The following is a 144,179-nucleotide window of genomic DNA, read 5'->3' on the forward strand; positions in this document are numbered from 1 at the left end:
TCCTTCAATCTGTATTCAGACGCCATCAATTCTTTCTCTGGAGATGAATTGCATTTTTCATAAGTCCTTCAGAGTTGTCTTGGATCTTTGTATTTACAGCTGGAATTCTCTTTTTTCTAACTAGGTTATTTTATTTATTCATTAGTTCATCTATTTATTTATTTAATAATAAACATTTTTATTTATAGTTTGGGGTTCTAATTATCCCTTTCCCTCCCTCCCCTGTCCCCTCTCTGAGGCAGCACACAGATATGGGTTATACATGTATGATTATGTAAAACATTACCATATTTGTCATTTTATACAAGAAAATTTGACTAAAAGAAAAAAATTAAAGAAAGTGAAAAATAGCATGCTTCAGTCTGTTCCATCAGTATCAGTTCTTTCTTTGGAGGCAGATAGTGTGTTTCATCAATAGTCCTTTGGGATTGTCTTGTATCATTGTATTGTTGAGAATAGTTAAGTTATTCACAATTCTTCATCAAACAATATTACTGTCTCTGTGTACAATGTTCTCCTGGTTCTGCTCACTTCACAATATGTCATTTCATACATGTCTTTCCAGGCCTTTTTGAAGTCATCCTGCTTGTCATTTCTTATAGCACAATAATATTCCATCACCATCATATACCACAGTTTGTTTAGCCATTCCCCAATGGATGGGCATTCCTTTGATTTCCAATTCTTAGCCACCACAAAAAGAGCTGCTAGAAATATTTTTATACAAATAGGTCTTTCTCTCTTTTGGGCGATGTCTTTGGGGTATAAACCTAGAAGTGGTATTGCTGGATCAAAGGGTATGCACATTTCTATAGCCCTTTGGGCATAGTTCCAAATTGCTCTCCAGACTGATTGGATCTTTTCACAACTCCACCAACATTGGATTAGTGTCCCTACAGCTGGAATTCTTAACCTGGGGTCTTTTTTGGGGGGGGGGGGCAATGAGGGTTAAGTGACTTGCCCAGGGTCACACAGCTAGTAAGTGTCAAGTGTCTGAGGTTGTATTTGAACTCAGGTCCTCCTGAATCCAGGGCCAGTGCTTTATCCACTGCACCACCTAGCTGCCCCCTGGGGTCTTTAAAAAAAAAAGAATTTATAAATGTATTTCAATATAATTGGTTTCCCATGTATTTTTATTCTGTGCATTTAAAAACAAGGCTTTACCGCATTATCTAAGAAGTTGAGGAAAAGAAAAAAAAGAAGCAGCAAGGTCTGTTTAGAAAGTTCAGAAGGGAACACAGAAGCAGAGTAATGTTGATACTACCATACTAGATTAAATATATTCTTTTTAAAAATTAAGGTATATGAGGGGGGCAGCTAGGTGGCAAAGTAGGTAGAGCACCAGACCTGGATTCAGGAGGACCTGAGTTCAAATTCAGCTCAGACACTTGACACTTACTAGCTGTGTGACCCTGGGCAAGTCACTTAACCCTCATTGCCCTGCAAAAAACAAAACAAAAAAATTAAGATATATGATAAAGAGTTTCACAGTGTCATATACAAGCTTTTTGTTTGTTCTTCCATCTATGTGGAAATGTTCATGTTGGTACTTGTCAAGGTCATAATTTTAAATCTTTTTTTTTTTTTTTAAAGAAGAAACTGCTTAAGAGTCAGCAGGATCTTCTCTACAATTCAAATTCCTTAGTATGGCATTTAATGACCTCTGCAATCTGACCTGACCTATCTTCCCCATCTTAATTCCTACAGCTGTCCTAAAAAAATCCTCCCCACCAGACCTGAATTTTTTACAATCCTCTCTGTTTCTTCAACTGTAAAATAAATGAGGCAGTTGGACTAAAGAACAAGGATTCCAAAATCCTTTCCAACTCTAAATTCTTTCATTCCTTCCCATGCCATGCTCATTCCTACCTTTCTGTATTTCCTTGTACTAATTCCTTAGCCTGAAACACTACCATATCCCCCTCCCCCATTTAAATCCTTCCCATCTCTAAAGACCCTGTAAATATTCCACTGACTTCAGGAAGTTTTCTTTGACAATGTGAAGCCACATTACTCTATTTTTTTTTTATCTCTGAATTTCTATATCGCTTATAGTATGAACCTTACCACCTACCTTTTGCTTCTATACTTCCCATACTTCTGTGTTCCATGTGTGTTATTCTCATTTTATCAACCAAACTGTAATCTCTCTGAGGGCAAGGAATGTGGTTTCTTATTTCCCTAAATGGTAGCAAAGAGATAAGAACATCAAGTAACCAAGAGACTTGGTGACTTGAAGATGGGAAAAATAACTATCACAGACCAGCTCTCTGGAGAAAAGGACTATTAGAGGAATATGTGTGTTTCAGATTTGAGAACAGGTAGGTCAGAGTGTACACAACCGATCAAGGTGTACACAGCTGAGATTAATCCCATCTTCCGCTCCCTACAGTATCTAGAGATGCTGTTACCAGGTGGAGCTAGGCCAGAGTACCAAATCAATCAATCATCAGTCATTCAATAAGAATTTAGTAAGCAACTACTATGTACTTACTAGGGCTTATAAAAACAAAAATGAAAGTCTCCGCTTCCCTGGAGCTTACAGTGTATCTGGGAAACATCCTCTAGTATAAATAAATTTGAAATATATATGAAGAAAATATGAAGTTATTTTTGAGGGGGTACTAGTAACTGGAAAGGACCCATCTATGAGGTGGTACTTGAGCTAAGCTTTGAAGGGAACTAGATTCTAAGAGGCAGAGGTGAAAAGATATGCATTCTAGGCATAGAGGACAGCTCTCTGCAAAGGCATATACACTTGAAAAAGATTGTTCTTTGTAAGAAATACCAAGTATGCTGTTGTTTTTCTTGTTTGAGGTTTTTCCCTTCTGCTCTGATTCTTCTCTTATAACATGACTAATGCAGAAATATGTTTAATGTGATTGTACATATATAACTTATATCAGATTACTAGCTGTCTTGGGGAGGGGGGAGGGAGGGAGAAAATTTTGAAACTAGAAATCTTATAAAAATAAATGTTGAAAGCTATCTCTACATGTAACTGGAAAATAATAAAATAATTTTATAATTTAAAAAAAAGAAATACCAAGTACATCTTCAGACATATCAAACTGGATGCCCCATAATCATCTTAAATTCAACATGTCCAAAACTGAATTCATCTTTCCCCTTAAATCTTCCCTACCTCCTACCTTCCTTGTTACTATAAAAGGTAATGCCATCTTCCCAGTCCCTCAGACTTATAACTTAGGAATCATTCTTGATTCCTTACTATCTCTCGGTCCCAAATCCAATGCTACCAAAGGCCTGATCATATAATTCCCCCTATTACCTGTAGGTTGAAATACAAGCTCCACTGGTATAAATCCCTTCACAATCTGATTCTGGCCTACTTTTCCTGCCTTCTCACACATTATTCTCCTTCCAGTATTCTATGTTCCAGTTAAACCGGCCTACTTCAATCAACCAATAAACATCTATTAAGGGCCTACTAAGTGCCAGCTACTGAACGAAGCTCTGGAGTTACCAAAAAGAGCCAAAAGACATTTCTTGACCTTAAAGAGCTTATAGTCCAATGAGGGAGACAACATGCAAATGAATATAGGCAAAGTGAACAAAATACAAGATAAATTAACAGAGGGAAGTACTTAGAATTAAGAGGGCTTGGGAAAGACTTCCTGTAAAAGATGGGATCTCAGTGACTTAAAGGAAGCCAAGGAAGGTAGAAGGCAGAGTTGAGGAGGGAGAACATTCCAGGCTTGGGAGACAACCAGTAAAAATGCCCAGAGTGAAGAGATGGAATGTCTTGTCCAAGGAACAGCAAGGTTAATGTAGCTAGATCAAAGAGTACAAGGTAGAAAGTAAGGTGTAATAAGACTAGGTAGGAAAAGTAGGAAAGAGCTGTGTGACCCTGGGCAAGTCACTTAACCCTCATTGCCCCACAAAAAAAAAAAAAAAGGAAAGATAGGAGGTTATGAGAGACTTTGAATGCCAAACAGAGAATTTTGCATTTGATCCAGGTCTCAATAGGGAGCCATTGAAGTTTGTTGAGGTACAACAAGGTTTATGCTTTAGGAAAACACTTTATACCTGCTGAATGGAAGATGGATTGGAGTGAGGAGTATTCTCTGAAGTAACAGGGAAGGTAGGAAGTAGGGAGGGTTTAAGGGGAAAGATGAATTCAGTTTTGGACATGTTGACTTTAAGATGTCTACTAGACATACAGTTTGATATGTCTGAAGAGGTACTTGCCATTTCCTACATAAAACAATCTATTTCCAGAGATGGTAGAGACTGAAACAAAGAGGCCAGTTTGGAGACTATTACAATAGTACAGAGTATGGGTGATGAGAACTTGAAATAGGATGATGATTGTATGATTGTAGAAAAGGGCACAGGTTCAGAGATGTCCAAGTAGAAATGACACCTAATCCACAGGAGCAGATGGGGAGACCAAGGCCAAGCACCTTTGGCCTTTTTCCCTAAAACACCATCCTGTGGAGGTTGTGACTATTACAGTTCAACTGTCACCCACCACTACCCCTATGGCTAGCAAATTCCAACTTCCTATTACTCTCCCTTGGCTACTTGTTGTTCAGTCGTGTCCAACTCTTTGTGACCCTGTTTTGAGTTTTCTTGGCAAAGATACTCCAGGCAGCTATGTGGCACAGTGGATAAAGCACCATCCCTGGATTCAGGAGGATCTGAGTTCAAATCTAACCTCAGACACTTGACACTTACTAGTTGTGTGATCCTGGCCAAGTCACTTTACCTTCATTGCCCCACAAAAAAAAAATAAAAATAAGAAAGATACTCCAGTTCATTTTACCAACAAGGAAAGTGAGGCAAACAGGGTTAAGTGACTTGCCCAGGGTGACATAGCTAGTGTCTGAACCCACATTTGGACACTGGGAGTTGAGTCTTCCTGACTCCAGGCCCAGCACTCTATCCACTGTGCCACACAGATGCCCCATCTTGGCTACCTAAGTGAACAATCTCCAGTTCTCACCTGTCATTCCCTTATTTCTACCCCCAACTCATGTTTTATTCCAACTCTGCTCCCTTTCTCCTCTTGGAGTTCCTATCCCCAAAATGAGCAAATTTCCTTTTCATTCTGGATCTGCACTTCCTTTCATACTCCTTCCATGTACTTGCTCTAATTCTGGCTTCCTCCTGATAATCCTGTATCCCCAACATCCTCTCCACCACTGGTTCACTCATATTCTTCCCCCTCTCCCATCCACACTGTTTCTGGAGGGGACTGTCACTCCCCAGGGATACTTCCTTCGAAATTCACTCTATTCAAAATTTTCACTTGATACTGATCATGGTGGCTGTTGTCTACCTACCCCCAAGTCATCTTCCTTCCTTCTTTCATTCCTTCCTTCCTTTTTTATTTGACACTTGATTCTCCCTATTTGGCCAAAGCTGGAAGTGCAGTGCCTACTCACAGGCCTGATTCCATTATCGATCAGCACAGAAGCTTTAACCTGTGAATAGGCAGAGGAGTCTATAACTCTACTTTCCCAGACATAGCTGCTATTACACAATAGTGATATGTTAAGGCTTAATGGAACCTGATTCTAGTTAGAAACAGCATCCGAACTCCCCACAAGTTTGCTGATGTAGCACAATTCCAATTTCGCCTTCTGAATCCTGAGTAGGTCATCCTGGTTAATTTTTAGAAACCTCACTTTTTTTTCCCTGATGCAATGAGGGTTAAGTGACTTGCCCAGGACCACACAGCTAGTAAGTGGCAAGTGTCTGAGGTTGGATTTGAACTCAGGTCCTCCTGAATCTAGGGTGGGTGCTTTATCCACTGCGCTACCTAGCTGCCCCTAGTTCTCCCTTTCTTGATGAATTCAGCCCATGCTCTAGTCTCCCCCTGCTCTGATAGTGGTGATGTAGGAGGCGAAAAAAGGGTTAATAGAAAAACCCAAGACCCAAGTTCTAATTCAGATATTAGCTCTAAAAGTGAGTCAGACCCCAGTTAATGGATAACTTACAAGTCAAAATACTAGGTTCTCGCACCCACAGTGATCAAAATCCATAACGGACCACCCCCAAAACACACCTCCACAGAAAAAAGGTACCTGCCTTAGGGGTTGGCTTAGGACCCCAAGAACTCCAAATTAGGATAAGCCCTCCCCTGTACCTCCCAGAGGTGGAGATTATTATAATGAGACTGATAATCAATTTATCCATATTATAAATATAATTGTCTTTCCTTTCCTTATTTGAGAGATACCTTTCTGCTATTCTGGTTCTCTCCCTGTGATCACCCACAGTATTGCAATAAAACTTGGGAAACTGAGTCACTGAGTCTTGTAATTCTTTTGGGACGACTCACAATCAATTTGATCGCAAATTCCAGTCCATATCAGTGGGAGACTTCAATATCCATGTTAATGATTCCTCAAATACTCTAACCTTTCAGTTCCTCACTCTCAATAAATCAATCAACATTTATAAAGCACTTTGTGTCGTTTGAAATATACTGGGGGTGTGGACAGCTAGGTGGCACAGTGGATAAAGCACCAGCCCTGGATTCAGGAGGACTTGAGTTCAAATCCAGCCTCAGACACTTGACACTTGCTAGCTGTGTGACCTTGGACAAGTCACTTAACCCTCTTTGCCCCCCCAAAAAACAACAAAAAATATTGTCTCTGTTCTAAGTTATTGGGTAATTTAGCTGGGGTTTCTAATATATTGCCACTTTTAAATTAGAGACTATTGCACCAGTTTGGGCATTATGCATTTATTAATCCTATTAAATGTTAGTAAAGAGAGAGAGTACATGGCTCAGAATTAGAGTTCAGAAGCCCTACATTACCTAGATAGAGAGGAGAGTGAGGAGGGACCCGTGGCTGCTTCCTCCAGAGTCCCAGACAAGAGAGAGAACAAGAGAAGAGACGAGAAGAGGAGTGGCCCCCCTCTCCCCAAGGATTTTTATCCTCTCTCCTCTCAGGGAGAGGTGAGTCACTGCACACTGATCCAAGCTAATTGCCCAGTAATTTTCAAGTTCATTGATTGACATGACTTGGCGGGGTTGCCCAGGTGAGTGAACTTCCTTTAGGTAGTTAGGTAGGTCAATCTACATTTCTTTTTAGGTTCATTTTATTTTACTTTTTAAATTATAAAAGTATTTTATTATTTTCCAGTTATATGCAGAGATAATTTTCAACATTTGTTTTTATAAGATTTCTAGTTCCAAATTTTTCTCTCTTCCTCCCCTCCCTCCCCCTTCCCCAAGACAGCAAGTAATCTGATATAGGTTATATATGTACGATCACATTAAACATTTCTGCATTAGTCATGTTATGAGAGAAGAATCATAGCAAAAAGGAAAAACCTCAAAAAAGAAAAACAAGAGCACCAAAAACAAAAGAAATAGTATGGTTCAATCTGCATCCATATTCCACAGTCCTTTTTTTTTTGGATTTGGAGAGCATTTTCCAGGATGAGTCCTTTGCAACTATCTTGTACTGTTGTATTGCTGAGAAGAATCAAGTCTATCACAGTTGATCAACACATAATGTTGATGATACTATGTACAATGTTCTCCTGGTTCTGCTCATCTCACTCATCATCAGTTCATGCACGTTTCTCTGAAATCCGCCTGCTCATTGTTTCATACAGCATGATAGAATTCCATTACATTCATATATCACAATTTGTTCAGCCATTCCTCAGTTGATGGGGAATGGAGCAGCTAGGTGGCACAGTGGATAGAGCACCGGCCCTGGAGTCAGGAGGACCTGACCTCAAATCCGGCCTCAGACACTTAACACTTACTGGCTGTGCGATCCTGGGCAAGTCACTTAACCCCAATTGCCTCACTAAAAAAAAAAAAAAAAAAGAGTTGAGGAAGGAGAGCATTCCAGGCATGGGGAAGAGCCAGAGAAAATGGTTGTCTATTCCTCTGCCATACATCAACCACACATAGGTCTCACACAGGGTCTCATCATTACCCACAAGTATTCTATTTTCTTGATTAAAAAACAAAACAAAAAACAAACAAAAACCGTCTGACATTCCTCTGACTACAACCTCCTGTTTTTCCATGCCTCACTCCTAAACATACTCAGCCCTCATAATGACTTCCAGTCCCTCCACCCATCAGTACTTCCTTAGCCCTGCTCCGACTTAAATCTCTCTTCCCAAACTCTTTTTCTTTTTCTTTCTTTCTTTCTTTCTTTGCAGGGCAATGAGGGTTAAGTGACTTGCCCAGGGTCACACAGCTAGTGTCAAGTGTCTAAAACTGGATTTGAACTCAGGTCCTCCTAAATCCAGGGCCAGTGCTTTATCCACTGAACCACCTAGCTGCCCCATTCTCTTCCCAATCTCAACCTAACAGTTAACCATTTCAATTCTGCAGTATCATCCACTCTACAATCCCTCAGCTCCTTATCCTATCACAGTGAATCCCTTGGCAAACCCCATCTCTGAATTTCTTTCATTATCTTGCTTCTCTATTCTATCACCTTCTCTGAATTTTTTTCCCCAGTCATTTCAGTCATGCCTTGTTTTCTTGGTGAAGATACTAGAGTAGTTTACCATTTCCGTCTCCAGCTCATTTTATAAAGGAGGAAATTAGGGGGCAGCTAGATGGCGCAGTGGATAGAGCACCGGTCCTGGAGTCAGGAGTACCTGAGTTCAAATCCGACCTCAGACACTTAACACTCACTAGCTGTGTGACCCTGGGCAAGTCACTTAACCCCAATTGCCTCACTAAAAAAAAAAAAAAATTATTGTATAAAGGAGGAAATTGAGGCAAACAGGGTTAAGTGACTTGCCCAGGGTCCCATAGCTAGTAAATACATCAGGCTAGATTTGAACTCATTTCTTCCTGATTCTAAGTCTGGCACTCTATCCTCTGATCCACCTAGCTGCCATTCTCTGATGCATGATGTTTAATGAAGCTGGAGGAGGTAGCCACAATGTTCACAGGATATGCTAATAATGTATGTTATCTAATGGTAACTGGGTCCTCAGTGTAGGAAGGCAATCTTTTTCATTTTCACTCCCCACAGAAGTGAAGAAACCCTCTCTTCTCCCTTCAGCCATTTATACCTCTTCCCCTCCCTGACTCTCTCACCTGGGGATCTTGCCTTGTACTTTACTATGAAAATAGAGAGGGGCAGCTAGGTGGTACAGTGGATAAAGCACCAGCCCTGGATTCAGGAGTACCTGAGTTCAAATCCAGCCTCAGACACTTGACACTTACTAGCTGTGTGACCCTGGGCAAGTCACTTAATCCCAATTGCCTCACCAAAGAAACAACAACAAAACGAACAAACAAACAAACAAAAAACAAAGAGTCATCCCTTATTTGATAAATGGTCAAAGGATATTAATAGGTAGTTCTCAATGGAAAGAATCCAAACTACCTATAGGCATATCAAAAAATGTTCCAAATCACTAATCGCTAATAGAAAGGCAAGTTAAAGCAATTCTGAAGTTCCACCTCACACCCATCAGCTAGGCAAAGTTGACAAGAAAGGGAAAATGGCACATGCTGTAGGGGATGTAGGAACACAGGCACATTAATTTGCTCTTGGTGAAGCTGGTTATCCAGCCATTCAGGAAAACAATTTGGAACTATACCCAAAATAGTCACTATACTGCATACTTTTTGACCCAGTGATGTTCCGACTAGGCCTATATAACAAGGAAATCAAAGAAAGAGGAAAAGGTTCTATATATACAAAAAGACACATAAATTCATACTTACTTTACTTACTTACTTACTTATGCACTTATGTACTTACTATTTGCCAGACAATGTGTTAAACACTGGGTATTGTAAAAAAAATTAATTATTAATAACTGATCTAACCTGGAAAATCATATAATTTTGGACTTAAGAAAAAAATATAAGTTTATGAAAAATGATAAGTTTAGAGAAATTATAGTTGGGCCGTGAGTCCCTTCTTGGTTGCCATTCAAATGTGGAATATTTTTGATGACTAGGGCTAATTTGGGGGGACTAAACTGACTGGGGTACTAATTCTGGGACTCTGTTGACTGACTGGCTATCTGACTGCTGTTAATTTAACATGAGCTGTTTATAAAGTTCCACCACACTGCTCCACTCCTAAAATTGATAAGCAAAAGATTAAGAAGCCTCCCAACCAAATAATCAAAGCAGAGTTTATTTATGAGATACTATTTAAAATTAAGAATACAAGGAAATAAAATGTACAACCTGACTACATTGCTATGCGTCTCTTTCCACTGCATCTCTTTCCCACCTGTTGCGCCTTGAACTTTTTTAATACAATAAGGGCCTTAGCCACCTCTCGCCTCAGGGTATGTTACACTTTCCCTGCTCAGCTACTTTCTTCTAACTGCTCTTAATCTTCACTTTCTCCAACCTGTACCCTGTGCTGACTGCTTCTGTGCTCTCTGCTGCCTCCTGGTCAGTCTGTCTGTCTGTCTGCTCTGTCAGTCTGCCCTCTGCTGCCTTTGCCACCCCTCTAATCTTGTCCGCCTCTCTTAATCTTGTCTGCCGGCCTTTCCTCCTCGCTCCTAGTCCTGCATTACTGTTTGTCTCCTCACCCCCTTCTAATCTAACTCCCAGGTCTGTATATACCTTTTTTTCTCCCCACTCAAATCTCGGGGCTTCCTGCGCCCCCACAGACCAAGCTAATCTACCAACCAGGGCTGTGGCTGGGGCTAGGGGGATGCGTGCCTCAGCACACGCTATCCAGGATCTTTCAGATAGCTCTGCTCAGGTCGGAGGGAGCTGGGGGCTTTTCTTCCCCCCAGCTGTCTGACCTGGTGTCTTGTACAGCCCACAGAGCTTTTTGGCTCAGCTGAAGCAGAGGGGGAGGGGCACCAGCACCTCCCACACAGAAGAGACTGTGAGGGCCTAAGGCTTTCTAATCTCAACCTAAAGGTAGGGTCCCCAAATCAAAATAAATTTCCACAGGATACAAATACAGGCAAAAAGAAAGACAACCCCTGCCCTCAAGACAATGTATAAAGGAGAGGTGGTAAATCTTTGGAGAGTGGGGAGTTGAGAAGAAATCCAGAGAGTTAGGAGCAGATCCAGGAAGGGAGTAAGCACAACTTGCTTGTATATTTCTTCAAAGGTGGCTCTGGGGAAGAACTTACCATTTGAAGGATAAGGGCACAGAGGTAGAGACATCTTCCAGAGTGAGAAAGCTGCTGGGGTGAAAGTGGCTAAGTCTAGAAATTCAGGAATGGAACTGGGGGCTCTTTTTGAAGTGGCACAGAACTGGAAACTAAAAGGTGTTCAACAATTAAGGAATGGCTGTGTGACCCTGGGCAAGTCACTTAACCCCAATTGCCTCACTAAAATAAAATTTTTAAAAACTAAAAAAAGGAAACCCCCAAGCCAAAAACAAAACAAAACAAAACACCATCATTTCTCATTCTCTCTTCCTTTCCTCTGATCTCTGACAATGAGGTGGCCCATGTCTTTGCCAAGGCCAACTCCACTCAATGTGCTCTTGTCTCTTCTCCAGAATAATACTCCCTCATATTGTTGGAATATTTTATTCAGAAATTTAATCTACACCTATATGTGTTCTTCATGGCTCTTTTTAAAAATATTATTTAAAAATTTTTCCCCAATTACATGTAAAGATAGTTTTCATCATTCATTTTTGTAAGATTTTTAAGTTCCAAATTTTTCTCCCTCCCTCCATTCTCTGCCCCCTCCTGAAGCTACCGAGCAGTCTGATATGAGTTATACATTACAATCACGTACATATTTTCACATTAGTCATGTTGTGAGAGAAGAATCAGAACAAAAGGGAAAAAAACACAAGAAAGAAGGAACAAATAAACAAAAAGCAACAAAAAAAGGAGAAACGGTATGGTTCAATCTGCATTTAGATTCCACAGTTCTTTTTTCTGGATGTGGAGAGCATTTTCCATCATGAGTCTTTTGGCATTGTCTTGGATCATTGTACTGTTGAAAAGAGCTAAGTCTATCACAGTGGATCATCAGACAATGTTTCTATTACTGTGTACAATGTTCTCCTGGTTCTGCTCACTTCACTCAGCATCAGTTCATGTAAGTCTTTCCAGGTTTTTCTGAAATCCTCCTACTCCTCATTTCTTACAGCACAATAGTATTCCATTACATTCATATACCACAACTTGTTCAGCCATTCCCCAGTTGATGGCCATCCCCTCAATTTCCTATTCTTTGCTACCACAAAAAGAGCAGCTATAAATATGTTTGTACATGTGACTCCTTTTCTCTTTTTTATGATCTCTTTGGGATACAGACCTAGTAGTGGTATTGCTGGGTCAAAGGGTATGCACAGTCCCATAGCCCTTTGGGCATAGTTCCAAGTTGTTCTCCATAATGGTTGGATCAATTCAAAACTCCACCAACAATGCATTAGTGTTCCAATTTCCCCATATCTTCTCCAACATTTATTATTTTCCTTTTTTGTCATATTAGCCAATATGATAAGCGTGAGGTGATACCTCACACTTAAACTGTATTTCTCTAATCAATAGTAATTGAGAACATTTTTTCATATGGTTATAGATAGCTCTAATTTCTTCATCTGAAAACTGCCTATCCTTTGACCATTTCTCACTTGGGGAATGACTTATATTCTTATAAATTTGATTCAGTTCTCTATATATTTGAGAAATGAGGCCTTTATCAAAAACACTGGCTGTAAAAATTGTTTCCCAGCTTTCTACTTTCCTTCTAATCTTGGTTGCATTAGTTTTGTTTGTGCAAAACTTTTTTAATTTAATGTAATCAAAATGATCCATTTTGCATTTCACAATCTTTTCCATGTCATCCTTGGTCATAAATTCTCCCCCTCTCTGTAGATCTGACAGGTAAACTATTCCTTCATCTTCTAATTTGCTTCCCTTCTAATAAGACATAAAGGATATTACCCTTTATGTCTAAATCATGTACCCATTTTTTTTTTTTAGTGAGGCAATTGGGGTTATGTGACTTGCCCAGGATCACACAGCTAGTAAGTGTTAAATGTCTGAGGCCGGATTTGAACTCAGGTACTCCTGACTCCAGGGCTGGTGCTCTATCCACTGCGCCACCTAGCTGCCCCATCATGTACCCATTTTGACTTTACTTTGGTATATGGTGTAAGATGTTGATCTATGCCTAGTTTCTGCAATACTATTTTCTAGTTTTCCCAGAAGTTTTTGTCAAATAGTGAGTTCTTACTCCAGAAGCTAGAGTCTTTGGGTTTGTCAAACAGTAGTTTACTATAATCATTAACTACTGTATCTTGTGTGCCTAACCTATTCCACTGATCCACCACTCTCTTTCTTAGCCAGTACCAAATAGTTCTATTTATTTATTTATTTGTTTGTTTGTTTATTTATTTGTTTGTTTGTTTGTTTATTTATTTATTTATTTATGGTGAGGAAGTTGGGGTTAAGTGACTTGCCCAAGGTCACACAGCTAGTAAGTGTCAAGTGTCTGAGGCCCAATTTGAACTCAGGTCCTTCTGAATACAGAGCCGGTGCTCTATCCACTGTGCTGCCCCCATACCAAATGGTTTTGATGATTGCCACTCTATAATATAGTGTTAGATCTGGCATGTCTAAACCGCCTTCCTTTACATTTTTTTCATTAATTCCTTGATATTATTAAACTTTTGTTCATCCAGATGAGTTTTGTTATTATTTTTTCTATCTCTATAAAATAATTTTTGGTAGTTTGGTATGGCTCTGAATAAGTATATTAATTTAGGTAGAATTGTCATTTTTTATTATATTAGCTCAGCCTACCCATGAGCAATTGATATTTTTCCATTTGTTTAGATCTGACTTTATTTGTGTGAAGAGTATTTTGTAACTGTGTTCATATAGTTCTTGGGTTCACCTTAGCAGGTAGACTGAAATATTTCATATTGTCTACGGTTATTTTCAGTGAAATTTCTCTTTCTATCTGTTGCTGCTGGGCTTTGTTGGTGATATATAAGAAAGCTGATGATTTATTTTATATCATGCAACTTTGCTAAAGTTATTGTTTCAAATAGTTTTTTATTTGATTCTCTGGGATTCTCTAACTACACCATCATATCATCTGCAAAGAGTAATGGTTTTATTTCCTCCTTGCCTATTCTAATTCCTTCAATTTCTTTTTTTTTCTCTTATTACAAAAGCTAACTTTTTAAGTACAATATTGACTAATAGTGGTGATAATGGACATCCTTGTTTCACCCCTGATTTTATTGGGAACACTTCTAACGTATCCCCATTACATATAATACTTGCTAACGGTTTTAGATAGATACTGCTTATTATTTTAAGGAAAGTTCCATTTTTTCCTGTGCTCTCTAGTGTTTTCAATAGGAATGTGTGCTGTATTTTGTCAAAAGCTTTCTCTGACTCTATTGAGATAATCATATGATTTCAGTTAGTATTGTTATTAATGTGGTCGATTGTGTTGGTAGTTTTCCTAATATTGAACCAGTCTTACATTCCTGGTATAAATCCCACCTGGTCACAGTGTATTATCCTGGTGATAAATTTTCTATAATCTCTTTGCTAATATTTTATTTAGAATTTTTGCATCAATATTGATTAGGGAAATTGGTCTGTGATTTTCTCTCTCTGTTTTGGCTCTTCCTGATTTGTATATCAGCACCATATTTGTCTCATAAAAGGAATTTGGTAGTACTCCTTCACCTATTTTTCCAAATAGTTTATATAGTATTAGAATTAATTGTTCTTTAAATGTTTAGTAGAATTCACTTGTAAGTACATCTGGTCCTGGAGATTTTTTTTTAGGAAGTTCATTGATGGCTTCTTCAATTTTTTTTTTTTTTTTTTTTTTGCGCAGGGCAATGGGGGTTAAGTGACTTGCCCAGGGTCACACAGCTAGTAAGTGTCAAGTGTCTGAAGCCAGATTTGAACTCAGGTACTCCTGAATCCAGGGCCAGTGCTTTATCCACTGCACCACCTAGCCACCCCCTCAATTTATTTTTATAAAATGGGGTTAAGTATTTTATTTCCTCTTCTGTTAATCTGGGCAATTTATATTTTTGTAAATAATTATCCATTTCATTTAGATTGTCAAATTTATTGGTATACAGTTGGGCAAAATAGCTCCTAATTATTGGTTTAATTTCCTCTTCATGGGTGGTGCATTCAGCCCTAGTCCAGTAATTCTTAAATGGTCACTCCTGGGGGCAGCTAGGTGGTGCAGTGGATAGAGCACCAGCCCTGGAGTCAGGAGGACCTGAGTTCAAATCCAGACTTAGACACTTAACACTTACTAGCTGTGTGACCCTGGGCAAGTCACTTACCCCCAATTGCCTCACTTAAAAAAAATGGTCACTCCTGGATCTATTTTCTAGGTCTGCTGTTTTTCCAATGAGGTATTTTATGTTTTCTTCTACTTTTACCTTCTTTTGATTCTGCTTTACTGCTTCCTGATGTCTCATTGAATCATTAGCTTCCATCTACCCATTTATGATTCTTAAGGAATTCTTTTCCCCAGTCAGCTTTTGCACCTCCTTTTCCATTTAACCAATTGTATTTTTTAAGGAGTTGTTTTCTTTTTACAAGCTATTGACTCTCTCTTGCATAACTCTAATTTCTTTTCCCAATTTTTCTTCTCTCTCTCTCTCTCTTCGTGGGGCAATGAGGGTTAAGTGACTTGCCCAGGGTCACACAGCAAGTAAGGGTCAAGTGTCTGAGGTTAAATTTGAACTCAGGTCCTCCTCAATCCAGGGCCGGTACTTTATCCACTGTGTCACCTAGCTGCCCCATCTCTCTCTCTCTTATTTGATTAATGAAATCCTTTTTGAGCTCTTCCGAGAGAACTTTTCAGTCTTAAGATAAACTCATCTTCTTCAAGGCTTTGCATGTATGCATTTTGATATTATTGTCCTCTTCTGAGTTTGTATTTTGTTCTTCCTGGCTGCCATAGTAGCTTTTGATTTTGAGGGTTCTTTTCTGTTTCTTACTCATATTTTATCCTATTTCATGCCTTTTTTTTTTTTTTAGTGAGGCAATTGGGGTTAAGTGACTTGCCCAGGGTCACACAGCTAGTAAGTATTAAGTGTCTGAGGCCGGATTTGAACTCAGGTACTCCTGACTCCAGGGCCGGTGCTCTATCCACTGCTCCATCTAGCTGCCCCTATTTCATGCCTTTTAAAGTTGAGCTGTGCCACTAGAGTGCAGGGGCCACCGTTCCAAGCTTCTCTTGCCGGGGGCCAGGGGCCTGATCATTGTCTTTCTGCTCTGAGACCTCAATGGCTTGACTTGAGGTTTGCTTACTGCATTGGGGTGGTCCAGCCTAGTAATGTCTGTTGGGTAGTGGATACCCCACATGGCAGACTGCCTTCTGCATTGGGGCTGGGTGCCTCACAACTGGCCTGCTTTACCACTAGCCTGCTGATCCAGGACTGAAGGTCTTCAGCTGTTGATCTGGGCTGTGGCTAAGAGACTTCTGCTAGCTTACCTAAATACCATCTGTGATGCACTATGCCCCCCTTTTACCCAAGTGAGACAGACCTTCCCTGAAGTCTCTCTAGGTTATCTTAATAACTGGATGATGGTTTCATTCCATTTTTTTGTAGGCTTTGTAGTTCTAGGCAACTTCCTGGCTTCCCTCCACCATCTTGGCTCTGCCCCATAGGAACAAGCTTTATGGTTCTTATATGCAGAAAATTGTTAGGTTTCACTTTTAAATTTATTTTGCTATTCTCTTTGGTTGTTGAATTATATATTAACACATTAAAGATTACAATCATTGTATTTTCCTCCACTAACTTATATTAATTTTTCCCTTTTAAAAAAATATACTAAGTCCCTATCATTTGTGATATTAACTCTCTCTTTACCTATACAAGATTCCTTGGATGAATCCACTATCTACTTTTATTCTATATCTCTTCCTGTTTCTCTCTCTCTCTCTCTCTCTCTCTCTCTCTCTCTCTCTCTCTCTCTCTCTCTCTCTCTTTCTCTCTCTCTCTCTCTCTCTCTGCCCTTTTCTCCCTTTCTTTCTATCTCTTCCCCTCTCCTTTCCAAAACCAGATTAGAGTATTATCTTCCCTGCCTTTCACCCCCCAGCTCATCTTTTGGCTTGCATAATATTCATCTATGGGGCCCTTTCCAATAAATGTTCATTTAATTCATTCTCTTCCTTATGACTTTGCCCCCTCTTTATACTCTAGGATTTAATTTCCTATTCATAGGCTTTGTTCTTAAATATCTTTTCTTTATGGCACTCCTTTTTTTTTGTTTTTTTTTTATGTATAAGGTATTTTATTTTTTCTGTTACATGTAAAGATAGTTCTCAACTTTTGTTTATACAAGCTTTACAATTTCAGATTTTTCTCCCTCCCTCCCTCCCCTCCCTCCCCCCTCCCCTAGACAGCAGGTAATCTGATATAGGTTATATCTATATATCTATATACATATACATATAGATATATATATATACACATAATAACATTAATCCTATTTCTGCATTAATCCTGTTACAAGAGAAAAAATCAGAGCAGTGATGCAAAACCTCAAAATAGAAAAAAAAACCAACAGCACCCAAAACAAAAGAAATAATATGGTTCAATCAGCATCTATACTCCACAGTTCTTTTTTTTTTTTTTCTTGGATTTGGAGATCCTCTTCTATCATGAGTTCCCTGGAACTCTTCTGTACCATTGCATTGGTGAGAAGAATATAGTCCATCACAGTAGGTCAACACTCAATGTTGATGATACTGTGTACAATGTTCTTCTGGTTCTGCTCATCTCACTCATCATCAGCTCACTCAAGACCCTCCAGGTTTCTCTGAACTCCTCCTGCTCATCATTTCTTACAGCACAATAGTATTCCACTGTATTCATATACCACAACTTGTCCAGCCATTCCCCAATTGATGGGCACCCCCTCAACTTCCAATTCCTTGCTACCACGTAAAGAGCAGCTATAAATATTTTTGTACATGTGGGTCCCTTTCCCCCTTCCATGATTTCTTTGGGAAAAAGACCTAAAAGTGGAATTGCTGGGTCAAAGGGTATGCACAGCTTTATCGCCCTTTGGGCATAATTTATGGCACTCCTTCTAAAGGTAGGTCTTCTAGAAGATTCAATCCTTGTTCCATCCTTTATCTAGTTCATCTAAAAGTGTAATTGTTTTTCTTCCCTTCCCTATGTTTTTATTTGAAAGAAATTAGGGATAGCTAGGTGTCGCAGTGGAAAAAGCACCGGCCCAGAATTCAGGAGTACCTGAGTTCAAATCCGGCCTCAGACACTTAATACTTCCTAGCTGTGTGACCCTGGGTAAGTCACTTAACCCCAATTGCCCTGCAAAAAAAGAAAGAAAGAAAGAAAGAAAGAAAGAAAGAAAGAAAGAAAGAAAGAAAGAAAGAAAGAAAGAAAGAAAGAAAGAAAGAAAGAAAGAAAGAAAGAAAGAAACATTTAAGGATCACAATTCCCAAAAATGCTAATTCAAAGAGGCAATACCATATAGACTTTTGTATTCAGAGTCATAGGACCCAGAGGCAACTTACACAGTGGATAAAGAACCAGCCCTGGATTCAGGAGGACCTGAGTTCAAATCTGACCTCAGACACTTGACACTTACTAGCTGTTTGACCCTGGGCAAATCACAACTCTCATTGCCCCTCAAAAAGAAAAAAAAAGAAAAAATTTGGGGCGGCTAGGTGGCGCAGTGGATAGAGCACCAGCCCTGGATTCAGGAGGACCTGAGTTCAAATCCTGCCTCAGACACTTAACACTTACTAGCTGTGTGACCCTGGGCAAGTCACTTAACCCCAATTGCCTCACACCAAAAACCAAAAACAAAAACAAAACAAAACATAAAACAGAGTCATAGGACCCAGTCCAATTCAGGACCCAGTCCAATCCCATTTATCATCTGCTCATTCGGGGTCTAGCACATCATCCTTCTGGACCCACATTTCTACCCTTTTCAGCCATCTTCTTAACCCAGTCCCTTTGGGGACCTAGACTGGTCCTCCCTTAAGGTAAAATATGGGCCTGAAAAACATTGCCTCTTCCTAAAGTTAGAATAAGAGCCCTCTGAAGTAGCCACTTTTTTTTGAAAAACCCATCTCAAAGGACCTATCTCATACCTCACCTCTGGAGAAACATGTCATGATGCCTTCACAGTTTACTCTCTTCACAGGCTGCTTTCTCACAGTGCCCTTCCCCCACCCATCCCTTTGGTTCTATTCTTCAGTGCTTTGTTCTACTCTCCAAGTGTCCTTCTCCTTTCACGTAGGTTGAAACTAAAAGAACTACAGCAAGATTGTGTCTCTATATTCCCTTCTCTATAGTCCTTCCTCAACATATTTCCTTCTATGAACGACCTTCCTCTTTGCATTCCCCTTTCACCACTTTGCAGGATATGGTATTTTGTAGTGCAAACTGATCTTTGCCTTTTAGTGAATCTTTGTGTATCTTTTCCATTTGGTCAATTCTGCTATTTAGGGCATTTTCCTCTTTATTGCATTTTGGTGCCTCTTTTACCATTTGACCTATTCTGTTTTTTAAGGTGTTATTTCTTTGATTTTGTTTGGTGTCTTTACCAAGCTTTTGACTCTTTTTTCATGATTTTCTTGCATCACTCTCATTTCTTTCCCAATTTTTCCTCTACTTCTCTTGTGTGATTTTTAAGATGCTTTTTGAGTTCTTCCAAATTTTTTTTGCGGGGGGACCTAAGACCAATCCATATTTTTTTTGAGGCTTTGGATATAGCAATTTTCACTTTGTTGTCTTCTGAGTTTGTGTTTTGATCTTCCCTGTCACCATAGTCACTTTCTGTTGTAAGGATCTATGGTTGTTGTTATTTTTTTATCATCTTCCCCAGGCTGTTTCTTGACTTTTTAAAAAAATTTTTATTTTTTTGCGGGGCAATGAGGGTTAAGTGACTTGCCCAGGGTCACGCAGCTAGTAAGTGTTAAGTGTCTGAAGCCGGGTTTGAACTCAGGTACTCCTGAATCCAGGGTTGGTGCTTTATCCACTGTGCCACCTAGCTGCCCCCTGTTTCTTGACTTTTTAACTTTATATTAAAGTTGGGCTCTGCTCCCAGGGTGGAGGGAACACTATCCCAAGTTTTAGGTTTTTAATGAAGCTGTTTTCAGAGCTGGTTCTGGGGTTCTGTAAGCTTTCAGTTCTTCCAAGGTGAATGATCAAAAGAGAGGCATGTTTACTACTCTACTAGCCTGTGTTCTGGTCTGTGAGCAACGTCAAACATTCTTTTCTGGCCTGGAACTGTGACCAGGGTCCTGCTCCCTTGTAGCCTCAAACTCTGGTGTCCTAGTGCTTCTCCTCACACTAGGACTGTCACTGAGGACTGTGACCCAGATGTGAATATAGGTAATGTAATATGGTTCTGCACCCAGTGACAACAAAGGAACCCCTGTAATTTCCTTTGACCCCTTTATCATCTGTGGGCTAAGAACTTCTATGGCTGCTTCATTTGCTCCCAAGGCCTGCTGCTGGTTTCCTGTGGCATGACCTATGCTGGCATAGCCTGCACTCTACTCTCACCTTAGTACAATAGACCTTTCCTGCCAACCTTCTAAGTTGTCTTGCATTGGAAAATTGTTTTATGCCATCTGGTTGTGGTTTCTGTTGTTCCAGAATTTGTTTTGAGGCATTATTTAAAGTTGTTTGGCAGGGAATTTGGGAGAGGTCAGGCCAGTCTTTGCCCTTTCTCTGCCATCTTGGCTTTATCCTGCTTCAATCTTTGAATTTTAAAATATTATAATCCAAATTTTATTTTGGTTCCTCATGTCTTAGCTGGTTCACACTCTGATGCTGGCATATGAAAGGATTCCTCTTGGCTATCTGCAATATTTGTGACTTGATATTAAAATTTTAAAGTTTGATGACAATGTTTCTTGGTGAGTTAAATTTGAGATTTATTTTTGTTTGGGATTGTTGTGGAGTCTACTTGTACTTTACCTTTGAACCCAATACTTCTTGGCAAAGTTCTGATATAGTTTCCTGAGATACAGCATCCAGGATTTTTATTTCATTATGTTGTTTTTTTCTGGAATATCTATGATCTTTATATTATCTCTGTGTATTTTAACTTCCAGATCAGTTGCCTTGGCTAATAGGGGGTTCATTTGTTCTAATCTTTGTTGTCTTTTGATTTTTGCTGTCAATTTTTCTTCTACTTCTTAATTTTTGCATTCTGAATGTGTTTTTGTCTTCTTAGAATCTACTGTTTTGGGGCGGCTAGGTGGCACAGTAGATAAAGTGCTGGCCCTGGATTCAGGAGGACCTGAGTTCAAATCCAGCCTCAGAAACTTGATAGCTGTGTGACCCTGGGCAAGTCATTTAACCCTCACTCCTCATTGCCCTGCCCTTCCCCCCAAAAAAGAATCTACTGTTTTGAAGAGGTTTTATATTATTTGCTTTAAATCCTCCACTCCTTTGATTTTTAGATTTCTCCTTTTGGGAGCTCTAGTTGCTATCCTAACTTCTATCCCTAAGTCTTCTTCTTCTTCTTTTTTTTTTTTGGTGAGGCAATTGGGGTTAAGTGACTTGCCCAGGGTCACACAGCTAGTCCTAAGTATTCTTTTTTTTTTTTTTTCTAAGTCTTCTTTTAATGCTCTTCTAAACCATTGTTCCATTATAACTTCAGGCGGGAGAGGTTAATTTCAATTTTTGGGAATCATTTTCTTTTACTCAGGTATTTTCACTCCATAGTATTTATCCATTTTATTGGATACTTTCATCTGTTTTCTAGTTTTTCTTTTTTGCTAGTCTGTCTATTGTTTTATCTGTAATTCCTTTCCTGTAAAGAATTATTTCTATCTGCTTCTACGTACTTTTTGCATCAGTTCTTATAGGTCTTCCTACTTTCCCTTGAAACTGTTCATTTCATCATTTCCCATGACACATGAATATTCCATTACATTCACACAACACAATTTGTTTAGGCCCTTCTTTCAAGGGACCTTGGATCTACAGTGTCAGGCTCTTCCTGGAGGCTCCCCTTGTCACTGAACTCCAGCACCTCTCCTTGCTGTAAGCTCTACTTTGCAGTCTTTTCTCCTTGCTTCCGGCATTAGGGCTTACTCCCATGTTGGGTTCCTGCCCAGGCTTTGGGGACTGCTTGGACTGAATTTTCCCTAGGGCCACTGGAGCCATGTTAGAGCCTAGCTGGAACTGCCAGAAGCTACTTTTGGGGCTCATTTTAGACTCTTCTTAGGCATTGTTGAGCAGGGCTCTGGCTCTAGAGAGTTCAGAGCTAGAACTACCTAAGAATTCCTTAAAGTTGGTCTCTCAGGCTCAGCTTCTGCAGTCACTGTCTTGGAAAAGAATCAGATGGGGTTCAAAAGCTGTTTGGCTCAGTCAGAGAGTACCATGCCAGCCCAGCCCAGAATGCCCTGAAGTTGTTGTCTCTCACTCCTGCAGTCAGGGGCCTGGGTAAAGGCTTCAGCTAGGTTGGGTTTGGGCATTGGCAGCCGCAGGGTTCAGGCATGGAGTTTTGTGGTGTATAATCAATAATAACTGAGGAAACAATCTGAGCTATAAGATTTATTAGCAAAGCAGGCACAATAGGCATGTCAATGGATTCCCCAGTCAGTTCAAAGACCTTGAATACACAGTGAGACAGATTTTTTTTTTAAGTGAGAAAATTGGGGTTAAGTGACTTGCCCAGGGTCACACAGCTAGTAAGTGTTAAATGTCTGAGGACAGATTTGAACTCAGGTACTCCTGACTCCAGGGCCAGTGCTCTATCCACTGTGCCACCTAGCTGCCCCCAAGATTTTTATGTATTGAAAACAATTGATCAAATAAGACCAATAAATTAAAAGAAAATAATTAACCAGGATACAAAATTACATAATCTGATTTCTAATTGGAGGAAAGCTTAGTGAGGAAGAGAGTTAACAGGAGGAAGAGAGTGAACAATAATTCCGTGAAATCAAAAAAAGAGGCATCCCATTCCCCTCCAAGAGTCTGTATTCAAAGGAACATGGAAACAATAACTGATTGACAAACATGTGGTCAGTTTTTAAACATGACGTGGGATGCTTGAGATGTATAATTGCTAGAAAATTTCTTGCATCAGTTATTGGATCTGAATGCGTTTCTGGTCAGCATTAGCTAGGTCCTTAGTTAAGGGTTTTTAAGTAACAGGTAGAGTTGGTCCAGCTTCCCAGCCACACAGGGATAGGTTCTAATAATGTAGCAAAGTTTTCTTACAATTCTGGCAATTGAATAAAGTTTTCTCAAAAGACAGAAATTAGACTAGACCCATAATTGAATAGAAAGGGAACTGAGTCAGAGACAGAATTGAGTCACAAGATGGAGTCAGTCAGTGTGGTTCACTCAATTCCCACAATTCCCTTAGTTCTGGATCCTCCCTAAAGGCTTCAGAAGGCTACCTCCATTCCTCTTTCATCTCTTTGCTTTCTACATGTAGCTTGTCTATCCTAGGACCTCTAAAATACTCTGGGGTTCCCTCTGTGTATTCCTTGGTTGGATGGAGAAGTCTGTTACTAGTATGATACATCTCTGTCAATGAAGTGGGGGGATCAGGACCCTTTGTGACCTACAACACCACCACTTTCCTACAATCCCTGAGACCTGTCTCCCACAGGTATTTCCGTTCTAAATGAGTAACCATTAAGGTGTGGCTCCAAGAAGCTATAACAGATGTGGCCAAAGTCACATGGGGCTTGGGATCCCCAACTGGGAATTGTGAAGAGTTCATGGTACAAATAGAATCAATGACATAACCTTCTGTTGTTTATTTTTTCCTGTAATTAGGGGAATTTGTTTCCTTTCTCCTCCTCCTGTTATTAATATTACTTTATTTGATACAATTAATGAAATTTTGAGATGGTGAGGGGGAGAGGGCTGAGATGCATCCTCCTATTCAGAAATCTCCTTGGTTATATTTTTAGTAAGTCCCTCTTTTTCCTAGATAACTCCACCTCATTTTCTTATATCTTCTGACAGTAATAGAAACCTGATTCTTTTCACATTGGGTCATACCCTTGATCACCTGCTTAAATATTGGATGCTTCTTCCCTCACACTTTATACATCAAACTAGGAAGAAGAGAAGGCAAATTCCTTGCTCTTTACTACCCTTACTGCTTCTAGAAAAACCTCTTATACCTGCCTTATCAACTCACTATCCCATTCTCTACAGTGGCTCTTCCAAACCTTTTTCATCCTTTCTCAAATCTCCCATAACTCTCCTGAACCCCACTCTCTCAGCTGAAAACCTTGCCTCATATTTTACAGAAAAAAATTGAAGGCATTCACCGTGAGCTCTCTCTCTCTCACCCCCCTCTTCCTCATTTTACATCACTTAGATACTCTACCACTATCTTCTCCTTCATCCCTGCCTCACATGATGAAGTGGCCTTATTCCTTATCAAGGCTAACCGTTCAAGTGATCCCATTCCATCCTATCTCCTCTAACAACCCACTTATTTTCTTTCTTTCCTTTTTTTTTTTGAGGCAATTGGGGTTAAGTGACTTGCCCAGGGTCACACAGCTAGTAAGTGTCAAGTGTCTGAGGCCGAATTTGAACTCAGGTCCTCTTGAATCCAGGGCCAGTGCTTTATACACTGGGCCACCTAGCTGCCCTCTATCATTTATTTTCAATTTCTATCTACTGGCTCATTCCCTATTGCTGAAAAACCATACTGATGTCTCCCCTATTCTGAAAAAATTCTCAATACTTCAATTCCTGGTTACTATCCCTTCTGGCCTTTATGACTAAAATCCTCAAAAAGGCCATTTATAACTTTCTCTCCTCTCACTCTTTTCTTAACCCCTTTACAAGCCAGCTTCCAAACTTTTCATTCCACTGAAACTGCTCTTTCCAAAATTACCAATGATCTCTTAATTGGCAAATCCAATGGCCTTTTCTCAATCTTCATTCTCCTTTATCCCTCTGCAGTCTTTGGCAGTGTTGATCACCCTCTTTTCCTTAATAATCTCTTCTAGGTTTTTGGAACACTACACTCTCCTGGTTCCCTTCCTACCTATCAGACCATTTCATCTCAGTCTCCTTTGCCAAATAAATCCTCATTCACATCATATCCCCATAACCATAGGTGTCCCATGGAGTTCTTTCCTGGGTCTTCTTTTCTTCTTCTACACTACTTCAATTGGCAATCTCAGTTCCCTTGGATTTAATTGGTGATTTTCAAATCTCTCTAATCCGCCCCAATCTCTGCTTACTTCCAATTTTACATCTTCAACAGCCATTGTCTTTCAGATGTCTCAAACTAGATGTGAGTAGCCATCTTAAACTCAATATTTCCAAAACTGAACTCATTATTCTCCCCCCCCCCCCACCTCGTTACTCTTGTTACTGTAGAGGGTAACACTACCCTCTCAGTCACTCAGGTTCCCAATTTAGGAATCAAACTAGATCCCTCACTCTCTCATACCCCCATCTGTTGCCAAGGCCTGTCACTTTCACCTTGGCAACCTTCTCTAATACCCTGCCCCACCTTTTCTTTCTTTTCACCTGCCCCACCCCCTTTTCTCCTTTGACAGTGCCACCACCCTGGAGCAAATCCTCATTACCTCATACTTGCACTATTGCAATAGCCTGCTGGAGAACCTGCCTGCCTCAAGTCTCTCCCCACTCCAATCTATCTTCCATTAACCAACTAAAGTGATTTTCCTAAATCCAAGTTCTCACTATATCACTCCCCACTCAATAAACTCCATTGGTTCCCTATTGCTCCCAGGATCAAATACAAAATTCTGGTTTTTTGTTTGTTTTTTTTTGAGGGGCAATGGGGGTTAAGTGACTTGCTCAGGGGCACACAGCTAGTAAGTGCTAAGTGTCTGAGGCTGGATTTGAACTCAGGTACTCCTGAATCCAGGGCCGGTGCTTTATCTACTGCGCCACCTAGCTGCCCCTAAATTTCTGTTTTGACGTTCAAAATCTTTTATAACTTACTCCCTTCCTGCCTTTCCAGTCTTTTTATACTTTACTCCACATCACATACTCTTTGATCCAGTGCCACTGGTCTCCTAACTATTCCATGAACAAGATAATTCATCTCTGTGCATTTTCTCTGGGTGTCCCCAGTGCTTGGCATATGCTCCCTCAACTCTGTCTACTGACTTCCCTGTGTTCCTTTAGGTTCCAACTAAAATCCCATCTTCTACAGGAAGTCTTTCCCAACCCCTCTTTATTCTAGGGCCTTTCCTGTTAATTAGTTCATATTTATCCTGTATGTAGTTTGCTTGTATATTTGTTTGATTGATATTTCTCCCATTAGATTGTGAGCACCTTGGGGCAGAGACTGTCCTTCCTCTCTTTTTGTACCCCCAGTACTTAATACACTGCCTGGCACATGCGTGCTTCCTCTGCTGCTATCAATCAGCAATTTCTCCTTTGAGGTTCATTGGGGCCATCTCCATTAGCTGGTCTAGATTCTAGTTTTAGTTCTATGCTGCCCTCCAGCTATTCTCCTTTTCTGAGAACTCAGTACTTGGCATACTGTTTTTTCATCACCAAACCCTGTCATCATCCTTATGGACTTTAATATGTATTGTGGTATTTCTTTAAACAGCTTGGTTCATTAACCTCCACTTCCATAACATACATCTTCACTCCATGGCAGTCATCTGGAGTGATGGTGACAACTTTAACGTCAGCATCACTCTTTGTTTTTTTTTTTTTTTTTTTTGCGGGGCAATAGAGGTTAAGTGACTTGCCCAGGGTCACACAGCTAGTAAGTGTCAAGTGTCTGAGTCCAGATTTGAACTCAGGTACTCCCGAATCCAGGGTCGATGCTTTATCCACTGCGCCACCTAGCCGCCCCCGTCAGCATCACTCTTAACTGTTCTGCTTTCATGACCTTGAATGCTAGAGTTCCTTTCTCTAAACATAACCTCCTAGACCTTCTTCCTCACTCAACCTAAACCTATTTTTTGAACCTCATGAGGTCCATTTACTCTATCTTGGGGAACAAATTATACCCCAAAATACATAAAATATATAAAGATACAAGAACTCATGGCTGACAACAATCATTCACTTGGGCTACAATTTCCAGTCCAAGAAAGGGTGGAGAAACAAGAGCTGAGACATTCTTATATGAGCTCTTATTGTACTTGTTCTCAAGAAGCTCACAATATAATTTTGGGAGACTACATGTTCTATATCACATATAATACACATTATGTATGCATTGTGAACATACATATACATGTATATACATAATATATATGCACACACATATTATACATATACTATGTAATAGACAATGTATATTTGACATTTATTATGTATATGTACACATGTAATTACATACATATGATGTATGTCATATATAGTATATGTAGTGCCCCAAATTATGTAAGCTCCTTGAGAGCATGTATTGTAATGATTTCCTATGTACTTCCAATGCTTAGCATGTAGTAAGCACTTAATACTTATTTTTTTATTTCTTCATTCTGTTTTTTCTAGTCTGAAGATTATTATCCGTTGCAGAGAACAGAAGCAAAATAACAGTTGAGTAGTACTGTCTTATCAGATGGCCATTTTCTTCATTCTATCTACCCTAAGCAGTGATCCTCTCCCATCTTTGATTCTCCCTCAATATGGCTTAAAAAGAAAAAAATAGAAAATAAGCCTTTTAAAGTTGTCTTTTGCATTTCTCGGCAGCCTAGGCTCATTCTGAGTTTTATTGCTCCTTACCCTGTTCTAGCACTGCTACACTTTCGTGTTCATTTTATCTGCCCATGTTTCCATATTCTGGACACATCTTTTGAAAATCTGAATACACCCACATGAGTGTCCTTAGATAACTCTTCTTTCTCACTGGAACTGTTACTCTTTTGTGCTTTTGAGATGTCACTCTTTGAGAGCTTTGCATTCCTCTTGGAATCTGACTTTGCTGAAGAAATTTTAGATCATAGGATCCTATTCTTTCTTTGAATCCCTTGAACTCTTATGCAACCAAAATCTTGGACCCGTCAAGCTTAATTCTTTTATCAAGTCTAACACAGAGGAAATCAGTCCCCTTAAGCTGTCCCCTCTCATGCCTTCAATCTCTTCCTCATTACTAAATTGTTCTCATCTACTTCCAAACATATTTTGATACCCCACTATCATAAAGCCCTTCTGTGACCCATTTAGCTATGGTCCCATTTCTGTTTTTTCTCTTTCATTTCTAAACTTTGGGAAAAGTTATCTGTGTCAAATGCCTCCACTGATTCTTGAAGGCAGGAACTTACTTTATTTAACATTTCTATTTTTTCCCCAGTACCTAGCACAGGGCTCTCTGTACGTAGAGTTCTGTACATAATGTTGGGGGAATGAAAAAAAAGTTCAGGATGGTTGAAATGGGAGAGAACAAAGTGATCAGGTTTTTCTTCAAAATGAACTAAAAATGCATTCTAATCCTTGAGTCAAAATATCTCACTGATCATAATTCCCAAAGGGATTTGGTTAAGACTAAACCTTACAAATTGATAAAGGAACCCTTGGTGCCATTCCTGATCCCTTACCCTCATCCCACCAAACTATAAGAATGTACTTCCCTTCTTTCTTTGAGGTGGTTGATTATAGGTGTGAAACAGCTCACATGGTATTTGAAGTTGTGGATGTGTTAGTTTCATGGAACTTTTTTTCTCTCTTTTTTTGACTCATTTGGGTGGAGGAGTCATTTTTAGGAAATGAAGGCAACGTAAGAAAAGGGATCAATAGGGCAGCTAGGTAGCGCAGTGGATAAAGCATTGGCCTTGGATTCAGGAGGACCTGAGTTCAAATCCAGCCTCAAACACTAGACACTTACTAGCTCTGTGACCCTGGGCAAGTCACTTAACCCTCATCGTCCTGCAAAAAAAAACCAAACAAACCAGAAAAGGGATCAATAAAAACTTTCAAAAAGGTCCAATAGAAGATAAATTTAAAACATTTTTCCAGAATACTGATGTCAACCTGTATATTCAGAATACTGACATCAATTTGCATAATTATCAAGAGAGAGCTTCCTCACACTTCCTTTTTTTTTTTTTTTAGTGAGGCAGTTGGGGTTAAGTGACTTGCCCAGGGTCACACAGCTAGTAAGTGTTAAGTGTCTGAGGCCGGATGTGAACTCAGGTCCTCCTGACTCCAGGGCCGGTGCTCTATCCACTGCGCCATCTAGCTGCCCCTCTCATACTTCTAATACAAATTAAAACTATTATTTAGAAGTTTGAAATATACGTCCTAAGATATCTGGCAGCACATTTTTCTAGAAATATTTCTTACATCTAGTGGCAGCTTCAATATTTTCCTCATTTATATGTTTATTCTCAACATAATAAAGTTGTATGTAGCAGTAACTTCTACAATAGGGGTAGAGGCAAGAAGAATGAGACAAAAAGAATAACTTGGTCTACAGAAATGTCTAAGCAAAATTGATTTATGTACAAATTAAATGAGTTTTTCATTAAGATACAAAAATCATTTTGGAATAGGATAAAAAAGTGTCTCTGTAACTCCATTTTACACAATACGACAAGTAAGGGACTAGAATGGTGTTTCTTTGTTAACTGATGAATACTTTGAAGACCAGCATCACAGGAAATTCAGTCTCTTGACATTACAATCGAGGGGCTCCATAATCATCTGGCATTCTCTCGATGTTATACCTATTTACAATAAAGAATTAAAACACTGTTCAGAAAGCTTGATAAACCTATTCAGTTGCCTTTATTTTGTTTCTTATTAACGAACTGCTAGTCTCTCCTTGGCTTTGCAGCAAGCAACATAGAAGTGTGTGAAATGGATCTTAAAATCTAGAATGATTCAAACATGAAAATACTGAAGAGCCAGAAGAACATTGTACACAACAACTGCAACATTGTGTGATGATCAACTATGATTGACTTAGCTCTTCTCAGCAGTGCAGTGATCCAAGACAATTCTTAAAAGACTCATGATGGAAAATTCTATCCACATCTAGAGAAAGAACTGATGGAGTCTGAATGCAGAGCAAAGCATACTATTTTCACTTTACTTTTTTTTCTCTTCCATGTTTTCCTTCTGTTCTGTTCCTTTTTTTACAACATCACTAACATGGAAATACATTTAATGTGATTGCACATATATAACCTCTATCAAATTGCTTACTGTCTTGGGGGAAGGGAGAAAATTTAGGACTCAAAATTAAAAAAAATGAATGTCAGGGGGCAGGCTGGTGGTGCAGTGGATAAAGCACTGGCTCTGGATTCAGGAGGACCTGAGTTCAAATCCAGCCTCAGACACTTGATACTTACTAGCTGTATGACCCATGGCAAGTCACTTAACCCTCACTGCCCCAGGGGGTGGGGGTGGGGGAAGAATGTCAAAAATTGTCTTTACATGTAATTGGAAAAAAATAATATTAAAAAAGAGAAAGCAATGCTGAGAAATTTGTAGAACAGTGTACTAACTTTGTTTAGGCAGAGAGTCAGCTGTGTGGAAAAACATGAAAAAAAATTCAGATCTGGGGATGGACTTAAAAAATTCTGAAAAAGTAAAGGCAGCTCTTTTATAAGCCTTTACTTAATCAGGGTTCAAGAGGTCAGAGAGATTTCTGACACATTTAGGTCTTAGACTTGGATCCTGATTGAAGTGATTTCCGTGTCTACAAAAAGTACCCCACCTCCCTCCACCACTTTCTTGTATTTCTTTACCATCCACCTCAATTCCTAACATTTTCTTTTGTCCTTTTCCCTGCTGGTTCATCTTTTTTTTTTTCTCCTAATATTTAACTATTTAAATATCTGACATAGAGCAAAATGTAGGGTCTTGCATCTCGGCCTCATCTTTAAATGAGAAAACATACCTGAAAAAGCATAAAAATGATGACTACTTTTTTTTTTTTTTGCAGGGCAATGGGGGTTAAGTGACTTGCCCAGGGTCACACAGCTAGTAAGTGTCAAGTGTCTGAGGCCACATTTGAACTCAGGTCCTCCTGAATCCAGGGCCAGTGCTTAATCCACTGCGCCACCTAGCCACCCCCGATGACTACTTTTAAAGTAACCTGAATGACAACTTTCATATTCTGACATGTCTCACCTATGGTTAGAAATGTACATGATGGGAACTCCAGGGATCTTCCGGATTCTTCTCTTAAGGTCTCGATCAACTGTAGCCACAATGTAACACTTGTGCTAGAAGAGAGAAGGGCTGAGATTACCTAGAATATACACAGACCAGTGATACTGTCCAGCTTACATAGCATAATACTAAGGAGAAAGGCTACCAAAACAATATCATGTATAAAATAAGCATATTTCTGGATGAAAGAATTAATCCCTCTTCATGAGACTAATAACAGTGACTACTGTCTATTTCTCCTTTTTTTCCTGGGAAGAAATATTCCCCCTTGCTTATGAATAGGTTCCACAGGATTTCCCCCAGGATTTGTGGATGTTTTCTGGCTATATGCAGAATATAGTCCACCAATTATTAAACAACTTTTTCTAGGCTAACCATAAAGTAGACCCTTCAAAATGGATACCTGAGTGACCCTCTGGACTAAGCAATCATCTGCATATGTTCCTTTGTGCGAGCATGGCAATCGTTCAAATCTTGGATCCTTGGCAATCCTGTAGGGATATAAAAGCTGAATTCAAAGATATGTCTGGGAAATGTGGTTACTACAATTTTTCAAGCAATGGATTTGCAACAGAATTCATAAGGAGATATTAATGGCAGCATTTCTTTATATAGTTCAGTTCTGTCAATGACCTAAATAAAGGCATAGATGACAATCCTGTTAAGAACAGGCTAGACTATGCCATTCTGGAAAGCAGTCTGGAAATATGCCAAAACGTTACTAAATTGTGCATATCCCTTGATCCAGTGAGACCACCAGTAAACTTATACCTGAAAGGTATAAAATAAGCAGGCAAAAGACCTACCTAAATATGCAAAATATTCATAGCATCACTTTTTATTGCAGGGAGGAACTGAAAACAAAGGGTGGGATGATTTTCCTTAAATTGAACTTAAGGTTGGAATTCTGTTGACTGAAATTCTATTAAGTCGGGGGTTCCTATACAGTAATATTTAAGAGAACAGGAAACTTAAAATGTCACCTCTGAAAATGGAGATAAAGCTTTAAAAGTTGTATGGATAAATTAACCAAAAAATCCTAGCTTATGAGTGTTAGAGATTTGAATTCTCAACTGTAACTCTAGAGGTAATTAGCTTTACATGAACTTTAAATTAATAAGATGAGAAAATTTAGGACAGTAAATAAATGAAATAGGACCAAAGGAATCCCCAGTATGTCCCTACCTCAGGGCTACTCGGTACTTCTGTCCCAGTTTTTCAATTTCAGCCATTACACAGTCAGTTATGCAGGGAATGCCTATATGTAATTAAAAAAAAAAAAAGATATATTCTAAGAGACAAAAATAACCCTACTTTCAGATGATAGTGTGGCTTATTTAGAAAACCCCGAGAGAACTGGCAAAGAAGCTAAGTGAGATGATTAACGATTTTAGTAAAGCATCAGGTCATAAAATACATGCACTGAAATAATCAGCATTAACACTATTTACCATTAGCCAGTGTCAATACAATAAAAATGTTAAAACTACCTTGTAAGTTTCACACTAGAATAAACTACCAAAGGGTTACTTTATGGAATTAGAAAAAATAAGAAGAAAATTCATTTAGAGCAAGAGTTCTTAATCTTTATTGTGCCATGGACCTCTTTGGCAGGTTGGTGAAACCTATGGATTCCTGCTCAGGAACTAATAGTACCTCACAGGTAGTAATGTTTTTAAAAGCATAAAGTGCATAGTAGTACAAAAGAAATCAATTATATTTAAATGAAATTATCAAAATGTTAAAGAAACAAGTTCACAGACTCTAGGTTAAGAAGAACAAAGATCTAAAATCGCAGGCCAACAACTATAATGTAAAACAATAATCATTAGAACTTGGTACTGGAGAAAAAAGAGAAAAGTAGATCAACTGACTAGACAAATCAAATCTAGAAGTAATCAAATACGGTAGTCCAATATTCGATAACCCAGTAACGCAAACTACTTGGGAAAGAACTCCTAATTCAACAAAACCTGGGAAGGCAGGAAAAACGTTTTGGCAAAAATTACATTTAGAACTGCACCTTGTGCCATACACCACAATAAACTCCAAATACAAAATAGATGATATAAGTGTAAAAGGGCATTATCTTAACAAAATAGGGGTGGCAGGTGGCACCTTTCAAATCCATGTTTACAATTCTTTTAAAAAAATGTTATTTTACTGACTTTTTTTTGTTTTTATATTATCTTTTCTTCTGAATATATTCCTTTTCCTTCCCCTACCCTTTTAGCAAAAAAAAAAAAAAGGGGGGGGAGAAGAGAAGCAATTCATCAAAATTAACACATCATAGAGCACAAGTATACTGTTTCATGTTAGAATTCTTAACCAAACAAGGGGAATAGAGGTTATCATAAAACACAAAATACTTTCAACTTAAACAAACTTAAAACAAAATTTACACAAGCAAAATAAATATGGCTAGAACATGAAAAACCATCAAGTCAGAAAAATAACTATCAAATATCTGATAAAAATCTGATATCCAAGCTTTATCAAGATATATATAAGAAAGTGGGGGGGGGGCAGCTAGATGGCGCAGTGGTTAAAGCACCGGCCCTGGATTCAGGAGTACCTGAGTTCAAATCCGGCCTCAGACACTTGACACTTACTAGCTGTGTGACTCTGGGCAAGTCACTTAACCCCCATTGCCTAAAAAAAAAAAAAAAAAAAAAAAAAAAAAAAAAAGTAGGGGCAGCTAGGTGGAGCAGTGGATAAAGCACCGGCCTTGGATTCAGGAGGACTTGAGTTCAAATTCAGCCTCAGATACTTGACACTTGTTAGCTGTGTGACCCTGGGCAAGTCACTTAACCCCCATTCCCCCCCCCCAAAGATATATAAGAAAGTAGCATAAATATATAAGATAACGAGCTATTCTGAAAAGATAAGCATTCAAGGAATATGAATAATTAAAAAAAATTACAACTACTGAGAGATGAAAGAATGTTCCAAATCATTAACAATAAGAGAAATACAAATTAAAACAACTGACATATCTTACACTCCTCAAAGTGCAAAGATGATAAAAGACAGAAATAGTCAGTGCTGGAGGAGCTGAAGGAGGCTAGGCACACTAAGACACTGTTGGTGAGGCTGTAAAATGGTCTAACCATTCTGGAAGACAATTTGGAATTGTAGGAGAAAAGTTTCTGACCTGCTCCAATCTTCTGACATGACATCTTGTGACTGGGCATGTCTTATGATGATCAAAGACAGAAAAGGCTGAACTTATATGTACCAAAATATTAAAAGTAGTATTTTTGTAACGACAAAAACCCCAAACAAAGGAAAAAACACAAGTGGGTAGCTATTATTGAGGAAATGGTTTAGTAAATTGTGGCATATTAATCTAACCGTATAATGGTGCATAGTTAAATAATTTTGAGGAATGCAGAGAAACGCAGGAAGACCTGTAAGAACTGATATAGAGTAAAATGAGCAAGAACTAGAATATGGACAATTATAACAATAATGGAAATTAACCCCCGCCAAAAGCAGCTGAACTCTAATTAATTATAATAGTAATCTTAGTTCCAGAAAACAGATGAGGAAACAATCTCTCTCCTCTCAGTATAGGAAGGGAACTAGAGCTGTGCAATGTGGTGGATGTTGTCAAATTGTGAAAAGTGGTTGTTACATCAGACAGTTTTGCTTAACAGTTTTTGTCACGAGGCCGGAAATTATTATAGTATGAAAAAAATAAAGGTATTAAGAGAATTTTAAAAGAAGCACAACTATGGGAGGGTATAAAAATCACCCTCCATGGAATTATCCTGAAAGGTTAATGAGGAAACTGAAACTTCCCTATAGTTATCCATTTAATTTATTCTATCAATAATTTCTATACTTCAGTCCTTCATGAATGTTCATGATTTCGTCAGTATGGATATACCCTCTACTGACACAGACAGCAACACCTCTACACTGTAGCAAAGCATTTCACTTCATTTCTGTGACAAAAAACAAAAACAAAAACAAAACAACTTCCTGCTAGTGAAACATTCTGGTGATAACTCAGGACCTAGGTAGGGTCTATACTCGCAGCAAGTTCAACTTGGTAGGCCCTACAGAGCTTATGCTCCACAAAAACCCAAGGTCATTTTTATGATGACAACATTACCAATAAAAACTTATGCACAAAAATTTCATAGGTCTTCTCCATGACATGTTTGAATGGAAAATATAGGCAAAACACAGGAAGAGTATGGCTCACGTTTCAGACTGATATTTACAAAATATTCAAAGACCCAGAGGAAGACCTTCAAGCATAAGGTAGATCCTATATGAAGGATTTATGAAATGACAGCATCAATCACATATTGATAAAGCACAGCTGGGTTGCAATCAGTACTGGTGGGAAGATGGATCCAATGAAGCACATGATATATGGATCAATAAACATTTATTATATGAATAGTATAAAATATGAAATGAGGTCCATTCCTCATTGAAAAGAAAAGAGAACTGACTATGGTATACTGAAAATTCAATGATTTCCAAATTAGAAAGCTCAACAGAATTGATAAAATATTATACATTGATACTTGATACACTAGAGGCACTAAGAAATTCTGGAGCAACTTCTGGAAAAAGAATTTATATCCTGATACTTCTGGCTTAAGTGCTTTTAATATATTCCAATTCCTTGAAAATTGAGAGGTGCTATAGTAACTAAATAAATATAGCTAAAAGCTCTTAGGTTAATGAGAACTCCTTATTTCACAACTATTTTAAGTAAATGGACCTTAACATATTTTAAGGTCCAGACTGTTTCATTTTTTTCTTTGTATTCCCAGCACCTGGTACATAGCGTTTTAGTAAGTGCTTACTGATTAATTTGTTATAGAAAAAGTGTTATTCCAAGGATAATACTCACATTTGGCATACAGACAATCCATCATTGACTGTACTAAGTCCAACTTGGCTTTGATGGAGAAGTTGATAAAGTTGGTATCAACCAAGATGTAGTAAGGGGGTCCCAACTGTGTGTTATATTGGAAGAACAAGCAGGATGGGTGCTGAGGACTAAAGACAAGAGTAAAAATTAATTTAAAATGATTTTTACTCAGTACCGACAACATACTTGACAAAAACTAAAGTCTTTTGAAACATATTCTGGGAAGAATGCTGCACATTATCTAAGTGAAAGGGACTCTAAGGCTTACCTTCTTTTACCTATTCTTCCTATAAAGAGAAAGACTTAGTGTACTTTGTTTTGTTGGGCAACAGGGGTTAAGTGACTTGCCCAGGGTCACACAGCTAGTAAGTGTCAAGTGTCTGAGGGCGGATTTGAATTCAGGTCCTATTTAATCCAGGGCTGGTGTTTTATCCACTGCACCACCTAGCTGCCCCCAAAGAGAAAGACTTTGGACAGCAAATGGAATGCTGAGCAATGATGAGGATGGAGAGGTGGTCTGAGGGCTAAGGTTGTGAAGGGCTTTAAATTAAGAGCTTATATTGGATCCTAGATGCTACAGGGAGACACAAAGGCAAACCTGCATTTTGATAAAATCACTTTGGCTGCTGTGAGGGGGTTTGGACCAGAATGGGACAAGACTTGAGGCAGGGAGACCAAGGAAGAGATTATTGCCACAGGAAACAGGTTGATGAGGGCCTGAACTAGAGTAGTGGCCATGTGAGTATAGAGAAAGGGATGGATGCGGGACACATTTTAGTGGTAGAAATGACAAGATCTGGCAACTGATGGAATGTGTGGGGTGACTACATGAGTAAGGAGTCAAAGATAATGTTCAAGTTGATGCCTGGGTACAATAAGAAAAATAGGGAAGATGGGAAGTGGGGTGGGTTTTTTTTGGGATAGATAAGGAGTTCAGTTTTGAATATCCTGAGTTGGAGAAGCTTAAGGGACAGCTAGTTTAAAATACCCAATAAAGAACTGGAAGTAGAGGATCGGAGCTTAAAAGTGAGATTAGAATTGAAAATACATATATACATATACATAGATACACACACATATATGTATATACGGGAGTCATTTGTACAGAGATAACTAAACTCATGGGAACTACTAAGGTTATCAAGTTAAAGAGTATGGGGGGGGCAGTGAGGTGGCACAGTGGATAGAGCACCGGCCCTGGATTCAGGAGGACCTGAGTTCAAATATGAGCTCAGACACTTGACACTCACTAGCTGTGTGACCCTGGGCAAGTCACTTAACCCTCACTGCCCCGCAAAAAACAAAAAAACCCCCAAGAGTATATAGGGAAGAAGACCTAGTCTTGGTCAAGGTTTCTTAAACTTTTCCCACTTGTGACTCCTTTTCTCCTGGGAAATTTTTATGCAACCCTGGGTATATAGGTATATAAAATAGGTATACATAACTTTTTACTGTAGCCAAATTTTTTGTGACCCCCACATTCAGTTATGTGACCCTATATGGGATCATGACCCACAGTTTTAAGAAACTAGGGTCTTAGGTATACTGGGGGGGAGGGGGTATCAATGAATCAGCAAAGGAGACTGACATGTGGTCAGACAGGAGTGAAAAGAACAAAGAGAGAACAGCATTATAAGACCTCAGAGAGGAAAAGGGCAGTTAAGAATAGCAAATACAGTGGATAGAGCACCGGCCCTGGAGTCAGGAGTACCTGAGTTCAAATCCGGCCTCAGACACTTAACACTTACTAGTTGTGTGACCCTGGGCAAGTCACTTAACCCCAATTGCCTCACTAAAAAAAAAAAAATACAGCTGAGAAATCGAGAAAGATGAGGACTGGGAAAAGGCCATTAGATCTGGCAATTAAGAGATCACTAGTAACTTTGGAGCCAGCAGTTTCATTAGAAGCCACATTGCAAAAGATTAAGAGTAAGGAAAATTGGAGGCAACGGGTTATAGGCAGTGTTTTTCTAAGAGGTTGGCTATGAAAGGGAGCAAAGATATTTGCTTGACAGGATGGTACAGTTTAAGAGGATATTTGTAAAGATAGAGTGACTTGGATGTGTTTGTGAACATCAGGAATGGAACCAGTAGATGGTGGATGACTGAAGAGTAAGAAGGGAAAAGGGACAATTGTGGAGGAAATCTATTTGAAAAGATGGGAGAGGATGGGATGGATCAAGGTGACAGAAAGAAGGGTTGGCTTTGATGAAAGGGGTGATCAAGAAACCCCCCCCCCCTTAAAAAAAAAGGTACTTCCCCCCCAACCCCCGGGCAATGAAGGTTAAGTGACTTGCCCAGGGTCACACAGCTAGTAAGTGTCAAGTGTCTGAGGCTGGATTTGAACTCAGGTCCTCCTGACTCCAGGGCCAGTGCTTTATCTACTGCGCCACCTAGCTGCCCCTAGCCAAGACCCCTTTTCATAAGAAGTGGAATACAGGTGAGATTAAGAGATGGTGTTGAGGGTTTTCTGAAATACCAAGAAAGGGAGAAGAGGTAGCTTATGGCAAAAGGTCTCTATTTTTTCAATAAAGTATGAAGTGGCATCCTCAACAAAATCAACAGAGGAAGGGCGTGATGAAGGAGGCTTGAGGAGTCAAGGGAAAATCTGGAATAACCTCTGTCCTGAATGGGATATTGAACCAGTTAGTAACGAGTAAAAGGACTGTCTTGCTGAAGTGGGGGCCAAGTTGAGATTAGATAACATAAATTTGTAGTGGAACAGTCAGCTCAAATGCATGACTTTCTGCAGCTCTGTTCAGAAGGATGTGATCAGGAATAGAGAAAGTGGATGTTAAGTGTAATGCAGGATCAGGGTTTGGAAAAGGGTTTGAGTCAACAGGATTTGGGGCAAAGTAGGGTGTGAACTGGTTAAATGTAGTGTAGAGATTAAGATGGGGAAAAGTAAAGTTAGAGCAGAGGTGAAAGCCTGGGAGAATACTGAAGCATGAGGGGATAGGAGGTCCCAAGAAATTTAGGAAGGATATGGTATATAGAGAGATGGAATAAGAGATTATGATATAATAACGGAATTTTCAGAGTTTTTGATTGTTGAAGTAGTTGGAGAGATCAAGGGTGCGACCATCCCTATGTGTAGCTGAAGTGAAGTAAAAATGATTGGGGGATTGGGAAAATTGGGGTATGTGGGGACATCAACATAAATCTGAATGGACTGATGGTAGTAAAGGGAATCTGGAACTGGAAGCGAGGAGCAAAGACTATTCCAACTAACTCTTTTTTTTTTTTTTGGCTGGGCAATGAGGGTTAAGTGACTTGCCCAGGGTCACACAGCTAGTAAGTGTCAAGTGTCAGAGGCCAGATTTGAACTCAGGTCCTTCTGAATCCAGGGCCAATGCTTTATCCACTGCACCACCTAGCTGCCCCCCAACTAACTCTTAAGGGGAATATGAAGTACTGAAGTCCTCATTATAATAAGATGAAGAGGAAGTCTGTGGGTTAGGTACTGAACTCCCTGAGAAATGAGGAAGAATGTCTAGGGCAGTGGCAGATAATTGCTACTAAGATTTTTAACTGGGTCATAAATTTGGATGGGCTCAAGGTAGTAAGAGGGAAAGTCTGGAACTGGAAGTGAGGAACAAAGAGTATTCCAACTCATCCTCAAGGACCAGTATGTTTTTTTTGTTTGTTTTTTGGTGAGGCAACTGGGGTTAAGTGACTTGCCCAGGGTCACACAGCTAGTAAGTGTCAAGTGTCAGAGGCCAGATTTGAACTCAGGTCCTCCTGAATCCAGGGCCAGTGTTCTATCCACTGCCCCAAGGACCAGTACGTAAGACGAACATGAAAGAAAGTTCAGGAAGTGCTGGAGAGACTAGCTAGGAATGAACTATCATCTGGGAGAAGTCAGGTCTCTCAGTACAAGCAGATGGGAGGAATCCAAGAGGAAGAGGTTTAAAACAGAAATTTGTTAACTACAGACAGTAGTTCTAGAAGGCACAGTGGAAAGGGTAAAGGTGAACATGGGAAGATACCAAGGAGAACTTTGAATTCTCTTCAATACTTACACTTCTCTTTCTTTGAGAGCACTGGGATCTTTCTTCTCTTTCTTTTTTGGTTTTAATCGATCTTTTTCTTTTCTAATAAAATAAAAAATAAATTCAGGAATAACATAAAATTTTAAAAATCCTTATTCAATAAATATAAGTATAGCCGACTCTTACTTTCATTAATGGATAAGAATAACAATTTAGGTAATCTAACCTTATTTGTCTTATGCTATTAGTAAAAGCAGTTCCCTGAAGGCTGAAGTGAGAGCTGTCCTAACAACATACTAGATGTTAAGAGATTATCCTAAGGAGATATCTTAATATACTGAGATTAAAAACATGTAGAATTTTAAATTCACACCTGGTTAAACAAAAAGTAGTTGTAGCTCACAAAGAAATAGATAATTTTATTTCTCACAGTCAACAACTTCTTTATCACAGATTAAAATTTATATCCAGGTGAAGAATAATCACACACTTGCCCAAACTTTACAAGAATAAATGGGTTAGAGTTAGTGTTGGCTGATGAATGCAGGAATAGAAAAGAAAAAGCCCTTAACACTGTCAGTGGTATATTTTGGATCTCCACAGTTCTTTTTTATCTAAACATATGATATTTTTAGTTCACAGATAAATAAGCAGAAAGTGGACGAGCCAACATTCTCCAAATAAGAATAAATGTGTTGAGTTAGTATGGTCTATGAACGCAACAAAAAGGAAAAGTTCTCCCTTAATACTGTCAATTGCACACTTTCCAGAAGAGCATGCTATTCCTAGAGCATAATAATTTAATACAACATGCACTATTCAGATCACCCAGCCTCTTCTTCTCCCAGGCTGGCTTAATGTAAGCTACGGCCCTCCCCAGCTTCCCTTTCCATTCTCTCCCCATTTGTCTCAACTGTTTTTCTTCCCATGCTTGCTTTAAAATGTTTTGTGATTGATACATGGAAACATCTTACAAAATGCTTTTTGGCAACAGTACCAAAATAAATTGCTGGCCCAGTGTAAGCAAAAGTCCTTGAACCCAGATAGGTCTTCTAGACTCTGAGGCTGAGTCTTCTACTTAGCCATACTGCCTCTCTGTAATATGATAAATGTTCCAAAATTGTGCTGAGTCGAGTAACTGAAATGAAACTACAACAATGTTAAAAGTTAATTTTTTTTGAATGAATTACAACCAAATATTTGAGATCAGCTGTATGACGAGCAATCCTACATAGAATAATTCTTAAGAGAAGATTTTTTAAATTAAAGTTTACTTTCTGATGCAGATTTCGTCTTCCCCCTTCCCCTAAATTCAGAGGAAGTTTCTTTGAATTTAAGTCATATTTCAAAACAAGCAACACGTAACCATGTATCTGGGGACAAAATTTCTGCAAGCAAATTACGACTCTCCTCTATTAGCATCTACTTTAGGATCGTAGCTGATTCGGGCCACTCACAATCTCTCATCTCGTAAACTAAGCATTCGCTTCATGGTCGCGTATTTCCTCGTTTTCTTTTGTTTCCCCTGAAAATAACAGACACCTCTGAGTTAAAATCCATCGCTCTGTGCCGATATTCTCCCCGGATGGCCTTCACCCAAATACTCTGAGTCTACCCGAGGCTCCCCCCTCGCTCCTGCCACAGCTCTCCCCGGCTCCCAGCTGACAAGCCCGGCGCAAAGTCGACGAGAAAGAAGGACATCTTCGGAGCCCGGCTCGAGAATTCCACCGTCAAGGGGTCCCCCCGCCCCAGCCGACTTATTTATTTTCTGGTGAGGAAAAGTCCAGTACTCCCCAAACCCTTCCCTTCCTCGTTTCTCACCATCTTAAGAGACGCCTTTCCACTCCGTGTTCTGAAGAGGGGCGCACACCTTCTACGTCACTCTTAGACTTCCGGCAACACGAAACCCCGGAACCGGAAGTGCTGTCCCTTCGTCTGTAAACGGAAGAGCTTCTCACGCCGGACCGGGACCGGGACCGGGACCCGGGACCGAGGTCTCGGGCTGGGTTGGCGGCGGGTCCGGGGACTCGGTGCTGACACCACCCTAACTAAGGTAGCGGGGCGGGAACCTTGTGTCGCTGCAGTCCCCGCTCTGGGTAACGTGGCTTTTGTACGACTGGGAACCCCTTCCAGCTCCCGGCTGAGTCCAGGGTTCCCTAACGAGCCTGGGGTCGAGAGGAGGTTGGCCCGATGGCACCTGCAGATCGGGACCCTGAAAAATGCCCTTTGCCCCACAGGCCGAAGCCGCCTTACTTACCCTAGGATGCAGGACTTGGGTAGATTGATTCATTCACCCATTCATATGTGTTTGTTTTATTTTGTGGGACATTCACCCATTCATTAAACAGAGGACTGCCTTGCATTCTGTAAGGTGCTGTCCCATGAAGGGGAATCAGGGCTTAGGTGTGTACCCTGTACAGTACAGCCTTCGTATTTCAGCCAGACAGTTGTGGAAGTTGTTGGGGGAGGGCCTTGGTGGTGCCTAAAATAAAATAGACACAGATTAGAAAAACAGCTTTATAGCTTTTGCCTTTGAGAGAGACATCTTATGTGAGTGCATCTGTATTCTATACTCACATGCTGCAAATAATTTGGACTTTTAGCTTTCTGTTGGATTCTTTGAAGCTAATGGCATTTCAATTATTGTGTATGTGTATATGTACGTGCCTATACACACACGTACATGTGTACAAATGTACATATGTACAAATGTACATATGTACACATAGCCAGCAATCCTGTAAGCATATTCCTATATATAGCTAGTGTATGTTTGTTTACATAGGGACGTGTGTACATGTGTGTATATACCTCGTATTCTATATGCATATATCCTATATATAGCCAGTATATGTATACATATGTGTATGTGTGTGCATGTAGCTAGCATTCTATGTTTATATATCCTATATATAGCTAGCTTGTATAGGTATATATACACATGTGTATATATATAGTTAGCATCCTGTGTTTGTGTGTATATACTTATACATTTGTGTAAGTGAATGTATACACGTGTATATATACACATACATATGACATGACATACACAACAATATCTAAACTGGTGGGAACTACCCCAAAATGATGAGATTGATTGAAAAAAATGATTAAATATTATGGGTGTAAAAAGCTCAGACGTGTTGATGCATATATGATTTTGGTATAGTTAATTATTCTGGAACAGTAGTTCCAGACTTAATTCAATCTAGTCATTGTAGGAAATTTGTATAGTGATTTTCTGCTATAAAGTACACTATGTGCATTTCTCATAAGAGATACTTTCAAAAAAGAAAAGGTTTTTGAATAAATAAGTGATCTGATTTGGTCATCACAGCTTTATTAGGTAAGTAGTGTCTGCATTATTCCTATTTTACAAATAAGGAAATGGAGACTGACTTGAGGGAGGTCAGACAGTTTGTCAGTGCAGGGGTCTGCACTAAAGCTCAGGTCTTTTAAGTCCAGTGCTCTTTCCACTGTGCTGTCCTGCGCTGCATTTTTCTCCATTGTATTTACAAATTTTTGGAGGGCATTGTTATTATATCTGATTCCCTTAATTAGCATAAATGATTTAAGGTTGAAATAATTCCATTATCAAAGCATCCCTAGGTGTTGGCTCCTGCTTAATTCTGGCAGATGGAAAGCCAGAAGATAGCTCTTTACCTTTTAAACCATGTGTAAAAGCCACAGATGGGGCTTTGGCAGATAATAGTTTTTTGGTTTTTATTTCTATTTTGAAGTAGTGGAGCTTCTGACTGGTAAATGAGGTTTTTAGCGAAATCTTTTGGCCTTTTGTATTGTGGTAATCTAAGCACTCATGAACATTTCATTTAATTATTTGTTTTAGAATTTTATCAATAATCTGTGTCAAGGTCAGTAACCTTCAGTTTGACGAATGCAGCTTCTTCAAAAACACCAATCTGTCAGGACTCAGAATCTTGGTCCAGTTCATTAGAAATTGCATTGAAATCAGATTAGGACCAAAAAAAAAAATCTTGCTTCAGAGTTTTTGTCCTGAAATTTAGAATTCCTGGAGAATTCTAAAAGTATAGTTGGTCAGCATGCATCTTTTATGCATATTTTTTTTTCTTTCTCAGAAGTTTCCTATTTGCTTTTACTTGATAGAGAAATTTCTGGCAATGAGTGAACCATAGTAACCAGGTCATGACTCATTCTTTGAAAAACATTTGTTTTTCTCTATTGAGACCTGATTCTGTTGCCATGCTGGAGTGGCACACATAGAGGCTGTATGCTATATGCTTTGGAGAAGGGTTGTGTTGTTTTGGGTGAGGTAGGATCAAAAACTGATTAGACTTCTTTGCATGCAGATGAATAGAAGAAATAACTTAATGCTGTTCAGAATTTATGAGAAAAAGATATATAGTGCTATTTACAGTCCTAAAGAGAGAATTCCTATACACATTTGACCAATAGTCTGAAATCACTGAAACTCAGACTTGACTGCATCCAATAATTGGACTAAATTAAACTAGGACTAATTTGAGCTTTATTGAAGTCATTAGTGGTTATCTTAGAAATTTTTTTATAGGTAAGAGAACTTTGTGTGGGCACTTCTTGAGATTTCAGAGCCAAAGAATTATAAGTGTAATCCTCCTGCTATAATTACCATGGAAATGAGCTGATTAATTCAAAGACATTTTTTCTGGAATGTCACCATTTTGTTCTTTTCCTTTTTAGTTGTAAGATTAATTTAGTGGCATGTGTCTGTTTTTTACTAGATTCAGTCGACAGATATTAGCGTGGATCAATGTTTTTTAGTTGTTTACCTACAGACATTAGCATGCTATATAATAAATGTTCTCTGAAATTCTTTATATTGAAATGGTTTATAGGAATGTTTGAGAGAATGGTTCTTTTTCATGTACATTTAAACAAGAAGCCCCAGACTAACTCTTGTTGCTTCTGTTTGAAGAAAGGATTTTGTCGATTTCTTGCTATTTTCTCCATATTTTTGTTTTTAACTGTCAGAGTTTTACAGTGCTGCTTTTTGAGTCAAAATCCATGTAACAAGGCACTGGTTTTTAAGTTAAAGTAGGGGTTTAAGAAAGACCATGTATGTAGTTAGTTCGTTTTAAAGGTATCAAATTTTAATTTAGATGCTGAATTTTGCCACTGAAGAGGTTATAGAAATGCTTCTAGAGACATTTATTCACACTGGTTTTCTTGATGTTTATTTGGTAATCAGTAACTATTTTTGGTTTTACATAGTGGAGCAATTGACAGCCACATCTTTCTGGATATTATTCAGATCAGAGTACTGTAATTTAAAAAATATTTATTGAACATCAACATGCTAGGTTAAATTTTATTACTTTATCAAGGATTCTTCTTTGTGAGGTAGCATATTCTTTTGCAATTTAAATGGTTTGGGCTATGAATTAGCTTAGGTTTAGGTTTCAGAGAGCTTTCTTTGATTCCCTATCTTAATAAAGAAACTAGATATAGAACTTGTAACTATTTACTTATAGTGATTTTCGGACTTTTGAAATAGAACCTTTATGGTTTTTGTTTTGTTTTTTTTAGTGAGGCAATTGGGGTTGTGATTTGCCCAGGGTCACACAGCTAGTAAGTGTTAAGTGTCAAGTGTCTGGGGTCGGATTTGAACTCAGGAACTCCTGAATCCAGGGCCGGTGCTTTATCCACTGCGCCACCTAGTTGCCCCCTTTATGGTTTTTTAATATGAAAATTTGAATACCTGTTACATGCAGTTTTTAAAAGTATTTGTTAAATTTAAGATACAAGTTAAATTCCCAAACTCCCTGCTTGTTTGTGTTCTGTTCTGAACTTTTCTGCTCACTTCCATGTATTTTTTAGTGTTTCATTGATTTTTTCTCCTTTTTTTGAATCATTCTCATTCATTAACTTCTCTTCAAATAGAAGCCTTCTTTCATAGCCAATTGTTGTTCATTCGTATCTGACTCTTTGTGACCCTATACTTTTCATGGGGTTTTCTTGGCAAAGTAGTTATTTGCGATTTCCTTCTCCAGTGGATTGAGGCAAACAGAGGTGAACTGACTTGCCCTGGGTCACACAGCTAGTAAGTATTTGAGGCCGGATTTGAACTCAGGTTATCCTGACTACAGGCCTGGTGCTCTATCCACTAATCCATCCAGCTGCCCCTAGTAGCTAATAAGTAGAGTCAAAACAAAACAAACACACACTTTGGCTACCTTTATAATGTATGTTCCTTTCTGCACCTCAAGTCTTACATCTCAATGAAGCAGTGGGAAACATGCTTCATCATCAATCTTCTGTATTCATGATTAGTCATTTATTAGTGACCTCTTTTTTGAGGGCATGGTGAGAGGTTTTAATCTATGATTTATTTAATCGCTGTAGGGAACTCCCTTTACCTATGAGGAATTAGCATTTGTTCTGCAGCTTTTTTAAAGAATTGCCTGAGGACTCTTAGAGGTTAAATGTCTTGCTCTGGGACTTGAACCCAAGTCTTTCTGTTTCTGAGTCAGGCTCTCTATTCTCTATAACCCATTGCCTCTTTTGCATAGGTTTTCAGACCTTAGGGCCCAGAGGGGACTGTCATTTGGTCAACAAATATTTGTTAAGTGCTTAACTCTGTGTCAGGCTTTGTGCTAGGTGCTGGGGATGTAACAGGCAAAAAAGGTTTCTACTCTCAAGGAGATTTTAATGGGGCACCAACATGCAAAAAACTAGGGAATACAACTATATACAGTATAAATAGAAGGCAATCTAAGAAGGAAGGCTTAAGGGGTGGGAGACCCAACTGGGAAGGCTTCACAAATCACATACATGTACTACTTTCCTAGTTGAACACAGTGGAAAACATAGTGAAAAAAACAAAAACTTTGCTCTATTTAATCAAAATGGTGACTTAAAAAAAAGAATGAGAAAAATTGTGCTTTAATTTGTTTTAAGTTCAGATTCATATGATAAAAGATTCTTTTATTCATGTGCCTGACTTAAGCAAGAACAATTTTGCAACCTTGAATACTTTATGGTGTTCCGGTTGTAAATTAAATTTGCCTCATCTTTTTTTGATCACAGAAATATAAATGTCAAAGTTGGAGGGAAACCCTCAGAGGTCATCTAATCCAACAAATCTTTGTTTGAAGTAGGAACACACTATCAAACCAACCAAGTGATCACTCATTCAGCTTCTAGGAGATCTCCTGAGATGGGAAACCCAACTCACTTACATTCTGTTTTGGGATAGCTCTAATTGCTAGGACGTTTCCTCTTATATTGAACTGAAATTTGCCCTCCCTCCCCATCTAACATGAACCCATTATCCTTATTTATGCTCCCTGGGGCCAAGCTAAATTAGCTTCTCTGTTTATGCACCTCTAAATTTGGAAGGCAGGTATCTTCTCCCTTTTCCCCCCAAGTCTTGGGCTTTTTGTTTTTGTTTTTGTGAGGCAACTGGAGTTGTGACGTGTCCAGGGTCACACAGCTAGTAAGTGTCAGGTGTCTGAGGTTGGATTTGAACTCAGGTCCTCCTGAATCCAGGGCCAGTGTTTTATCCACTGTGCCACCTAGCTGCCCCTCCCTCCAGGTCTTTATGCTAAACATTCATAGAACTTTCAGTCAGTCAGTCTTGGGCATGCCCCGTTCTCTGAATGTGTTTCAACTTTTCAGTGTTCCTGCCAAATTAATTTCCTTGGATTTCTGATCTGGTCAGGGGCTTTTTAATGCTAGATTATATTGGCTTTCTTGTCTGTGATGATACAGTTAACGTTTGTGATTCTTTCTACATGAACTATTGACTTCAGAGTTAGGAAGAATCTGGGTTCAAATCGTATTGCTAATATATCTTTATGATCTGGGCAATTAATTTAACTTCTCAGTGATTCAGGAAACTTTCTAAGACTTTCAAATCAGCTGTTGATCTGACTTGGTAGGGGAAGTTTCCTCACTTGCAGTAATCTAGAACAATGAAATCACAGCTTTGGGCCAAAAATATAATCCAATGTAGGTCTTCCCATTTTGTCCGCCATTTCTTGAATGCATTGCTAAAATCCAAATATACACTTGTTATGGCATTCCTTTAATCTATCCATGTAGTAGCCTATCCAGAAAGGAAATAAGATTAATGTGGCATGATTTGTTGGTTTGAAGTGATTACTACTCGCTTCTCCAAGTGCTCATAGACAATCCTTTTAATAATGTGGTTTAGTAATTTTGCCAGGAATTAACATCAAGCTCAATGACCTATAGTTTACAGCCTTCTCCAAGATTTTGAAAATAAGTATGTTTTCCTAGCTCCTATCATGAGGAACTTCTCTTGTTCTCCATGGTTTTTTAAAGATTACTCACTAAAGCACAGAAAGGTTCTCAGTATACTGGGTATAGTTTATTTGGGTGTAGTGACTTGAACTTGTTGAAGACAACTATTTTTTTTTTAACCATAAGCCCGCTTATCTGAGATTTCAGTTTCCTGTTAACCAATGCTTTCTTTCCCAATCTGAAGATCATTCTTTGTAGAGAAAAAGGAAAGAAGAATTTAGGTTATAATAATGATAACAACACATATAGTGCTTTAAGATTTTTCAGAGTGTTTCCTTTACAACTACCCATGAAATAGTTTTATAGAAGTTGTTTGTTGGGGCAGCTACATGGCGGAGTGGATAAAGCACCAGCCCCGGATTAAGTAGGACCTGAGTTCAAATCTGGCCTCAGACACTTGACACTTACTAGCTGTGTGACCCTGGGCAAGTCACTTAACGCCAATTGCCTCACTAAAAAAAAAAAAGAAAAAGAAAAGAAAAAAAAGAAGTTGGTTTTTTTCTTTGGGGGGGAGGAAGGTGAAGCAATTGGGGTTAAGTGACTTGCCCAGGGTCACACAGCTAGTAAGTGTCAAGTGTCCGAGGCTAGAATTGAACTCAGGTCCTCCTGACTCTAGGGTCAGAGCTCTATCCACTGCGCCACCTAGCTGCCCCTTAGATTAACTTAAAAAAAAAAAACAACATTCCAAATCTAGGCAGATTGACCAGTGAATTTTATGAAACATTTAAAGAACAAATCAACTGTTTTCAAAAATGAAGAAAAAAGGCATTTTGTCAAATTCTTTCTATGAGAAAAATATAGTTCTAATTTCCAAACAATGGAAAGATAAAAGTGCAACAAGAGATCTGTCAACAGCCATTAAATAGGACATCCGTCACTGATAAATGTTGATGCAAAAATATGAAATCAAATACTGACATAGAGAAATCAATATTTTTAGAGGATTGCATGTCTTCTGCCTCATTAGAATAATCTGTGTTGGGGCAGCTAGGTGGCACAGTGAATAGAGCACCAGCCCTGGAGTCAGGAGGACCTGAGTTCAAATCCGGCCTCAGACACTTTATACATACTAGCTGTGTGGCCCTGGGCAAGTCACTTAACCCCAATTGTGTCACCAAAAAAAAAAAAAAGAATAATCTGTGTTTATATTATCAGAGTTTCTTGACCTGACTTGAAGTTCTTGAGGACTCCTTTTTCCTTTTGAGCTGATTCCCTCTTTGGCTATGGCATCCTGCCTATCCTTTGCCCTCTTTGAAATCTGCTGTTTTAAATCTAGGGTATCAATAATAATGCCAAGCATTTTATTTGTTCTTAATCATGTCCTCTTAAATGCTCACTTCCAAGGTTCTCATCATTTAATTTTTTTCCTGTTTATTATTATGAATTCGACAAACATCAGCAAATAGGAACATTCCCTATAAGATAAGAAAAAAAAAATTGCACATGAAATTGAATCTCCATTAGCTCAGGGTTTTTCTATGTTTCAGATTTCACACAGTTCTAACATCGTTCTTGTTGGTGTCTCCTGCACTTCCTCTGTTCCTTTTCCTTTTTTCCTAATGATTCATTGATATTCCTTGCTTTTTTTCAATAGCACCATTGTTTTTCCCATTTTTCCTGCCCTCCCACTCCCCCCACTTTCTATTATTCTTAATTTGTCAACCAGATCCTCCTTATTGGTAGGAATCAGGTCCCCATAGTAGTTCCTCTTGCCACTTCTACCTTCTAAAAGGTGAAATAATCAGTATTGTGAGTGAAAAATTTATCAGCTTCCTCTGTTTTTAATAAAGGAACTCAAATGGAAAGAGTCTTGGAGTCAAAAGACCTAGGTTCAGGTTCTTCTCTTAAACCTACTACCTGTGTGACCTTGGGTAAAAACCACTTGTTTTTTCTGGGCCTCAGTTTCCTTATCTGTAAATGAGAGGGTTAGACTAGATGGCCTCTGAGATCCCTTCTAGCTCAGTGACCCCATGACTTCCCTATCACTCTTATATCTACCCCTCTACCAGTTTTTTGCTTTGCTTCTGGACTCTTAAAATGACCTATTGATGCATACTATATGATCATTATAATAGCTCTTCTATTTCTTCCTCCTTTGAGATACACCTACATATTCTCCACCCTGCTGCCTCCCTCTGGTTCATGGATGGCCAACACAGGACTATTTTAATATATAATACTACCTTTGCACAATGAGGTAGCATGGTGTATCTGATAGAGAAGTAGCTGTAGAATCAGGAATCTCTGGGTTTTAGTCCTACCTTTAATAGACACTGGGTGTGTGATGACCATTGGGGAATTACTTAACCTCTCAGTGCTTCAGGCAACTTTATAAGACCACATTGCAGAGAAGATGCCAGTCTGCATTGGTAGAAGTTGCTTCTGGGAAGTTCCCTACAATGATGAAATCACAGGTCCAGTAAAAAAAAAAGAAAGAAAGAAAAGAAATTATTCTAGATTCGATAAATAATGTCCCTTTTATTTACTCATCCCTACATTCCAGGTTTGGAACACACACCATCTAGTCATTGGTAAGTCTGAGGTTTTATTTGCTTCTTTATTTTAAGATAGTTTTATTGTTAGTAATGCTCAGTGCATTTGAATTTAGACATCTGGGCCCATTGTTTCATTATTACTGCAGTTGAGTATTGTCTCTTAGAAATTACTGGCCACTATCACCACCATTTTTCCCAAGTCATACTTACTACTAAGTAATATCTGGCTAAGCATCTTTAATTAGATATTTTTCTTCCTCCATTTTCGATTTAAACCTTAAATCAGACCCACAAATCACTAGGCAAATATATTAGCAAATATAGTCTCTTCTTTCAGACTCTGGTTTGGTTTACTTCTTCTGTGGCTAAGAGCCCTTTATTCTTATATCCTTTTTTTTGGTGGGGCAATGAGGGTTAAGTGACTTGCCCAGGGTCACACAGCTAGTAAGTATCAAGTGTCTGAGGCCAGATTTGAACTCAGGTCCTCCTGAATCCAAGACCAGTGCTTTCCACTGTACCGCCTAGCTGCCCCCTATTCTTGTATCCTTCAGCAAAATTCCAAAGCCCATTCTCTGCCACCATCTTCTTAGTAAGCTATACTCTTCCTCACTCTTAACTTCTAAAGACTACATCTTCAGTAAGCAATATGGAAGAAAATAACAGGTGTGCCCCAGGGATCTTTGTCCCCCCCAGACTTTGACATCTGTATCTTTTCTATATCCCGCCAGAATTATTGGAAGAAGTGGTCATTAGTTGTCAGGTTTGATTGTTCTTGAGAGGTACTCGGTAAGATCTTGTGGCGGTCAACAACTATTTATTAAGCACTTACTATGTGCAGGTGCTTTGCTAAACTATGGGGATATAAAAGAAGGCAAAAATAATCCCTGCCCTCAGGGAGCTGACTTGTAAATGGAGGAGACAATATGTAATAAACTAGGTCCATACAAGGTATTTCCAGAGGGGATGGAAAATAATCCTTAACAGCTAGGGGTACTGGGATAGGCCTTCTGCTGGAGATGAGATTTAAATTTAGTCTTGGAGGAAACCAGAGAAATTAAGAGAGAAAGGTGAGGAGGATGAGCAATCCAGGCTTGTAGGAGAGCCAGAACAAAGGCATGGGGGTGGGAGATAAGAGTTTTCAAGCTTGTAGAACTGCAAGTAGGTTATTTTAGTAGGATGTAGAGTGTGTGGAGGGAGTAAATTATAAGAAGATTGTAAAGGTAGGAAGGGACTACATTATGAAGAGCTTTATTTTTTAAAAAAGTGATATTGAAATCTATTGTTTTTATATTGCCTAAATTGTCCCCTGTACCCTTCTCCCTTGTTTTTTTTTTTTTCTGTGAGGCAATTGGGGTTAAGTGACTTGCCTAGTCACTAGTAAGTGTTAAGTGTCTGAGGTCACATTCGAACTCAGGTCCTCCTGACTCTAGGGTCAGAGCTCTATTCACTGTGCCACCTAACTGCCCTACCCCTCTCCCTTTATGAAGACCTTTAAATATCAAATAGAGTTTATATTTGATCGTGGAGGTAATATGAACATAGCACAACCTCTGAATATAACTAAAACATTCCTTCATGACTGCTGAAATTGTGGCTCTTCCTGTCTTTCATCTGTTTTATATCTAGTACAGGAAGTGGGGGTGTTGTGTTTGTACCCATGCTTGAGAAAAATAACCTTGGCAGCCGAGTGGACCATGGATTGGAGTAGGGAGAAATTCAAGGTGGGGAGACCAGTTAGTAGGTGGTTGTATACTGGTGCAACAGAGAAGTGCTGAGGCCTTGGACTGGTGTGATATCTGTATACGTAAAAGTAGAAATGACAGGATTCGGTGGTTGATGATACTTGTGGGCTATGAGAGTGAAGAGTTGAGGATGATGCTGAGGTTGCAGACCTGGGGTCTGGGGGAGTGATGGTTCCCTAGACTATGATAAAGAAGTTTGGCAACAAGAAGGGCTCAAGGGGAAGGATTATGTAGTTTTTTGACATGTAAAGTTTCAGATGCCAATTGTTCATCTAGTTCAAGGTGGCCAAAAGGCAGTTGGTGATGCATGACAGCAGAGACCATAGATAGATGTATAGATCTAGGATTTATCTGCATAGAGATGATAATTGAATTCAGCGAGGCTGATGGGATGTCCAGGTAAGATATTATAGAACAAAAAAAGAAGCGGGCCAAGGACAGAGCCTTGGGAGACAATCAAGGTTAGTGGATGTAACATCAATGAAGAGCCGGCAAACCTTGTATTTCAGACAGCCTCCTGATGGTTTGTCAGATTAACTCATGGATTCATCTCTTTTTCCTGTGGTCAGTCATAGACATCCTCTCTCCTGGCAACACTGGTGAGTCCTGATTGTTACTTTGTGAAGCGCAGGAAGCTACTGTCTATTAAGGTCTAGTTCTGTCCTCTATGGTACCAGCCTTGAACCCATTATGTACATAGCTCCAAAGATTGAGCTTTATTTCTTTTGCACATTTTCCCATTCTCCCCTTTGCTTCCTTGGAGTCTTTTTTTCTTGTTTTCCCCCTGAGGTGGTTCTTTTCAATTTTTTTTTCCTTGTGGGGCAATGAGGGTTAAGTGACTTGCTCAGGGTCATACAGCTAGTAAGTGTCAAGTGTCTGAGGCCAAATTTGAACTCAAGTCCTTCTGAATCTAGGGCTGGTGCTCTATCCACTGTACCCCCTAGCTGCCCCCAAAGTAGTTCTTTTCATTCAAGAAACATTTGATTAAAAAAAATTTTTTTTGGGGTAGGGCAATGAGGGTTAAGTGACTTGCCCAAGGTCACACAGCTAGTGTCAAGTGTCTTGAGGCTGGATTTGAACTCAGGCCTCCCGAATCCAAGGCCAATGCTTTATCCACTGTGCCACCTAGCCTCCCCCTTCAAGAAACATTTGAATGAGCCCTTATAAACTAGAAAGTAGAGAGTCATTCTTCCTTTTTACCTTCTTTTATACAAAAATGCAAGATATTAACCTGAATTTTTTTTTACACATGTTGTTTTGATTTGCTTTGGAAGACATATAGGCAGTGCAATTTCTACATATGACAAAAGAAACATTCTTTCTTGACTGCTGAAATTTTGGTACTTCTGGCTTACTCCTACTGGGACTCCTAATGGAGGCTGCCTCTCTGTATATTTGCCCAGGTTATTAATCATCAGTTAGCAAATTCTTCCCAATACCCTAAAGCAAAGATCTGGAAAAATCTAAACCTTCAACCGTTGTTCAACTCTACATTCTCCTTTGTTCCTCAACTTCTCAGTTGAGCAGGTCTTGAGTTTTTGTTACGCTATTATCTTTGGTGTATACCTTATATCTGAAGTATTTGTTTTCTCTCTCTTTTTTGGCCTAGCAGTGTCTCAAACTCTTATTATAATTTTTTTTTTTGGGGGGGTGAGGCAATTGGGGTTAAGTGACTTGCCCAGGGTCATACAGCTAGTAAATGTTAAGTGTCTGAGGTCGATTTGAACTCAGGTCCTCCCGAATCCAGGGCCAGTGCTCTATCTACTGGGCCACCTAGCTTGCCCCATAATATTATTTTATAATCCTTTTGTTTTTAAACCACTTTCATTTAGAATTACTTAAATCTTTTATAATTGTTTTGTTTTTACATCACTTGTTTATGAATATATTCTCCCTCTCCTCCCATACCAATGGGGTCATCCCTTTTAACAAAGGTCAAAAGAAAGGAAAAATGGGGGCCAGCAGTGGATAAAGCACCGGCCCTCGATTCAGGAGTCCCTGAGTTAAATTCTGGCCTCAGACACTTGACACTTACTAGCTGTGTGACCCTGGGCAAGTCACTTAACCCCCATTGCCCCAACAAAAACAAAAAAAAAAAAGGAAAGAAAAAAGTAGTTCAGTAAAACCAATAAACACATCAATTTACACCTACCAGTATACGCAGTATTCTGCAACCATAGTCCCTAGACTGTGCAAAGAGAAGGAAGCTCACTTTTCCACCTCTTCTCTGGGTCACTTTGTAATGACTTAGTTAAGTCTTCCGGTTTTATTTAGCACCTCCCACAAGCCAGGCATTGTGCTAGAGAAGGTACAAAGAAAAGTGAGAAACAGTCCCTGTCCTAAGGGAGCTCATAGTCCAGTGCATTCATTTTCAGGTTTTTTTCCCCCCCATTTACATAGAGCCCCTGTGGATATTGTTTTCCTGGGTCTCCTTGCTTCACTATCATACGTGTTGCTTTGTGAAAGGTTGTGAGAAATGGGTAGTTGTCTCCTCTCAGTGTGGATATAACAAGTCAGTCATACTCCCCTGACCTGTTTGTAGGACAAAGGTCTCAGGTCCCCTCCTCCCCCTCAGGTTAGCAAGGTCACATGGTTCAGGGAGCCCTGGTCTCAATTAGGTCCTCTCCAGAGTTCTGTCCATATAAGGAAGTATAAGGTCCACTCCTGAGTTATGCCCATACAAGGAAGAGGGGTGGGAATACTGCGTTCCGATTAGCTAGTTTTGGGGCGTAGATTGTAACCCCGACCAGTGATGAAAAAGGGGAAGGTCCATTCGCGTTAGGGACTAGGGTATAAAATAGGGCCTGCGAGCCCCCTTTCGGTGCACCCACTAGCTGCACACTAGGGTGCCTCCTTCTCATGAGAAGAAAATAAAGCCTTTGTCACCTCCCTGCTGAGTTCCTGAGAATTATTGAGAAGAGGATGAATTTTTCCCTCACAAAGGTTCATCTTCTTTAAAAATTTTCCTTTTACATGTATCCACCCTCCCACCTCCTTCACCGGAGAGCTATTCTTTGTAGCAAAGAATAAGAAAAAGAACAAAAGGCAGTTCTTAAAAACTAATCAATCTCTACTGAGTCTGACAGCTGTACAATGTTTCACATTCATCAACTCCCACTTTGGAAAAAGAAGGGAACAAGGTATACTTTCTTTTTCTTTGGGGCCAGGCTTGTTCAATTTAAATGCACAGGGTTTTTTTTACAGTTTTTTCCCCCTCATTCTTTCAGTTTAAACTGCTGTGGTCATTTTTTTGTTTTGGTTTGGTTTTTTGTTCTGCTTAATTCCTTTTGCTTAAGTTCATATAAATTTCCCTTTGCTTTTCTGAGTTCTTCATATTTATCATTTCTTTTAAAAAATAAATGCTTGATCTCTTGTTTTATGTACATATTTATGTACATATGTATATATTTCTCTATATATCCCTGTCCTCCTCTTCCTAGAGATTCATCCCTTATTAAAATTAAAAAGAAGAGGAAAAAAGGTCAGCAAAACTAGCCAACATATCAAAAAAGTCTAACATTACATATTATTCCACACTCATAGTCCCCCACCTCTGCAAAGAAACAGGGAGAAGATATCTTTTTTCCTTTTCTTTGGGGTCAAACTAGGTCATAATAATTTCACACCATTCAATGATTTCTTTTGTTCTGTCCATTTACATTGTATTCATTGTTTTCCTGCTTGTATTTTGCATTTATTCATACAAATCTTCCCATGTATCTCTGTATTATATTGGTAATTTCTTAAAGCACATTAATATTCCATTATATTTATGTACCACAATTTATTGAGTTATTCCCTAATCTAGGAGCATCCATTTTCTAGTTCTTTATTACTACAAAAAGTGCTGCTATGAATATTTTGACAGATGAGACCTTTATGTCTTTGACTTTCTCAAGGTATATGTCTAACAGTGGGATGGGACCTGTGAATGGCTGCTGAATTTCCCACCTGTGGGGGGCTCTCATCTGCCTCCCCCTAAAAAAAACGCTTTAGAGATATGCTGCAAAGATATCTCCCTATTTTCCAAGTTCCTAGTTACACTAATAGTGCAAAAGGATCCATAATTTTTGATGCAGGTTGCTTGGTTCTTTTGAGGTGTTAACCCCTATTTGTAAATTTGAGTTACAGGTATCTTTTTGTACTTGATTGTACTTTTTCACCGCAGATTAAACCACTGGATAGAGGGAATTCTATAATGTCTTTGGGAGAAAACATTTCCTATATCATTCTTTTTCCTCCCAGTCAAAGATTGAACTGTCCAGGTGTGACAACCGTTTTGCTCCCTTTGGGAAGTTCCATTTTGTGTTGATTTCTATTGCAGATATTGAAACGAGTGGGAAAAGGAAACCTCCACCCTTTCAAATCTTATTTCATGATGATAAAGAAGTTTTTGTCATCTCTTTGGAGATGACCAAAAAAAAAAATAGATGGAGAAAGATTCAAAGAACAATTTTCTCCAAAGCATTAACTTGTAAGTGGGAGTAGTGGGAAGAGGAAAGAAAAGATTCCATGCCCTAATGGGAATTGAGCCTGCTGTTGGAAACGCATGTGCTTTTTTTGGTTTTGTTCCTTGGAGAACAGGTCTCTCTGTTGAATTCCCTGACTGGTGCTGAATAGGGAGGGGCAATGGCTACGAGGTAAATAATTCCAGCTTTTTGAGGGTTTTGCCCCCTGTTGATGACAACTGTTGTTTCATTGGACCTTGATTCCTGGAACTTTGTTGACTCTAATTGTTATTTCTCCCTACAGGCAATGTGAAGTTTCCTGAGAAAGCATTAGATAACCAGGGTTTGCTGGCACTTGATTGTTAGGTAGGCAAGAAAGAAACTTAGTGAAGGCATTAGAATATCTGAATTGGTTTTCCCATAGAGCTGGCTGCTTTACCTTGAGATTTTTGAGGCTAGTTCGAGTTTTTCTCTTTAGAGTCTGACATGGTTTCAGCTACTACAGAAGTGCTGATGAGCTAAGGTTATTCTTTCTAGTATATAAAATACTGGATATACTTAGAAATAAAAATAGGGCAGAAAATAAGGAGATTCAGCATTTCTGACTCTACTAATACCCATTTTTATATATGTAAAGCATATACATATATACATAAATGTTTACTTAGATATGTTGTGAGGGAAAGGAAGAGACATTCTAAATGTGGTAGGTAGCTCTAGTTCTACCCCACTGGGCTACAGAACTGGCTGCTTGCCTACCATTTCATGCAAATCTTAATGAAATAACTTCCTGGACTTATTGAGGGAGACGGCTTGTCAGATTCAGGGAATTAGGCCTGAAATTTTCCCACTGCAACCAAGAGTCAGTGTCCCAGGGTCACTTAAGTATCCAAAGCTGCCTTGGTATGGGAACCATGGGGTGCTTTCTAATTCTGCAGGTCATTGGCACAGTGGAAGTCCACTTTTTATATGTAAGAAAAACATGAGGATGAGGACTATCAAATTGAAACTGGCACCTTAGTGACCTGTGTATATGACAAAGATAAGTCAGTTTTCCGTGTTTCTGTCTCTAGATCGTGTGGTCACAAACTATTCAATGATTGCTTCTCTTTTCCTTCCTGTTCAGGTCTGAATTCTTTTTGCTCCCCCTGTTCTAAAGATGTATTTCATAGAATCATAAGATAGAAAGGGACCTTAAGTCCTACCCCCTAGTTTTATAAGTAGGGAAACTGAGACTCAGGTTAAATGATTTGCCCAATTAAAAAGACAAACTGTTTTTGTTTTATATTCTACTTCCTAAATATTTGTGGATAGCCATCTCCTTTTCATTCTAAAGAGTTTTTAGTTGAATTCCAGGTTATTAGGTTTTTGTTTGTTTTTTATTTGTAAGGGACAGAATTGTTCAGTAGGCAGAGTATAGAATTTAATGGAGACTTGGAAATTTTACTATCTCTGATAATTATCTTTATCCTCTAATTCTAAAATTTCCATTTAACAGTCAGTGGATGATACTTAATTATCCTTCCATATTTAACTACTCAGGCTACTCTGCCTCAGCTAATGATGACAATAAAGAGTTAATTTTAAGAGGACTAGTTTTAAAACTAGAGGGCAATAGTTAATCGAAGCTGATTTAACCTGAATATGGACCAGGGCATAGTGTTTTTATTTGACTCAGCATCAGCAATGTTTCATGTTAATTTGAGGAGAACTGGAAGCAGAACCCTCCAAGTTAAATTGGGAAATGCAATTTATTAGGGCTAAAGGGGGAAAATATTTTATAACTTGAAAAGCTTGCCAAATGCATACATAGTCTAACTTAAACAGACCTTGGTAATGTGGCAAATTGGAACTTAAACAGAGAGATAATAGAATTGGGACAGCTTAATTAGAGGTAAAATAGAATGCAGTAGTTTTAAAAAAAACACTTTAAAAAGATTGTGACAAACTATCTGATATGGAGTGTTGTACAGGGCTAGAAAATGAATTCGGATTAGTTTAGATTTGAAATTGTTACATGCCTTTAAAACTATTTTAAACATTGAGCTGTTAGAATTTATGGCAGTGGGTGTCAGCTTTGGGTCATGTTTAGGTTAGTATCCTTACTAATAATGAAAATGAGTGGGAGTGACATGTGAATTACATTTGCAGAAGATGTTGAACCAGGAAGTGATGAAAACACAAGGGAATCCAAAAAACTAATACAAAGGAACCTAAAGATGTTGGTGACCTAGTCAGGAAATTACAGCATGAAATGCAACTTAAAGTTTTAGCAAAGGCATCTGGAGAAAATTAATCTGAAACACAGATATTGGGTAGTAGTGGAGAAAGCTGAAAAGTAACAATGGTTTAAAAAAAAAAAGTCGAATGTAAGCATACATTATTTTCCTGGGTTAGGTGGTAATAGGGCTATCAACCAGAAGATTACATAGGAAACTGTAGTGTAATATCTCAGTAATCTAGTATTGTGTGATTTGGGGGGATTGCCTACACAGAACTATTATGTCATGGAGCTAAGGAGGATTAGCTCATTTTGTTTTGACTGATGAGACAGTTCCTGGAAGGCTGCAATCAGTTTAAGGCACCTCATTACAAGATAGTTATAGAGCAATTGGAGGGAGTTCAGAGAATTATAACAGGAATGATTAAGGAACTGGAGGGACTGACTTATGAGGAAAGAATATAAATGAAATCCTTATAACTTGGCAGAACAAAGACTGCAGAAATATACAACTGTATAAATATCTCAAGGGTGAAATCTTATGGAAAAGGGTAATTTTTTTAGGGTGGGAATTGGGGAGGATGGAAAGAATGGAACCAGAGTGAAATTTAAACAAGAGAAAGTTTAAGGTAAATATCTTCCAAGATAATTAGTAATATAATTTAGGAAGTGATATAGCCCTTCGTTGAAGGGGGTTCTGAAAAAACTTGAAAAAATTATTTTTCTAGTTTATTTTTTGATTTTTCAAAATGTATATGATGAACCCTTCAGATAATTTGGAACTAAAAGTACAACTGCATCTAGAGGGTTGAGGGTTACTTGCTTTTACAGGGATGGCAAACTCTAATCTGCTAATCTTGTTGTTTGTCTTTTCTTCTCAAAGAGGACCATGACTGATGCCATGACTTGCAGTGAATTGGATTTAAGTGAGGAAGTGCTGTGTAAAGTCACCAACCTCACTTTCTCCTCTGGAGCCATCTGGATCCAGTGGCAAGATAGATTATCGGGGCAACTGGAGATGGCTCTGAATGTTTTTTTTTTTTAAAGACAGTTGGGGTTAAGTGACTTGCCCAGAGTCACACATTTAGTGTTTGAGGTCAGATTTGAACTCAGGTACTCTCAAATTACAGGCCAGTGCTCCACCTAGCTGCCCCTCTACTAATCACAAATATAGGGAGTAAAGTGGTCTAATTCATAGTGAATGGAATTTAGCAAAAAAATTCCTTGGAGCTCAACTTTTTGTGTTTCCTCACCTCACCTTAATGCATTTTTTTTTGTTGTTGTTCAGGAAGAAAGGTCTTTAAAATGTATGTACCTTGCAAAAATAGGTGCTATTTATAATTGTAAGATCTTACACTGTCAGTATATTTAGATGACAGAGAGCAGCCATGATGATGAACAACAGAAACTTTTCAGGCGGTGTCGATGGTTTCTTCCTAGCCAGATTCAAAAATCTTTTTACCTTCTTTTTAGACAACTGAAATACTTGACAATGACCATCTCCTTCATTGAATCTTAGTTCTTCAGATCCTATTGCAACCCTCCAGGGTAATTTCTTACCCTTTGGCTCTTCACTGTGTATGCTCCCTCTTTTGATCTTTATTTAAAAAAAAAATCCTTTTGTAAATTCTTGAATTGACTATAAAAACTCTATTAGTTCTAATGTGCAGCCATTTATCCATTGCTTTGTTTGGCTGCTAATCCCTTCTCTTTCTCTGCCAGTTTTGATGTGGAGACCCTTTTCTTTGGGCGGAAAAATCCAGGGTTTGTTACCTTTGCTAATAACAAAAATGTCTGAAAGCCTAGTGGCAAAACTGTTTCCATTAACATCCTTCACATCAAAAGAACTAATGTATCTTTTCCTTTTGGTGATTATACCCATTTGATCCAAGTTAGTTCTACTAGTTACCATGTTCAGGTTACTAGTCTAGTGATTTTTGTCAGTTTCTAAATCTGAATGACATTTACTTTAATGAGAAGATTTGTGATGATGAGATGGTCGGGGCATTGTGGGTCATCATATGGTGAGGTGACTTTCATGTCCACAGAGATCTTTTTTACTTTGCTTCCTCATCTGGGAAACTACACACAACAAAGCAGAGTTATGTAAACCAGAAGGAAATGTTTGCCTATCTTCTTAATGCTGATGGTATTTGTTAAGCCAGCAGTATATGTAATGTCCGTGCTGATTTTGTCATCATTTTTCTTTATCCCATTTGCTCTTTTAGCATTCATTTTTGAGTTTGTTTGGCTGCTAATCCCTTCTCTTTCTCTGCCAGTTTTGATGTGGAGACCCTTTTCTTTGGGCGGAAAAATCCAGGGTTTGTTACCTTTGCTAATAACAAAAATGTCTGAAAGCCTAGTGGCAAAACTGTTTCCATTAACATCCTTCACATCAAAAGAACTAATGTATCTTTTCCTTTTGGTGATTATACCCATTTGATCCAAGTTAGTTCTACTAGTTACCATGTTCAGGTTACTAGTCTAGTGATTTTTGTCAGTTTCTAAATCTGAATGACATTTACTTTAATGAGAAGATTTGTGATGATGAGATGGTCGGGGGCATTGTGGGTCATCATATGGTGAGGTGACTTTCATGTCCACAGAGATCTTTTTTACTTTGCTTCCTCATCTGGGAAACTACACACAACAAAGCAGAGTTATGTAAACCAGAAGGAAATGTTTGCCTATCTTCTTAATGCTGATGGTATTTGTTAAGCCAGCAGTATATGTAATGTCCGTGCTGATTTTGTCATCATTTTTCTTTATCCCATTTGCTCTTTTAGCATTCATTTTTGAGTTTGTTTGTAAAAAATAAATCCTATTGACATTTTGCTTTTATATCTCCCTCCTTTCTTACTTTATCCTTCCCCACCGTCTTAGAGAGCCATCTTTGTAATAAAGAATATAGAGAGGAAGGTTTTATAAAGTTCTGTAAAACTAACTATTATATACCCCACCTCCCCCCCAAGTCTCATGTTAGTCCTCCATCTCTGCAAAAAAACAGGAAGGAGGGTTCCTTTGGAACCAGGAGAGATTTTTGGCCATTGTAATTTTCATAGCCTTCACTTTCTGTTGTTTTGTTGTGGTTGTTCTTTCCATCTACATTATTATATTTATGTATGTTGTTTTCTTGGTTCTGTTCATTTTGTTTTTCATCAGTTCATATAAGTCTTTTTATGTTTCTCTGTATTCATCATATTGTTTCTTACAATATTCCATTACATACTTGTACCACAATATGTTTAGCCATTCCCTGATCAAGGTGCATGTACTTTGTCTTCCAGTTCTATGCTACCAAAAAAAGTGCTGCTATAATATTTTGGTGTATATAGATACTTTTTTTTATCATTGACCCTACCAGTATCATTGCTGGGTCACAGGATATGGACATTTTAGTCACTTTATTTGCACAGTTTCAAGTTACTTTTCCAAATGGTTGGGCCAATTCCCCTCCAACTTTAACTATTCTTATTTTTTGGTAGTTTCTGCCAATTTGTGGGGTATGAGGTAGAACCTCAAGATTATTTTGATTTGCATTTCTTATTAGTGATTTAGAGGATTCTTTCATATGGTTGTTACTAGTTCACAGTTCTGGGAACTGTTTGTATCTTTTAACCACTTATCTATGAGGGAATGGCTTTTGGTATTGCATATTTCTGTTACTTGTCTTTATAACTAGGATATCAGACTCTTCTCAGATATTTGATACAAACATTTATTCCCCATTTAACAGATTCCCTTATTTTAGTTACATCAAATTTGTTCATGCAAAAGCCTTTCAATGTAATGTAATCAAAATTATCTATTTTATCTTTTAAGCTTACCTCTATCCCTTCTTTAATTAGAAAATCATCTCATGTCCAGAGCTGTGAAAGGCATATGCTTTTCTTGTAAATTTTTTATGGTATGATCTTTGATTTTCAGATCACATATCTATTTTGCATATATTACAGAATATGTTATAAAGTACTGGTCTCCCCAAGCCCAGCTTTTGTTAGTCTGCTTTCCAGTTTTCCCAGCAGTTCTTGTGAAATAGGGAGGTCTTTCCTAGGTAATTTCTGTTTTTAGTGTATTGAGTTAAATTTTTTTTTGATTCTTCTTCATGTAGTGTGTTCCATTCATCGATCTGTTCTTATTTTTAACTAGTACCAAATGATTTTTTATGATTATTGTTTCATAATATAGTTTCATGTCTGGAAGTGCTAATACCCCTTCATTCCTACCTTTTCATTATTTCCCTTGATATTCTAGATCTTTTGTTCCTCTAAGTGAATTTAGTCATTATTTTGTTTAGCTCTGTAATGTATTCCCTAGAAATATGGTTGTTTTAGGACTACTTTTTTGGGTGTATGAGGCAATTGGGGTTAACACTAGAAGGACCAGCCTCCATACAGTTATTGAATGTGCTTTGGTAAATTGGTTTTCAGATATTATAGTTATTTTGAATGGGACTTCTATTATTGTCTCATCAATTTTGCTATTGCTATATAGAAATGATGTTAATTCTGTGGAATTTGAACTTTACATGAGAGGCAATATGGAGCAATTGAAGATTTTTCAGCAAAGGAGTGATATGGCCAAATTATAGAAGCTAACTAACTGGCTAGAATGTACAGAATTCATGGGGAAGGGAATGAAGGCAAATTCAATAATTGTTGTTATTGATACCATGCGAGAGTCTTGACTTCACTGAGTTTATTAAGTATCTCAATTAGTTTTTCTGCTGATTCTTTAAGATTATCTAAATAAATTGTTATGCCATCAGCAAATAGTGATAGTTTTGTCTCTTTGCCTGTCTTTAATGCTTCTAATATCTTTCTCTTGTCTTATTGCTATTGCTAGCATTTCTAGAACTTTCATATAATAGAAGGGACAGAGGACCATCCTTGCTTTATTCCTGTTTATTGAGAAAGTTTCTAGTGTTTTTCCTTTGTATATGTGTGAACTTTTTACTTTAGGCAGATGCTTTTTACTTTTTTTTTTCTTTTCTTTCCTTTTTTTTTTTTTTTGCAAGGCAGTGAGGGTTAAGTGACTTGCCAGGGTCACACAGCTATAAGTATCAAGTGTCTGAGGCCAGATTTGAAGTCAGGTCCTCCTGAATCCAGGGCTGGTGCTTTATCCACTGTGCCACCTAGCTGCTCCGATGCTTTTTACTCTTTTTTTAAAAAGATCCTTCGTATTCTTTTATGCCTATACTGACTACTGACTCTTATTGAAGTTCACTAGGAGATTGCTGAGGTCTGATTCTCATCCATTCAGTTCCACAAATATTTATTGAGTACCTACTGTCTGTAAACACAGTGGGAGTTGCAAAGATAAACAGTGTATAGTTGTTGCCCTCAAGGAGCTTACTGTCTCTTACAGGGAGATAGGACATGCTTAAGAATAATTTTAATACAAGGCAAAACATGATGGGTCTTTGGAAGAGGAATGAAGTGTAGTGGTGACAGAGAATGGTGAAATTCTTTCATCTTGTACAGGGTCAGGGTGAAGAGATATCAATGACGACTTTGAATATGACTTCAAATGATGGGTAGGATTTGATCTATCTATCAGTCATCTATCTATCTATCTATTTTTATTTGTTTTGGGGCAGGGCAATGAGGGTTAAGTGACTTGTCCAGGGTCACACAGCTAATAAGTGTCAAGTGTCTAAGGCCGGATTTGAACTCAGGTCCTTCTGAATCCAGGGCCGGTGCTTTATCCACCTACACCACCTAGCTTCCTTGATGGGTAGGATTTTAACGAGAAGAGATGGTAGGGAAGGACATCTAGGAACATTTTCCACAAAGTCATGCCTATCTACTTTATTCCCAATGTAGCCACCATATTATAGATTCTCTTTACTAATTACCAGGACAATTGAAATTGCTTTCATTTTCTTCCTCATCTAATTTATCCTTTATACTGTTACCAGACATTTTATATATATAAAATCTAGCCACATTACTCCTCTACTGAAAAATCTTGAGTGACTACTTATTTGACTATCATACAAGGTTCAAACTCCTTTGCTTGGCATTTAAGGCTTTCCACAGGTGTGTTACCCTGCATCTCCACCCCCGCCCCCCCCCCCCAACTAGATGGCTTGGCTCCAGCTGAACTGAATTGTTCTTCATCTTTTGAACATGGTATTTTCTTTCCCATCCCTGTTTTGTTTTTGCTTAGGCTGTTCTCTGTGCTTAGAATGTCTTCCCGTCTCTTATTTACCTGTTGAATTCCTACCCATCTTTCAAAGCTCAATTTAAAATTATACCTCCTTTGTAATGCTTACAGTTGCCCGTCTATAGGTACTTTTCTCTGAAGGACTCACTGTTTCACACCTCTGTAACATACTTGGCATGTAATATTGCATTATTATTTTCTGTTTATCTTTCCCTCAACTAGTCTGTAAACTCTGAGGCAGGGAGTGCATCTCATCTAAATTTTGTATTTCTCCCAAGACTTTGCCCAATATTCTGCACAGAAGCATTTTTTAATTGATGCCTTGTATTTTTACAGAAGGAGCATTTCCAAATATACTATTCACCTCTCCCCTACTCAGTGAGTCTCCTCCTATAAAAAAGATGAAAAAAGAAAAATAGCAGTTTATCAAAACCAACTAACACATTGATTTTGTATGAAAGCACCTGCTCCTTCCTAATGCATAGTCCCCCATCTCTTCATTGGAGGGAGGAAGGTGCTTCTCCCCCTCCCCCTGTTGGGGCAAACTTGGTTTTATTTCATCATTCTTTCCCTTTACATCATTGTCTTTGTGTATATTGTTTTAATTATTCATGAACATATCTTTATGGGCAGCCAGGTAGTACAGTGAAAAGAGTGCCTGGAGTCAGGAAGACTCATCTCCCTGTGTTCAAATCTGACTTTAGACAATTAGTAGCTGTGTGATCCTGAGCAAGTCCCTTAACTCTACTACCTCAGTTTCCTCATTTGTAAAATGATCTGGAGAAGGAAATGGCAAACCACTAATATCTTTGCTAAGAAAACCCTAAATGGGGTTACAAAGAGTTAGACATGACTGAACAACAATTAAACATATCCTTATTATACATGCATCAATTCATGTGTCCCATGAACATAATTGTTTTCCAAGTTTCATGTTCCCATGTTTCTATGAATTCTTCATCTTTTTCATTTCTTTTGGTGTAATAGTATTCTGTTATGGTCATATGCCACAATCTGCTTAGCCCTTTCCTGTCACTGGGTGACACCAAAATTATTGCTATGAATATTTTGGCATATATGGGACTTTTCTGTTTTTTAACTTCCTCAAGGGTATACAGGCCTAGCAATGGAAAAATCTGGGTGAAAAGGCATGGACATCTTACATCACTTTTTTTTTTTTGAGGCAATTAGGGTTAAGTGATTTGCCCAGGGTCACACAGCTAGTAAGTGTTAAGTGTCTGAGGTTGGATTTGAACTCAGGTACTCCTGAATCCAGGGCCAGTGCTCTATCTAGCTGCCCCTTACATCACTTTTTAAAGGCATAATTCTGGATTGCCTTCTAGAGTGGTTGAAACAACCTATGGGTTGTATGTGCCACTAATACAATGCTCGTGTGCCCTTATAATAGGATCTCAGGATCATAGGTTTAGAGCTAGAAGGGATTGTAAAGACCATTGAAACCAACCTGCTCTTTTTACAGCCGAGGAAACTGAAGCACAGAGAAGCTAATAATGTCCTTGCAAGTAAATGTATGAGGCAGGATATTTATATATCCCAGGTCTTCTTGATTTGAAGTCTCCAGTGCCCTATTCCCTTTGCCATGTTACCTCTCAAGTCATTCAATATATGTTTGTTGGAATGAATTAAAGAAGGAACACAATGAGCAAAAGCTCATGATGTCTTCGGGGAGTGTTCAGTATTTTAGTTTTGCAGCAGAATAGGTCTTAGAAAAGGGAAATAGTGAGAGGTAAGAACAGAAAGCTAGCTTCGGACTACAGCAGGGAATGCCTTGGATATCATAGTAAGGAATTTGGAATTTACTCTGTAAGAACTGAAAAAACATTGGAGGGTCAGGTTTTATTGATGTGTTAAGCTTGTTACTGCTATGTGATTCAATTAAAATTAAGGATATGATGGCGAAGTCATTTTATTTATTGATTGATTGATTGATTTTGTGAGGCAATTAGGGTTAAGTGACTTGCCTAGGGTCACACAGCTAGTAGGTATCAAGTGTCTGAGGCCGGATTTGAACTCAGGTCCTCCTGAATCCAGAGCCCATGCTTTATCCACTGCGCCACCTAGCTGCTCTATGAAATCATTTTAATTGGAAAATCTGACTAGAGTCTAATTAGATCTTTTTTTTTTTTTGGTGGGGCAATGAAGGTTGAGGTTGGCGGGCCAATGGGGGTTAAGTGACTTGCCCAGGGTCATACAGCTAGTAAGTGTCTAGTGTTTGAGACTAGATTTTTAACTCAAGCCCTCCTAAATATAGGGCTGGTGCTTTATCTACTGTACCACCTAGCTACCCCATAATTAGATCTTGATTATTCTTTTTACTCTTCCCTCCCTCTTTCCCAGTGCCTTCCCCTTTCTTCTTACTGTTCTACTTTTTCATGATCATTTTGTTTGGTCCTGTCTTTCAGAAAATAATCAGCTGATTTCATTCCTTTTCAGGCTGGGAAGCTGGAACACATACATCTGATTGGATGGACTGTGCCTTGTAGAGAGGAGGACCAGAGATGGAATCGTAGTCTTAGGTTTAATTTTTCTTCTTGGGATTCACAGTGACTTCCAAACACTCCACTTCACTGTGATACTTAGCAGGTCTGATGGACAGACCGTTCCTATTTACCTTGCCCCCTTTTTTTCTCCATGTGGAAAGAAAGGCAACAGAAACCAAGAGAAAATTGGTTTAATGAATGACTGTGCTACCTCAACTCTCAGAACATGGGCCCTCCTTTAAAGGTAAGATGTTGGTGTGATTTCAGGTTGTTATTGTTGGCATAAGGAAAATCATGGTATGGCCATTTCCAGAAAGAAATACCTTAATTGTGAAAGGGCCTTGTTTAGCAGAACCACAGTGACAGCTAGATTTGACACAGGTGTTGCAACCTTGTAATTTTGAGAGTGTTAAAAAAAATTAGCATTTATTCATGGACAAGTGGCTTTTCCAGTGCTGTTCTTTAATGTTAGGCCTAAAAAATCATTTAGTAGTACAATATTAACCTTGTATATTTTCCAAAGACTTTAGAAGTCATTATATCATCATATATCCCAGCATTTCCCTGAGGCAGCTCCAAGACAAGGTTTTTTTTTTTTTACTTTGTTTCCTTTTATTAGGTAATGTACCAAAGGGAGTAGGGAACTTGTCCAAGGTCCTTAAACAAGGAACTACATTAGATAGTTCAGGTTATATCCTATTTTTGTATTTTATCTTATAGCTTTAGTCTTTTTTTGTTTTTTTCAACAAACATTTGCTGTGGAGCCCCAGTCTTTTTTGTTTTAAGTGGAAAAACATTTCCATTGTAGAACAAGAAGGTTTTGCCTTTCCATTTTTAGCCTTTTCAAGAGACACAATAGATTAGAATAGTTTATCTCGTATTGTTACCCGTGAAGAACCCCTTGTGGGATTATTCTCCAACTTGTACTTGTATTCAAGGATGGCATCTCCCCAGAGCTTGGCTCCTACCTTGATTTTTAAGATCTCCTCTGCTGAGCTTGCATCTTCACTTGTGAACTGTCTTTTAAGGATCATCTGAAGGAATGGCCATCTTCTGTCAGCAACAGGGATGTCCTGTCCGATTCAGTCAGAAAAGTGTTCAGGCTTCATAAAGGAATCATTGGTCTTAACACTTTGTCATCTGTAATTACAATAATTGAGTTGTAAGGGAACCAGATTTCCTCTTATGCCCACGTTCATTTTTTTCATCAATCTACTTTTTTTCCCCAAGAGTACTTCACTGTCAGGGTAGCTAGGTGGCGCAGTGGATATAGCACTGGCCCTGGATTCAGAAAGACTTGAGTTCAAATCCAGCCTCAGACACTTGACACTTACTAGCTGTGTGACCCTGGGCAAGTCATTTAACCCTCATTGCCCCGCAAAAAAAAGGAAAAATAATAAAATAAAATAATGAGAGTACTTCACTGTCTGGAATTTTGCTTATTCTCCCTCAGTAAGGATTGTGATTCTGTCAGCACAGGATGTCACAATAACCTAGGCTGTTAAAACAAACAAACAACATCCTTATAACTTTGAAATATAAGAACCAATTTGGATAAAAGTTGAAATGTTTCTTTGGACTTGGATCAGACATGGAATTTTATTGGGGAAGTTATGATTAGGAGAAAGTGGGTTAGTTGCTGTATAAACTGATAGAAGAAATAAACACTGTGATCATGAACATAGTATACAGTTGTGTTCTTGTATCATGCACTTGAAGAGTTGGGTCTTTAGCCTAAATAAGTATATCACTAGTCAGAGTAGTCTAATCCAATTTCAATTCAGTAAATATTTAATACTTACTATTTGATACTCCAGGGGGATCCAAAGATGAATATGAAATGATCTCTGCCCTCAAGAAGTTTACAGTCTTAAAAAGGAAGTTGAGACATAAATAAATGCTCATAATAGAAAGTGGAATAAGATAAGTGTCATAAAAGATGGTATAAAAAAAAGTGCTGTGAATACACAGAAGGAGAAATTACCTCAACGAGAGAGACTTGAGGATGATTTCGTGCTTGGAGGAGGTGGCATTTGACCTGGGTCTTGAAGAATGAGTAGGATTTTGAGAGGCAGAGGTGTAGGAAAAGGTAGAACCAAATCTCTAGAAGTAGAAAAACTTGGGGTGGGGCAGCTAGGTGGCACAGTGGATAGAGCACCAGCCCTGGAGTCAGGAGTACCAGAGTTCAAATCCGGCCTCAGACACTTAACACTAGCTGTGTGGCCCTGGGCAAGTCACTTAACCCCAACTGCCTCACTAAAAAAAAAAAAAAAAGAAAAGAAAAACTTGGGGCTTATTTAGGGTATTGGAGAATAATTGAACACGGCTGGTGCATGGGGTGCATGAGGGAGGGTAGCTGTACTAAAATGGTCCTTGAATTCCAGGTGGTTTTCTTTGGTGGGCAGTAGGGGACTATTGCAGGTTTTTTGGAGACTGACATGATCAGAGCTGTGCTTTTGATCATTATTTTGGCAAGGGACTGAGAGTAGGGATGGTTAGGAGAGGCTCAGGAGAGGGCAATGTCCCCACCTGGAAAGATTGCTAGAAATTTTTTTTTAAGTTATACATGAGTAGTCATGGAAAACATTCCCACATTAGCTAGGTTGTGAGAGAAAACAGTTAAAAAACAAAACTTCAGATTAAAGAATTGTCAAAGAAAAAAAATGTTTCAATCTGTTTTCAGATACCATCAGTTTTTTCTCTGTAGATGGATTGCAATTTTCTTAAGTCCTTCAGGGTTTTATTGGATCATTGCCTTGCTGAAAATAACCATGTGCTTCCCAGATTGCTAGAATTTTTGTTTGTCTTTTTTTTTTTTTTTTTTTTGCAGGGCATTGAGGGTTAAGTGACTTGCCCAGGGTCACACAGCTAGTACGTGTCAAGTGTCTGAGGCTGAATTTGAACTCAGATGCTCCTGAATCCAGAGTGGGTGCCTTATCCACTGCGCCACCTAGCTGCCCCCGATTGCTAGAATTTTTAAGTAAAAAAGCATTTGGTGGGGGCAGCTAGGTGGTGCAGTGGATAAGGCACCCACTCTGGATTCAGGAGCACCTGAGTTCAAATTCAGCCTCAGACACTTGACACGTACTAGCTGTGTGACCCTGGGCAAGTCACTTAACCCTCGTTGCCCTGAAAAAAAAAAGCATTTGGTACAATTTGTTCAAGCATTTATTAATCAATAACCACTTATTAAGTACCTACTATGTGCCAGGCACTATGCTAAACACTATGAAGGAAGGGGAAAAAAAACAAAACAAAACGAAGTCTGACCTTGAATAGCTTTCAATCTTGTAGGAAAGAAAATAAGTTAAGATCATACACAAATAGTCATAAAGTAGAACTGTACATTGGAAAGGTACAGATATTGTTACAGAAGTTCATAGGAGGGGAAGCTCTTTTTTGCTCTTGGGGGGGTGGTTAGGGACATTGATGGAAAAGGCAGCAGTTGAACCAGACCTTGAAAGATGAGCAAAATTCTGACACGTGGAAATGGGTCGGGAAGAGCACTAAGTGTAGAGTGAATTATGTGAGTAAAAGCATGTTTAGAGAACAGTAAGTAGTGAGAGGGTTGTAGACAGTGGAAGCACAGAAATCAGAGAAGGTTTTAGAATAGGTCACTAAGAGGAGGAACACTGAATTCTTTTTTTGTTTTTTGTTTTTGTTTTTTTTTTATTTTTATTTTCAGTTCCAAGTTTTCTCCCTTCCCCACCCTTTGAGAAGGTAAGAAATATGATAACCTGTATACATATGAAGTCATGCAAAACATTTCTGCATTAGCCATCTTTTTTTTTTTTTTTTTTTTTTTTTTTGCTGAGGCAGTTGGGGTTAAGTGACTTGCCTAGGGTCACAAAGCTAGTAAGTATTAAGTGTCTGAGGCTGGATTTGAACTCAGTTCCTCCTGACTAAAGGGCTGGTGCTCTATCCACTGTGCCACCTAGCTGCCCCATTATCCATCCTGGGAAAAAAAAAAGCCTGGAAAAATAAAGAGAAAAAAATATGCTTCAATTTTCACTCAGAGCTTATCAGTTTGGAGGTGGATAGCATTTTTCATCATGAGTAGTTTGAAATTGTCATGGATCATTTTATTGACCAGAGTTTCCAAGTTTTTCCCAGTTGATTATAGTTACAAAATTGCTGTTATTGTGTATCATTTCTGAGAGCACAGCAATATCCATCACATTCATATACCACAACTTGTGCAGCCATTCTCCAATTGATGGTTATCCCCTCAGTTTCCAATACTTTGCCACCACACACACAAAAAGAGCTGCTACAAATATTTTTGTACACGTGGCTCCTTTTCCATTTTTGTTGATCACTTTGGGGTACAGACATAGGTAGCAGAGCTATTGCTGAGTCAAAGGGAATATACAGTTTTAAAGTCTTTTGGGCATAAATCCAAATTGCTCTCTAGAATGGCGGAGGCAGCTCACAGTTCCTTCCAAAAGAAACACAGTATCCTTAAGGGGTCAAACTTGAAGTGAAGCAAGTAGGGAAGTTGTAGTGTGGCCTGAGAGTAGAAAGAGTCCCACTGGCTTTGTAGGTGGAGCGTCTGGGTTCAAACCCTTGCTCAGTAATACTGTGTGACCCTGGACAGGGAGGGCATTTAACTTCCCTGAGCCTTAGTTTTCTTATCTGAAAAATGATAGTTGGAATAGATGATCTATAAGGTAACTTCTAGCTCTAAATTGTGTTATCTTGTGTTTTAAGTAACAAGCGAAGGAGGTCTTTGGTATAACATTCACGGGGGATAAGAAAAGAGAAAATATAAAAGTTAGAGACAATATAGTATACTTAGTATGGGAAATATTAGGTATTAGAAAATCAATCAATCAGTAAGTATTTATTAAGGATCTACTATGTACTGAGCACCGTGCTAGTCACTGGGGATGCCATTGTAAAGGATGAAACAATTCCTGCTCTCAGTGACCTTAAATGGGGGAAACAAAAAGAACATATAAAATACAGACAGCATAATTATGAAGCCATGCATAGACACACATACATATACACAAAGTAGTTAAGTATAAGGTGATTTGGGTGGGAGGGGAATGAGAGAAAACTTTATGCAGAAGATACTGCATCTTAAAGGAAAAAAGGGAGTCTGTGAATGTCTTCTAGGCATGGGGGATAGCCAGTATGAAGACATGGAGATGGGAGATGGAGTGTCATATGGGAAGAATGTGACATACATTTAGTTTGAGAGGGGGAATAATATCATATGACCTGGTAGAGTGGGGTGTGATTGTGTAGGGCTTTAAAAGCTAATCAGAGAAGTATACATATATACACACACACACACACACACACACACACACACACACACACACACACATATATATACATACATACATATATATTTGTTTTTTTTTTTTTAGTGAGGCAATTGGGGTTAAGTGACTTGCCCAGGGTCACACGGCTAGTTAAGTATTAAGTGTCTGAGGTCGGATTTGAACTCAGGTACTCCTGACTCCGGGGCCGGTGCTCTATCCATTCCGCCACCTAGCTGCCCCATAGAGAAGTATATATTTGATCCTAGAGGCAATGGAAAGCCTCTTGGTTGAATAGAGAAGTCACATAATCAGATCTACTATATTTAAAGAGAATTACTTTGGTAGTAGTGTGTAAGATGGAGTAGTGGTAAGAGACTTGGTCATGGTAAAAGGTGTTTTATTCGGGTGGTAATGAGTTTTTTTTTGTTTGTTTGTTTGTTTGTTTGTTTTAGGCAATGGGGGTTAAGCGACTCGCCCACAGTCACACAGCTAGTAAGTGTCAAGTGTCTGAGGCCAGATCTGAACCCAGGTACTCCTGAGTCCAGGGCCAGTCCCCTAACCACTGTGCCATCTAGCTGCCCCGGTAATGAGTTTTTAAATATATTTTGATTGTAGAATTTGTATTCAGTTCATTTTAGAATGGAGAGGGGGGGGGCAGCTAGGTGGTGCAGTAGATAAGGCACTGGCCCTGGATTCAGGAGGACCTGAGTTCAAATTCAGCCTCAGACACTTGACATTTATTAACTGTGTGACCTTGGGCAAGTCACTTAACCCTCATTGCCCCATCCCCCCCCCCCCAAAAAAAAAAAAAAGAATGGAGAGAGGATGTGGTTCCCATCCATTGGTCATGAATTCAAAATTAGGTTAAAACACTGGTAGGTTTCTCATGCATAGTTTTGAAGGAAATAGGAGCTGTTGGGGTCCAAAGGTATTTGTGTCAAGATATATGGCAGGTTACCCCAAGGGAATCCTGTGGTGGTTCAAATAAAAGTAATGAAGACTTGGCAGTGGTAGCATGAGCTTCCCAGGGTTCCAAGCCATCCTCAGAGAGTGACCTCTTAGCATAAGTCTCTATAACTTGTTCTTGCCTTAGTTCTGTGCTACTCCATGGAGATTGTCAACCAAGGGGCCAATTAATGGCAATTAGCCTGATTGCTGAGCATAAACAAGCAGCTAACTGTTACATACTCAGTGCTTATTGGGACAATTCAAATTCATTTTAATTACATAATGCCAATATAAGGATAATAATACTTGGTTGTTAAATCCCCCATTTTATATTGCTAATTCCACTTGGATGAATTACTTCCAGAAAGCAACTGTAAGAGGACAGTGACTTCTTTCCCCTTATTGTGTGCATTAATTAGCACCAATTTGTTTGAGGAGGGAAACTGTCCAAGGAGACTTGAATTTGAGAAATGAAAGCCATGTTATTTGTAATTAGCAGTGAAACAAAGAAATGTCTGGTATCCCAGAATTTTTTTGGTACATTAGAATTCTTTTGAGGGAATCATGTAGTCTCTATTTCCATGCAGTGTCTTAAGTAGGACTGTGTTAGTTTTGAGTGAAAGGATGGGGATAGAAACACTTTAGGGATTTGATTGGCTTAATTAAACCCATAAAACTTATTCTGTGCTATCCTAGGTGATATGGCTGTGAGGAAGAGGAGTGGAAAGAACTAAGCTCGTTTTCTTTTGCAGCTGCAGCTGTGATCCTCAGCTGTCTATCTTCGTTGAAGGGACCTGATGTTTTACGTTATTGGTGAGTAAAAAGAACGCTATTTTATCTTTTTTTGTTGTTGTTTGTGAATCTTGTTTAATTCCATTGCTATTTGACCTAGATAATTGCTGGTCCTGTCAAATGTACCTCAGTAGACATGACAGTGGTAAAACTACTTATGCCTTATGACTGTTTTCTTTTTACCACAACTGTGGGAGCTGCATATGTAAAACTGGGTGCATTATGTATGATGTATGTCATGTCAGAGGAGTGCATCTCATTATCTGCCAGCAACACAGGATTATAGATACAGAGCAGGAAGAAACCTCAGAGGTCACCTAGTCCAACAGAAAACTTGAGGCCCAGAGAAGTTAAGTGATTTATCTAGCATCTTACCCGATAGTACATTGCAGATCCAGGAGTCAAATCCAAGTCTTCCGATGCCAAATACTTAGGCCCATTTACTTTGTTTAGGAAGACTTTCTGCCTCTTCTCAAAAACTCCTGGCCTCTCCCATATTAAGAAACAGTGACTACAAGAGGAAATAGACAGCAAAACTATACTAGTGGAGGGGCAGCTTGGTGGCACAGTGGATAAATCACCGGCCCTGGATTCAGGAGGACCTGAGTTCAAATCCGGTCTCAGACACTTGACACTTACTAGCTGCGTGACCCTGGGCAAGTTACTTAACCCTCATTGTCCCACAAAAACAAGCAAACAAAAAAAAAACTGATTAAAAAAAAGATTTATTTGAAATATTTGGGCGGCTAGGTGGCGCAGTGGATAGAGCACCGGACCTGGAGTCAGGAGTACCTGAGTTCAAATCCGGCCTCAGACACTTAACACTTACTAGCTGTGTGACCCTGGGCAAGTCACTTAATCCCAATTGCCTCACTAAAAAAACAAAAACAAAAGCTATACTAGTGGGGGATATGAACCTTCCCCTCTCAGAATTAGATAAATCTAACCACAAAATAAATAAGAAAGAAGTTAAAGAGATGAATAGAATGTTAGAAAAGTTAGATATGATAGATGGCTGGAGAAAATTGAATGGGGATAGAAAGGAATATACATTTTTCTCAGTGGTACATGGCACATTTTCAAAAATTGACCATGTTTTAGGGCACAAAAACCTCATAGTCAAATGTAGAAAGGCAGATATAGTAAATGCATTTTTCTCAGATCATGATGTAATAAAAATTACATGTAATAAAGAGACATGGAAAGGTAGACTGAAAATTAATTGGAAACTAAATAATCTCATCCTAAAGAATGAGTGGATCAAACAACAAATTATAGAAACAATAACTTCATCCAAGAGAATGACAATAATGAGACAACATACCAAAACCAATGGGATGCAGCCAAAGCAGTGCTTAGGGGAAACTTTGTATCTCTAAATGCTTACATGAATAAGAAAGATAAAGAGGAGATCAATGAATTGGACATGGAACTAAAAAAGCTAGAAAAAGAACAAATTAAAAATCCCCAATTAAATACTAAATTAGAAATCCTGAAAAATCAAAGGGGAAATTAATACAATTGAAAGCAAGAAAAATATAGAATTAATCAATAAAACTAAGAGCTGGTTTTATGAAAAAATCAATAAAATAGGGGGCGGCTAGGTGGCGCAGTGGATAAAGCACCGGCCCTGGATTCAGGAGTATCTGAGTTCAAATCCGGCCTCAGACACTTGACACTTACTAGCTGTGTGACCCTGGGCAAGTCACTTAACCCCTATTGCCCTGCAAAAAACAAAAAAAAACAAAAAAAAATCAATAAAATAGATAAACCTTTGGTTAATTTGATTAAAAAAAAAAAAAGAAAACCAAATTACCAGTATCAAAAATGAAAGGGGTGAATTCACCACCAATGAAGTGGAAATTAAAGCAATAATTAGGATCTATTTTGCCCAACTGTATGCCAATAAATTTGACAATCTAAATGAAATGGACAAATATTTACAGAAATACAAATTGCCCAGATTAACCAAAGAGGTAATAAAATCCCTAAATAAGCCCATATTAGAAAAAGAAATTCTATCAAACATTTAAAGAAAAATTAATTCTAGTACTATGCAAATTATTTGGAAAAATAGGTGAGGAAGGAGTTCTACCAAATTCTTTTTATGATACAAATATGGTGTTGATTCTAAAACCAGGCAGAGCCAGAACAGAGAAAGAAAATTATAGACCAGTTCCCCTAATGAATATTGATGCAAAAATCTTAAATAGAATATTAGCAAGGAGATTACAGCAAGTGATCACCAGGATAATATACTATGACCAGGTGGGATTTATACCAGGAATGCAGGGCTGGTTCAACATTAGGAAAACTATCAACAGAATCAACCACATCAATAAGAAAACTAACCAAAATCATATGATTATCTCTTAATTAATTCTTTTTTTTTCTCCCCTTGAGGGGCAGTAAGGGTTAAGTGACTTGCCCAGCGTCACACAGCTAATATGTGTCAAGTGTCTGAGGTCAGATTTGAAATCAGGTCCTCCTGATTCCAGGGCCAGTGCTTTATCCACTGTGCCACCTAGCTGCCCTCTGATTATCTCAATAGATGCAGAGAAAGCTTTTGACAAAATACAGCACTCATTCCTAATAAAATACTAGAGAGCATAGGAATAGGTGGAGCTTTCCTTAAAATTATAAGCAGTTAAAAAAGAAAAGGCAGTATCTACCTAAAACCATCAGCAAACATTATATGTAATGGGAATAAGTTAGAGGCATTCCCAATAAGATCAGTGGTGAAACAGTGATGTTCATTATCACCTCTATTATTTAATATTATACTAGAAATGTTAGCTTTAGCAATAAGAGAAGAAAAAGGAATTAAAGGAATTAGAATAGGCAAGAGGAAAAAAAAGTATCACTTTTTGCAGATTATATGATGAGAATCCTAGAGAATCAACTAAAAAACTACTTGAAACAATTAACAACTTTAGCAAAGTTGCAGTATATAAAATAAATCCATATAAATCATCAGCATTTCTATACATGACCAACAAAGTTTAGCAGCAAGAGATAGAAAGAGAAATTCCATTTAAAGTAACAGTAGACAATATAAAATACTTGGGAGTCTACTTGCTAAGACAAACCTAGGAACTCTATGAACACAATTACAAAACAATTTTCACACAAATAAAATCAGATCTAAATAACTGGAAAAAATATCAATTGCTCATGGGTAGGCCGAGCTAATATAATAAAAATGACAATTCTACCTAAATTAATTTACTTATCGAGTGCCATACCAATCATACTATCTAAAAGTTATTTTACAGAGTTAGAAAAAATAACAAAATTCATCTGGAAGAACAAAAGGTCAAGAATATCCAGGGAACTAATGAAAAAAAATGCACAGGAAGGTAGGCTAGCTGTACCAAATCTGAAGCTTTTCTAAAAAGTGGCAGTCATCAAAACTATTTGGTACTGGCTAAGAAATAGAGTGGAGGATCAATGGAATAGGTTAGGCACAGGAGACCCAGTAGTAAATGACTTTAGTAAGGTACTGTTTGATAAACCCAAAGACTTCAGCTTCTGGCATAGGAACTCAGTATTTGACAAAAACTGTTGGGAAAACTGGAAGATAGTATGGCAGAAACTAGACATAGACCAACATCTTACACCTTATACTAAAATAAGGTCAAAATGGGTACATAATTTAGACATAAAAGGTGATACCATAGGTAAATTAGGAGAGGAAGGAATAGTTTACCTTTCAGATTTATGGAAAGGAGAACAGTTTATGACCAAACAAGAGATAGAGAATATTATGAAATACAAAATGGATGGTTTTGATTACATTAAATTAAAATTAAAAAGTTTTTGTACAAACAGAAGCAATGCATCCAAAATTAGAAGGGAGATAGAAAGCTGGGAAACAATTTCTATAACCAGTACTTCTGATAAAGGCCTCATTTCTAAAATATATCAGGAACTAAATCAAATTTATAAGAATGCAAGTCATTCCTCAGTTGAGAAATGGTCAAAGGATATGAACTGGTAGTTTTCCGATGAAGAAATCAAAGCTATCTAATACCATATGAAAAAGTGTTCTAAATCGTTATTGATTAGAGAAATGCAAATTAAAACAACTCTGAGGTACCACCTGACACCTATCAGATTGGCTAATATGACAACAAAGGAAAATAATAAATGTTGGAGAAGCTGTGGAAAAATTGGAACACTATTGCATTGTTGGTGGAGCTGTGAACTGATCCAACCATTCTGGAGAACAATTTGGAACTATGCTGAAAGGGCCACTATTAGGTCTTTTTCCCAAAGAGATCATAAAAAAGTGAAAAGGAGCCACATGTACAAAAATATTTATAACTGCTCTTTTTGTGGTAGCGGAGAATTGGAAATTATGGGGATGTCCATCAATTGGGGAATGGCTGAACAAGTTGTGGTATATGAATGTATTGGAATACTATTGTGCTGTAAGAAACAATGAGCAGATGATTTCAGAGAAACCTAGAAGGACATATATGAACTGATGCTGAGTGAGATGAACAGAACCAGGAAACCATTGTATACAGTATCAATAACATTGTGTTTTGGTCAACTGTGATAGACTTGACTCTTCTCAGCAATGCAATGGTCCAAGATAGTTCCAAAGGACTCATGATAGAAAATGCTCTCCAAATCCAGAAAAAAGAACTGTGGAATCTAGATGCAGACTCAACCATACTATTTCTACTTTTTTTGTTTTTCTTTTTTGAGGTTTTTCCCTTTTGTTCTGATTCTTCTTTCACAGCATGACTAATGCAGACATATGTTTAATGTGATTGTACATATATTACCTATATCAGATTGATTGCTGTCTTGGGGAGGGCAGAGGGAGGGAGAAAAATTTGGAACTAGAAATCTTATAAAAACAAATGTTGAAAACTATCTCTACATGTTTAGAAAATAATAAAATACTTTTATGATTAAAAAAAGAAGAAGCAGTGAAGTATAGCTGGTGGGTGATATGTCTGGTCTTTTCTCCACATAGGTGGAATCACAGTGTCTGTGGTCGCCTTCTTCTTCACAATTAAGTTCTTCTTTGAGCTTGCCGCACGAGTAGTCAGCTTCCTCCAGAATGAAGACCGGGAGCGCCGAGGGGACCGGACTATTTATGACTACGTGCGGGGAAATTACTTGGACCCCCGGTCCTGCAAAGTCTCCTGGGATTGGAAGGACCCCTATGAGGTGGGCCATAGCATGGCCTTCCGAGTGCATGTAAGGGAATGTTTCTGTCTCCACACCCATTGGGGTTTCTAGTTGGCTTACATTTGCAGAGCCTGGTTCTGCCTGTGGGTGGTGCTAGACCGAAGTACTATTATTATCTTTCCTCTACCTATCCTCCCACCCCAAGGAATTTGGGTAGAATTCAAATTTAAGCACTAGGGACTGTCTTATTATTTTTGTTCCAAGGGTACATTTCTCTCTGAGAAATAAACTTATAATGCTTTTTCAGAAAATAAACAATGTTGTCAGCACAGCACATGTTACAACGTCCCCACTGCAACATGTTTAACCCAAACATCACAGCATTCAGGATTGGCCTGAAAAGCTAAAGCTGAAGTTGAAGCTGTCTGGGAGCAGCAGTAGTCGCTTCTGTTTACCTGGAGTTGCCTGCATTGCACTCAGTGCCAATGATACGAGAGTAGTGTGATTTTAAAATGTTGTCAATACTAAGAAGTCTCTCTAGAGGAGAGATTTCTGGTAAGACAAGAGTTAGCATTGGTTCTTCAGAAATGTGGGGTTTGATTCAGCAGTGCCCTGACACTGTCCACTCCTTTCTTCTGTACGGCTAAGTTTGTGTATCATTTAACTTTCTTTAAATGTTGCATTTTATGTAGCTAGTGTTATTTCTCCCTATAACACTGTGAGCAAAACCATGGGGATGGCTGGCAATTTCAAACATATAACTTTTGCTCCTCTTACCAGTATCAGCTTTCTCCATACACAGTGAATGGGTTTACTCTGGCCCTAGGGGAACAGTATTCTTTCTCCGGGCTTTAACAGGTACCTTTCACTTCCTCATACAGTTATTCTACAAGAATGGACAGCCCTTCCCTGCTCATCGGCCTGTGGGATTACGAGTTCACATCTCCCATGTTGAGTTAGCAGTGGATATTCCAGTAACCCAGGAAGTCCTTCAAGAGCCCAATTCCAATGTTGTAAAAGTGGCCTTTACTGTTCGAAAGGCTGGTCGCTATGAAATCACAGTGAAACTTGGTGGATTAAGTGTGGCCTACAGTCCTTACTACAAAATTTTTCAGGCTGGTAAGATCTTAGGGGTAGGAGTACCAAGATGGAATAAAAAGTCTTCTGTAGTTTGACACCATTCCAAGTGAAAATAATTGTATCTGGGGCAGCTAGGTGGGTCAGTGGATAAAGCACCGGCCCTGGATTCAGGAGTACCTGAGTTCAAATCCGGCCTCAGACACTTAACACTTACTAGCTGTGTGATCCTGGGCAAGTCACTTAACCCCAATTGCCTCACTTAAAAAAAAAAAAAAGAAAGAAAATAATTGTATCCTCTCACCTCTATTGCCATTGTATGTTTTCCTTCCCATATTTAGTAAAAGCTTCAGTTTTCTGAGAATGGAACCTCCTTTTGTCTTCATTTAGCCTCTGCATATCCTTTGTACTGTTAAGGGTTAAAATTCTAGCTAAACTGTCTAAAATATCTAATGAGTGGTCGCCAATAAATGATAAGCTTTAGCAAGAGTTAGACTTTTAAGCATTTATTAAGGAGAATAAGAATTTGGTAAAGAGAGAGAGAGAAAGGCCTAGATTCCTATCTATTAAAGGGAGAGCACATTTCTAGCTCCGCTCTCCACCAGAGTCCAAAGGAAAGAGACCCAGTCTCCTCCTTCCTCCTCCCACTAGTCCGCGTCACTTCCTGATACCAAAGAAAAGACTCCTGGTCTTGCCCTCAAAGACCTTCGCTTCATGGGCAGAACTCTTCTACAGTAAGTCTCCAGCAGGTGGCGTCATTCCAATCGTTACAGTACATATTACATAAGCGACCAGATCCTCTTTTGCTCTGTTTAAAATTCGCAGAAGTGTGGAATCTATGCAGCATTTGTTTTGTTTCAATTTGTGGGAATAACACTTGTGCCATATACACTGTGGTGGCATCCTTTTAAGAGTGTCACTGGGTGTTAGCTAATTTAATAGCTGCAGAATAAAGATATATAACCCCTTAGGGTTAAATCCTATAGGAGTTTAATTAGGTTTTGGCATTTTAACCATGGGCTGATAACTGATTTCCTTACTTTTGTAACAAAGGCCAAGGCCCAGAGGATGAAGCTTCTGTCATTTACCTTTCCCTTTGGAGCTAAATCTTTCAAACAGCTTCTTTTGTAACTTGCTATTTCATTATAACTTCCTTTTGCAATAATGTCCCCACTTGGAGACCCTCATCTCTACACAAAATTCTCTTCAGTGCATGGTGACACCCCCCCCCCCCCCCCCCCCCGCCAGTCTGTTGCTGGGGGCTGGGGTGTGGGAGTGGGGAGACAACAGTAGTACATGACCTTTTATTTCATCATTTTAGTCTTGGTTCTGCCTCACTGAAAAGTTCCCACTGGAAAACTGATACAGAGTAGAAGTGGGAGTTAAGCTACAATTTTTGAATTCTCTTTTCAAGTCCCTTCTGTCTCATTTCACTTAGTGCTTGAATTGGTTAAGGATTTATAGACATAAAAACCCAGATTTCATCGAGTGAAATAGTCCCTTTATTTCCTTCCATGATGTGATTTAAAAGTGCTGTTTGTCCTTGGGGATGAGGAAGCCTTTAGAACACACTGTTCAAAGCAGCTCTTTGTACTGTGAAGATGCATCTGTTACAGCATCTCTCTCTAACCATTAGATCCTATCCTCTTTGTTCTAGGGACGGTGGTTCCTTCCAAGACTAAAATCGTTTGCCATTTCTCTACTCTCGTTCTGACCTGCGGGCAACAGCACACCCTTCAGATAGTCCCTCGAGATGAATATGACAATCCCACCAACAATTCTGTGTCTTTGATAGATGAACACAATTACAGTGTATCCATTCATGAGGTGAGCTCCCCTTCTTCTGTGTTCAAGGGAAGTTAAAGTCCTTTTGTCCTTTTCTGACCCCATTTCCTGTTCTCTTCTTATGCTAAGTGATATTCCAATCTCTCTTTGCAGCTTGGTCCTTCCGAAGAAGAAAGTACCGATGTCTCATTTGAGAAATCAGTGACATCCAAAAGACAGACTTGCCAGGTTTTCCTTAAGCTCACCTTGCATTCCCGGGGCTGCTTCCGTGCCTGCATTTCATACCAAAATCAGCCAATCAGCAATGGTGAATTTGATATAATTGTCCTAAGTGGTGAGTTGAAGGGATTTGGAATTTGTTTTGTTTGATGCATTTCTTCTTTCCTTTGACCTACTGAAATCGTTATTCGATCTTTGAGCCCTCCTTGGTTTGGGGGCAGTTTTTTAACCTTTTTTGTAATATGAACATTTGACATCCTGGTGAAGCATATAGACTCCTTCTCAAAATCATGTTTTTTTAAATGCATAAAATACAGAGCATTACAAAGGAAACCAGTTATACAGTTTGATAACATACAGTTATCAAAATATCTAAAAAACAAATTCATGAACCCCTGAAATCTATCTATAGAAACTGGGTTGAGAACTACTGGTTTAGAATCTTACCAAATAGTGTTCCAGATATCGTTCAGATATCTAGGTCTGTATCCAGATCTATTTACAGCTCTAGACCTTTGCATCTCTCCATAGATATCACTATTTAGTTTGTATGTCTGTCTCTCTTTCTCTAACAGATTTCTCTAACGTTTCTCTAACAAATCCCATTTTCATTCTTTTCCTTCATGCCTTCTAGAGAATGAGAAGAACATCGTAGAACGCAATGTATCCACCTCAGGGGTCAGTATTTACTTTGAGGCTTATCTTTATAATGCCACCAACTGTGCCAACCCACAGTGGCACCTTCCACCCATGCACATGAGCTCTTCCCAACGTCGTCCTTCCACTGCCACTGAGGAGGAGGATGAAGATTCACCTTCTGACAGCCAGACCCCGGAAAAGGTGAAAAAACCTAAAAAGGTGTACTGCTATGTATCACCTAAGGTAAAAACATCTTTTGTTTTTGCTCTTAAATTCCTCTGCTTATGCTTACATATTTATGGTCACTATGCATACTGTAAGACTGCAGCTTGACAGAATTGCCTTTCGTAATATCTACTCCACTAGAGTTGGAATAGGGTAATTGCCTTTAATTTTCTAGAAAACTAGCAAAACTAGATAAATGTTGAATATACAATTGTGATATTCTTAAATTTTAAATAATCTGGACTGGACTAGATCAGGCCAAGATGTTTTTGTTGTTTGTTTGTTGTTTGTGGGGCAATGAGGGTTAAATGATTTGCCCAGGGTCACATAGCTAGTAAGTGTCAAGTGTCCGTGGCCAGATTTGAACTCAGGTCCTCCTGAATCTAAGACTGGTGCTTTATCCACTGCACCACCTAGCTGCCCTAGGCCAAGATGTTTTAAATTGTAACCTGTCACCATATGTTTTTAGCTATTTCTGGAGAGGTATTTTTCAGAGACATGAACTCTGGCAGGTTTTGAGAAAGCTGCCTTTAACTGTTGGAATTTTCTCACTAGAACTAAGATCCTAGCTGTCACCTTGTGCTGTATCGAAACAAGTTGATTAAGGTTAGAATTTTATAATCTTGCAATGCATGGCAAATGCCTCTCCTTCTCTCCCTAGCTGGAGGGATTGGAGTAGATGTACTTTGGTAGGGATGAGAACATGAACCTCCCAAAGAGGTACTTTGGGTTAGCGAGTTTGTTTTAAATATATGGGTTTTGGTTATGAATTCAGGACTTATAGAAATGAGAAACTATGCAAACTCCTTATTACAGACCTGGAGTCCCTATCTCTCTGTGACCCAAACTCAATTTTGGGCCTGTTCCACTTAACACTGCAATTTTGACAGTTAAAGGTCTGGCCTAGGGAATACTCAAATGACAGATCCCTCTTAGAATATTTTTTACTTCTTATATCATTCTTTTTTCCCCTCATTTGGTTGGAAATTGCATCATGGGGGCTTTACTGTTTGCTTGTATGAGAAATAGTTTTCTTCTTTTCCTCTTTGAAGGAAAATTCAGAGGTTGTTTTCAAGTTAGCTTTCCTCTATCCCAGCTGATCCTTAAGTAGAGAAGACTGTTGTAGGATGCAGGGTCAATTTCTAGAAGATAAGAGAGTTGCTGTCCAACTGGAAAGGAAGGAGAAGGCTGTGCTCAGTTTCTCAATGCCTGGGACCAGGCCCCCTTTTTGGAAAATAGAATATAAAGCTCAAAATGATGTCGGAGACCATCAAGTCTGACCCTCTTGTTTGAGGGCTGAGGAAGGAAGGAGGAAGGAGGGCATGCTGTTAAGTCATTTGTCTAAGTGCATGCAGGAAGTAAGGTGAGGCTTTGATCTTTGATGGATTTCTCAATCTGGAGCCTCGAACAGTAATTATCATTATTATTACTATTGAAGTAAGAAGTGTGGTTTCTGTGCCCAAAGAGCTATGGAACTGTGCATATTCTTTGATCCAGCAATACCACTGCTAGGTTTATATCCCAAAGACATCCCCCAAAAAAGAAAAAAAAACCAATTTGTACAAGAAATATTTGTACCAGCATTTTTTATAGTGGTTAAGAATTGGAGATCAAAGGAATGCCCATCAATTGGGGAATGGCTAAACAAGCTGTGGTATATGTGGTATATGTGCTGTAAGAAATGACAAACAGGAGCATTTCAGAAAGACCTGGAAAGGGTTTCATGAACTGATGTATAGTGAAGTGAGCAGAACCAAGAGAACATTGTGCACAGTGATAGTAATATCATTTGATGAACTGTGAATAATTTAACTATGCTCAGCAAATACAATGATCCAAGATAATCCCAAAGCCCTAATGATGAAGTGTACTATCCACCTCCAAAGAAAGAACTGATACTGATTGAACACTGACTGAAGCATGCTATTTTTCACTTTTTTCTTTTGTTCAAGTTTTCTTATACAAAATGATTAATATGGTAATGCTTTACATAATTGCACATGTATAACCCACATCTGATTGCTTGCTGCCTCAGGGAGGGGAGGAAGGGAGGGAAGGAAGGGAGGGAAGGAGGGATAACATTTAGAATTCAAAACCTTAAATAAAAATGTTTATTGTTTTTAAAAAAAGAAATGGGGTTTAAAGTTTAATGAAACTTAAATTCCAATGACCCTACATCATTTTTTAAAAAATTTCTTTTGTTTTATTTCCTTTCTGGTTTCTTGGTCCCCCAGCAACTCTCAGTGAAAGAATTCTACCTGAAAATCATTCCCTGGCGCCTCTACACCTTTAGAGTATGCCCTGGGACAAAGGTGGGTTGAGCTTTATGTTTTTCCATATTGAATGATTTTTTTTTTGGCGAGGCAATGGGGGTTAAGTGACTTGCCCAGGGTCACACAGCTAGTAAGTGTCAAGTGTCCGAGGCTGGATTTGAACTCAGATCCTCCTGAATCCAGGGCCGGTGCTTTATCCATTGTGCTACCTAGCTGCCCCTTTTCCCTTTTTTTAAAAGACCATTTCCCGGGGCGGCTAGGTGGCGCAGTGGATAAAGCACCGGCCCTGGATTCAGGAGGAACTGAGTTCAAATCCGGCCTCAGACACTTAACAATTACTAGCTGTGTGACCCTGGGCAAGTCACTTAACCCCAATTGCCTCACAAAAAACAAACAAAAATACCTTTAATGGCCAGGGCCATTAAATGTGTTGTCGTGGAGAGAATACTGGCATCAGGAAATTATAGATTAAAAAAAAAAAAAAGACAGACCATTTCCCTATCTTGCCCAGGCTGGAAGTGCAGAGTTTATGCACAGATCCAGTCCCACTATGGCATAGGAGCTTTGACCTGTTCTGTTCCTAACATGAACCAGTTTGCCTTTCCCTAGGCAACTTGGTAACACCTCCTCTCCCTTCTCCCCCACCCTGCACTTTCCCCTGCGCCCCCAATATTAATGCTCAACTTAGTGTGGCCATCTGATCAACTTAGCCCATTGCAACTCAGAACTCCTGAGCTCAGGAGACCCTCCAGCCTCAGCCAGACCCCCACAGTAGCAGGGATTACATGGTGTGCACTGACCATGCTTGATTCAACCCTCTTTCCCTGTTTTCTGGGAGAGCTTCTAATGGATCTGGAGGTTCTCACTGTACATAGAAACTGCTGCCAAATGAAGGAACCTTATCTCTACTAAATGGCATCAGGAATATGTATATTATAGAAAGAAATACCGTATAGGAATTATTAGCAATTCAAAATTCTCTAGCACTAACAGCTTGTTAGTGCTAGAGTTTGCCTATCAGATTTTTTTTTCCCCTTCAGGGCAATGAGGGTTAAGTGACTTGCTCAGGATCACACAGCTAGTGAGTGTCAAGTGTCTGAGGCTGGATTTGAACTCAGGTCATCCTGAATCCAGGGCAAGTGCTTTATCCACTGCACCACCAAGCTGTCCCCATTGCCTATAAGATTATATTAATTAACAGGAGTGGTTGTTCACCCAAGCCTTTATCTTGTTCACTCATCCTGTGTTGATTAATCCATAGATTCAGCATTTATATACGTCCTTTTACTCTCTTCCATACATAGACTCAGAGAAATAATATTTTTGTCCAGAAGCTGGAATGGGCCATTGTGTTAAGCATAAGCTTCCCCCAAGCAGTTTAAACAGACTTATTCTTTGCTGTCTCATGGCAGTTAGACCCGCCTTCTGTTAGTCTTGAAATCCTTAGTCTGTACTCCTAGGATTGAAAGGGACTTTGAAGATAATTCTCAACTCTAGATCTTGTGCTACTTGCTAATAGAACTATATGAAGCTACTTATATCCTTTGTTCTCAAATTCTGTTCCTACAACCCTAATGGACAAAAATTATTTTGAACTTGAATTTCATGAGACCCCAAAGCAGTGTTTTGGAGTAATGTTGCTTGCTACAGGCTCACCTTTCTGTGACACTATGTACTAGACTTTCTTTGATGGTGTGTGGCCAGCTTGGGGCAGAAGGGGTTTTCCTGGATTGATTTGGCAGATTAACAGTTCTAACTTTGAATTTATGTGTTTTTTTTCTTCCTTATAGTTTTCATACCATGGACCTGATCCTGTGCATAAACTGCTCACACTAGTGGTAGATGATGGGATCCAGCCTCCTGTAGAGCTTAGCTGTAAGGAAAGGAACATCTTAGCAGCCACTTTTATCCGTTCTCTCCATAAAAACATAGGTAAAATTGGCCTGGGATTCTTAACGAGGAGGGAAGGGTTATTAGCAACCCAAGGTGTAAGAGTTAGAATTGGATTTGCCAGACACAATTTGTAATGACATTGTGACCACAATGGGTCCTACTGCTTCCCAGGAGGCTCAGAGACCTTTCAGGACAAGGTGAACTTCTTCCAGCGAGAGCTTCGGCAGGTACACATGAAAAGGCCACACTCGAAGGTCACACTGAAGGTCAGCAGACACACCCTTTTGGAGTCTGTAAGTAATGCTTTATTTCCCTACGAACTTCAAATGTGGTCAGACTCTTCCTATTTATTGCTCAAAATGGTCTAGAATTTTTTCTTTGGAGTATAGTGGTGAAGGGCTAGGTTCAAGGAACTAGATTGGGCAGCACAATGAATTTAAAACCTAAATTTAAAAAAACTATAAAGAAATCTTACAAATATGTCTAGGACAGGAGGATGTAGTAAATATTGTTAAGGAAATAAACTACTTGTTAATAGATGAGAAGAGATGTTGTTGGGTTTAAAAGGAAATTATGTCGGGCAGCTAGGTGGCACAGTGGATAAAGCACCAGCCCTGGATTCAGGAAGACCTGAGTTCAAATTCGGCCTCAGACACTTGACACTTGCTAGCTGTGTGACCCTGGGCAAGTCACTTAACCCCAGTTGCCTCACCAAAAAAAAAAAAAAAAGGAAATTATGTCTCTTTTAATGATGGTCAGTCAGAAAATTAATATCTGATATGTTTCTCTCAGTTGCACAGACATGAACATAATTCATACATTCCCTTGAAGTGGGTAGTTTGGCTTCTGTCCAGAAACTGAGTGTTGGGCTCCAGATAGCTCAGTAGGAAGTTCCTTTTCCTTTGCTGTGTTCTTGCTGTGGCCTCTTTCTCTGTCTTGCCCCCAGCTCTGTGGCTAGAGAAAGTTGTTTTGTGGATAGAGGGGGCCTCATACTAGAAACCAGAGGTCATCCTTGGTTCTTTTAGTGACTTGAGTAGATTTCATTGTTCGCTCACTTCTCTGGGCCTCAGTTTTCCTATCAGTAAAGTTGAAGTTATAAGCTCTAGCCTTTTCTTCCCATGGAAAGATATTTTAATATTTTAAAAAATTAATTTACTTTGAAGCTCTATGCTTTGTGTATGGGAGATATTATTAAATCAACTCACTTCCAGTTATGACGTTTCTTCTTGTTGTTGGGTTTGAAATGGCACAGCCTTGTTCTTGACCTCAGCATTTCTGTAATGCCAGCATGTTGATAGTTTTCTCTCTTTCATTGCCCTCCAGTCTCTGAAAGCCACTCGGAATTTCTCCATTTCAGATTGGAGTAAGAATTTTGAAGTAATTTTCCAGGATGAAGAAGGTGACTTGGGAGTTTTTATTTTCCATCTTTGGGATGCCCCCTTTTTCCCTCTTGAGAGAAAAGGAGCAATAACATTCTGGGTTCAGATGGCAGGATAGAGCACAACGGGCATGAACACAAGGGGAAGTGAAAAGAAGAGGTGTAAAAAGTTTGGAGCCTAGAGTTTTTATTGACTGGAAGGCAAAGGGAAACAAACTGCTTTTCTAGTTTATTTGTCTTTCTATGTATCTACACTAGGGGGCGCAATTCAGTGGCCAAAATAGTTACTATTCTATGGATGGGGGCAAAGTTTCATAAACCTTTTGATTTTTGTTCTTTGTGTGTATATGTGTGTGGGTGGGTGTGTATGTATTTTGGGGGGAATGTGGGAGAAGAGGGTAAGTAGAAGGAATAGAATAAGGCAGAAAAAATAAAGGAACTTAAGTTGCCATAGGCCCAGAACTTATTTTTCTTTGTTTTATTGTCCAGCTTTGGATTGGGGAGGCCCTCGCCGGGAATGGTTTGAGCTAACCTGCCGAGCATTGTTTGACACCACCAATCAGCTCTTCACTAGATTCAGTGACAACAACCAAGCTCTGGTGAGTCTCTGGCTTTTCCTGGGGTGGGGGAGTGGGGGTAGGGAGGTGGAGGCAGGAGTTATGCATCAAATGGCAAAACCAACAAGGTGCATGCATAGATCAGGGTGCTGGTTTAGCTATCTAAAGACCAAGGTTCTTTTCTTGGCTTTCATGTTGACCCACTGTGTGAACTAATCAGAATGTTGCTATCCTTTTTCTTTAGTTTTGGCATCTCTAAAATCGGAAGAATTTTACTTGTTGCCAGATAACCCGTTTAGGTGAAAGGAATGATAATGCATTCACTACCACTACTACTACTTATTATTATTATAATAAATGTTATTCTAGGGGCAGCTAGGTGGCGCAGTGGATAGAGCACCGGCCCTGGAGTCAGGAGTACCTGAGTTCAAATCCGGCCTCAGACACTTAACACTCACTAGCTGTGTGACCCTGGGCAAGTCACTTAACCCCAATTGCCTCACTAAAAAAAAAAAAAAAATGTTGTTCTAGTCCATGATCTCTTCTCAAGGGATACCTTAATGAACCTGCATTTTTGGTGCCAGTATGGGTTAACATCCATATTCAAAAAATGTTGTTGCTGTATTTTTTGTATAGGAAAAGATTCAGGATTAGTTTTCAGATGTTGATTGCTAAGAAATGATCCCCCCCACCAGAACATCATAAGTAGTACCTTTTTGGTATCACATCATTTTAAAAAAATTTTAATTAAAAAATTTTTTTTTTCCAATTACATGTAAATATTTTTTTGAGTTCCAAATTTTTCTCCTACCCTAAAGCCATCAAGCAATCTGATATAAGTTATACATTACAATCATGTTAAACATATTTCCATATTAGTTATATTGGAAGAGAAGAATCAGAACAAAAGGGGGAAAAACTGCAAGAAAGAATAAACAACAACAAAGCAACAACAAAAGTGAAAATAGTATGTTTTAATCTGTATTCAGACTCCATAGTTCTTTTTCTGAATGTGGAAAACATTTTCCACCATGAGTTTTTTGGCATTGTCTTGGATCTTTGTATTGCTGAGAAGAGTTAAGTTTATCACAGTTGATCATCACACAATGTTGTTGATATTGTGTACAATGTTCTTTTGGTTCTGCTCATTTCACTCAGCATCAATTCATGTAAGTCTTTCCAGGTTTTTCTGAAATTCATTTCCATAGCCTTTCTTATAGCACAATACTATTCCATTCCATTCATATACCTACCACAACTTGTATAGCTATTCCCCAATTGATGGGCATCCCCTCAATGTCAAGAAGTGCTTTTAAATTTCTTTGTTCTTTGTAACCTTCACTTTGATTTTCAAATTTTTTGTTAGCTTTTCTGTTCTGTCACCTTTATTTTTGAACATATCCTTTCAATGGTCCCTACTGAGCAAGCTATTCCTTGTAAATAAAGAACCTCTAAAAAGAGGAAAGAAAGCATAGCAGTTCAGTAAAAGTATGCATGCAAAATACATGAAAGTAGTAAAAGTTATGACACGTAAAACAACTGGGCAGCACAAGCATTGTCTCAAGCTCATTGGGATCTAAGTAGTAAATGAGACAAAGACCATCGGTTTTTGGCAGATTCAGGCACCAGCTCCCTATTCTTTCCCAGGGAGAGAGGAACAAGGAGAAAAGAGACCCAGATGAAGGGGCAAATAATTTGGGTTTTCAAATACCAGATGAAACAGCCAGCCTAGTTAGAGACAATCACATCTCTGACTTAACCCAGAGTAGGAGCTCTTTATATGTGTCTATATTTGGGGGTGAGGGGGCCTGAGGGAGAGCCCATTCTAGGTACTAATCAAGTTGTGACTATCACCTGTACCTTTGAGTCCATATGTCGTGGTCACCCAGACAGTTCCCAAATAAAAAGAGTTGCTCATCTTACCTGAAGAAGGAGGTTGGGCCACATTGCCTAATTTTCCAAAAAGTTAAGATTATGTCTGAGCAAAGATTAAATGAACATCAACCAATCACAGAAAATAGCTGCAGGGGCAGCTAGGTGGTGCAGTGGATAAAGCACCAGCCCTGGATTCAGGAGTTCCTGAGTTCAAATCCGGCCTCAGACACTTGACACTTACTAGCTGTGTGACCCTGGGCATGTCACTTAACCCCCATTGCCCCACAAAACAAAACAAAACAAAAAAAGAAAATAGCTGCAAAAACAAGATGATTCCCCAAGCCCAGTTTAGAAAGTGTATTCAGAGCAATATAAAGGAGGTTATAGAAGCAAATCAGAAATATATCACAGAAAAAACTGCAGGCCACAAGGATAATTCTGTAGTGCTGTTCCAGCAGATTCCCTCCATACTTCCTCAAGGGAGAATGATGTAGGATAACTCACTCCCTAGTGAAAAGAAACAAAATTAGAATTTTAGAGACAGATGGTCCTAGGTCTCTTCTCCAAACATTCCAGGTAGGAAATCCAGTCAGATTGCTGTCAAGTTCAGTTTACTGAGCAACTCATTCATGAGTCACCTGAGAGGAAGAGAAAGAAATTGAGACAGGTAAGAAGCAATATGACGTAGAGAGGTAATAGAATGTAGTAGCAAAAGCCATGGGCTTCAGACATGGGTTCCAATTCCAGCTCCAACTCTGACCCTCAGTTGTTTCATTAAAAAAAAAATGGCGATAATACTACTTACACTATCTGCCTTAAAGAGTTGTAAGGGGGCAGGTAGGTGGCGCAGTGGATAAAGCACCGGCCCTGGATTCAGGAGGACCTGAGTTCAAATCCAGCCTTAGACACTTAACACTTACTAGCTGTGTGATGCTGGGTAAGTCACTTAACCCTCATTGCCCCACCAAAAAAACCAAAACAAAACAAAAAAGAGTTGTAAGAAAAATGTTTATAAGCTTTAAAGCATAATATAAATGTGTGCAACTACTAGCTTCTGTCAGTAGGTTAGACAGCAGCTATTTAGGGAAAGAAGAAAAGTCCTGCACAAGTTTTAAAAAAACCCATCCTTTCTAAAGGAGCAAAGTGGTGGGAAGATTATATATCATAGGTATGTGTTTCATTCAGCATACAATTTGTCTTGTCTCCAGGGAGCAAAGAGACCCTAAGTCGGCATTGATTGTAAATCAGAAGGGAAGGGTGAAGAAGAGAAACAGAAATTTCAGAATCCACTACCCATCTGTGTAGTGTGAACTGTATCAAAAAATCTCGGTTGTTGAAGCAGTACAGATACGTCCTGGTAGCATCTTGGATCAGGCAAGACCCTAAGTTATATGTAGGATTACTCTTCATCTTCTCTGGTCTTTTTTTCCCCACCAGTTTCTCAGGGGGCAACTAAGTCTAAGAGGTTAGGCATCCCTGTCCTGTGTTAGAGTGTGAAAGGACCTTTGAATAAAGTGGCATGGCAAGATGTGATAGGAATGACTGGGCCAGGATTGGGGGTGAGGGGTGGGGGAAGGTGGCGCAGTGGATATACATATATGTCTAGGACAGGAGGAAATAGTAAATATTGTTAAGGAAATAAACTGCTTGTTAATAGATGAGAAGAGATGTTGGGTTTAAAAGGAAATTATGTCGGGCAGCTAGGTGGCACAGTGGATAAAGCACCGGCCCTGGATTCAGGAGGACCTGAGTTCAAATCTGAACTCAGACACTTGACACTTACTAGCTGTGTGACCCTGGGCAAGTCACTTAACCCTCATTGGCGGGGGGGGGGGGGGGGGTTGGGGGGGGAGGGGGGTGGAGTGACTTGGTCTTGAAGAGGACCTATTCGAGGCAATCCAGAGCCTGAAGATGTACGGTGTTTAATTCAGAGGGGAAGTAGGAATTGGAGTTGGGGTAGGAGGACACGGAGCTTGGACTCAAAGCTCTTACTCATTTGGCCAGGTTACTCAATTTTTTTTTTTAAATGATAGCATTTGCTTTAACATTATCTTCATTTTTCACTTTTTAGCCCTGCCCTGCCCAGATAGTCATGTCTTGTAACAAAGAACAAAAAAAAAAAAGTTCTGCAAAACTAAACATATCAACTAAGTCCAGAATTATTCCATGCCCATAACCCCGTACCTCTGTAAAGAAAGGGAGCGTGCCTTTTCTTTGAATTTTAAGTGACTAAATAGCCTAAATTGATTTTTAAAAGACTGGCAATTTTGAGGGCTTTTCATTTGTTACACTGAGTTCTTTCTCCTTAGGCTCTCTCCTAATCCTGGGTTTGAGGGACAGAGGCATTGGAATCTCTTTTCTCTTGACAGGTGCATCCAAACCCTAACCGACCTCCACATCTCCGGCTAAAGTTATACGAATTTGCAGGGCGGCTCGTAGGCAAGTGTCTCTATGAGTCATCTTTAGGAGGCGCTTACAAGCAACTGGTCCGAGCTCGCTTTACTCGTTCTTTCCTGGCTCAAATCATAGGACTTCGAATGCATTACAAGGTAACACAGCTGGGTGTATGTTTTCCACAGTAAAGCTCCAGGGTACTATTCAATTGGATTCAATTTAGCAAACGTGTATTAAGCACTTTCTATGTGCCAGGCACTGTGCTCGCTGTTGAAAGTATAAAAACAAATAAGAATCAAAGGATGTGCCCTGCAGAAGTTTACTTCTCCTGGGGTATGTGACATGTTAACAGATAAGTAAATACAAGATAATTTGAGCAGGTCAGGAACACTAACAACTAAGAAGATTAGGAAGGGTTTTCTATAGCAAGTAGAACTGACCTGAGTTTTAAATGATAGGTATTTTAAGAAGGAATGGTGTAGGGATTCTTTCTAAGTAAATGAGACAGTTTGTGCAGAAACAGGGAGATAAGATATGGAATGCTAAATCCAGGGGATGGCAAATAGGCCATGTAGAACAACAACAAAAAAATCGTATAAAGGATAGTAATGCAAAATGTCTGGAAAGGTGGCATGGAAACATCTTAGAAAGGACTTTAAATGCCAAGCTGAGAGGTTCTTTTATCCTAGAGTCTGTAGGAGGCCATGGAAGCTTCTTGAGCCATGAGAGTGACATAGGAAGACCTGTACTTTTAGGAAGATTATTTTAGTTGCTTTGTAGAATATGGCTTGGAGAAGGGAGAGACTAGAAGCAAGGAGACCAGTTAAGAAGCTCTTATAATAATCTAGGTGAGAGGTGAAAGGTCGTATGGGTGGATACAAGAAAAGTCATGGATGGAGAATTGACAAGATCAGGTAATTGATTGGATATGAAGGATGAGGGAGAGGAAGGAGTTGAAGTGACATAAGATTGTGAACCTAAGTGACTAGAAGAATAATGATGCCCTCAAGAGAAATTGGGAATTTTGGAGGATGGGTTGCTTTAGAGAGGAAGATAATGAATTCTGTATCGAATTTTCTTAGTTTGAGATACTTGTGGGACATACTGGTAGAGATATCCAGTAGGCAACTGTTGCTATTGGTTTGGAGCTCAGAGGAGAGATTTGGGTCAGCTATATCTGTCTAGTATTGGGCCAGAAACCAAATTGCAAGGATTTGAGAAGGGAGCTAGAGGTGAGAAGTAGAGGCAGTGAGTTTAACTGAGAAAAGGAGAGAGATTACAACAGCTTAAGAAGGCAGGCAATAAGATCTTTTTTTTTTAACTTAAAAAAAAAATCGGTTTTGAATTATCTCCCATCCCCTCACCCTTCCTCTACTCATTAAGAAGGCAAGAAATACAATACTCACTATACATAGGAAGTTATGCAAAACATATTTCCACATCAGACATGTTGTGAAAGGGGGGGGAAAAAGCAAGAAAAGGAAAGTTTAAAAAGTATGTTTCAGTCTGCACTCAGACTCTCTTAGGAGGTAGAAAGCATTTTTTGTCATGAGACCTTGGGAATTGTCATGAATCATTGTATTGATCAGAATAGCTAGGTCTTTCAGTATTGCTGTTATAATATTGCTGGGGCAGCTAGGTTGTGCAGTGGATAGAGCACTGGTCCTGAAGTTGGGAGGACCTGAGTTCAAATCCCACCTCAGGTACTTTGTACTGAGGTAGCTGTGTGACTCTGGGTAAGTCACTTAACCCCAAATACCTTAAACATCTGGGGCCATCTCCAGTTGTCCTGATGTATATCTTGCCACTGGACCCAGATGGGTCTGGAGGAGAATGAGGTTGGTGACCTTGCACAGCCCTGCCTCACTTAAACCCAATTCGCTGCAAGTCATGAAATCACCTGATGTCATGGTCTTCTTCGAGAATGAAAGACAAACAACAACAAAATAATATTGCTGTTGTGTATGATGTTCTCCTAGTTCTGTTCATTTCACTCTCCATTAACTCATATAAGCCTTCCCAGTTTTTTCTGAAACCACCCTGTTCTTCATTTTTTATGGCACAGTAGTATTACATCACAGTCATACCACAATTTACTCAGCCATTCCCTAGTTGATGGACATCCTCTCAGTTTCTAATTATTTGCCACCACAAAAAGAGCTGCTATAAACACATACATATATATATACATACATACATACACACACACACACGTGTATATATATGTATGTGTGTGTATTTTCCTTTCTTTTTGATCTTTTTAGAGTATACAACTCAGACTGGTATTACTGTGTTGAAAGGTTTGTATAGTTTTATAGCCTTTTGGGTGTAGTTCCAAATTGTTCTGCAGAATGGTTGGACCAGTTTCATGTACATTAGTGTCCCAATTTTTCCACAGCCTCTCCAACAGTTGTCATATTCCTTTACTGTTATGTTAACCAAGCTGATGGGTGTGAAGTAGTAACTCAAAGATATTTTGATTTGCATTTCTCATATCATTTTTAATGACTATTGATACCTTTGATTTCTTCTGAAAACTGCCTGTTCATATCCTTTGACGATTTGTCAGTTGGAGAATTGCTCTTATTTTTAGAAATTTGACTCAGTTCCCTATATATTTTAGAAATGAAACTTTTGTCTGAGAATCTTGCTGTGAAATCTTCTTCCCCACTCCGTCCCTCATCCCCAGTTCCAAATAACGCCATAGGAAAATGCCCGGAGCAGCAAAACTCACAGAAGAATGTGCTGAAATCATCTTCTAACCAAGAACGGGTTGGAAGGTCAGAAGGAGGGAGCTGCTGTGCTAATACAGGAGTCAAGCCCAACCCCACAGTCACCCTGACACAGATCCAGTCTCAGGAAGTCCTCACCAGAGAAGGAGACCCCCAGAGCCTCTGAATCAGCTGAAGCGCCAGTGTCATCTGGAACTAAGCTCACAGTCTGGTGAGAGGGCTGAGCCCTCGGCAGGGGGGAGACTACAGGGGTCTATGCTGGTGCTGAGGCAGAACCTGGATTTTTCATCCCTGTCAAGAACCAGGAGGTAGGCTTGAGTAGCAGTGGCCCAGGTGGGGGAGGGGCACAGGCTCATCAGAGCTAACAACCACAATACACAAAGCTGGTTGATTAGCAAGTTGGTCTGGGGTCATCTATGGACCAGGGAACAGGCCAGGTGAGGGAAGAACCTGATTCTCCTTAAATCATACCACCTGGGACTTCTTAAGTTGGGATACTGCAACCTGGAAACAGTGCCCCACTTTAAGGAGCTAAAAGTCTAGTAAAAGAAAGGCATGATGAGCAGACAGAGAAAGGTGAGGACCATAGAAAGTTTCTTCAGTAACAAGGAAGACCAAGGGGCACCCTCAGAGGAAGATGTCAACATTAGGGCCCCTATATCTAAAGCTTCCAAGAAAAATATGAATTTGGTCTCAGGCCATAGAGGTACTCAAAAAGGACTTTGAAGATAAAGTTAGAGAGGTAGAGGAAAAAATGGAAAGAGAAATGAGGGTGATGCAGGAAAGACATGAGAAAAAAGTCAACAGCTTGAAAAGTCAAATTGGCCAAATGGAAAAGGAGGTACAAAAGCTCTTTGATGAAAATAATTGCCTAAGAATGAGGAGTGAACAAATGGAAGCCAGTGACTTTATGAGAAACCAAGACACAATAAAGCAAATCCAAATGAATAAAAAAATAGAGGGCAATGTGAAATATCTTCTGGGAAAAACTGCTGACCTGGAAAATAGGTCCAGGAGAGATAATTTGAAAATTATTGGTCTACCTGAAAACCATGATCAAGGAAAGAGCTTAGACACCATCTTCCAAGATATTCTCAGGGAAAATTGCCCTGAAATTCTAGAAGAAGAAGCTAAAATAGAAATTGAAAGAATCCACCTATCATCTCCAGAAAGAGATCCCACAAGGAAAACTCCTAGGAATATTATAGCCAAATTCCAGAGCTCTCAGGTCAAGGAGAAAGTATTGCAAGCTGCCCAAAAGAAAGAATTCAAGTACTGTGGAGCCGCAGTCAGGATAGCACAAGATCTAGCAGCTTCTACATTAAAGGACCGGAAGGCATGGAATATGATACTACAGAGGGCAAAGGAAATGGGATTACAACCAAGAATCACCTACCCAGCAAAACTCAGCATTATCTTTCAGTAGAAAAAATGGGACTTTAATGAAAAAGAAGACTTTCAGATATTTGGGTTTTTTTGTTTTGTTTTGTTTTGGTTTTTTTAGGCAATGGGGGTTAAGTGACTTGCCCAGGGTCACACAGCTAGTAAGTGTCAAGTGTCTGACGCCGGATTTGAACTCAGGTACTCCTGAATCCAGGGCCGGTGCTTTAACCACTGCACCATCTAGCTGCCCCGACTTTCAGATATTTGTGATGAAAAGACCCTAGAGAACTATAAAAAATTGGAGCTGGGGGACATACCTGGGGTCGTACAATGGGTGACTGTCTTGTGTCTGAGGCCGGGTTTTGGCTGGGATCCCCCTGGGTCCAGGGGTGATGCTTTGTCCACTGTGTCACTTAGCTAGGTGATGACATCTTTAGGGTTAAATAGAGGGGTGAGGGGAATGCACTGGGGCAGGGGGAAGGGCAGAAGTGAAATCCTACGTGAAAGAAACAGGAAAAGTCTTATGGAGTGGTGGAAGAGATGGGAGAGGAGTAGGGCAGTAAATGAATTTTACACTCATCAGAAAAGGCTCAAAGACCTTAATCTCATCAGAGCTGCCTCTAGGAGGGACTAACAGATACACCCAACTGGGTGGAGTAATCTATTTAATCTGGGCAGTAAATGAGCCTAACACTCATCAGAATTGGCTCAAAGACCTCAATCTCATAAGAATTGGCTCAAGGAGGAAATAATGTACACACTCAATTGGGTGGGGTAATCTCCTGCAGGAAAATAGGAGGGGAAGGGGATACCGAGAGAGGGGCAAAAGAAGGAAGGGCAGAGTGGGGGAGGGGACAGACAGAAGCAAATCCCTTTTGAAGAGTGATAGGATGAAAGAAGATGGATAATAGAATAAATATCATGGGGAAGGGAATAGGATGGAAGGGAAACAGTTAACAATAGTAATCATGAAAAAGAGAAAAGGGGGAAAATTGTACAAAAAATATTTATAGCAACTCTTGGTGGAGGCTAAGAATTGAGAATCAAGGGAATGTCCATCAATTGAGGAATGATGGGAAAAGCTGTGCTATATTATTGTAGTGGAATGGTCTTGTGCTACAGGAAATGACAAACAGGAAGATTCCCCAAAAAGCCTGGAAAGACTAATGAACATCGATGTATAGTGAAATGAGCAGAGCTGGGAGGACATTGTGCGTAGTGACAGCAGTACTGTTCAGTGAGCAATTGTGAATGACTTAACTACTCTCAGCAATGCAATGATCCAAGACAATCCCAAGGAACTGATGAGGAAGCTTACTATCCACTCCTATAGAAAGAACTGATAAAAAGAACACTTGTGGATTGTACATATATAACCTGGTTGCAGTCTTGTGGAGGGGGGAGGAAAGGGAGGGAGGGAGGGAGGGAGAAAAATTTGGAACTCTAAATCTTATGAAAATGAATGTTGAAAACTACCCTTACATGTAACTGGAAAATAAAATAAAGGTTTGGTGCTTTAAAAAAAAAAAAAAGGGGTCCGATATGACTGGCTAACAAAACAAAGATGACTGAGCCTCTGGGGTCTTTAAGTAGTTTGAAAGACTGAAAGATAATACAGTAGACTATGGGGACAACAAATCATTTTTCTAACAACTTCTCTTTAATTCTCACACTAGCCTTGTTAGGAAGACAAATAATATGTTGTATCCTCAATTATAATTGTCTAGAGCAGAAAAAGTAATAATACCTTTGGCACAGCGACTGGCACATAGTAGGTGCTTACTAAATGTTGATTACTAATTATCATTACTTATCTATAGCACTTTAAAGTTTGCAAAACATTTTTCTTGTATTGTCTTACTTAGGCCTAAGAACATCCCTGTGAAGTAGCCCCATTTTTGTGTCACCCTTTTGATTTGTAGAAACTGAGGCAAAAACAAAAGGCTCTAAAGCTGTGCATACCCTTTGACCCATCAATACCACTATTGGGTCTTTTTCCCAAAGAGATCATAAAAAAGGGAAAAGGACCCATATGTACAAAAATATTTATAGCTGCTCTTTTTGTGGTGGCAAAGAATTGGAAATTGAGGGACTGCCCATCAATTGGGGAATGGCTGAACAAGTTGTGGTATATGAATGTAATGGAATATTATTGTGCCGTAAGAAACAATGAGCAGGTGGATTTCAGAGAAACCTGGAAGGACTTGATAAACTGTTTCTGAGTGAGGTGAGCAGAACCAGGAGAACATTGTACACAGTATCGACAACATTATGTGTTGATCAACTGTGACAGACTTGATTCTTCTCAGCAGTACAATGGTCCAAGATAGTTCCAAAGGTCTCATGATGGAAAATGCTCTCCAAATCCAGAAAAAAAAGAACTGTGGAATAAGGATGCAGATTGAACCATACTATTTCTAATGTGTTTTTTGGTTGTTTTTCTTTTTTGAGTTTTTTCCTTTTTGCTCTGATTCTTCTTTTACAGCATGACTAATGCAGAAATATGTTTAATGTGATTGTACATATATAATCTATATCAGATTACTTGTTGTCTTGGGGAGGGGAGAGGGAGGGAGAAAAATTCGAAACTAGAAATATTATAAAAACAAATGTTGAAAATTATCTCTATATGTAACTGGAAAATAATACAATATTTATATTTTTTAAAAAAGAAAGAGCAGTTTTAGTTGAATATCAAGGTTGAAAGTCAGCTTTTAGAGGGTTTAGAATCCAGTGAGAGGATAGGAAGTGGAAGCACCATTTGTAGCTTTCTCAGGAAACTTTAGATGGGAAGAAGCAATGAGTTAGAATGATAGCTAGCAAATGAGGGATTTTCAAGGATAAAGGAGATGTAGGCCGCAGTGAAGAAGCCAGGGGATAGGGAGAAATTGAAGTTTGTGATACAAAGGTGCAGTCATCTGAGGGAGATGGGATGGGATTAAGGATGCGTGTTTAAGGATTTTCTTTGACAAGGAGGGCCTTGTCTTCATGAGAGAAGATAGGAAGGAGGAGATGGTAGAGTCTTCATCTGAGTAATTTGAGACGAGGAGGAGGAGTATTGAAGGCTCAAGGGGATAAGGGAAAAATTGGAACATTAAAGTTACGTCAGAGAAGAATAAAGGGAATACCGTGCAGCAGGAAGGGCCCAGTCAAAATTAGATAGCATAAATTAGTTCTAGAGGCTATCTGGAGCCTGTCCCTACACATGGGGAAGTGAAAAAGACAGGGTTCCTCTCCCACACCAAGCTCACTTTTGTTGAAGAGCAAACATTCATGCGTCGTTTCCCTGTTTTTCTTTCTCCTTAGTACTTTGAAACTGATGATCCAGAGTTTTACAAATCCAAGGTTTGTTTCATTCTCAACAATGACATGAGTGAGATGGAACTGGTTTTTGCAGAAGAAAAATACAACAAATCAGGACAGCTGGATAAGGTGAGAGGCAAGCCCAAAGCCCAAAGTCCTTCTTTATACTAGCATAGAGAAAGATAGGAGTTTCTTCCTTAGTCTTTCAGTGATAAAGGGACTCAAATCTGGCTGTTGGTTATTGAAGAAATTACTCCTTTTATCAGTTGGTATAACCTTGTTGTACCCCTTTAGGGAAAAGAGATATCACAAGGGGATAGGACTCCTAAACTTTTATTGCAGGGAGAAATATTAGAAATCACCTTGTCGGGGCAGCTAGGTGGCGCAGTGGATAGAGCACCGGCCCTGGATTCAGGAGGACCTGAGTTCAAATCCAGCCTCAGACACTTAACACTTACTAGCCGTGTGACCCTCGGCAAGTCACTTAACCCCAATTGCCTCACCAAAAAAAAAAAGAAAAGAAAAAAAGAAATCACCTTATCTAATCTTTATAGAATAAGAAACTGAGGTGAAGAGAAATTAAGTGACTTGCCTGTGGTCCCACAGTTACTTAGTGGCATAATTGGGGTGAGAACCTATGCTTCCTGACTCTTAAGTCTTGTTCTTATCACTATATCTTTTTGGAGAAAAGAGTATAGAAAAGTTTAGGAAAACAACTGTCCACACTTTGGGAACTTACAGATCATCTATCGCTTCTCTTTTCAGTGATGTTTTTTGATACTCTTTCCTCTTGTCTTCTCTGACTCCTATGTGGCCTATAGGTTCATGGCTTAGCTGAGAGATTGACACTATAACTAAGTGATCAGTGGTGATTGAATCCTTGACTGCCGAAAGGTTGAGACAGTGAGCAGTAAGTTTGGTAGGATTCCCTTTCTGTATCACCATCTGTATACTGTAACCAAAACAAGAAAATGCATCTCGAGATGCAATCCATAGTGGCAACCACTGCTTTAACACAGAAATGATGATGAGGCTTGTTGAGCTTGAGGAAATGTAATGAGAATTGAGCTTGATGAACAGCAAGAACTTATAGTTAAGTGTAGCAGTCAAGTCTTTGTAGAACATCACTATTTTTACCGTTCCTCAAGTTTCATTACTGTTTCAGGTTGTAGAGCTCATGACTGGGGGAGCTCAAGTCCCAGTTACCAACTCAAATAAAACCTTCTACCTAAATTTGTTGGCACAATACAGGCTGGCCAGTCAGGTTAAAGATGAAGTGGAACATTTTTTGAAAGGTAAACTATTGTGTGCTATGTTTGGTTTGATAGCTGTAGCTCCTTGACAAGAGTGTAGATTTGACTTGAGTTTGGCTATTCTGTTTCAGGCCTGAATGAATTAGTTCCTGAAAACCTTTTGGCTATTTTTGATGAGAATGAACTTGAGGTAAGTGCTTGAAGTCCTGAGGCCTTTCTTTGATTCATGGCACCTAGCATAATACCTGATACGTAGTTGAAGTTGAGTAAATGTTTGTGGAATTAATTAATGTGTATATTCATAAGCAATTATCTTATTGGGTGGCTGATATGCAATACAATGGGAAAGCCTTTTATAGAGGAGTCATTTTCACTTTTGCCACAACCTTTTCCTCATTGAGCACTTCTTAAGTCTTTCTTGCTTCATTAGATTATAGTAATGGAGACCCTAAAAATAGCCAGTCACTTGTAATGAGTGATCATGTTGGATGAGTAGATGGTGCAAATGGTTTGGCATCTGTACTGCTGAAGAGAGTAGGCTATTCACTTCCACCAAGATCCACCAAGGTACTTATGGAACAGTATGAAGGACTCATCTTGTGGTGTTCAGGGTTTTCCCAAAAACCTTGGGAACTTTGACACTTAAGTAACTTCAGTTGTAGGTTTGATACCATTAGCCTGTAAGCAGCATTTAAAAACAGCCTTAATGACATTTGGGACAACACCATCACACAGTTGTACACAATGTATTACTTCAGATCCTCCGACAAACACAAAATGGCTGCTGTAGGAGAGACGGCAAACTGTCTCCTTGATGAACAGAATTAGAGTCCATGCTATCTATGAGAAGTTGCATTGTTTGCTACTTACAGAGGATTTCTTTCATACCTAAAACCTAAGTGAAGTTTATTACTGATAAGCTTTTTTTTTAAGGCCTGGATTTTTTATAGACACTATGCATCCTACAATTTGGGAAGGCTGCTTTGCAGGAATGGGAAGGGGTAGGGGTTCCACATCAAGGCCTCAGCAGCCTTGTGTTTGTACTCGTTAGCAGAATTTTCTTAGATCATGGTAATGTGGTGCCTTTTGGCTGGTCTCTGTGACATTTATCTAGTATCTTGACCCTTGGATATAGAATCCAGGTGAAATTGACACTAAGTGCTCAAAGTTTCAAACAGGCAAGTAAGTTAAGAACCTATTTTAGGATTGAAGAGCACTCACCTCTTACTTTTAAGGTTTGGCTTTAGTGTTGTCATATTTATATATTTGGGCAGAAGGGAAGGAAAAGTTCTTTAACGAATTTTTTTTTTTTTAGTAAGGCAATTGGGGTTAAGTGACTTGCCCAGGGTCACACAGCTAGTAAGTGTCAAGTGTCTGAGGCTGGATTTGAACTCAGGTACTCCTGAATCCAGGGCCAGTGCTCTATCCACTGCACCACCTAGCTGCCCCTGCGCCATCTAGCTGCCCCTCTTTAATGATTTTAAACTCCCTTTAGTTGCATGGTCCTACAGACTTTTGTTGTAGGAAGAAGTTACTTTATAGGTTTAGTTGGGTTTGGTGTTTGTATAGCATATGAATGCTATATCTTCATCTTCAGTTACTTTTTATTAAATATCTTTCAGATTTTGAACCAAGCAAGAACATTATTTGAGCTCTGAAATTATTAATGCTCTGATGTTTTTATTATCCTCAGGATAATATAGTTTTCCATTTATATAATTGAAGGAGGGGAGGTTAAGGGCTAAAGATGAGAGAATTAAAGTTAAAATTACTGCAGGCAGGAAGAAAGGCATATTAGAAACATTCAGGATTGGTTTGAGTGCCTCCATTGAGGAAGAAACACCTCCTTGCTTCCTTCGGTGATCATGATCTGACTTTATATGACTCTGCAAGGCCCAGAAGAAGGCTTAAATAACTACTATTGATTGATGCCTTGTCCACTCTTCTCCTCACTATGGTCCCTGAGGGGGCGGAGCCAGCTGGCTCAGGGAAAGGCAGTGCGGGAACTGCTCCTGCCCTGACCAGCCTTTTTCACAGCCAAACCCCTCACAGAGGGGAATGGACTCCACAGGTGCCCGCCAGGGTGGGGTGATGTCAGGGATGCCCACCATGTTGGCAGCCCTCGTGGGGTATGTGGACACCAGGTCTTGGCAGCCTGGGGGAGGTGTGAGGGTTATAACCTTGCCTTTTTTCTTCTAAAATTTTTACTTACCTTACTCATTTGAGATACCATCTCTTTATTCAACATCTCTTGCATGTTGGCCTAGGAAATGGGTAGCATTTAAGTATATCTTAATCTTTGGTGGTGTCATTGGTTGGTTAGTTACTTGAATAAAATATAGGAAGGATCATCTAAGAAAGCCCAGTAGAAATTACTTCTGTTAATCACAGCACTGAGTTAATGAGTATGCTCCCATTAATCTTTGCCAATGTCCTTCTAGCTGCTGATGTGCGGTACTGGTGACATCAATGTGTCTGACTTCAAGGCACATGCTGTGGTGGTGGGAGGCTCCTGGCATTTCAGGGAAAAGGTAAATAGAAAAAACTTTTAAAATGAAAAAAATTAAGTATTTTGTTCTTAGATCATCTTTATTTCCAAACCTATCCCCATCCCCCTGAGCCAGCCTTTGTAATGAAAAATAAAAACCAAACCCAAAACTTTTTTTTTTTTTTTTAAGGCAATGGGGGTTAAGTGACTTGCCCACAGTCACACAGCTAGTAAGTGTCAAGTGTCTGAGGCCGGATTTGAACTCAGGTACTCCTGAATCCGGGGCCGGTGCTTTAACAATCCAGGGCCGGTGCTTTAACCCCAAAACTTTTAAATAGGAGAATAGATAGCTATTTAGCAAAAGTAACCAAATTATCAACTGGATTTTGACAGTATATGCAGTGTTTCTCATCCATAGTTCTCCACCTCTGGAATATACATGGTAGGGGATATATTTTTTCATCTCTTCTTTGGAAACAAGCTTGGTCATTATAATTACATGATGATTCTAGGAGTTTTTTGTTGTTATTGTTCAGAAAAAGAATTTGTCATTAGCTACTCTTTCCTCTCTCTCATTTTTTTTTTCAGGGCAATGAGGGTTAAGTGACTTGCCCAGGGTCACACAGCTAGTATGTGTCAAGTGTCTGAGGTCAGATTTGAACTCAGTTCCTCCTGAATCCAGGGCTGGTGCTCTATCCACTGTGCCACCTAGCTGCCCCAGCTACTGTTTAAAAAAATAGGGCACCAGCCCTGGATTCAGGAGGACCTGAGTTCAAATGCAGCCTCAGACACTTGACACTTACTAGCTGTGTGACCCTGGGCAAGTCACTTAAACCTCATTACCCCGACCAAAAAAAAACCCCCCAAACAAAAAACAAAACAAAACAAAAACCTGAAAAAAAATAAACATTTTTATTTATAATTTTGAGTTCCAAATTTTATCCTTCCTCTCCTTACCCTCTCTGCCAGGCAATAAACAATCAGATATAGATTATGTATGTGTAGTTATGTAAAACATTACCATATTAGTCATTTTGTACAAGAAAACTCAAGTAAAAGAAAAAATGAAAGAGAAGTGAAAAATAGCATGTTTTGGTCTGTAGTCAATCAATATCAGTTCTTTCTCTGGAGGTGAATAGTGTGCTTCCTCATTAGTCCTTTGGGATTAAGCTACTCTTTCTTAAATGACCAAGGTAAAACTTATACCTCATCATATCAGGCATCCCACCTTGCCATTTGGGAAACAGATTTCAAAGTGGATACAAATTGGAAAATTCAGAGTTGGAGGCTGTGAAGAAGGTTAGAGGGAGTCAGAGAAGTAGACATGTTTAATGGAAAGGAATAAAAGGTGAAGGTAAGGAGATTGAAGTGTTAGAGGAGCAGAATCCTTAAGGACTTTCCTAGTGCATGCATCAGAAAAATTGGAAAGCAAACAGTAGGAAATGTAAATTATGAGCCAGCTAATAAATATTCATCAAAAATATTAATTACAACATTTGTTATGTAATCTCCATTCCTGAAGTAGGCCAGACTGAGGCTTGCTACTTTTGGTCAAGGGATTTCAGGGTAATCAGTCAGTCAACCATGTATTAATAAGCACCTGTGTGCCGGGCACAAAGCAAATTACTTGGGATACAAAGAAAGGCCAAAATAACATCTTTACTGTCAAAGAGCTGACATTCTAGTGGAGGAAAAAACATGCACATAGCTAGGTATCAACAAGATACTGGGAAAATAGAAGGTAATCGCAGAGCGAAGGCACCAGCATCTCGGGGCACTGGGGCAAAGGCCTCTTGCAGGATGTGGCATTTGAGCTGTCTCAGCTGAAGCCAGGGAAGCTGACAGGCAGAGCTGAGGAGCAGGGTATTACAGGAATGGGAAATGGCCACTAAAAAGCATCAGGAGATGGAGGGCCGTGTTTGAGGAACAGCACGTGGGCCAGGGCAGCTGAATTAGAGAGTGGGTGGAAGGTGAGGAGTATAAGAGACGAGAGGTGGGAAGGGCTTCCCATACCAAACAGTGGCCTTCGGCATCATTCTGCTTCTCAAGTGGGATGAGATTCCTTCCTACTCTTAGAATGAAACAGTCCCATCACCAGTGCTTTGTGCACGTGCAACAACCAAACGGCAGCTCTCCATGTTACCCGTGTAACTCCTGCATATCCCAGCATTAATGATTTCATTTCCTAAACCGTCAGGCTGATCATCTTTGGGATAAGTTCCTTTTTCTTGATTTCTCTGACCTGTGCTATTCTTGCCAGGTAATGAGATGGTTTTGGACTGTAGTCTCCAGCCTCACACAGGAAGAATTGGCAAGGTTGCTTCAGTTCACAACCGGCTCCTCTCAGTTGCCCCCCGGAGGCTTTGCTGCCCTCTGTCCCTCATTCCAGATTATTGCAGCTCCAACCCATAGCACGTTACCCACTGCACACACATGGTGAGTGTTTGACCATAAAAGGCATCCTTTTGGAGGAACTTCTTTCCACCCCCTGTCCTGTATGATCAGTCATTAGTAATATTATCTAATTGATTTTCTTCTTGCTTTCCAGTTTCAACCAGTTGTGCCTCCCTACATATGACTCATATGAAGATGTGCACAAAATGCTGCAACTGGCCATCAGTGAGGGCTGTGAGGGCTTTGGCATGCTCTGATCCACTCTTCTGCTGTCCATCCAATCCCTGGGCTCTCCAGAGTGCCCTGGGTGCACAGTTCCTTTTCAGGCAGAGCACAGATAAAACCTTCAGCCTTCAGCCAGAAGATGTTGCATGCTCCCCTGTTTCTGGAGTATTTTGCCACCTTTCGGCCTTGTCCCTAAATCCCATATTGTTTCCTTCTCCTCACCATAAGCCACTTCAGTATGGTACATAAATATTGGAAGTTTTGGGCATGTTATCCATCTAAGAGAAGAGGAACTCCATTTGGTTCTCAGTGAGCAGAAGGATCTCTGTAATTGGGACTACCCGTCTTGTGGAAGGCTGTGCACCAAGGGCTCTGAGCTCCATTGGACATCTGGCTCGCTGGAAGCCTTAATATCTGCCCATGCCTTGCTCCAGCTCCCTCTGCTAATGCTCCCCAATGGAACCCTCTTTTCTCTTCCTTCTGGGATCTGACACAGCCTCAAGACCTTCTCTGTGTAAAGGATGATGCCTTTTCTCATCAGAAGCAGAGAGATTCACAGTATCTGTTATAGGAACTGACCAGTGTGACTGGTCATTGCTTTGTTTCCCTGCACAAAGCAGGCATACATAGGCCATAGCGTTGTACTACCTCTAATGGGAACTGGCAGCACAAAGGTGCCCTTCTCCTGGTGTCAGATGACACTGGGTACAGAACTGGAAGAGGAGCTGCTCTTGTAAGCATTTCCAGAAGAGCTTGTCAAGCCCCACAGGAGAGTTCTTTTGATGGTTTTTGTTTTGTTTTGTTTTTTGTTTTTCCTCTCTTGAATGGAGGCCAGGTGAGGAAAGCAGACTGAGTTTAAAATATAGAAGATAGAGCTACAGCCCCGAGTTGAACATAATGGGTATATCTCCACCTTTAGTAGTCGAATCAAGGGGCACTGGATTGAGTGTATGGCTGGCTTGGAGGCCACTGACACTGTGCATTGAGTTTCTTTTCCCACAGAGGTTCAGCCGGCTCTGTTCACTTTCCTCCATGTTGGATAGTCTGCTATGTTCTGTGAATCGGGTTTTTTTTATTTGGCACTAGTATCTTGCTACAGAATACTTTCTAGCATAGGGATCCTATTTATTTTCTATTTGAATTCGACTGGAGAAATCTTTCTAGCAAAAGATTAGACCAGTAATTGAACTCTCCCTAGTAGATAGGAATTCCTTTTATTTTATTTTTTATTTTTTGGCTTAATATGTTCCCCATTCTGGGAGCACTGAGTCAAGGAGAAAGGAATCTAGAGTTCCTGAATTGTGGCACACTACTGACCTGTGGCAAAGCCTTCCTGTGTCCTTTCTCTCAGGCTTGGGCATTGAGAATGTGCTTCAAAGAAATCTGCTTTAACAGTAAAAGTTTAGTTGTATCAGCGCCTTCCCCTTATCAACCAGGGATCAGAAGGGTATGGGCAGGGGGAAGGGAAAAAAGAAATCATGAATGCTAGTTTCTGAGAAGTTCTGTGGAGTATCTTGATTGGCAGAAACTGGAAAAATATCTCTTGAAAGATTTTCTTTTTTTATTACAAATTCGAATCATCATAATAATGTCAAGATTAGAAGTTTCACCCACTTGAGAAGTTTCCATTTGCGAGGATGCTTTGCTGTGGGACCCCATTCCCAGTGGAAGCACTCTACCCCAAGAATACTACAAGCCATCTTTGTTGCCAAAACCAGCAAGTACACAAGAGTCCTAAGAAGAGACAGAACTTATGGCAGGGCCTCAGCCTCCTAGAAACCTCCAGGTGGGGACCAGGAGGGATGAGGCTCCCCACCCCCCATCCCACTCAAACCTCCTCCCCCAACCCTTGCCCTCTTCTTGAGCTGCTGCAGCTCCTCTGTGGCTTCAGTCTCTTTCAGCTGTCATTTGCTCTTTCTTGACCAGGGTGCTGTCCTCTCCCATCTGCTGGAACCAGGATCCTGCAGCTGGGGCTTTAGCACTCCTAGATCCTTCATGCCCCATGTTTACCGCTCTCCTCAGGGACCCAGACAAGGTGTTGCTTCTTGCCTTAATCCTCTTCCAGTAGGATGTAGGAAGGCAGGTGCAATCACCACCCTGGAAAACAGGAACAACCCTTCCTCCCTCAGGCCCAGACAGGGGTTTCCAGCTTTGGGCATGTGGACTGCCTCTGTGGTTTTCCTGTAGTGGACCCTCTTCTGGATCCCCTAATCACCATTCCAGTGGCCAGCCAGGAACCTTACTGCTGGGAATTAAGGTTGCTTCCTTGGCTAGAAGTCTGTCCTGTAAAGCTTTTAGTATTCATTTAGGGGGACTTGGGTCCCATAATAGCTCTCTAAGGGCAACCCCATACCTGTAGTGGGTCCTCAGTGTCTTTGGTCAGTGAAGCCCCTTTGGTACTTACTATCTGTTGTTTTTTCTTTCCAGCCTCCAGTTTACCCTGCTCCTTCATTCAGTCCAAAAAGGCTCTTGGCCGTATCTGATCCTCCCATCCTGCTCTGGGCACTTACCAGTGTGGGAAGATAGTACAGAACATTGAGGGAAAGACTATTCATTTTTTGACAGTTTTTGATAATGTATTTTTTTGGTCAGCACTTTTATTTATTCCCTTGTGACTGAGGTGCTTTGGGGTTAACTGAGTTCACAACAAAGAAAAAGGCTGCGTGTTTCAGGAGCTTGGGGCAAGGGCCAGTCCCTGCCAAAGATTGATCAGGCTGGGGAGGGTTTGATTGATCCATGTCGGCAACTGCAGCTGATGGTGTAAATAGTTTGTACAATAAATAAAAGTTTAAAAGAAAGAGCAAAGAATATGTGTGTTGTTTAAAATAGAAACTTGGAGTTTCCTTAAGCAGTATTTAAAATCTCTTTGAGAAGCTCAAATCATCTGAGACTGTCCAAGAGGCACCATGTCTTGGGGGAGTGTGTGTGAGGAATTGTGTACCTGGAGTTGGAAGGATATTAGAGGTCATTTGATCTAACCTCATTTTCCAGTTGAGAAAACTAAGAGCCAGAGAGGAAAGAAAGGTTCATATCCAGGTCCTGCCTCTAAATTCACTATATCACACTGGAGTGGGTCTTTCTAGAGAAAGCATCCACATTGCAGAGGAGAAACAATAGGAATTCTTTTTCCTAAGCTGATTAACACAAATTCTTCATTTACACATTTGAGAGCTACTGGCCTCAGTATGAAGCAGAAGGCAGAGGCACATGTTATACCTTATTCATACCTCCTTTCTTTTCTTTTTCTTTCTTTTTTTTGGGGTGGGGCAGGGCAATGAAGGTTAGTTAAGTGACTTGCTCAAGGTCACACAACTAGTAAGTGTCAAGTGTCTGAGGCTGGATTTGAATTCAGGTCCTCCTGAATCCAGGGCCAGTGCTTTATCCACTGCGCCACCTAGCTGCCCCCCATACCTCCTTTCTAACTAGGGGAGAGAACATTGTAAGCCAATCTGCTACAATCCATCGATGTAGAAATAGGGGAGGTTGGAGAAAGTGGAGGAAGGCCAATGGTTGATTTCAGCCATTTCCATTTTTCCTCAGTAATTACACCTGATGTGCAGGTATAAGGGAGGGCCTTCACAGGAGTGCTAATATTTAGTTGTAGGGTTAGAGATACTTCTAGCTCTTGTATATCCCTTCATGTTAGGGCTTTGGTTTATGTCAGGCAGTGAATAATGTAAACTTAGCATGTGGCTAGACTGGTCCTCATTGTCTCCGTTACCAGTTTGGGAGGGGTTTTTTTTTGCATTAACACAAGAGTTAACATATTTCTCCCCATTTAAATAAACTAATAAGTTGAAGGAGTGGAACTCAGGTGCTATAGCTGTAAAAGAGTAAGGAAGAGAAGGAAATAAGCATTTCCATAGTGCCTGCTCTGCACCAGGCACTGTGCTAAGCACTTTGTACAAATATTATCTCGTTTGGGCCTTGCAGTAAACCTGCAGGTAGGTGCTGTTATTCCCATTTGACAGTTGAGGAAACTGAGGCAAAGAGGTTAATTGACCTTCCCAGGGTCACACAGCTAGTAAGGATCTGAGGCCATATTTGAACCAGATTCCTCAGCATTCCAAATACTGCACCACCAGATACCAGTGTAATCCACTGAAATTTCTAAACATTTTTGCTTGGCCCTATGCCTAACTCTGAAGAAACCCGTTCCTTTCTTCTTCCCGAGTGCTTTGAGTTGGGCCAAAAGAAGAGTAATTTTTTCAAAATAGTGCCGGATTGTTAACACAAAGATATGTTTTGTAAATAGAAGAAGCAGAGTCCTTTGACCTAAGTTGGAGATGACCTTAACAGAAAGGGAAGAGAAAGCATCCTGTTTTTTTTCAGGTTTGTGAGTAATAATGATGGTATCTCACTCTTTCTTCCTTGGTTGTGTCCCTGTTTGACCTAAAAGGCTTTTTAAAAATTTTAAATGTTTTATTGAAAACTTAATCATGAACTTCAGTATAACCATCTAAACTTGTTTATCAGCTATTTATAGTTCAAGGAATAAATATAACCTTTTTTTTTCTGTGTCTGTTACTATTTAGTAATCTTCCTCTTTACTTCAATACATGAAGATATTTTCTTAAAAAATTTTTTTTCTTTATTATTATGGATTTGACATTAACAAAACAGGAACATTTCTTATATAAAAAGGGAAAAAAGAGGATCATATTGGCACTTCTGTATAGTTTATTTGTTTAAATTAAATTTAACATGATATTCCCAACACTGCCCTGCCTGGATGTTTCCCCTTCTGAACTTCCTTCTCTCTTCTGTGTATTTACAATTTTTTTTCATCAATGATCTTAACTTTTTTTTTTGTTCTCTGTACTCCACTGCCTATGTTCCAATGACTTTTTATTATAACAAAAAGTCCTGTATGAATACTTTTGTGTGCATATGGGTCCTTGTTCTTCTTTCTTTGATCTCTTTGGGATGTATGCCAAGTTATGATATGTTGTTTGTCCTTTGTGTTGAGAATCAATGACATCTGGGATGATTTCTTGACTTTTATATGAATTGGATTTAAGTGAGGCAGAGTTACTCAAAGTCATCAGCTTCACTCTTTTTTTTTTTTTTTGGTGAGGCAGTTGGGGTTAAGTGACTTGTCCAGGGTCACACAGCTAGTAAGTGTCAAGTGTCTGAGGCTGGATTTGAACTCAGGTCCTCCTGAATCCAGGGCTGGTGCTCTATCCACTGCGCCACCTAGCTGCCCTCACTCTCTTCTCAAGTCATCAAAGTCCAGTGACAGGACAAAAGTCAAGATGACTGGTAATGGACTGTGATGCAGTGGATCACCTTAGTGTCTTTAATACCTGATCAATCTCTTAGCACTCACTCCACAATGCCTGCTTCATTCAGCCTCCTTCATGGCCTTTGAAACAAATTATTCTCATCTACCCATTCCACCGGAGGAAGTCTTCACTTTCTTGGAGTAGACATCTTCCTAAGGTTTCTAAGAAATAGAGGAGAGGAGTGAGCACATTCTAGGTTTGGGGAATGGCCCTGTACAAAAGCATAGAGAGATGAAACAGAACTACCAGATTGGGAAACAGTAGACCAATTTGGCTAGACCATAGAAAACATGTAGTATGTGAAGAAAGTTTGGAAAGGTAAATTGGAGCTAAGATGTGATGGGCTTTAAATGTGAAGTTAAGGAGTTTTATTGTAGTTTGTCCTACTATGCCTAATAATGATAACCCTGAATCAAAGGGCATGCATAGCTAATGTCTTCAGGGATACATAGTATCAAGTTACTTTATAGTTGGACCAATTCACAGTTCCACCATGTATTAGTGTATGTCTTTCCACAGCTCCTCTCATAATTGTCATTATTGTTTTTTGTCATCTTTGTCAATATGATGTATGAGGTAGAACATCAGAATTGTTTTAATTTGTATTTCTCTTAGTAGTAATTTGGAGAATTTTTTCAACATGGTAGTTGATAGCTTACCTTAGAGAACTGCCTAGTCATATCCTTTGACCACTTATCCCCTGTGGAATGGCTTTTGTTCTTATATATTTGAATATAAACAGTTTACTATATATCTTGAATATTAGACTTTTGTCAGATAAACTTTCTGTAAAGACTCTTCCTAGTTAACTATGTCCCTTCTGATATTAATTGAATTGAATTTGTACAAAACCTTTTCAGTTTCATATGCTCAAAATTGTTTTGCCTCTTGTCATGCTTTCTATCACTTGTTTGGTCAAGAACTGTCCCCCTGTTTATATTTATAAATGTATCTCCTTTCCTGGTCCTTTAATTACTTTATGATATAATGCTTTATATCTGGGTCATATATCTATTTAAAGCCCATTTTGATGTATTGTGTGAGATGCTGGTCTTAACATAATTTCTGCCATATTGCTTCCTAGTTTTTGTTGAATAATAGATTCTGACCCCAGTAACCAGAATTATTAGGTTTATTGAACATTACTGTTTAATTCCTTCTGTGACTTTTAGACATAATTTATTCCATTGATCAGCTTTTCTTTTTTAACCAATAATAGTTTTGATGATTATTATTTTGTATTATGTAGTTTGAGATATGGCACTGCTTATTTCCCTTCTCACTTTAAAAAAAAAGATTGCCCTTCTAACTTAAAAAAAAAAAATTGTTGACCTTTTCTTCTTCCAGATGACTTATGTTACTATTTAGCTCTATAACATATTACATTGGTAATCTGATTGGTATTACATTGAATCTATATATGAATTTGGGTAGTATTGTCATTTTTATTATGCTGACACAACCTAAAAATAAGCATTCCATATCTCTCTAGTTATTTAGATCTCTCTTTGAAAAGTATTTTGGGGGCGGCTAGGTGGCGCAGTGGATAAAGCACCGGCCCTGGATTCAGGAGTACCTGAGTTCAAGTCTGGCATCAAACACTTAACACTTGCTAGCTGTGTGACCCTGGGCAAGTCACTTAACCCCAACTGCCTCACTAAAAAAACCCAAACAAACAAAAAAATGAAAAGTATTTTGTAGTTGTAGTTATTATTGCTTTGTATCTTGGTAGCTGGACTGCCAGATATTTTATGCATTTTGTAGTTATTTTGGAAGGAATTTTTAAAAATCCCTTTCTGTTAGGTTTTATTGATAACATACAGAAAGACTGATGATTTTTGTGGATTTATTTTATATCTAGCTACTTTGTTCAAGTTATTGTTTAATTTGGAGTGAAATCTTTAGGGCTTTGTAGATAGCAAAAAGAAATAATTTTGTTTTCCTCTTTACCTATGATTATTCCTTCCATTTGTTTTTTCTTAAAGTATTATTATAGCTAGTATTTCTCTAACAATAATCAAATAATGGTGCTAACAATATTCTTCTTTCCTTATTGGAAAGACCTCTGGTATTTCTCTATTATTGCTAATAAGATAATTTTAACATTTGATATTAGATAATATTTACCATATTAATGGAAAGTCTTTTTATTCCTTTACTTTTTGGCATTTTCAACATAAAGTATTCTTGCATTTTGTGAAAAGCTTTTTTTGTACCTCTTGATGTAATCATGTGATTTTTATTAGTTTTGTTAATATATAGTCTATTATGGGGCAGCTAGGTGGCGCAGTGGATAAATTACTGGCCCTGGATTCAAGAGGACCTGAGTTCAAATCTGGCTTCAAACACTTGACACTTACTAGCTGTGTGACCCTGGGCAAGTCACTTAACCCTCATTGCCCTCCCCCCCCCAATTTATATAGTCTATGATGCTTATAGTTTTCCTAATATTGAACCAACCCTGCCTTCATGATGTAGATTTGACCTGATTATATTATATAATCTTTTGAATGTATTATTTTATATTCTTTGCTAATATTTGATTTGATATTTTTATATTAACATTTTTTACAGATATTAATCTTTAGTTTTCTTTCATTGATTTATCTCTCCCTGGTTTAGGTATCATGACCATATTTGCCTTGAAGAAGGCCTTTAGTAGGATTCTTTCATTCCTTATTTTTGCAAATAATTTATGTAATTGATTTATCTCTCCCTGGTTTAGGTATCATGACCATATTTGCCTCGAAGAAGGCCTTTAGTAGGATTCTTTCATTCCTTATTTTTGCAAATAATTTATGTAATATCAGAATTTTTCTTTGAATATTGTTAAAATCCATTTGTAAAGCTGATTCTGAGGTTTTCCCCCACTTTGGAGAGCTCCTTTATTGCTTTTTCAATTTATTTTTCTTATATTGTGTTATTAAAATTCTTTATTTCTCATACTGTTCATCAAGATATTTTATGCCTTTTTGTAAATACTTATCCATTGCATTTAAATGATACATTTTTGGCATTAACTAGACAGAGATTTTTAATAATATTTTTAGGGGGCAAGTAGGTGGCACGATGGATAAAACACTGGCCCTGGATTCAGGAGGACCTGAGTTCAAATCCAGCCTCAGACACTTGTCACTTAATAGCTGTGTGACCTTGGGCAAATCACTTACTCCTCGTTGCCCCTCAAAAACAAACAAAACTATGCCCTACCAAAAGTCATTAAACTGAGTTATACCTTTAAAAAATAATAACAATAATTTTTTAGTTTCCTCTTTTTTGTTGTGTTTTTTTTTTGTATTTTTTATATTGGCAATTTTATTTTCTTTTACTTTAAAAAAATCAGATTAGCAAATAGTTTATTTTTTCAAAAAACACTTGGCGGGGCAGCTAGGTGGCTCAGGGGATAAAGCACCGGCCCTGGATTCAGGAGGACCTGAGTTCAAATCCAGCCTCAGACACTTGACACTTACTAGCTGTGTGATCCTGGGCAAGTCACTTAACCCTCATTGCCCTGCAAAAAAACAAAAACAAAAAAACACTTGGTTTTATTTATAAATTCAGTTATCTTTTTTGTTTTCAGTTTTATCTCTGATTTTCAGAATATCTCTTTTTGCATTTGGTTGAAGATTTCAACTAGTTGTTTTTGTAGTTTTTTTAAAAAAAACAACAACTTTCATGCCCAACTCACTGATTTACTTAATTTATTGTTGATGAAAGTATTAAAGATAAACATTGTTCCTTAAGGACTCTGTTGGCTGCATCCCAAAAGTTTTGGTACAGTGTATCATTTTTATTACATATTGCTTTTTAAAATTTATTCTTTATGATTAAATGATTTAGTCTCTAAGTTTTAATCTTTTTATCAAATACCCTTTATTGATTATAATTTTTATTGCTTTGGAGTTCGTGAAGAAAATGTTTAATATTTCTGCTTTTATGCCCTAGCATAGCCAGTTTTTGTAAAAAATTAATAAAATTGAATCTATCCTAACTATTTTAAACAAGTGTCCAAAATTGAACTCATCATCTTTTCCCCAAACTGTTAGTATCAAGGGACCTCATTTTCTCTATCACCTAGGCTCACAACTTAGATGTTATCCTTAACTCTTCACGAATTTGTTGCCAACTCCTGTAGATTCTACCTTCACAACATCTCTCATATATGTCCCTTTCTGTTCTCTAACACTTGTACCACCATGGCTCAGACCCTTATGATCTCATGATTAGACTGTTGCAGCAGTCTTCTGGTTGGTTTCTTTGCCTCAAGTCTTTCCCTGCTCCAGTCCATCTTCCATTAAGATGCCCAAAGTGATCTTCTAAAGTATGGGTCTGACCATGTCATTCCCTTACTCAATAAACTCCAGGGGCTCCCTATAAACTCTAGGATAAATTATAAAACCTTTTGTTTGGGTTTTTTAATCCCTTCAAAATTTCCTCCCCCACTCATTTCCAGTCTTTTTATGCTTTACTTCCCTCCATGTATTCTCCAGTCTAGTTATACTGTCCTCCTTTGCTGTTCATGGAATAAAATATTTCATCTCCTGACTGGGCTCTTAGAATACTCTCCCTCCTTATTTCTGCCTCCTGACTTCTTTGGCTTCCTAAAATCCTACCTCCTACAAGAGGCCTTTGCTGTTCCCTTTCAATATTAGTACCTTCCCTCTAAGATTATTTCTAGTTTACTCTGTATATATCTTGTATGTATATAATTATTTATATGTTTCCTCCCCATTAGAATGTGAATGTTTTTACTTTTCTTGTATTTCCAGTGCTTAGTATGGTGCCTGGCCCATAATAAATGCTTGTTGATTGACCAAACATGTCATGTACAACTCTAACTCTCTCTCTCTCTCTCTCTCTCTCCACACACACATATATGCATGATTATCATATATATATATATATACATTATAATATATATAATTCCTATTTATCACCAGCAAATTACTATCTCTCATTTTTCTAAAATTCATTCAAGTCCTTTGCTTCTTTCTTATTTATGCTTTATTTAAGTATGAAAGGGGCAAGTTGAATAACCTAACTTTTAGTTCTGATACCTGTTTCTATTTAGTTAGATTTATTTTCCCTTTAAGTCCTTAGATGCCTTGCTGCTGGGTGCATATATGTTAAGTATTGGTGTTATTTCATTATCTATGGTTCCTTTAACCATAATGTAACTTCCTTGCTTATCTCTTTTATATATGTCTAATTTTACTATTGCTTTGTCTGAGATTATGATTGCTAATCCTACTTTTAAAATTTTTCTTCAAACATAATAAATTCTGCACCAACTCTTTGTTTTAAGTGTAAATAATATTTCAAGTGTACTCCTTCAAATAACATATTGCTGGATAGTGTTTTCTATATATATATAAAACACCTCTGTGCCTTGAAACCTGTGGGATTTTGAAAGGACAAATTTCTTCTGCCTATTTGAATGCACACACTTCATCCACCATTTAGCATCCTCCAATTGTTGAAATGTATTTACCCTTCAAGGTTTCTTTTGTCTCTCATGTTTGCACTTCAAAACTTTTGGTCTACTCTTTTCATCCAGAATCCTTGAATGTCATCTGATTGGGTTTTTTTGTGGGGGGGTGGGGTGGGGGGGTGGAGGCGTGCTGTAATCAGAGTTAAGTGACTTGGTCAGGGTCACATAGCTAGTAAGTGTCTGAGGCTGTATTTGAACCCAGGATATCCTGACTCAAGGGCCAGTGCTCTATCCACTGTGCCACCTTGCCTCTCTCTGTCATCTGATTTGTTTAAGGTCCACTTTGTCCCTTCTTGGAGTGTTCTCAATCTTGTAGGTTATTATAATATTGTATTACTAGATTTTTCTCTCCTTTACAGAAGTTACTGTCAAGTCTTGTGATACTAATTTTGGTTCCTTACTACTTGGGCTCTTTCTGGTTAATTATAGTATTTTGTTCAAGAAGAGATGGAAATAGGAATTCCAAAGGGTCTTTTCTTCTTTTTCCTTCTTTTTTATTTTTATTTCTTTTTTTTTCTTTTTTCTGGGCAGTGAGGGTTAAGTGACTTGCCCAAGGTCACACAGGTAGTAAGTGTCAAGTGTCTGAGGCCGGTTTTGAACTCAGGTACTTTATCCACTGAGCCACCTAGCTGCCCTCTTTTCTTTTCTTTTCTTTCTTTCTTTCGCTGGGCAGTGGGGGTTAACTGACTTGTCCAGGGTCACACAGTTAGTGTCAAGTGTCTGAGGCCGAATTTGAACTCAGATACTCCTGAATCTAGCACCAGTGCTTTATCCACTGCGCCACCTAGCTGCCCCTTCTTTTCTTTTTAAAAAATAGTATTTTTTTTTCCAATTACATATAAAGACAATCTTTAACACTTTTTAAGAAAATTTTGAGTTCCAAATTTTCTCTCACTAAAAAGGTAAGAATTTTAAATACATTATAAATGTGCAACCATGTAAAACATATTTCTATATTAGTCATTTGTGAAAGAAGAAACAGACCAAAAGGGAAAAAACACACACAAAAAAAGGTTAAGTTAAAATAGTATGCTATGATCTACATTCTGATTCCATCAGTTCTTTCTCTGGATGTGAATAGCATTTTCCATCATGAGTCCTTTGGAATTTTCTTGGATCACCTTTTTTACTTTTCTTTTTTTTTTTTTTGCTGAGAAGAGTGAAGTTATTTATAGTTAATCATAGTTGAACATAGTTGCAAAGCTTTACTGTTACTGTGTACAATGTTCTCTTGACTGCTCGTTTCACTTTGCATCAGTTCATGTAAGTCCAGGTTTTTCTGAAATCCACCTGCTTGTTATAGTATTCCATTACATTCATATAACACAACTTGTTCAGCCATTCCCTATTCAATAGGCATCCCCTCAATTCTTCAGTTTTCAGTTCTTTGCCACCAGAAAGAGAGCTGCTATAAATATTTTTCTACAAGTAGGTCCTTTTCCCATTTTTATGATCTCTTTGGGGTACAGAGCTAGACATGGTATTGCTAGATCAAAGAATCACAGTTTGATTGCTCTTTGGGCATAGTTCCATATTGCTCTCCAGAGTGGTTGGATCAGTTCACAAATATACTAACAGTGCCAAAGAGTCTTTCTTAAAAAGGAAAAGATGGATCATAATTTTTAAAAAATGTTGCCTTTAGCTTCTAATTTAGTAGTTTTAACTTTTATGTATGTATGTACACTTTTTTTTTTAGTGTGGCAATTAGGGTTAAGTGACTTGCCCAGGGTCACATAGCTAGTAAGTGTTAAGTGTCTGAGGCCAGATTTGAACTCAGGTACTCCTGACTCCAGGGCTGGTTCTCTATCCACTGTGCCACCTAGTTGCCCCTATGTACACTTTTAAAATCCATTCTCTGTTAATGTGATTTCACATGAGTCTAATTGCAGGAGTGGTATATTTCATTCTATTATGAAGTAAATCACAGGTCTTGATCTAATGGAAGAAACCTTGGAATCTACGGGGTTAATTCCCCTCCTTAACCTGACAGAAGACACATGGTTGAGTGGATGGATGGATGGATGGATGGATGGATGGATGGATGGATGGATGGATGGATGGATGGATAGAGGAATGGATAATAGAGAACTGTGTAAAAAAAATATACTGCCTTACTAATCTGTAAACTCCTGGCTGGCTGGCTAATCTGTAGGCTATTAGCTGCCTAAACCAGTCTGTAAGGGCCATTTAAAAAAATCCCCCAACTGCTTCTCCAAGACTGATAAGAAACAGCCTCTTTTCAAATAAACAAAACAGGGTTTATTTATATGGAACAAATTTAGAGGTAAATACAAAGAAAAATACGATCTGACTGCATTTTAACTTTTGCCCTGCCACCATGAAATTTCCTCTTTCTTTTCTTGCCCGTGGGTGTGTCTGGTTCCTCCATTGCTGCAGCCATGCTTCACTCTATGTCTCTCCTTCAGTCCTCTATCTCACCACTTGTGCTTTCTCTCCTCCTTCGTCTCTCCTCCTTCGTCTCTCCATTATGCCCCCCTTTCTCTGTAATGTCTCCCTGTGTCTCCTTTCTTGTTCCTCCTTTTCACTGTCTCTCTTCTCTCTCAGTCCCGCTGAGTAGGGCGTGGGCAGAGGGAGCTGGGTGTGGCACACCAGGCTTGTGGGCCCTGGACCTGCAGCGCCTGAAGCTAATTTTAGCCTCTTATAACTGTTAGAGTTAGCTGGAATGATTTAGAACCACTGCTGTGTGTGTATTTACATAAATGTAAATACATACTGGTTCCAGTTAGATCTAACAGTTCTTTGTCCAGCTACATTTAGTCCATCTTGCCTTCAGTGGTCAACACACAAAGATTCTCCTGAATAGTAGTACCTCTTCTTCCTTTTCATTCTCAAGACCTTAAACAGTTGACCTCTTCCAGTCATTGTACAAATGTTTTTGTTAAAAATGTTATTTTCCTCTCATAGAAACTAAAGGGAAAATGCTTACAGTTATTTTCTGGTTCTATAAAGAGGCAGCATACTTTATAATACTTTCCCTATAAATGAAGTTTCTTACTGGGTTTTAAAAGTTTCTTAAAACTAGATCCCTTTCCAAAGAGTATACCTTCTGCCTACTATTCACATTAAAGTGGTAATTACTTCATAGGCTGGATACTCCCTGTGTCCTTAAAATATTTATAGGCAATTCGAATATTTTCAAAATTGTAAATTGTATAGCTAGGAGTCTTTTTATCTCTTCAATGTTTTTCTTCCCTGTTCTTTTTTCCTCTACCGCTGAGCCAGGGATGACTGTGAAGTTCTCCAGTAACAAACAAGGATTAATGCTTTTTTTGAAATGATACAGAACTAAATTTAATTAAAATTATGGTAGAAAGTAATTAATGCATTAATAACTAATGAATCAACTGAATTAACATACAAAATCTAACAGGAATCCATTCTTAGTAGTGTGTTTTTGGTTTTTTGTTTTTCTGTTTTGTTTTGCTTTTGGAGGGGCAGTGAGGGTTAAGTGACTTGCCCAGGGTCACACAGCCAATAAGTGTCAAGTGTCTGAGGCTGGATTTGAACTCAGGTCCTCCTGAATCCAGGGTCAGTACTTAATCCACTGCTCCACCTAGCTGCCCCCTAGAGATTCATTCTTACTTGGGAAACCAGGTTCTTCCAATTAAACCTTGAGATCTGCATGTTACAAGTTTATTGGGTATAAATTTGATATTGTTGGCTGAACTTGGCTATTTTATATCAGAAAGACTTGATGAAGTCTGTTATTGGGAGTTACAATGTTATAAAAACTTCTGCAACAAGTTGAAGGCTGGTTATTCTAATAGTTTGTGATCACTAAACAGATGGGTTGAAGATTCTTTGTTTCTATGCTTTCTTTCTTTTTAAAAAAATTATCTTAGCTCTTCCATTCTGTGACCTTAGGTATATTCATGCAGGGTTTTAAATTTTGTAGACAGTTGCCACTGATCCTGTTATCCTACCTGCAAAGTAAGGATGTCTCAATTAGAAAATAAGCTACATGCTTCTAACTCTTTAGAAGGTCATTGGATGGATGGGGCAGCTAGGTGGCACAGTGGATAGAGCACCAGCCCTGGAGTCAGGAGTACCTGGGTTCAAATCTGGCCTCAGACACTTAACACTTACTAGCTGTGTGACCCTGGGCAAGTCACTTAACTCCAGTTGCCTCACTAAAAAAAAAAAAAGAATGTCATTGGATGTATACATGACACAGACATATCTTGAATAGAGTAGTTTAATAAATCTTGGTTAAACTGAGTAACATTTACCATTGTTTTGTACCTTGGTAATTTTACTAGCTAGAAGTGGTTCTATAAATCTTCAATAATAGCTTAATTATGCAGGGTGTCCCAGAAATCTTAGTGCAGTTTAAAGACTATTTAAGCTATTAAAACTTTAAACTGCTGAGACTTTTTGGACACCTAGATCACTTTGAAGTTTACAAAGCACTTTCCTTATTAATAACCCCTTCAAGGTTCTCCTACTGTCGCCTTTTTACAGATGAGAAAATTGAATCTGAGAGGATAAGGAATTATTAAGTGTTGGAACAGGGATTTAAACCCAGATGTCTCCTAACTGAAAGTTCAGGCTTTTTTCTTTTATCACATATTGATTGCACAGTTGCCTTGGTTATATGGGAATTAAGGACCATATTTAGCTTCCATTGGAATGAGCATTTTATATATTAGATCACCTTACTTTTGACCACGATACTTATTTCAAACCATGTTTTTTGTTTTTTGTTGGTTTTTTTAAGGAACAGTTAGCAAGTTTATTTGGTGAAAGCAGAGAGAAGGTAGGCCAAAGAGCACATGTGGGGGTTGGAAGGAAGGAGTTGGTAACCCTGACAATGTAGTTGGTTGCTTCAGGGGCTAGAGGATCATTTTCACACTGAGAAAGTTAGGGGATTCTTTGTGGAAAGGGGACTTTTGTTCTCAGCAGTTCAGCACCATCCAGACTAGCTCTACCCCATGGGTCCCTTCGCCCCAACAGGATATGCCTCACAAATGCTTCATAGTTAATACAACCGTTGTTGTCCTTATGCCCTCAGCATTGGTGGGGTTCTGGCCCAGAGTCTGCATCATGTCCCCACACTGGCTGTGTAAGATCTTTCTATCCCCCGTTGGGTCAAACAGCTGGAAGGTCTCCTTGAACTCTGCCGTCTGATCCTCCGTGAAGTTACACATCTTGGCCCTGCAGCTCAGTCATAATGCTGCTGCCGCCTCTGCTACTGCTGCTGCTGCTGTATGTAATGGCTCCATCTCAAACCACTTTTGTGAAAAAACAAATCTTTCAAATCAAAGATTTTTCCCCTAACTAGATTATCCCTCATTGACTAGATGAGGGACATACTTCAGACCTATTTTATGGAATCTACTATTTCTACTATTGGGCAAGCTTTTGATTTCTGCTTTTCTTTACCTACCTGATGCCTGCAAGAAAGTAAAATTTCCTTTCAAAAGGCTTTTCTCAAGAATTGGAAATTGAGGGTGTTATGGGCCTAGCACCCCAGAAGTTTTCTGGGGTACATCAAAGAACCTTCTCCTTGAGAAACTAAACCAAAGGACAGACACACCTAAAGAGATAAATGGCACCAGATTGGGACTGAGCTAGTTCCAGGACCACCATCCTTCATTCCAGTCTCCCCCACCCCTAGGGAGATAAGATTAGGTGTGACTGCTGCCTTTGTGGCCTGAGGAGGAGAGAGATGGCTTGAGAGATCCACAGCCATCCCTCGCCCAACTACCCCAGCCACCACCAGTGGGGGATGGTCCTCCCTCAATAAGAGAACTTTCCACAGTCAGATGATCACCCCCATCAGTCCTCTATAAAAGTATCTGCCTGTCTCCTGCTCAAGGAGATAGGTATCTCAGAGCCACGCTCTGTGCCATGCCATCTCCCTGTGAGAAGAAGTCCAAGGATTTCTCTCTTGGTTTCCCTTCCCCAGCCCCTAAATAAATTATTATCTTATTCTATTGGATTTGTGTTCAAGAGGGTGTAATTCTTTAAAGAGGAATTCCTAAGGACCCCAAACCCCTATCCCTATCCCAAACCCCAACCTATTTTCCCCATAACAAGGGGATGCCCATCAATTGGGGAATGGTTAAATAAGTTGTAGTATATGAATGTAATGGAATACTATGGTGCTGTAAGAAATGATAAGCAGATGGATTTCAGAAAAACCTGGACTTATGTGAATTGATGCTGAATGAAAGAAGCAGAACTAAGAGAACATTGTACACAGTATCAACAACATTGTGTGATGATCAAGTGTGATAGACTTAACTCTTCTCAGCAATGCAATTTGGCACAATGCCAAAAGATCATGGTGGACGACGCTCTCCACATTTGGAAAAAGAATTATGGAGTCTGAATGCATATCGAAGCATACTATCTTCACTTTTGTTGTTGCCTTTTTGGTATTGTTTATTTCTTGCATTTTTTTCCTCTTTTGTTCTGATTCTTCTCTTACAACATGACTAATGTGTAAATATGTTGAGCTAGATTGTAATGTATAACAGATTGTTTGCTGGCTTTGGGAAGGGGCAAGGAAGAGAGGGTGGGAAAAAAATCTGGAACTCAAAAAATACCTTTACATGAAATTGGAAAAAAAATTAAAAAATAAAAATAATAGGGGCAGCTAGGTGGTGCAGTGGATAGAGCACTGGCCCTGGATTCAGGAGGACCTGAGTTCAAATCCGACCTCAGACACTTAACACTTACTAGCTGTGTGACCCTGGGCAAGTCACTTAGCCCCAAGTGCCTCACAAAAACCACCAAAACCACCAAAACCAAAAATAAAAATAATAAAATAAAATAATTTTTAAAAGTATTTTCTCACTGTTTTCTCCCTTGTCTCATATGAAGAAATGGCCCTTCTTGTTGAGATAAGCTCCTCTAAATGTGCCTTTGCCCCATCTATGCCATCTTTTCCAAGATAGCTCTTCTGCCATATCCACTCTTTCACCAATCTTTAACCTCTCCTTATCTGACGATTACCTCTTGCTGCCTATAAATTTGTCCATTTCTCCACCATCCTTAAAAAAGCCTCACTTGATGCAAACATTCATGCTATCACCTTATATCTCTTCACTCTCATGGCTAAACTCCTTGAGAAGGTTGTCTATAGCCAATCCTTCCATTTTCTCACCTCTCACCTAGCTCCCAGACCTCATTCCACCAAAACAGCTCTCCCTGAAATTACTAGTGACCTATTAATTATCATGTCCTTTTCTTTTTCCTTAGCTTTCTTGAATTTCTTGCAGCTTTGGACACTTGATTACTCCTATCCTGGATACTCTGTCCTCTCTAGGTTTTTGTGACACTGTTTTCTTCTGGTTTTCCCACCTGTCCGACCACTCCATAGTCTTCTTTGCTGGATTTTTCTCCAGCTAATGTCCAATAACGTTGGGTATGCCCTAAGACTCTTTCCTGGCCCCTTTTTTCCCCCTTTCTATATTATCTGGTTAATAATCTCATCATGTCTTATAGTTTCAATTATCAGTACAGATTATTCTCAGATGTACTTATCTAGCCCTAACCTTTCTCCTGAATGGTAGTCTTGAATCTCCAACTGCCTATTAGATATCTTGAACCAGATACCCCATAGACATCTCAAACTTTTAATGTGTCCAAAACTGAACTCATCCTTTCCCCAGAACTCTTACCCTCTTCCAAACTTCCCTATTAGTGTCAAGGGCACCACCATCCTCCCAGTTACTCAGATTCAAAACCTAGGTGACATCCTTAAATCCTGATGATTACTTACCATATTTAGTCTTTTACCAAGTCCTTTTGATTCTACCTTCACATCTCTCATATGTGCCCCCTTCTCACTGATGCTGCCACTATTGTAAGTGCACGTCCTCATCACCTCAGCTCTTGGACTACTGCAATAGCCTTCTGGTTAGTCTCTTTGCCTTGTCTTCCATTCTAATCCATCCTTTTCTCAACAATCAAACTGATCTTTCTAAACCATAACTCTGACCATGTCATCTCTCTTCTCCCACCCAATTCAATAAATTCTACTGGCTCCCTATCACCTCCAAGATGAAATAAAATCCTGCTTGGTTTTTAAAGCCCTTTACAACCTGGCCTCCTATTATCTTTTCAGTCTTCTTATGTTTCATTCCAGGAATGCTATGGGTCAGGGGCACTGGCCTTCTTCCCATTCCTCACACATAACACTCCCAATTCCAATATTTCCCACCTCTGTTTCCCAACTCTATTTCACTGGCAATCCCTCATATGTAGCATACTCTCCCTCATCATCATCTCTAGCTTCCTCCAAATCTCAGCTAAAATTCTACCCCCACCCCCAAGGCAAGAAAGTCTTCTCCTGTTTCTCCTTTCCTTTCTTCCCTCCACACTCAGTGCCTTCACTTTGAGATCATATCCCTTTTTTTTTGTATATATCTTGTATAGTATACTGTATATATATATATATATGTATGTATGTATGTATGTATGTATGTATGTATGTATGTATGTATGTATACACACACACACACATACACACACTCTGTATATATCTTGTAAGTATAGGCACATTGTCTCTCCAGTTGAAATGTGATAGCTAAAGGCAAAGACTATGTTTTTGCATTTCTTTGTAACTCCACTATTTAGCACAAAATCTTAATAAATATTTATTGACATTGCCTCCTTAGATCTGTCACTGTTTTGCAGAACTGATCCTGGCACTTTCTCTTTATTTATGTCAGTTTCCCGATATGTCACTCAGGGAGGGGAAATATGGCCCTATTGACCCACCACAGAAGAATATTGTAAAACGTTACTATCAGCAGTGGATAGAAAAATCTTTTACAAACATAAAGCACTCTGTAATTAGTTTAGTGGAGAGACTTCCAAGTTTAAATAAAATGAATTCTACATAAAGAAAACAAGGCACCCTTGAGGATACTGACAGAAAAACCCCACCCCAAACTTTATTATTCCCACTTTAGTGGAAAATCTGTAGATCATATGCAAGTGAAGGCATTAGAATGAGGTAGACAACAGGCTGATGTTTATCTCTAGCAAATATGCCTGGAGAAACAGCTCATTTAAATAATTCCTTTAAGATTTTTGTCTCTAAATAACTTTCCTTATGTGAAAAACAATAGGAATGGCATGAGCCAAACTCCTGGTGCCTCTCCATTACAAAGCAGTCACTCTTTTGTTTGCCAGGCTCTCTTGATGAAGGAGAAAATCTTACTCTTCCATTTTCCGTTATTCTTGTCTCGAAACATTATACAGCACCCCTGAGCTCATATCTCTCTGGCTTGAATCCCATAGTCTACTTTCCTGAGATCACCTTTAACATCTTCCCATCACCTTTCAGACAGGAAGGAAAGTTGTTTAACCTTTATATCCCCTTTCTAAGCAAGTTGTGAAAAAATACTGTCATTTTTGTAGGGCAAAGAATGTTTTATGTTTGTTAACATCTTGAAATGAGCATCATTCTATGAATTCTGAGTTCACAGGATCATTCATTTAGAGCTAGAAAGGACTTTAGAGGTAAATTTTTTTTTCTAGTCCCTTCATTTTGTTGATGACAAAATGGGGCCATTGAAGTAATTTTTCCAAGGTCACACAGAAAGTAGCAGTTCCAAGATCTCAGCCCAGGTTTTCTGACTCCAAACCCAGAATATTTTCCACTATATTGTGCTGCCTATGTTTATGAGTTAATCACTCAGTACATAGAGATAAAAAGGCAGTATGACAGGGCAGCTAGATGGCACAGTGGATAAAGCACCGGCCCTGGATTCAGGAGTACCTGAGTTCAAATCCGGCCTCAGACACTTAACACTTACTAGCTGTGTGACCCTGGGCAAGTCACTTAACCCCAATTGCCTCACCAAAAAAAAAAAAAAAAGGCAGTATGAGAAGTGAATAGAGAGGTACCCTGTAAACCAGGGAGACCTGGATTCACGACTTGCTTCTGACACATAGTGGCTTTGTTACTGTATGATTTATTTTGCCTTCCAGTGATCTAGGCAACTGTCTAAGACCATAAGTTGCATAGAAGAGGCCAACTTGTGTTGGCAGAGAGTTTCTCCATTTAGGGATTTCTAAAAATAGGGACCTATGAAATCACAGGTCCAATCCCTATCCCTATAGATCTAGAATCAGATCTTGGAGTGCTGACTTCCTGATCTTTTTAAAAACATATTTTTATTTTGTTAAATATTTCCCAATGACATGTAAACAAAATTAGCATTCGTTTTTAAAATTTCTGAGTTTCAAATTCTCTCCTTTCTCCCTTGAGAAGGCAAGGTATTTTATATCAATTATACATGTGAAGTCATACAAAATATATTTCCATGTTAGCCATGATGCAAAAGAAAACACTAAAAAACCAAGAAAAATAAAGTTAAAATAAAAAGTATGTTTCAATCTGCATTCAGAATTCATCTATTCTCTCTCTCTAGAAGTGGATAGCATTTTTCAAGGATCCTTTGGAATTGTCTTGCATCACTGTCTTGATCATACTATCTATGTCTTTCACAGTTGATCATCTTCACAATATTGCTTTTACTATATACAGTGTTCTCCTGGTTCTGCTCACTTCACTTTTTTGTGAGTTCATACCTTCCTGCTCTACCTGATTTTTTTGGGGGAGGGGGGATTGGGCAGTGAGGGTTGAGTGACTTGCCCAAAGTCACATAGCTAGTAAGTGTCAAGTGTCTGAGGTCAGATTTGAACTCAGGTCCTCCTGAATCCAGAGCCGGTGCTCTATCCACTGCGTCACCTAGCTGCCCCCTGCTCTACCTGATTTTAACCTCAGTTGTTCCCATATGGGTACAGCCGAAGGTACCAGGCAACAAAACAATATGAGGCTCAGAGCTGTGGAGTAGTTGCCTCTATCAGCCATTACCAGGTCTATAAGCTACATCCATCACTGTACTCCATTTCTCTTAAAGCATCTTCCCCTGCCGCCTTCACGGTTGAAGCCATTCTGCTTCAACTGGACCTCTACCACCAATCTTATTTCCTTTACACACCCTTCTCCAGAGTTTATACTCTCCTATCAAGTTTCTGGTGTCTTTTTTTGCATATCTTCCAGTTTTCCCTTGGATATTTCCTCCCCTTTCCTTCTTTCTAGGGTACCCAAAATCTATTGGCTCTTTTTTCTCAGTCTTGTTTAAGTTTTGGGAAAATATTTCTGTTTATAAATTTCGGAGACTTAAAAGAGGCACAGTGTAGCAGCCGTGGTGGAATCTATCAAATGCCTTTTTACACATATGAATGGAGAGAAATTATCTTCCCTTTTTGCTTTGCAGTGAAGCAAGAAAACCTGCAAAAATGGATTCTAAACCAAGAGGCAGCAGGAAAGAGGCCCCCCACTGTGAAAACTAATCATACTCTGGAACACTACTGGGAAATTTGAACATGTGGTACCAAAGCCTGCTATCCTCTTAAACCTGCTGTCCCAGACAAAGCAGACCTGAGGTGTTGACTTTGGCAGCGAAGGGCTGGACAGCGGCCTGCCGGTACAGTGAATGTAATTAAGGTCTGAGTGTTGAGGTAGAGTACTGCTTACTTCTCTAGTACTATCACAACAATCAAATGAGCTTGTCCTTTGGTCGGAATAACCAAGACGGGGTTAGAGGATAGATAAGGTCATGCCAAGTCTAATGGACCCTACAGCCAGTGCAGTCAGCTTTTTGAAGTGATCAGCAAAGAACTGCACAATGAAATGAGACCAGTTGTTCGTGACCAGACTGGATGGGAAATACTCAACTTCTCTCTATTTTCTCTTGATGTTAATAAAAAACAGGCAGTCAGGAGCCTCTGGTCATCTTTTTGGAACAGGCTGCAGTTGATTTATATTTCTAAGTTTGGACCCAAACTAGACTCAGATCCTCAAGTCTCCAAGCTTGATTTCAGCTGAATGTGACCTGGGTCAGGATGTGGCCATTAGGAAAAACTAGTCCTTTGTTTCTTCCTACAGGTATTCAGCTCACCCCAGGAACTTCAATACTGAAATGGATTCCTTTATTTTAAGTCTATCCCACAAAAGGGACCTGAGTTAGCCAGAGAATCATAAGATGTTTGGACTTGAAAAGGAACGTTGGAAATTATAGAACCCAATTATTTAAGAGATGAAAAGGAGTGATATCCAAAGGGGCTAAGTGACTTACCCAAGGTCATACCATTAAGCATTGGGATTTGGATATCCCAGCCAGAGGAGTATTAAGATCCTGGAAGTATCCTGGAAGCCATAAGTGTACAGGTCTGGGAATCTCTGGATTTGGAAGCATAGGAAGTCAAGGAATCTGACAGGGGTAATCTGATGAGCTGGGTCTCTAAGGTTGGTGCATTATGGGAAAGGGACCAAAAAATGATAGCTTGTACAAGAACATGGAGATTCTAGGGAGCCAGTCCAGAGTCCAATCAAATCTGGCATTTGAAAGAGATGGACATTTAACTCTTAGTAGGTAGTGTATTTCTTTTCCTACCTCAGAATTATTGTCCCCAGCATTTCAGAGTTCTAGCAGAGTCCATATCCTTCCTTTCATCTCAGCCCAAACCTGTCTCAACATCTTAAGAATCTGCTTTCTTTCTGGACTCCTGTATTCTTGTTTATGCCAAATAATGGGGGATACCAATTGTAGAAACTCAGATACCCTAGGTAAATGGGAAAGGCCATATAACTCTCCATATCATGGAAATGGACAATTAGTAAACATTTATTTTTTGTTGTTGTTGTTTGTTTTTTTTGTGGGGCAATGAGGATTAACTGACTTGCCCAGGGTCACACAGCTAGTTAAGAGTCAAGTGTCTGAAGCTGGATTTGAACTCAGGTACTCCTGAATCCAGGGCCAGTGCTTTATCTACTGCGCCACCTACCTGCCCCTGTAAACATTTATTATTAGTGCCCATAGCAATGTACCAGGAACCATACTGAGTGCTGGGCGCACAAAAAAAAGATAAAAGATGATCTCTGCTCTCAGGGAGTTCACAGCCTAATGGAAAGACAATATGCAAACAACTGTACAAACTACTTCAGGATAAATTGGAAATGATCAAAAGAGAAAAGGCTTCAATTTGACAGACTGATGCTCAGAGTGAATGGCAAAAAGCAGCTGATGAAGTACGTAGTTAACATAAGTACTCTAGCAGCTAAGTACAAACTGACACAGATGGGTGAGGCTGGCTAGATTTGGAACTGCCAGTAGGTTGAAGGACACCAAGTCTAAATTTAGAGAAAGAACTGGTAATAGTTAAACTAGTGGCAAGGCACTTAAATTGGTATTTGCTTCTTTATTTCTTTTGACACGACTTTATGTGCTATATTTCTGGTTTCTAAAAAGACAGTGAAACTATTTTGTTTATATCTTCAGTTCTTTGAAGGGCTTTCAAGAGAGGAATCAAGCTTGTTCTGCATGGCCCCAGAGGGCAGAACTAGAATTAATGAATAGGCAGACATTGCAGGAGGACATATTTTACCTCGGAACTTCCAACAATTAGAGAAGTCCAAAAAAGGGAAATGGACTGCCTCAGGAAATAGTAGGTATTCCCTCACTAGAAGCTTTCAAGTGGATGATCACTTGTCAGGGATTTGTAAATGGGGGTTCATGGTTAGGTGTAGGTTGGTCTTGAGCAAGGATTCTATGGACTGATTATGAATTAAAGGAATTTCTAAATTTCAGTTAAAAGTTAGTGAAAATGAAGACATCATTTTCCCCCCAATCAAGTTCACAGACCTCTGAAAATCTACCCACCGATCCGTTATGGGTGACAGAGCCTACAAAAAGTAGCAGGTATTACCTAGGAAGGAGAATATCAGTGAAGAGGAGCAATCCTTTACAGGACACATTATCCATTAAGGGAGGGACACCAGATTTCTATACAAAGTATGGACAATGAAGAACTAGAAAACTATTTTCCTCTCCAAGAGAAGTTAGGGCCATTTGGGATGGAAAGCTCTCAAGAACAAGAATCTGATGAGACAAACAAATGATTCATAAGTTGAAGGAAGAACTAACCAAAAAAGGCCAATGTGGATGCACAAGGAACTCATCAACCCATTTATATTGTTAAAAGACTTGCTTGCGGGGCAGCTAGTTGGCGTAGTGAATAAGGCACCAGCCTCAGACACTTACTAGCTGTGTGACCCTGGGCAAGTCACTTAACCACCATTGCCCTGAAAAAAAAAAAGCTTCATAAAAAAAAAAAAAGACTTTCTTGCACAGGACGGAATTAAAGGAATTAAAGGCTTTGCTCCTGTTTTTTTCTACTAATGAGAATTATCTTTGTTATGGAAAGGATAGAAAATAGTGTGGGTTAATTCTCCATTACATGTGAGTTCATTGTTTCCTTTAAGAGTTCAAGTCAGTAAACCTGGAAGACTGACCAGGGTGCTGAAGAATGAACCTGATTGCTGACCTCTTATCACTGATTTGTGTGTGTGTGTGTGTGTGTGGCAGTTGGGGTTAAGTGACTTGCCTAGGGTCACACAGGTAGTAAGTGTTTAGTGTCTGAGGCTGGATTTGAACTCAGGTCCTCCTGACTCCAGAGCCAGTGCTCTATCCACTGTGCCATCTAGCTGCCCCTCTTATCACTGATTTTTGAAAAATTATGACAAATGGGAGAGGTCCCATAGAACTGGAGACCTTCAAGAGTCCTGTTTTTTTTTTCCTCCTAAGGAAGAGGATGGATTCTTTAAAGTATGGGAGCTTGACTTCGATTTTTTGTCACAATCCTACATTGTAAATTTTTTTTTTAAGTGAGGCAATTGGGGTTAAGTGACTTGCCCAGGGTCACACAGCTAGTAAATGTTAAGTGTCTGAGGCCGGATTTGAACTCAGGTACTCCTGACTCCAGGGTCGGTGCTCTATCCACTGTGCCACCTAGCTGCCCCCATTGTAAAATTTAAAAGATGAATTGGAAGCATTTAGAAAGAGTAGTGACTGCTAAAAATTGTGTCATTTCATTGAGATTGGGTCATGTCAGATGAATCTTACTTTTTTTTTTTTTTTGGACAACTACACAAGACTGGAGGATCAGAATTCCATATACCCAAACTTGGATTTCAGCAAGGCATTTTACAAAATCACCCAAGGTAATTGAGATGTGGGCTGAAAGGAAAGATTTAGAACCTCTGCAGTTTGCATTTTCTGTCCAAAGTGCTCCTCTAGCCCACCATCCAAATCTGCTCAACCCTAGGCCTCCCACCCCAGTGTTCTAAAACTGTGGTACCTCTCTCCTGGAGCCCACCTTCTCACCCTGTTCTCTTTCCTTTGGCCTTCCATGGTTTGGGGTGCTGGGAACTAGGATGTGTTATGGGAGCACAGGCCAGTCTCTTTAGGAGACAGCAACAATTGGTTTTTTGTTTTGTTTTGTTTTGTTTTTTTGCGGGGCAATGGGGGTTGTGACTTGCCCAGGGTCACACAACTAGTAAGTGTCAAGTGTCTGAGGCCGGATTTGAACTCAGTTCCTCCTGAATCCAGGGCTGGTGCTTAATCCACTGCGCCACCTAGCCACCCCTGACAGCAACAATTGTTGCTATCCATTTTGCCAGTCTAATAGATGTGAGATGGAACCTTAGAATTGTTGTTTTGTTTTGTTTTTTTAATTCTTTTTAAAAAAATTTTTTTTAAGTGAGGCAATTGGGGTTAAGTGACTTGCCCAGGGTCACACAGCTAGTAAGTGTTAAGTGTCTGAGGCCAGATTTGAACTCAGGTACTCCTGACTCCAGGGCCGGTACTCTATCCACTGCACCACCTAGCTGCCCCTAGAATTGTTTTCATTTGAATTTCTCTTAGTAGTAGTAATATACAGATTTTTTAAAAAAAGACCCTTTAAAAATAGACCCATATGTCTATTTATTTATGTATTTATTTATTCATTTGTTTGTTTAGATGACAGCCCTTTTTTGAGGCAATTGGGGTTAAGTGATTTGCCCAGGGTCACACAGCGAGTTAAATGTCTGAGGCTGGATTTGAACTCAGATTTTCCTGACTCCAAGGCCAGTGCTCTATCCAAGGGGCCGCCTAGTTGCCCCACCCCTTTTATTTAAAGAAAAACCCACAGACTTTTCTTTTTTATATCACCTTTGTTACCAAATATGCCCTTCCCCCTTCCCAAGCCATCCTGTGTAACGGAAAAGAAAAAAGAAAAAGAAAGTAATTCATAAAACTAATCAACATATCAAATGAATCTCAAAGTATATGTGGTATTTCAGACTCCTAGTCCCCACCTCTATAAGGAAGTGAGAATGATACATTTTCTCATGTTTGCTCTGAGAACAAGTTTGACCATTATAATTATGTGTTTTCTTTCTTTAGTTCTATTTATTAACATTTCCATAGTCATGTCTATTGTTTTCCTGGTTCTGCTGCTTTCATTCAGCATTGGTTCATAGAGTTCTTCCCATGCTCTTCTGAATTCTTCATATTCATTAAATTTTTTTTAATCAAGAAATATGAATGTTTGAATATGCACAAATAAGGGGGCAGCGAGGTGGCACAGTGGATAAAGCACTGGCCCTGGATTCAGGAGGGCCTGAGTTCAAATCCAGCCTCAGACCCTTGACACTTACAACTGTGTGACCCTGGGCAAGTCACTTAACCCTCAGTACCCCACCAAAAAAAATATGCACAGATAATAAAAACAAAAAAGGGAATTATATGTGAAACTGAACTTAGTTGTGTACAGTTTCTTTTTCTTTCTATCATGTGCAGTTTGGCCTTTTTGAGTAATTCAGATTTTTATTTGGTAGGTTCAATACTTTGTACAGCATGTCTTCTAAACTTTCTTCTTTTACTTTTAAAATTAAACCCTTTTCTTTGTTTCCTTCCTTGGTTTTTTAGTATCCTAATCACCATCCTTACAGTCTTCCCCATTCTGTGCTATTAAAAGGCACTCTTAAAAAATTAGGTTAGTTAGTATGAATTTATTAAACACCTACTATGTGCCAGGCACTGTGCTAAGCACTGTGGATACAAATAAAATCAAAAGACTGTCTAGGGGCAGCTAGGTGGTGCAGTGGATATAGCACCAGCCCTGGAGTCAGGAGTACCTGAGTTCAAATCCGGCCTCAGACACTTAATACTTACTAGCTGTGTGACCCTGGGCAAGTCACTTAACCCCAATTGCCTCACTAAAAAAAAAAAAAAAAAAAAAAAAAAAGACTGTCTATACCCTAAAGGAGCTCACAATCTAATAGAAGAACCAGTATGCAAACAATTATGTAAAAACAAGCTAGATACAGAATAAATAGGAAATAATAAATGGAGGAAAGGCTCTTGAATTAAGAGAGATTGATTTTATCTGGAAATTAAAGGAAGCCAGGAAGTAGAAATGAGGAGGAAGAGTATTCTGGGCATAGGGGTCAACCAGAGAATTTGCCTGGAGCCAGTGGAGTGTCTCATTGGAAGAACAGTCAGGGAATCAGTGTGCCTGGATCAAAGAGTAGTTGGCAGGACATAGAGTGGGGAGGAGGGTGGTGTAAGGTGTAAGAAAATTGGAAAGAAGGGGGCAGCTAGGTGGCGCAGTGGATAAAGCACCAGCCCTGGATTCAGGAGGACCTGAGTTCAAATCCAGACTCAGACACTTGACACTAGCTGTGTGACCCTGGGCAAGTCACTCAACCCTCATTGCCTCACAAAAAAAAAAAGAGAAAGAAAGAAAGAAAGAAAAAGAAAAGAAAAGAAAATTAGAAAGAGAGTGGGTGGGAGCTAGGTTATAAAGGGTTTTGAATATCAAACAGGACATATAGTCATGCAAAAGAAATCTACACATTGACTGTATCTGAAAATGTGTATCTCATTATACAGTCATTAAACAGAATGAGGAGGGAATCATGCTTTGCCATTGACCTTCTTAGAGTTAGTTATTACATTAATTATAAGTCTTAAGTCTTTCATACTTGTTTTTCTATTTAATGTTATAATTGTTCTATAAACTCTTCTCATGATCCCCATCACTTTATTCTGCACTGATTCAAACAAATTTTCCAAGGTTTCTCTTTTACCATTTCTTTTGGCACAATAATAGTCTGTTGCATTAATACCGTAATCTGTTTATCCATTTTACAATTAAAAGGCACCCACTTATTCCCATTTTTCTGTTTTAACAAAAAGTCCTGATATTGTATCAATATTACTGTGCATATAGATTCTTTTTCCTCTTTTAAAAACGTATCTCTTTGAGGTATGTGCCTAACAATAATATCTGTGGGTTAAAGGGAATGCACAATTTAGTGACTATTTGGGTGTAGAACCAAGTTCTTTCCAGAATAGTCAAACTATTTCACAACTCCATCAACAATGTATTAGTGTGCTTGTCTTTTTACAGCTCCTCCAATAATTGTTGCTATCCTTTTTGTCATCTTTGCCAGTCAAATAGATGTGAGGTGGAACCTTAGAATTGTTTTAATTTTAATGTCTCTTAGTAGTAGTAATGTAAAGATTTTTTAAAAATTCATATAGTTATTGAAAACTTATCTTCTTATAAAAACTACCTGTTCATACCCTTTGACTATTTATCTTGTAGAATGGTTCTTGTTCTTATATATTTGAAACAATTTTCTATATATCTTGGATAGAAGACCTTTATCACAGAAATTTGTTGCAAAGATTTTTTTCTCAACTCTTTGCTTTCTGATACTATTGAAAGGAAGAAAGGAAGGAAGGAAGAACACTTTAAAGAAAAACAACTGGGAAAGAATTTCAGGCAGTGCTATGAATGACCAGAGGTCTAGTGATAAAGCATGTTCTCTGCTTTTGATCAAGGAATGGTGTACCCAGTATGTAGAATGAGATATCTATTTTTGGACAAGACATATGTATGGATTTGTTTTGCTTGACTGTACTTATTTGTTATAATAATTATGTTTTTCTTTTTTTTTAATTGACAGTTTATTGAAGGAGGGTAGATCTAGTGATAATGTTTTCCAAAAATAGAAAGGAAACAAAAAAAAATACACAGAAGAATAAGGAAGTTCAGAAACAAACACAGGATACCTGAAAGTAACATGTTGAATTATATACTTTAAAAATTAAGATATAAATTGTAGAGATTTCACATCCTCATAATCCTCTTTTTTCTGTTCTTTATAAGTATACATGTTTTCATTTGGGGGAGTGTTTATTAAATTTAGAATAAAAAATTCAAAAAGATAAAAAAGCATAAAAAAGATAAACCATTATCTAATTTGATTTTTTAAAAGAGGGAAACCAAATTATCAATATAAAAAATATGAAAAAAGAATTCCTAATAAGTGAGAAAATGGAGGAAACTATTTTGCCCAATCATTTGCCAATAGGACTAATAAATTAAGTGAATTAATATTTATAAAAATGTAAAACATGCAGATTAAGAGAATTAGAAATAGGAGATCTAAATAGTCAGTCTCGAGAAATGAAATTGAACAAGGCATAAAAAAGTTGATTTTTAAAAAACCAACACTAAATGGATTCCAAATCAATTATATCAAACATCCAAAAAAATTAGTCATTCAAATATTTAGGAAAACTATAAACATAATAGACCATATTAAGTACCCCAAAAAGCACGTGATTAAATCAGTAGATGCAGAAAAGGCTTTTGACAAAATATAATACTGCTTTATGTTTTTAAAAAAGCATGGAGAGAAATGGACCATTCTTTAAATATAAATAGTATTTATCTATAACTAAGACCCAGTAGTATATATAATAGAGAAATATCAGGGACATTTCCAATAATATAGTAGTGAAGCAAAAATTCCCAGTGTCAACACTACTATTTGCTCTAGTTTTGCATGACTTCACATGTATAATCAATACCAAATTGCTTGCCTTCACATGGAGGGGAAGTTTTCTCTGGAAATCATCTTTATCTACTCTCCCAACTACCTCACTGGCAACCTTATATACTATATGCTTGAATTCTCCAGCTCTAATAGGTGGGGTTTTGCCTTAGCTTGTTCAAGGTCTGTCTCCATGTCACCTCCCCACCATACAATCTGACCAACATCTTCATCTTCTTCTTTCCCCTACTCTTCCCACCACACATCTTGGACTATACCATTAAATTCCTCTGGCTTTCATTAATAAATAAACTTTTACCTCATCTTTCTTACAGGCTTCAAGCCTATCCATCTAAATTAGTGTTGGCTTTCCTAATAGGATCCCTTTTCTAGCACTCATGGCTTTTTTTTTTTGTTATTGTTATTCAGTCCTGGACTGGATGAAAGAGCTTATTATTGTTTCTTTTTGGATTTCTTGATTATTAGTTGGTTTGGTTCCCTTTTTATGTCTTTACTGAAATATGTATGGGAGAGGTAGGTGTCTCAGAGACTTTTCACATCACTATCTGAACTAGAAGTTTCATATTCATTTTTTCTTATAGCATAGGAATATTTTGTTATGTTTACATACAATAATTTATTTTAATTTTTATTAATTTAATTAAATAATACACAATTATATGTAAATTTTTTAACAATCATTTAAAAAAAATTAGTTCCAAATTCTTTCCTTCCTTATCCCCCCCTCCATGAGAAGGCAAGCAATTTGGTATTGATTATACATGTGAAGTCATGCAAAATGTTTCCATATTAGCCATGTTATAAAAGAAAAAAATAAAAATAGGGAATGTTTTAAAAAGTATGCTTCAGTCTGCTTTCAGAATTCATCAGTTCTCTCTCTGGAGGTGGATAGCATTTTTCATCATGGGTCATTTGGAATTGTCTTGGATCATTGTCTTGATCAGAGTAGCTAAGTCTTTCACAGTTGATCATCCTTACAATATTGCTGTTACTGTGTATGATGTTTTCCTGCTTCTGCTCACTTTACTTTGCATCAGTTTATATGTCTTCCTAGGCTTTTCTGAAACCATCCTTCTTGTAATTTCTTATACCACAATAATATTCTATCCCATCATATGCCATAACTTGTTTAGTCATTCCCCAATTGATAGACTTTCCCTTGATTTCCAATTTTTTGTCACCACAAAAAGAGCTGCTATAAATATTTTTGTCCATATAGGTCCTTTCCCTTTTCTTTGATCTCTTTGGGATACAGTGGTATTGCTGGTTCAAAGGGGATGCACAGTTTTATAGTTCTTTGGGCATAATTCCAAATTAGTTTCCAGATGATTGGATCAATTTGCAACTCCACCAACATTGTTTAGAACCCCAGTTTTCCTAGTCCCCTCCAGCATCTATCATTTTCCTTTTTTGTCATACAGAGTATTACCCTATTGGATAATAAAGTACTGTAGCAATAGAATGGATGTGGATAAGCACTGAATATATTTTAAGTCCCTTGCTTTATCTACCCAGTATGCTGTCAGGCCTGGAGTCAGGAAGACTTATCTTCCTGAATTCAAATTTGGCCTCACACTTACTACCTGTGTGACCCTGGGCAAGTCACTTAACCCTGTTGGCCTCCAGGCTCATCATCTATAAAATGAGCTGGAGAAGGAAAGGACAAACCACTCCAGTGTGTTTGCCATGAAAATCCCAAATGAGGTCACAAAGAGTCAGACACAGTTGAAAAAATGACTGAAAAGCAATACTCTCTAAAAAAGAATAGAATGGAAAAAGAGGCACTAAGGGTAGGAACTGATTAAGGCCTTAGGTTGTCAGAAGCCCCATTAAAAGATATTAACTAAATGAATTTCCTTCAGAGGCAAGCACAACCTGTGGGCAGGTGACAGGTGGATAGGGACTTAGGAATTTCTGAAGGCCAGTGACCACAGGATCTGTGTGTGTCCCACATCTTCCTCTCCCCCTCCCAAATTTTAATCAACTTTCATGGTCCTTCCTAGCCTACAGTGATTTCTCCCGCTCAGTCCATGTGAATCTCACGGTCATGGTACTGTGTCATGTACTAAATGGTTTAACAATGTTGGACACCCAGAACATACTCAATTAATACTTGTCAAATGAATGAATGGAACGGAAAAAAGGTTACTTTTTCATAGTACTTGGCAAGGGCTCTAGCTATGCTCTGACATCACCCTTATCATCCTCAAAAGCATTCGTTAAATGCCTCTGCACATGATGTTCTGCTGGACACTGTACAAGGCAGGTCAACAGACATGGTCCCTACTCTCTGAGTGAGTTCCAGACTTTCAGGAGTCATAACACCCTATTATTAGATGATTTCACAACACTTCCCTCCAGACCAGACTGAAAAAAAAAAAACTACCCTCCAAAACAACTGTGTAGTATATACAATGTGTGTGTCTGTGTGATGATTGGTAACACCAAATTGGTGTTGCTAGAACCAGAGTTCACGTAGTTCGGAGAACTAAGTCAGCCAACTTTGCTGTAGACAGACCTATAAAAGATACAGACAGCTGAATGTCAAAGGCATAGCAGTTTGATTTACGTTGTATACAAGCCAGAGGGAAAATGTATGTGCTGGTGGAAGCCTCCTGGGTCCCCACAGTGGGTGGGGTGAGGAGGTAGGGCCTGTGAAATGGGTTGTCTGGGTTTTAGTCCAGCCCTAGAATAGAGGGATCATGAACACAACATAATCTTTTACCTGGGCCTATTATATTCTTGAAAACACACACACACACACACACACACACACACACACACGTGAAGCCAAGGTCTGCAACTCTTGTTTTCCCAGGTTAGCAAAGGCAGCAAGGAGGAGCCTATATCCAAGCATTCCTTTCCATGGGGAGTTGGGAGTCTTTCCAGATGAGGGATAGGGGGCTATAGAGATTCTCTATGAGACACAGGGAGAGGTGGAGGCTTGGATGCATGAGAAGCAAAGGAAGAGATGCTCAGCTGTGCTGTGAAACCAGAGGTCCTGATCTCAGCTGCTCTCGCACTGTCTGGGATCTGCCAGGATAGCGGCTTCTTTGCCCTTTCTGTGTTCAGACTAAATATCCAGCTCTGAGGGTGAGCGGAGGAATTCCTGGCCTCTACCCACATGGGGCCTCTTTGGCTTTAACCCTCCTTCCACTAAGCCAGGGGCTGCTGTCTACCATTAGCCTGCAAACTCATTTTTATCCCTCTCCTGGGAGGGGCTCAGGATCATCAATCGGCTCTGCCCAGCATTTAGGGTGAGGATATTTGGAACTGGCCAGGGAGAGAGACTGGTCATTTGGGGAGGGAGAGGGTGAGAGATCGATTTTCTAGGATGATCAGACTTTTCAATAAGGTTCCGAGGCATTAGTTCCTTTCCTCTGTTCTGTCTCTTCTTCCATTTCTCCCTTTTCTGAAAAGCATTTTGTACTAAACAATGGCAGATATTCAAAGATAACTGATATGGTCATGCCTTATGCCTCCCTGCCCCAACACCATATGACTAGCACCTTTGGAGACAGTGAGGTGAGGGTGGAGTTTGGGGGAAAGGGGAACAGAAGAGAAATATCCCCTAAAGTATATCTGAGAAAGCTACAGCAGGGTCCTGGGACAGCAAGACTTTTCAAATATATCCACATCTGCTTCGCATCTGCATTCCTACTCATGGCTAATTTGCATCCGCAGGCCTTCTCTCCACAACCACAACCCATTCAAAATAAACTGTTGGTTTTAATTTTTATCTACAAATTCATGCAGACATCTGCAGCTATCCTGGATCCCCTGTGGACCTGCACATCTCTAGGCAGCAGGTTCTTTCATAATCTCTACCCCCCACACCAGTCCGAAAAGAAAGGTGGCTCTTCTCCAACAAGAGGTGGTGACAGCCAGTTGGCCCAGACCTAGAAGGAGAGGGCAACTCTGGGTTGAAAAGATGAGGGGAAAAGGGGTGGGGACGTCAACTGGAAGAATACAACCCTAGAGGGCATGTCACTGCCTCCACCACTATTCCTTTTGGCTTGCTGCTGCTCAGTGGGGACCCATCTCTTTCACCCTCTCCTCAATTCTAGAAACCATGGAAAGGATCCAGGCTTCTTGGGTCCTCCCCTTGTCCTTCCCTGCCCCTTCCCTATGGATCACAGCTACGACACAAGCTGGTGGGACTAAATTAGTCATTTCCAGCTTTCACTCATTTACTAAAGATTCTCTAGCAGTGAGACAAACATCCCTGAAAGATGGATCCTCAGAGTTACATACATATGTATTTTTTTTTTTTTAGCGAGGCAATTGGGGTTAAGTGACTTGCCCAAGGTCACACAGCTAGTATGTGTCAAGTGCCTGAGGCAGGATTTGAACTCAGGTACTCCTGACTCCAGGGTCGGTGCTCTATCCACTGCGCTATCTAGCTGCCCCCATATATGTATTTTTGTTAATATATTTTAAACATAACAAATAAAATAATACAGTCCAGGCAATGTCAGTAAAGCACTGAGCTAAACTCTGGGGATACAAAAAGAAGTAAAAGACAGTTTCTGCTCTCAAGGAGCCCATAATCTAATTGGGAAGAAAATAGGCAAATAAATATGTACAAACAAATTATATACAGGAAAAATAGGAAATAATTAAAAGAGGGAAGGTGTTAGAATTAAGAGGGGTTGGGAAAGACTTCTTATAAAATATAGGGTTTTAGTTGGGACTTGAAGGAAACCAATAGATAGGAGACAAGGAAGGAGAGCATTCTTGGCTTGGGAGACAGAGAAAGTGCCCAGAGCTAAGAGATGGAGTGTCTTGTTCAAGGAAGAACAAGGAGGACAATGTCACTGGATCAAAGAGTATAATATAGGGAATAAAGAGTGAGAAGACCGGAAAGGTTGAGGGGGTGGTGGTTATGAAAGGCTTTGAATACTAAGCACAAGATTTTGTATTTGATCCTGGAGGCAATAGGGAGCCATTGGAGTTTACTGAGTAGGGGTGGGGTGACATGGTCAGACCTGAACTTTAGGAAAATCACTTTGTCAGCTTAAAGGAGGATGGATTGGAAAGGGGAGAGACTTGAGGTAGGCAGAGATAGTCCAGATATGAAGTGATAAGTGCATGTACCAGGGTGGTGGAAGTATCAGAGGAGAGAAAGAGGAGAAATTCCCAGAGATGTTGCAAAGGTCAAATCAACAGACCTTGGCAACATTTTGTGTGCTTTTTTTTTTTTTGCGGGTCAATGTGGGGTAAGTGACTTGCCCAGGGTCACACAGCTAGTAAGTGTCAAGTGTCTGAGGCTGGATTTGAACTCAGGTACTCCTGAATCCAGGGCCAGTGCTTTATCCACTGTGCCACCTAGCTGCCCCCCTTGGCAACATTTTGGATATAGGAGTAAGAGATAATAAGGAGTAGAGGATGACACCTAGGTTGTGAGCCTGAGGACCTGGGAGAATGGTGTTGCCCAACACAGTCAGAAGCCAGATAGAGAAGATAGTGGCAGAAGGCATCTGAGTTATGTGAGGTAAGAAAGAGGGAAGAGGGAGCTCACAGTGAATAGCCTTAACTTTTTCTGTAAAATATGAAACGATGTTCTTAGCTGAGGGAATTGGGGTGGGGAATCGATGGAATTTTTTTTTTTTGCAGGGCTATGGGGGGTTAAGTGACTTGCCCAGGGTCAC

General features: G+C 39.1%; 2 protein-coding genes across 8 annotated transcripts; one reads left to right on the forward strand and one right to left on the reverse strand.

Moving 5' to 3' along the window:
- Positions 1–29,312: 29,312 nt before the first annotated feature.
- FCF1 (FCF1 rRNA-processing protein) lies at positions 29,313–41,811 on the reverse strand. Its single transcript, XM_043983724.1, has 8 exons — positions 41,721–41,811; positions 41,357–41,424; positions 39,930–40,001; positions 35,887–36,035; positions 32,196–32,268; positions 31,414–31,501; positions 30,969–31,063; positions 29,313–29,557 (listed from the first exon to the last, which is right to left on the reverse strand). The coding sequence occupies exons 1-8, from the start codon at positions 41,721–41,723 to the stop codon at positions 29,509–29,511; spliced, it is 597 nt and encodes a 198-aa protein (XP_043839659.1). The 5' UTR covers positions 41,724–41,811; the 3' UTR covers positions 29,313–29,508.
- Positions 41,805–110,811, forward strand: AREL1 (apoptosis resistant E3 ubiquitin protein ligase 1). Of its 7 annotated transcripts, XR_006354782.1 has the most exons (21): positions 41,805–41,952; positions 67,711–68,001; positions 74,731–74,791; positions 79,761–79,987; positions 80,800–81,037; positions 82,653–82,822; positions 82,934–83,114; positions 83,634–83,881; positions 86,098–86,175; positions 87,927–88,068; positions 88,201–88,322; positions 89,353–89,428; positions 89,897–90,006; positions 94,209–94,388; positions 101,655–101,780; positions 102,817–102,946; positions 103,036–103,094; positions 105,346–105,435; positions 107,653–107,828; positions 107,941–109,797; positions 110,439–110,811. XR_006354782.1 is itself a non-coding variant. In XM_043983719.1 (20 exons), exons 3-20 carry the CDS (start codon positions 74,776–74,778, stop codon positions 108,041–108,043), a joined length of 2,472 nt encoding a protein of 823 aa, XP_043839654.1. In that variant the 5' UTR covers positions 41,805–41,952; positions 67,711–68,001; positions 74,675–74,775; the 3' UTR covers positions 108,044–110,811. The 7 variants fall into 7 exon arrangements, 6 of the variants coding, with proteins under 6 accessions (XP_043839654.1, XP_043839652.1, XP_043839657.1 ...); XM_043983719.1 differs by having other exon boundaries at positions 74,675–74,791; positions 107,941–110,811; XM_043983717.1 differs by having other exon boundaries at positions 107,941–110,811.
- Positions 110,812–144,179: the final 33,368 nt, after the last annotated feature.

Source organism: Dromiciops gliroides, chromosome 2, assembly GCF_019393635.1.
Source record: "Dromiciops gliroides isolate mDroGli1 chromosome 2, mDroGli1.pri, whole genome shotgun sequence".
In the NCBI taxonomy this organism is placed as follows: Eukaryota; Metazoa; Chordata; class Mammalia; order Microbiotheria; family Microbiotheriidae; genus Dromiciops; species Dromiciops gliroides.

Bases quoted from the DNA above. Each gene is read 5' to 3' on its own strand.
- FCF1 (XM_043983724.1), bottom strand. The intron at 40,002-41,356 runs GTGAGTGGCCCG...TTATTTTATTAG, and splicing joins AGTTTACGAGATGAGAGATT to AAAAGAAAAAGATCGATTAA. The intron at 29,558-30,968 runs GTGAGACATGTC...TATTGTAAATAG, and splicing joins ATGTACATTTCTAACCATAG to GTATAACATCGAGAGAATGC.
- AREL1 (XM_043983719.1), top strand. The intron at 102,947-103,035 runs GTAAACTATTGT...ATTCTGTTTCAG, and splicing joins AGTGGAACATTTTTTGAAAG to GCCTGAATGAATTAGTTCCT. The intron at 103,095-105,345 runs GTAAGTGCTTGA...ATGTCCTTCTAG, and splicing joins TTGATGAGAATGAACTTGAG to CTGCTGATGTGCGGTACTGG.